This window comes from Eubalaena glacialis, chromosome 1 (assembly GCF_028564815.1).
Source record: "Eubalaena glacialis isolate mEubGla1 chromosome 1, mEubGla1.1.hap2.+ XY, whole genome shotgun sequence".
Classification (NCBI taxonomy): domain Eukaryota; kingdom Metazoa; phylum Chordata; class Mammalia; order Artiodactyla; family Balaenidae; genus Eubalaena; species Eubalaena glacialis.
The window spans coordinates 223,565,475-223,709,653 of NC_083716.1; the positions used below are offsets into that span (position 1 = coordinate 223,565,475).

Sequence of the window (144,179 nt, forward strand, 5' to 3'; positions counted from 1 at the left end):
CTGTTTGTATCAACTTTAATTTCTTCCATCAATGTATTATAGTTTTCTGCATACAGGTCTTTTTTCTCCTTAGGTAGGTTTATTCCTAGGTATTTTATTCTTTTTTTTGCAATGGTAAATGGGAGTATTTCCTTAAATTCTCTTTCAGATTTTTTTATCATTAGTGTATAGGAATACAAGAGATTTCTGTGCATTAATTTTGTATCCTACTACTTTACCAAATTCATTGATTAGCTCTTGTAGTTTTCTGGTAGCATCTTTAGGATTCTCTATGTATAGTATCATGTCATCTGCAAACAGTGGCAGCTTTACTTCTTTCTTTCCAATTTTGATTCTATTTATTCCTTTTTCTTCTTTGATTGCTGTGGCTAAAACTTCCAAAACTATGTTGAAAATAGTGGTGATAGTGGACAACCTTGTCTTGTTCCTGATCTTAGTGGAATTGGTTTCAGCTTTTCACCATTGAGAATGATGTTGGCTGTGGGTTTGCCATATATGGTCTTTATTATGTTGAGGTAAGTTCCTTCTATGCCTACTTTCTGGAGGGTTTTTATCATAAATGCGTGTTGAATTTTGTTGAAAGCTTTTTCTGCATCTATTGAGATGATCATATGGTTTTTCTCCTTCAATTTGTTAATATGGTTTATCACATTGATTGATTTGCATATACTGAAGAATCCTTGCATTCCTGGGTTAAACCCCACTTGATCATGGTGTATGATCCTTTTAATGTGCTGTAGGATTCTGTTTTCTAGTATTCTGTTGAGGATATTTGCATCTATGCTCATCAGTGATATTGACCTGTAGTTTTCTTTCTTTGTTACACCTTTGTCTGGTTTTGGTATCAGGGTGATGGTGGCCTTGTAGAATGTGTTTGGGAGTGTTCCTCCCTCTGCTATATTTTGCAAGAGTTTGAGAAGGATAGGTCTTAGCTCTTCCCTAAATGTTTGATAGAATTCGCCTGTGAAGCCATCTGGTCCTGGGCTTTTGTTTGTTGGAAGATTTTTAATCACAGTCTCAATTTCAGTGCTTGCGATTGGTCTGTTCATATTTTCTATTTCTTCCTGGTTCAGTCTCGGATGGTTGTGGTTTTCTAAGAATTAGTCCATTTCTTCCAGGTTGTCCATTCTATTGGCATATAGTTGCTTGTAGTAATCTCTCATGATCCTTTGTATTTCTGCAGTGTCAGTTGTTACTTCTCCTTTTTCATTTCTAATTCTATTGATTTGAGTCTTCTCCCTGTTTTTCTTGATGAGTCTGGCTAATGGTTTATCCATTTTGTTTGTCTTCTCAAAGAACCAGCTTTTAGTTTTATTGATCTTTGCTATTGTTTCCTTCATTTCTTTTTCATTTATTTCTGATCTGATCTTTATTATTTCTTTCCTTCTGTTAACTTTGGGGATTTTTTGTTCTTCTTTCTCTAATTACTTTAGGTGTAAGATGAGGTTGTTTATTTGAGATGTTTCTTGTTTCTTGAGGTAGGATTATACTGCTATAAACTTTCCTCTTAGAACTGCTTTTGCTGCATCCCATAGGTTTTGGGTTGTCGTGTTTTCATTGTCATTTATTTCTAGGTATTTTTTGATTTCCTCTTTGATTTCTTCAGTGATCTCTTGGTTATATAGCAGTGTATTGTTTAGCCTCCATGTGTCTGAATTTTTTACAGATATTTTCCTGTAATTGAGATCTAGTCTCATAGCATTGTGGTCAGAAAAGATACTTGATATGATTTCAATTTTCTTAAATTTACCAAGGCTTGATTTCTGACCCAAGATATGATCTATCCTGGAGAATGTTCTGTGAGCACTTGAGAAGAAAGTGTATTCTGTTGTTTTTGGATGGAATGTCCTATAAATATCACTTAAGTCCATGTTGTTTAATGTATCATTTAAAGCTTGTGTTTCCTTATTTATTTTCAGTTTGGATGATCTGTCCATTAGTGAAAGTGGGGTGTTAAAGTCCCCTACTGTTATTGTGTTACTGTCAATTTCCCCTTTTATGGCTGTTAACATTTACCTTATGTACTGACGTGCTCCTATGTTGGGTGCATAAATATTTACAAGTGTTATATCTTCTTCTTGGATTGATCCCTTGATCATTATGTAGTGTCCTTCTTTGTCTCTTGTAAGAGTCTTTATTTTAAAATCTATTTTGTCTGATATGAGAATTGCTACTTCAGCTTGCTTTTGATTTCCATTTGCATGGAGTATCTTTTTCCATCCCCTCACTTTCAGTATGTACATGTCCCTAGGTCTGAAGTGGGTATCTTGTAGACAGCATATATATGGGTCTTGTTTTTGTATCCATTCAGCCAGTCTATGTCTTTTGGTTGGGGCTTTTAATCCATTTATATTTAAGGTAATTATTGATATGTATGTTCCTATTACCATTTTCTTAATTGTTTTGGGTTTATTATTGTAGGTCTTTTCCTTCTCTTGTGCTTCCTGCTGATAGAAGTTCCTTTAGCATTTGTTGTAAAGCTAGTTTGGTGATGCTGAATTCTCTTAGTTCTTTCTTGTCTGTAAAGGTTTTACTTTCTCTGTTGAATCTGAATGAGATCCTTGCTGGGTAGAGTAATCTTAGTTGTAGGTTTCCTTTCATCACTTTAAATATATCCTGCCAGCCCCTTCTGGCTTGCAGAGTTTCTGCTGAAAGATCAGCTGTTAACCTTATGGGGATTCTCTTGTATGCTATTTTTTGTTTTTCCCTTGCTGCTTTTAATATTTTTTCTTTGTATTATTTTTTGAGAGTTTGATTAATATGTGTCTAGGCATGTATCTCCTTGCATTTATCCTGTATGGGACTCTCTGCACTTCCTGTACTTGATTGACTGTTTCCTTTCACATATTAGGGAAGTTTTCAACTCTAATCTCTTCAAATATTTTCTCAGACCCTTTCATTTTCTCTTCTTATTCTGGGACCCCTATAATTCAAATATTGGTGCATTTAATGTTGTCCCAGAGGTCTCTAAGACTGTCCTCAATTCTTTTCATTCTTTTTTCTTTATTCTGCTCTGCAGTAGTTATTTCCACTATTTTATCTTCCAGGTCACTTATCCATTCTTCTGCCTCAGTTATTCTGCTCTTGATTCCTTCTAGAGAATTTTTAATTTCATTTATTGTGTTGTTCATCTTTGTTTGTTTGCTATTTAATTCTTCTAGGTCCTTGTTAAACGTTTCTTGTATACTGTCCATTTTATTTCCAAGATTGTGCATAATCTTTACTATCATTACTCTGAATTTTCTGTCAGGTAGACTGCCTATTTCCTCATCATTTGTTTGGTCTGGTGGGTTTTTACCTTGCTCCTTCCTCTGCTGTGAGTTTCTCTGTCTTCTCATTTTGCTTAAGTTACTGTGTTTGGGGTCTCCTTTTCACATGCTGCAGGTTCGTAGTTACTGTTGTTTTTTGTGTCTGCTCCCAGTGGCTAAGTTTGGTTCAGTGGGTTTTGTAGGCTTCCTGGCAGAGGTGACTGGTACCTGTGTTCTGGTGAATGAGGCTGGATCTTGTCTTTCTGGTGGGCAAGACCATGTCCGGTGGTGTGTTTGTGGGTGTCTGTGACCTTATTATGATTTTAGGCAGCCTCTCTGCTAATGGTTGGGGTTCTGTTTCTGTCTTGCTAGTTTTTTGGCATGGGGTGTCCAGCACTGTAGCTTGCTGGTCGTTGAGTGGAGCTGGGTCTTAGCTTTGAGATGGAGATCTCTGGGAGAGCTTTCGCCATTTGATATTACATGGAGCTGGGAGGTCTCTGGTGGACCAATGTCCTGAACTTAGCCCTCCCACCTCAGAGGTTCAGGCCTGACACCCGGCTGGAGCACCAAGACCCTGTCATCCACACAGCTCAGAAGAAAAGGGAGAAAAAAAGAAAGAAACAAAACATGAAGGAGAGGAAGAAAGAAAGAAAGAAAGAAAGAAAGAAAGAAAGAAAAGAAAAGAAAGTTAATAAAATAAGAAATAATTATTAATAATTTAAAAAATTAAAAAGTAATAAAAAGCAAAAGAAAGAAAGAAGGAAGAGAGCAACCAAACCAAAAAACAAATCCACCAATAATAACAAGCGCTAAAAACTATACTAAAAAAACAAAAAACAAAACCAGACAGACAGAACCCTAGGACAATTGGTAAAAGCAAAGCTATACAGACAAAATCACACAAAGAAGCATACACATACACAGTCAGGAAAAGAGAAAAAGGAAAAAATATATATATATCTATATATTAAAAAAAAAGGAGGAAGAGAGAAACCAGATCAATAAACAAATCTACCAATGATAATAAACTCTATATACTAAACAAAGATAAGCATAAATCCAGGAACAAATTTGATTCAGAAAGCAAACTCCAAGTCTACAGTTGCTCCCCAAGTCCACCTCCTCAGTTTTGGGATGATTCATTGTGTATTCAGGTATTCCACAGATGCAGGGTACCTCAAGTTGACTGTGAAGATTTAATCCTCTGCTCCTGAGGCTGCTGGGGGAGATTTCCCTTTCTCTTTGTTCGTACATCTCCCGGGGTTCAGCTTTGGGTTTGGCCCCGCCTCTGCGTGTAGGTCGCCTGAGGGCGTCTGTTCTTCGCTCAGACAGAACGGGGTTAAAGGAGCAGCTGATTCGGGGGCTCCGGCTCAGTCAGGCCGGGGGGAGGGAGGGGTACGGATGCGGGGCGAGCCTGCGGCGGCAGAGGCCCGCATGACGTTGCAGCAGCCCGAGGCGCGCCGTGCGTTCTCCCGGGGAAGTTGTCCCTGGATCACGGGACCCTGGCAGTGGCGGGCTGCACAGGCTCCCGGGAGGGGCGGTGTGGAGAGTGAGCTGTGCTTGCACACAGGCTTCTTGGTGGCGGCAGCAGCGGCCTTAGCGTCTCATGCCCGTCTCTGGGGTCCGCGCTGATCGCCGCGGCTCGCGCCCGTCTCTGGAGTTCGTTTAGGCAGCGCTCTGAATCCCCTCTCCTCGTGCACCAGGAAACAAAGAGGCCTCTTTGGCAGCTGCAAACCTTTTCCCGGACTCCCTCCCGGCTAGCTGTGGTGCGCCAGCCCCTTCAGGCTGTGTTCACGCCGCCAACCCCAGTCCTCTCCCTGCGATCCGACCGAAGCCCGCGCCTCAGCTCCCAGCCCCCGCCCGCCCCGGCGGCTGAGCAGACAAGCCTCTCGGGCTGGTGAGTGCTGATCGGCACCGCTCCTCCGTGCAGGAATCTCTCCGCTTTGCTCTCCGCACCGCTGTGGCTGTGCTCTCCTCCGTGGCTCCGAAGCTTCCCCCCTCCACCACCTGCAGTCTCCGCCCGCGAAGGGGCTTCCTAGTGTGTGGAAACTTCTCCTCCTTCACAGCTCCCTCCTGAGGTGCAGGTCCCATCCCTCTTCTTTTGGCTCTGTTTTTTCTTTTTTCTTTTGCCCTACCAGGTACGTGGGGATTTTCTTGCCTTTTGGGAAGTCTGAGGTCTTCTGCCAGCGTTCAGTAGGTGTTCTGTAAGAGTTGTTCCACATGTAGATGTGTTTCTGCTGTATTTGTGGGAAGGAAGGTGATCTCTACGTCTTACTCGTCCGCCATGTTGCAGGTCTCCTAGTGATCTAATCTTAAACCCCTCAACATCGCTTCTGTCGTTGGACACCTGCTAGGTGCTAGGCTCTTCATTTTATCTTCAAACAAGCCCAGGTACCAGAAGAAATTAATTTCCATTTTACAGATGAGGAAATTAAAGTTACTCCAGTCATGACTTGCCAATCGCAGGCCTGGTGAGCTTTCCACTGAGCTATGTTGCTTTGTTTTGTGCTTATAAATGTTTGTCGTAAATTTCTTTGGGCATGGAGGAATTAAATGAGACTATAGCCATTGAATGGCATCTGGCAGAGGCAGTCTTTTATAACTTCTTCTAAAACACAGAGGTTTCTGTGTTGCTAAGGAAAGTATTATTAAAACAATAGATGACCATAATTCCTTGGTGGTCCAGTGATTAGGACTTGGCGCTTTCACTGCTGAGGGCTCAGACTCAGTCCCTGGTTGGGGAGCTAAGACCTCACAAGTGGCAGGGCCCCCCAAAAAAAGCTGACCTTTATTTATAGCCCCTTCTGTGACTAATCTAAGTTTTATACATATTAGTACATTTATTCATTCCAATAGCCCTAAAAGGCAGGTATTATTATCATCATTCCCATCCTACAGGTGAGAAAATTGAGACATAGAAATGTCTGAGGTTACTCAGTATACTGGCTTTAGAGGGCTGCTGTAACAAAGTACCACAAATTGAATGGCTTAAACAACAGAGATTCATTGTCTCACAGTTCTGGAAGCTGGAAGTCTAAAATCTAGTTATCAGCAAGGTTGGTTCCTTCTGAGGGAAGTATCTGGCCCAGACCTTTTTGGGGGGCTTGTAGATGGCTATCTTCTCTCTATGTCTCTCTACATTGTCTTCCTTCTAAGTGTGTCTGTGTCCAAATTTCCTCATATAAGTACACAAGTCAGATTAGGGACTGCAATGGACTGAATTGTGTCCCCCCAAAATGTATATATTGAAGCCCAAACCCCCATTGCGATTGTATTTGGAGATATGGCTTTCAGGAGGTAATTAAAGGTAATTGAGGTCATAAGGGTAGACCCTAATCCAGTAGTATTGGTGGCTTTATGAGAAGAGGAAGAAATATCTCTTTCTTTCTCCATGCATGTGAACCAAGAAAAGGCCATGTAAAGACACAGCAGGAAGGTAGCTGTCTGCAAGCCAGGAAGAGAGCCCTCAACAGAACCTGACCATGCTGGCACCCTGCTCTTGGATTCCCAGCCTCCAGAACTGTGAGAAAATAAATAACAATTGTTTAAGTCACCCAGTCTGTGGTATTTTGTTACGGCAGCCTAAGCTGATTATGCTAGGGGCCAATCCTACTCCAGTATGACCTTCTTTTAACTAGTTACCTCTACAACAATGCTATTTCTAATAAGATCACACTCTGAGGTCATGGGGGTTCAACATGAATTTTGGAATTTTGCGGGTACAGTTAAACCCATAACCCTCAGCTTATAAATTGCAATCAAGTCTCAAACCCCTTTGGGCTCACTTGAGAATCCTCACTATTAACCACTCTGTTATATAGCACACTGAATCAACAGTATCCTAATGCAACAACTATTTATTAAGCACCTGGTGTATACCTCCCTTTCCTCTGTCCCTAGAGCTCTTTTCCTTTTCCCGGGAGACTGATTTCTCTGTTTATCTTCTCTGTTTCTGATAAAGTGAGGCCTTTTATTCCCTATCATTGATGAAATTTTTCTTCTTGTTTTCAATCAAGCAGTGGTTTAGTGAAAATTTACTAGGTAGCCATCACAGAAGATGCTTAAGTCATGATCTTTTCACTTTCAAATAAATCCTTAGCAAATCCTTGCTAGTCTTCTGCTTTATACTCGTTATTTGTGTTCCGCTAATATTCATATGTTGAAGTCCTAATCCCTAGTTGGATGGTATTTGGAGGTGGGGTCTTTGGAAAATTATTAGGTTTGGATGAGATCATGAGAGTGAAGCCCCCATGATGGCAATGGTGTCCTTTAAACAGATGAATAGCCCAGAGCTCTCTCTCCAGCATGTGAGGGCACAGCCAGAAGACAGCCACCTATGAATCAGGAAACAGGTTCTCACCAGACACCTAATCTGCCAAGCCCTTGATCTTGGACTTCCCAGCCTCCAGAACTGTGAGATATAAATGTCTTTTGTTCATAGCCATCCAGTCTATGATCCTCTCTTATAGCAGTCTGAACAGACTAAGACATCTCCTTTCCTACCACAGGACCTCTGCACATGCTGTCCTCCCTTACCATTGCATTCTTGGTGCCTGGCACATAGTTGAAACTCAATAAGCATTTGCTGAATATTACTATTTCAAATGAATTTAAAATGCAGACTTGTCATAGCCCGTGGTTGCAAGTTTATCTGTTTTAAATGGACCTCACCAGGCAAACCTACAAATACCCTCCAATTAGTATTAACAGACTCCTTATTCTATACAGTGAAACTGTCTCTGGATGCATTTAAATAGCCCTTCTGTTTTCATAAATGCATACATGACACAAAAATAATGAATTAAAATAACCCATGGGAAATGCCTGCCTTTTTAAGCTACACCTCAAAGAATGGCAGGATAGTACTTGACTACAAAATGTACAAATTTATGTGGTAAATGAAGTGTTCTGCTGTGGACTTGTGGACACACATTTAATACAGTTTATATAAATGAAAGCAGTGTGTAACTGACTTGAAATTAAATTAAAATTCTACAGAAGTCATGTTCTCCCACCAGTCTTACTGAGACTGCGTCTGAGTTGCCCTCCTTCCTGCTTCTAATCTCCTTTTTCTCAGTCAGCCTTTTACACTGCTCCCAAAGACAGCTTCATGAAACAGAGCCGACTTTGTCACTCTTCTACTTCAAAATGATGGCACCAGCTGCCGACAGAATGCAGCACAAAGTACTTTTTTTCCAACTTATCTTTTTAGCCTTTATCTGACTCATCCCCAAAGCCTGATATTCTCATCCCATGGTTCTATTGAGCTGATATGAGCCTCCCCTGCACCCTCTTGCTCTGAGCCCCTTTGTGCCCTGGGTCACTGCCTGGAATAAATGCCATCCACTCTCCTTTTTCCAGCCCATCCCTATTAATCCATCGGAGACCCATTTGAGACATCACTTTCTCTGTGAAGCCTTTTTTGACCTTCATCTCCTATTGGAACAACCACTCCTTCAACCTCATTCCTCTGGACTGTTGTTCCTCTACACCTCTCTCCCACTGTTTCTCCACTACAATGTAAACAACTTGAGGGCAGGTACCGTATCTTTTCCCCATTTTCTGCATCCCATCAGATGTGAGCAAACAAATCCCCACACAGTAAGTGCTTGGTAAACATATGTTGAAAGGCAGGAGGAAGGAAAGAAGAAGGAACATCAGGAAGGAAGGTAGGAAGCATGGATACCTTAACGTATTTTAAAGAAAAATCACACTTACCCACCCAATACAACCATCTACGGGATGAGCAAAAGGGTAGAGAGTTGTTTGCTTTTTCTTCCACAGATGAAGATGCAGACCAAAAGATGAGAAAAGCTAATTTGGATTAGTTATGAATGAATACCTACTTAACTAGAGGTAACCAGGCAAACAAGTTTAAAAATAAGGAGATGGATTTGCCAAGACCTGGAAATTATTCCAGCTTCAGAATCCACTCAGTTTTTGTACATAACCAAGGTTAAACATCCAGGTGGAAAATTTTTAAAAAAATTCCCTCATGAAATGCATCCCAATATCCAGATGTTTGGCATGGTGATAGACGAAACATCTAGATTCAATTTTTTTATTGGCTACTTATGTGCTTTAACACAACCAGTGATGTTATGAGTCTGGAGCTGTATCAATACATAAAAGCCCCTGCATGTATCTATCCTATAATTTATACAGTAAGACATTTACCAGGAAAGAGAGAATGCCAGTGTAGTTAAGCAGAAGGAAATATAAACATGATTTCCTTTGAGTAGAGGATATTTAATGTCAGTTCTGATTACTAATATGAGAATGTGTTAAGTTTCCACTGGCCACATCTAATAACAACAGAAGAGTTTTTTCAGTCCAAAGGCACACCTAATTTTCCAATATGGTTACTGAAGGGTAAGCCAGGCAGACCTCTTCAAATTGCTTGTGGCAACCCACAATTTGTGCAGTTTTCAGGGATTGGTTATATGGCTCTACCAAAAAGAGTTTAATAAAGATTCCAGACTACCCTCAAGGTAAATTCTATTTTCCAAAGGTGGCTACAATATCATCCCCATCCCTCAAGTTTTTCTCACAGTGGGACTCACACTTCTCTCAAAAAGAAGCTGGGGTTACATTCCCTTGAATAAAAGTGACCTTGTAATTATGGCAGAAGTAAAGCTATGTGACTCCCAAGTCTAGATCATATACGATATGATACATGATATAGTTTCTGACTGTCTTTTTTTGAGCCTCTTGCTCTTGAGACCCATCCCGCATTGCATGAAGAAAGCCCAACAGCCTATGGAGAAACCCACATGGAGAGAAACTGAGGCCCCTAGCCCAAAATCCTGATCAAACTCCCAGCCAAGAGCCAGAATCAATGTGCCTGACTTGTAAGTAAGCCTTGCTGGAAGTAGAACACCTGAGCAGCTGTAGTTACTGCTGCTATTTGGCGGTTATTTGTTATACAGCAATCAATAACTGAAAAAAATCCAAGGAAGAAACAATGTACGTTCTGGCTTCCAGCTTCATACCATCAGAAAGTACATTCTTTACTTAAGTTGTGTGGTACGCAGAATAATCTCTCCCCACGAAGATGTTCACATTCTAATCTCTGCAACCTGCGAATATGTTACCTTACATGGGAAATGGACTTTGCAGTTAAGAAATGGGAAGATTATACTGGTTTATTCAGTTGGACCCCCCCGTGTAACCACAGAGGTCCTTATAAATAAAGGAAGAGGCAGGAGGGTTAGAGTCAAAGAGAGTTGAAGATGCTCCACTGCTGGCTTTGAAGAAGGAAGAAACGGCCATGAGCCAAGGAAAGCAGGTGGCTTCTAGAAACTGGAAAAGGCAAGAAAGCAAATTCGCTCTAGAGTCTCTAGAAGGAATACAGCCCTTGATTTTAGTCCAATGAGTATGATTTCAGATGATTGACCTCCAGAGCTGCAAAATAATAAATTTGTGCTTTTTTAAGGCACAACATTTGTGGTAATTTGCTATAGAAGCAATAAGAAACTAATAAAAGTATTTATATCTGTAGCTTAGTAATCTCTCCCTTTCCTTGAACTGATCCTGGGACCAGGACAAGCCCTAAGCAAAACCTCATCATAGGGTCATGTAATAATATATTTTAGGTCTGAATTAGAAAGGGCTCTGGAACTAGAGCAGCCAGCACTGGTGGTAGTGGTGAGTCCCAGAAAGAACTAGTGGCTTGTTCAGAGTCAGGAGATGGTCGGTGACTGAGCAGGGAGGGGAACACAGCTGTAAATAACTCTAAGGCCAGAGTTTTTCTCCTCAGATGCTTGTCTTCAATATTTCTTTTTTCTGGCTTTCTGACATCTGAGGGTCTCTTTCTCTCAGTTGTCCTGCGTTGTTCTACTGTCTCTAGTTGAACAATAATGAGCTCTAGCCTAGAGTTCTGTTCAAGCTGCCTCCCCTTTAAGATACCAATGGTCCCTTTCTCTTCATTAAATTTTTTCCTCTCTCCCTGCCCCCACTTACTCTCCCCTTTGATAACCATGAGTTTGTTTTCTGTGTCTGTGAGTCTATTTCTATTTTGTAAATAAGTTCATTTGTATCATTTTTTTAGATTCTACAATATAAGTGATATCATGTGATATTTGTCTTTCTGTCTGACTTACTTTACTTAGTATGATCATCTCTACGTCCATCCATGTTGCTGCAAATGGCATTATTTCATTCTTCTTTTTTATACGGCTGAGTAGTATTCCATTGTGTGTGTGTGTGTGTGTGTGTGTGTATATATATATATATATATGTGTGTATATACACACCACATCTTCTTTATCCATTCATCTGTCTATGGACATTCAGATTGCTTCCACATCTTGGCTATTGTAAATAGTGCTGCAATAAACATTGGGGTGCATGTATCTTTTCGAATTATGATTTTCTCTGAACATATGCCCAGGAGTGGGATTGCAGGATCATATTGTAACTCTATTTTTAGTTTTTTAAGGAACCTCAATACTGTTCTCCATAGTGCCTGCATCAATTTACATTCCTACCAACAGTGTAGGAGGGTTCCTTTTTCTCTACACCCTGTCAGCATTTATTATTTGTAGACTTTTTAATGACGGCCATTCTGACTGGCATGAGGTAATACCTCATTGTTGTTTTGATTTGTGTTTCTCTAATAATGATATTGTTCTTCATTAAACTTTTAATTCTTTATCTCGTTTGTGTTTTCAAAGACTCACAATTTATCTCAATGTGGACACAGTAATTTGCCATTATTTTAAGTTAATATCTATACAAATGTCACCTTCAATTATTGAAGAAAGATTTTAAGCACTGTGGTAGGCCAGTGGGAGAAAAGGTCTTGGTTAGACAAGTTTAGCTACTTCTCAAGTCTTATCATCTGGTTGATTAAGACTAGCTAAACCATTGGTGGAAATGTGAATTTGTTCAGCCATTTTGCAGGTCAGTTTGGCATCTTCCATCAAAAATTTAAATGCACAAGTCTTCTAACCCAGCAGCTTTATATCCGGTTAAACATGTATGTACAAAGATATGTGTAAAAGGATGATATTTATAAGACCAAACATTAAAAAAAGACTTAAGTGTCTGTCAATTAGGAAGTAGTTAATTTATGAAATGATATACCATACTATGATAAGCTATGGAGCAATTAAGAAAAGACAAGCTAGAGTTCATTTATACTGAAATGGAAACTTGTCTAACATGTATTCAGAAAAAAAGAATGTAAGTTGTTGATCAGCTTATAGTATGGTCCATTTGTGTTTCAAAAAAACACATATTTTATATACATATTCAGAGAATATATATAAACTTAATTCAGAAAATATATATAGATTAACTCAGAGTCCACTTATTTATTTATTTATTCATTGAAATAATATTTACAGGTTGACTATTTTGAGCAAAGCCGAGTATATAAAATATTAAATAAAACACCTATGGTACAAGTGTTCAAGAAGCTGTAGTCTACTGAAGGGTATTGACAATAATCTTTTAAAGTAAAAAAGTAAGCTAAACATAATTAAAATATTGATAAAACTTTTGAAAAAATGCGAGATGCTGTGAGATAGAATGAGAGGATGCTTTTATATACAAGATGGTTTGTGAAGCTTTCTGGAAGAGATGACATTTCAACCTGAGGAGACCTGAGGAGACCTGAGGAGAATAATGGTATAATTCTTGATCTAAAGGACATGCAGAGTACTTTAGCCCCATCCTACTCATTCACTAGTGAGGAACATGAGAGATAGTGTCATTGACATAACAGAGATTAGACCACAGGTTTACAAACTCCCATTCTGGGAGCACCAAAGGAGAGAAAGTTTGGAGTGTTCCAAGAGAAAAGGTAGCAGAGAAAAGGTGAGTGTAGAATAGACCCTAAATCCAATGACACGACCTTATAAGAGAAGAAAAGGGGAAGCAGGTATATAGAGACACAGGAGAGGAGAAGGCCATGGGAAGACAGAGGCTGAAATTGGAGTGATGGGTCTATAAGCCAAGGAACACTAAGACCTGCTGGCAGCCACCAGAAGCTAGTAGAGAAGCAAAATCCCTTAGAGACTCTAGAAGGAACCCACTGCGCCACCGCCTTGATTTCAGACATTTGGCTTTCAAAACTGTGAGAGAATAAATGTCTGTTGTTCTATGCTACCAAGTTTGTGGTGGTTTGTTATGGTGACCTTAAGAAATTAATACACATGACAGTATAAAGATAACAGTTTTATGAAAAATAATTTTCTAAAACTAAAATACATGAAAGAAAAGAATGATGTATATTTTGGAAATAATGCAGATCTTTCAAATGTTGACACATTTCATTGTATATTATCAAGGAAAATCACATTTATTAAAATCATCACTGATGTTATCAGAAAAGTTTTTAAGTATTGAGAAGCTGTCAAATTTATGGTGGTAGACAAAGATTTCCAAATTTTTACTGCTTGTTTGAAAGTTTGAATTTAACATTGGCAACAAATGTTGTCTATTGTTTTCCTTGAAGTGACAAACTCATTCATATCTGAATAAGCATAATTTGTCAGTTATTTTTTCAAATAAAAATGGTATTACATGAAAAAATGAGGTTAGTTCAGCTCACAATGCAAACAATTGTTCACATGTTTTATGTGTATCTCCCATCTCATTACATAGAATATTAAAAAGACATGGTCAAGAGTTGTGATTTAACAAAATAAATAATTTTAACTTTTAGTACTTCATCAAGGATATTCTTAGGTGAAATTGCCTCTTTTTTTCTTTAATTGCTAATGTCTGGCAGAGAAAAATGCAATGGTTACTTGTATAGGTTGGTGCCACAGACTTGATGCGTACTAGGTGCCAGAAGTTTTACTTAACATTGCCTCTGTACCATCCATGAAAATGTTAGAGTGAAAAGGAAAAATTTTAGTAGTATTTAGTAGACACTTTAGTAGTATTATAAAATTAGCTTGGGTCAAACTGACCCCTCAAGTCCAGGGAGCTACAGGTATCTGCAGATCATTGTTTGAGAATTGCTGACACAGAACAATGTCTTAACAAACAAAGAGAAGGAGTTGAATTTTATTCCAATTACACTGCATAAGATTTTAGCCAGGGAGAGATATGATTTGATTTGCAATTCTAAAAGATGACAGAAAGGTTTCTTAATTGAGAGTGTTTGATGCTGCCACTTACAAAGAGGTGGGGAAGATTGTAGGAGGATGTGAACAAGGAAATATTAAGAGTACTTTGAGACATGTTAAATTTGAATTGTCTATGAGACATCCAATAGAAGAGTTTAGTAAGAAATGTTACTTGTAAGTCTGGAGTTTAGAAGTGAGTTCTAGCCTGGCTTCGTGTATTTCAGAGTCAGTAACATATAGAGAAAATTCAAAATTAAGTCAATAGATAATATCATATAAGAAGAGAGTATAGAAAAGGAAGAGAAATCTGAACCAAATTCTGAACAACTCAAATATTTAGTAATGTTTAAATATTTTAAAATAGTTAATCTATTGGGAGTGGATTTGGGGACACTGGAATATGAAGAGAAAGGGGAAATTACCCTTATATACTGTTTGAAAAATTTCCTATGTACTTTTGACACTTCATGTTATTTAAAATGCACAATTTGATGGTTTTGTCACACATATACACCAGTGAAACATTCACCACAATCAAGAAGATGAGCAAATCAAAAAGTTTCCTTGTAACTCACACCTCTCTCCCCACATTCCCCAGGCAACTACTAGTCTGCTAATATATAATTTTATTCAAAAATAATTTTAAAAAATAAATCAATCTAATCAAACATCGTTTTACATGAAAATAAAGCCATGAGAAATGAACTGGCTTTCCTAGAGTGATGTAGCTTTTTAGGGACAAAAGGAGGTTTAGAATCCAATTTTCATGACTTTCATTTTTGAGACCTGTTCATTATACAAAACCTCCTCCACTCTTTGACCTGCTGTCCTGATCATGTATCTTTTTTACTTGACTTCTCTTAGACAGTATCCCTTTTGAAAATATTTGAGGAAGAATTTCTTCTCTGTAGGTTGTAGTCACTACTTGATATGTTAAGACACAAAGCCTTCAGTTCTGACAGGTACTGGAGGCTGCCTTAGAATAGGTTTTTTAGGCTTGAGAAACATACCAAAGATAGCTCAATCTTCTCTTCTATCAAGAATTCCCCATTGCATTTCACTTTCTTTGTCATAAAATAATTCAACAAACATTATGTAAACCTGAAGTTTTCAAACCTGCCGGTCTTAGAGCAAAACACTGTTTTTCAATGGGGAATACACTAAGAAGTAGAACAAGACAGTGAATTTTCATATTATTGAAATAATATTACTTCACAAATTATCCTATGTTGGGTTCCCCCAGAAGTAGATTTTGAATCAAAGATTTGAATATAAATAAGTGTAATATGAAGGTGATTCCAGGCAGTTCTGGGAGAGGATTGAAAAGTGAGACAAGGAAGGATGCAAGTCAATAAACTGTATTTTATCATGCAGGTTATCACTTTGGGCAACTGAGGCTTAGTCTTGCTGGGGAACTCTAGAAGTCATGTAGATTACATTTCAGAGATATTCTATCTGAAGGGTGAGGAAACGGAAATATTTATCCTCCAACTCCATCAGTCATTGGCTGAGTGCATCTCCAAGAAGCATGAACCTCCTGGAATTTCCTGCCTGCTCTCCACACATGTGAGGACCATAAAAAAGCCTTCAGGCCGTGCTGGTGTCCACTTCATTTGAAAGGGAATCTCAACTCTCAGAGAATCATGGGACTTTCTTTTCTTCCTGTAATTTCAGTAATGAAGCTGTAAGCAAGTTATAATCATAACCTGTAAGCCTCCTGAGAACAGGATCCACATCTTGTTCATTACTTTATCCTCAAAGGGACTGATCATAAGTGCTCAACACAGTTAACACGATTTTGTAATCAATAGATTGAAATACTTTTCTGTGAACTACAGTCAGATTAGCCATGGCACTGTATGTTGCAGTAGTAAGGAGCACATACAGTTAAGTCCCCGACATACAAATGAGTTCTGTTCCGAGAGTGTGTTCATAAGTCCAATTTGTTCATAAGTCCAACAAAGTTAGCCTAGGTACCCAACTAACACAATCGGTTATATAGTACTGTACTGTCATAGGTTTATAATACCTATCACCGCTGCTTTTACACTTGCTTCCAGACATCCTGGGCTTGAAATAAAAATACTGTACTACTGTACTCTATACAGTACTGTACAGTAAAGTACACAAAAGCACAACCACTTGTAGAGAATGCATGCATGTGACAATATATGCCAGACAAGTGAACTAACTTACATGATTGGACACGCAAATGCACGTTCCCATCTTTGAAAGTTCGCTACTTGAAGGTTCAGATGTAGGGCACTTACTGTACTCGAATCAGACTGTTTAGATTGTAGCCCGACTCCCTCCCTTATTAACTATGTGACTTTGGGCAAATTTCTTAACCTCTCTTATTTTGTTTCTCTTATCTAGTACATAGATATAATCATAATTTCTATATGTAATTGTGTTGCTGTAAGGATTTAATGAGATAATTCATGGAAAACAATGACCATAATATCTAACACTTGTTAAATGCATAAGACCTATTAGCTATTGATATCACTAATCACTTGAGAAATGGCCATTAAGATTGCTCAACACTTAAAAGTGACCATATTATGGTTGCTGAAATCAAACTTCACACATATGTATGGTTATTATAAATGGTTGTTATCTTGTCCAAGGCCGACTTGTCAAAACTGATCACTTTTCCAGTAAGAGGTAGACATAACTTTACCTTGATCTTTTCACTCTTTAACATTGTGTTTTCAAATGTTTAACTTATTTGGGGAAGTAGCCCTGTGTTTTGAGTTAGGTAGATATATCAACACGAACCATTTAAGTAGACAGTTTAAGGTAGGATTTCAAATATTATTTTCCAACTTTACAGAGAGAGAGTAGATTTTATTATGTACCTAAATACCAATTGTGCTGTCTCTTGGATTTTATTTGTGTAGTTTTCATTTCTGTCAATGGCTCATTTATCTTAGAATTCAAGGTTAGATTTATCTTTTACTTTAAACTGTTTGTTAAATCCCTACTAGATAAGAAGCATTGTGCTGGATGCTCGAGGTGACTTAGGCCATTTTCTGCCTTCGTGTACAATACTGAACGTATCCTAGGGAGAAAGAAATTTACTCTAGAAGGAATTTTCACAGCATTCTCAAGAAAATATTGCCATAATAAATAATTTTCAGTATGTGGCACACAGCTTAAGCACCTTTTCTCTTCTTCCATCCCCAGTGGAAATGAAAAACAACAACCTTTATGAATATACTTGAAAATCATCATTGATTATCTTTATTTTGTCTGTGCCAGATGGTCTGTTGTCTTTTTATCTTTTCAAGGAAGCTGCAAAAGGTTGTAGAAAGATTATTTAACAAGGGCTAAGAAAATCCAATCTGGTCTTGGCTTTGCCTCTAAGCCTTTGATTCAGTGATATTATAGACACTGTTAATAATACTTTCATTCAATGATATAACACTGTGGATCAGATCAGGAGTTTGGATGCATCTGAAAGAAAAACTAGGTAAAGTCTGCAATATAGATTAAGAAATATAACCACCAACTAATTATTATACAGACAAGGATCTGAAATAATAATCTAAGGTGGGCAGGGAAGGACTAAGTAGCATTCTTCTATATAGTGTCCAAGATCTGAGGTTTTGATTCAAGCAAAGTTGGGCATATATTATAGCAAATGAACACAGCAAGTAGTTAATGAAAATCCTATCTTCTTAAGGATGGTGCAGTAGCAGGAAAAAAGGAGTCCAGGACTTCATCTTGGTGTCTGGGATTCAAGGGAGAAGACAAATGCAGAAAAAAAAAAAAAGAAAGATGGACTATGTAGTACAAAGAATGTGTCATCCAGAGACAAAATGGTGGCAGAGGGTGAAGATTTAGTAAAAGGAGATTGAGAAAACTTCTTTATAGGGCTCCAGAAGCAAAACTGGTCTCATAAATTGGGGAGGGATGGGGAAATGATGGTGTATATTAGTTACCTATTGCTGTGTAACAAATTACCACAAAATTTACCAGCTTAAAACAATACACACGTATTATTTTCATAATTTCAACGTGCCAGAAATATAAGCAAAGGGCTTTGAGTGTCTTAGAGTGTCTCAACCGAGATTGCAATGAAGGTGGTACTCAAAGTTGGGATCTTATCTGAATGCTCAAATGGTAATGACCTGCTACCAAACACTATGGTGTTGGAAGGTTTCAGTTCCTAGAAGGCTGTTGCACTGAGGGCCTCCATTCCTTGCTGCCTGTTTACTGGGGGCCACCCTTAATTCTTTGTCCTGTGTGCCTCTCCACTGAGCAGTTCAGAGCATGGCAGCTTGCTTCCTCAAAGCCAGCAAGGAAAAGTGTCTGCTAGCACAGTGCAAGCCAAAATCTTACGCAATTTTTAATGGAAGTGGACTTCATCGCTCTTACTGAATTCTGTTTGTTAGAAGCTATCATGGGTCTAGCCCACACTGAAGGAGGGAGGGGATTACAGAGGTCATGAATACTAGGAAATGGAGATAATTGGGGGTCATCTTAGAGTCTGTCCACTACAGGGAAGCTAACATTTTATTGAGCATCTACTATGGCAAGGTATGACACTCGAACTGTTATGTACAATACTCATTTACTTGGAGGTCCAGCTCTCAAGTTGTGTGGACTTCAGAAGCATGGAAACAGGAAGGATAAAATTGTAACCGTAATAAAACTTTCCCCCTTTTTCACCTCAGTTTTTTTCAGCTGTAAGAGAACAGGGTCTGGATTAATGACTCATCCAGTTCTTTAGTTTCATCCTTTCAGGATCCTTTTCATCCTTTCCATATGCCTGTCATTGACACCTTTCCCAGTTTTCCAGATTCCTTTTAAATTGTGAAAGCCAACATTATACTCACTTTTTATAAAGGGTTGGCTTGAGTGTGACAAGTTTATAAAGAGTTACTATAGTCTACAAAATGTACCTCAGCACAGCATTTCTGAAAAATAGAGCATAAGCCACATTTTTGTACATCAAACAATTTTTCCATTAATTATGAAAATTTACCGTAAAATAAGCTTATTCAAAAAAATTTAAAAAGAAAGGAACGATATAAGCAAGAAAGAAGGGATGAGGGAGAAGTGATAAGAGGTAAGGTGGAAGCAACTGAGGTTTATGGAACAATACTGTGTACTGGTCGGGATGTTAAGGGACATTAGACCTTGTAACTTTATTTTGAAATTTGAGCAATTATTTTTTCAAAGGCTTTCTCATATATTTTATATGTGTCTATTGTCTTCAAAAACTCTGTCCCTGTGTGTTCCTTGCATTTTCTCCAAGTTGTCAATTACCATCTCATATCACCCCACTCCCCTCCTCAATCCCTTTAGATTAATTTTGTAGAAAACATATAGCATCTGCCTTTGAGAGCAAGCTCAACTTGTTCATATTTCTGCTCCCCTTAGTAGGAGAAAACATTCCCTCCCAGGATCCCCATGATAACTGGGTTTCAAATGTAATCATGAAAACCAGCAAGGAATTTACTGGTTTGCTGTCTACCTGCTAATGCTGGTTGGAGCTAGAACTGAAATTCAGGTGATGGAGATTGTGATTCTTATCTTTCATGAATCAGTGAAGGTTCCAATTTGTGTTAGAACAGCCCTTCTCCACTGGGTCAGCAGCCTGTCTGGATTCAATCACAGTTTCTAGCCTGGGTTTGACTCGGTAGCTCAGTATAGACACACTTCAATGCATGGTCTTTTACTGCTCTAAGGCCAGTTTTCAAATAAATAACTGGCTAAATGTTTTCCAGATGCTAAAATAAAAACTATACAGATGCAAATATATTACATTTAATTTCAAGGCTGTTTAGGGTTTTTACTGTGCCTAGAGAAGACAGCTATAAAAAATGCACATCACTTTAGCAGAGCATACTTCATCAATTACTCCATTAACAATAACCATGTGGGAAATAAAGGGTGAAATTGAGTATAATAAAGCAATGAAGAAAATGAATATAAACAAGAATGGAAGTTACCAAGCAATGAATTAATATTGAATCATAGCTGCCCAGCGTACTGTTCTGGTCTTTCTTGAAAATATGATGGTTCTGACTACTGATCAACAGGATTTTTAATCATTTTTCTCATAAGGAAGTTTTGGGACTTGTGCAACCATGCTCCTTTGCCCTGTTCTCCTTATGACCCATAGTACACTCTCCCAAGATGGCTCTATGAGGGGTAGTAGTCATGGAATAAGGAGCTTTTCCGTCAATCAGCCCCAAAACATTGGGTTCATTAGCACCACTCAGACTGTATCTCAGCACTCGTATAATGCTAGGTGAGAATGGATTAGTCATCTCTAAGGTTACATGACTGAATGTACAAGTGGGCACAAAAAAGGGGAGAAGTTAGGTTACAGATCTGTCCTCACTGTCGCTGGAAATGACATCCAATCAGAAATTGCCCACTGTATTTAAAAACACGTAAATCAACACTCAGACTATGTGGCATTGGAGGAAGGTCTCTAGATATACAACATCCCAGAAAGAAATTAAAAGGAGAGTTTCACAAAAATCAGATTGATAATTTGTTTATGGAAGCCATGACCTTAAAAATGACATGATCTCATCATGTGTAAGGTTTTAAACTATGAATTCATGATGTTTCTTGGGAAGGTAGAAAGGAGAACTATGTCATTGAATGGGTCTATAAAAAATTAAAAAATAAGACATTTAAATTAATTCAAAAATCCTTTTAGAGGAGAAAAGTAGATCATAAAGAAGAGAAAAATAATCTAGCTTCATGTGAATTCATTTGATAAAGAATGCTGAGTCAACTGTCTTTTTATAGTAATTCTTGTAAAGTCATGAATAATAATGGAAACCCTTTGGTTCCAACCACGTCACTTGGCCAATAGGCTAAAATAATCATGAAGAGAGAAATCCACAAAGTTTAGTGAGGGGAGTGGGAGTGAATACAAATTTGATTCCATCAGAGCTGAAGCAGAGAGAATCTCTTAACAGTCGTGTCAGTATGATAGTGTGGACGAGGTACCTCTCCACACATACCTAAGATGGGAGGAGCTAGATACAAAGGTGCTGCAGCTGTCCTTTCATCCTTGTAGGTTTTAACTTGAACTTGAAGCTTTCTCTCTCATTAGATTTCCATCTCATTGCTTCTGTATCTGTATGTTCCCATTCAGCCTGGCTTCAGGTTGACTATTTATGGTCTTGTTTTTTTTAACTCAGTAACTTCCCTTTAGTCTCCAGGTCTACCCATCTCCTTCAACCCTTCTCTTTAAAGCCCAGAGACCAGTGAACTCTGCCTCAGTATCCAGTACTGGCTCCTGATCCTGACTTCAACACCCCAGTCCTCAGTTTGTCTAAATGGAGGGACTATATATATTCCTGCAGAACCAGTCTGTGAGACCAAAGCAAGTTGTCCCGGATATAGCATAATCTCTGAAGATTCCACTGGTACATGTCTCTTTGTGTTGTGCCTCATTGCAACTGAGAAAGTAAGATGGGTCATCAACAGCTCTACTGGAGCCACCAGAGAAAATTCAACCGGGGTTCTTGCCAATGCCACATCTGCTCAAACTGGCATGTATAATCCAGAAATACTGCTTCAATATGTGTAGCCAGTGTTTCTTCAGTACATAAAGGATGTAGATTTCATTAAGTTGGACTAAGTGAACTCCCTTGAATAGACCATCCAAGACATCTACCTTACTGCAGAAACAATGCTAGCTCCTTGTACTTTTTTTTTTTTTTTAAACCTCAAATCCTACAACCACTGTTTATTATAAAGGTGATCCTTGATCCTCATGATGGGCTCATCAGTAGGATTTCTGGTAGTGAGCACAGGCACCAGGACCTACAAACATTTTGGATTCACAGTGATGAGGATCAGCTACCAGCAGGATCTAGTCATACAGGGTGAGCATGTCTTTGATCTCCATCTTGGAAGCCTCATCCATGTATTTCTGGTAATAGGCCACCAGGGCTTTGGTGAGGGACTGGTAGATTGTGTAAATCTGGGCCATGTGACCACCACCCTTCACTGAGACTCAGATGTCCACCCCAGAAAATCACTCCTGGCCCAGAAGCAGAAGAGCCTTCAGTAGCTTATATTGCAGTGTGCATGGCTTGATCATCTCCAGGGGTGCCGTTCACCCTGATGAGGCCATTGCTCCATTTGCAGTGTGCCATGGCTATGGCCATCTTCTTGCTTGCATCTGAAGATCTGCACCAACGGCAGAGGGCCCTTGGATCACAGGGCTGCTGGTGTAGACAAGAGCTCCTCACCTCATAGTGCTGTAACCAGAAAAGTGTTACATGTACACATCTTTTGCTTGCATACTTTCTATCCTGCACTTGCTCTCCAACTTTGCCTTATGTCTCCCAGACTCCAGGAAAGAATTCAACTGTTGAGGTTGAGGGGAAGCCAGGAAGCATGGTGTAAAAATCACTGGGCAACAAGTGAGGAGACCTGGTTTCCAGACCTACAGATGCCACAAACTAGCTGTGTGACCTTGAGAAAGACACCTAGATCAGGTGACTCACTTACAAAATCAACAAGTTAGTCTCAGTCAACAAGGCTCTCCTTACAGCTCTAACTTCCAATGGGTTTTATCAGAGAAGATCTAGTATTTTGCTGTATTTAAGAATCTGTGTTTTCCAAATTCTAACTGGATGGATAAAAAGTGACAGGAACTTAGCTGAAGTTCTAGTGAAAGAATCTTTGCATCTTTGACTATAGTTTTCTCTCTCTAACTTTGTTCCCACCACAAAACTAAAGAAAAATAAAATATCAGTGGTTTATTTTCACATCTATGAAAAAGAAGCTTCCAAAAGACTTTCCATTCATGCATTCAAATTTATTACACTGTGAACCAGTGGGCTCCCGCTGCATTTATTTAAACTTCTGTCACTATCATTGTGAATATAGCCAGAGGTCCCCTGTGGGCTGTGAGATGAAATGCTGAATGGCAACAAAAGTAAGCAAAGCAACATCTTACTTTCTATTCTCCTGGCTGCACCATTGGTTTTTAATGACATAAGAAATACCGAGAAGCTACAGTTGAGTTAAGCATGAGCATAAATAAAGTGACAATGCAGCAAGCTAAAATGCTCATATTCTAAATTCTAAAATCAGATTCCTTTCTCTCCAGGCACCCTTCAAGCTGAAGTTATATTTCTTCCCCCCTTACAAAATTTACTTCACCAGATTGCTTTTCTAAAAGGGAAACTGTAGCTCAGGAAGCAGAGTGGACCTTGGGTGAAGTTCATCTTACGTCCCCTCCCTTCCATCTCTTCTGTGCCCTTTGGTCCTGAAATAGCCTCTTTTCTCATCGTCCCCAGGAAGAGAGCATCTTCAGGATCTCTCATGTCCCAAAGTAAGGCCAGTAACTAAGGATTACAACAGTCCTAAATATGGAATACTTTAAGTGGTTACTCTCTTTTTGGTATATGTAGCTTATCAATAGAGTGATCAGGGAACTGACCAGTTCTAACTATTCTAACTGGCAGTTTATCACAGTTAGAGCCATGGCTGTCCAAAGTTTAGGGAAGGTGGTAGGAGCTGTAGTGAATAGATATCTCTACGTTACAGTGTCAACACACACACAGTGCATCAGGTGAGACATGCGTTGGGGCAGGTCACCTGAGGTTCAGGTAAACAATTGTTATGAAGAACTGGATCAGATTGGCATCAATGAGATTCTAAATGAAGATGCCACTGGCATATTAACAAGGGGATTAGGATCAGGGAACTAGACTTCTAACCACATCTCCAGCACTGATTAACTTTTTGGCTTTAGGAGAAAAATTTCATTTTTTCTGAATCTGTTTTCTCATCTGAAAATATATTCATTTGGTTATTTATCCAACAGGAAAGTTCCATTTAATATTGTTTTAAAGAGTGAATAGTTGTAATTTACAGGTAAAGGGAAGAACAAGAGAAAAGAAACATGGAAATCTGAAAACACTCAGCAATTTGAAAACCAGAAAATAATATGACCAAACTGCATGAACATAAGAGCGAGGCAGATGAAGCTGGAACTATTTGTTGACAGAGTTGTGAAGAAGCTTTCATGTCATATTGTGGCATCAGAACCATGTAGACTAGGCAATGGAGACACACTGACTGTTTTTGAGTAGGGAAATGGCATGATCAGGGGCATGGTTTGCTTTATTGCTTGGAGCATGAATAATGCTATGTCTCTTTTTAATATTGAAGTTTACTTACTTAAGCCTCCATTTCTCAGATAAGCAGGGACTCCAACCTCTTTCTCTAGACCTCCACCCTACTTCCACCAATAGTCTAAGACTAGTCTAAGAATTATATAACTAATTCCAAAGAGAATAATCATGATCCTAAACAATGGACTACAGGCCAAGGGGGGAAAAAATGAGATCTGTTTTCTGCTGCCTCTGCTTCTGTCACTGATGTTGTTGAAAAGTGGCTTTCTCGTTTAGAGAAGTGTCTTCTTTATTGTTTTTTAAATAAATTTATTTATTTATTTATTTTTGGCTGCGTTGGGTCTTCATTGCTGCTTGCAGGCTCTCTACTCTTCGTTGCAGTGCGCGGGCTTCTCATTGTGGTGGCTTCTCTTCTTGCGGAGCACTGGCTCTAGGGGCATGGGCTCAGTAGTTGTGGCTTGCGGGCTCTAGAGTGCAAGCTCAGTAGTTGTGGCACACTAACTTAGTTGCTCCGCGGCATGTGGGATCTTCCTGGACCAGGGCTCGAACCCGTGTCCCCTGCATTGGCAGGTGGATTCTTAACCACTGCGCCACCAGGGAAGTCCCATAAGTGGCTTCTTTAAATCTGATGTTTTCCCTGCTCACTGCTGCAAGGATCACATTGCTTGATCTAAAATGTTTTTTTTTTAAAGTGGAGAGAAAGTGGAGGTTTCTGTCCAAGTTATGGTGACCTCATCTAACCTTACATGTAGACAGGGAGCTCTACACCACCGTTACCCTGATCTTTCAAATCCAATTATTTTTATTTGTTTACACAGTCACTTCCCCAGATCTCCCAGGAAAGTTGTATCAGAACAAGTTCTGGTATCTACACTAGACCCACAGATTCCCTTTGACCTTCCTATTTTGTCTTTTGAGTCTCAAAGTCCCTTCTCGTATTCATTCCAAGTCCATACCTATTTTCTATTACAGAAAGAGAGACATTTCTTTGTGGAGAAAAATCATGCTGTGTTACCACTGTATTTTAGATAACAGCCTGGAACAATTTCTCAAAGTGAAAGCAACCTGCACAAAAATTACATGGGGATGCCTAATCAAAGAAATATAGATTGCTTAGATTACTGGGTCACTTCTGGACCTAATAAATGGGACTAAAAATGGGCTAGAAATATGCATTTTTCAACACATTCTTCCAATGGTTTTTATGCACAGTAAAGTATGAGAACCCCTCGCAGAGCTGTTGAGGATAAATAGACCAGAAGGACACCAGAAGTGGGAGACCGATTAAGAAGTTATTGTAATCATATAGACAAGCAATTATGAGGGTTATTACTGTGATAGGGATTGTGGTAAAGGAGGAGAGGGAGGCATGCACGAAAATCATTTCAGATGTAGATTTCAGAGATGCATTTCATCCGTTGGTAGCATTCAGATTGGAATCAAGTTGATCCAGCTTATAAGTGTGTATGAGGTCACCACTCTTATGAATGGTTCTCCCTGCAAATTCCCTCAGCTACTTTGCTTGCTGACTGGGCACAATGCACCTGCGTCCAACTGATTCAGCATTTCTACAGAATGGGGGCTTGGAGGCAGTTTTGGTTACACTTTTGATCATGCTTCAGCTACTTTATTTTACACTCATAAACACTAACACAAGCAGCTGGGATATAAAAGGAAGACATCAAGGTGGATAGATGTTAGACAGACCCTATGCTGGGATAGCCAACAGGAGCAAGCCGACCACTTTCCACTTGAGATGTGAACACACATTTTGCAATTCATTCTGTTACCACATGACCCCGCCAGGTCCTGAGGGCAGCTTCCTGAAAACTCAGAAATCCTAAGTGTATTGCCATGAGTCCTCTTGTGCTTTTGAATCTTCAGTCTAAAACCACCAGAGTATATACAAGGGGTCAGCAGGGATGAAGACATGAAAGAACAGAAAATGAAATGTCACACGTTAAAGCATTAATCCCCACACTCTGTTTTAAGGGACACTACCTTTCAGGGGTTCAGTAGGTTTGTCTCAACAGCAAACACAATAAAGTAAATTGGTCAAATATAGGCTTGAACAATGTTAACCAACTCTCTCTACCTCACAACTACCTAGAACCACTAATAAAATAATGTGCACAGAAGTTGTAGGGTAACACTTAAGAACACACACCCTGGAACAGGAATGCTGAGGTTCAGATCCTAATTGGGCCACTTACAAGGGTATCAATCCTCTTTGTGCTTAAGTTTCCCTGTCTGTAAATGACAAGGAATAATCATACCTGCCTCACAGAATTGTCAGGAAAATTAAATGAGATAATGAATGAAAGGGCTAGGGCAATGCTTGGCACATGGTAAGTACTCCATAAAACAAGCTTAAAAAACAAATAAACAAACAAGAGGACAAATAGCACTTTGTGAACTGACTTGACCTAGAATGATTTAGGGAGTGATACAGGATGATTATATTTTTGGCTACCATTTGAACTCCATAGATATGACCATATTTCTTGGAGTCTTGGAAGTTGATCAGGGAGAGAAAAACATCAAAATGCTCTTCATTAATATATATTTTTCTTCTGGAGAACTTATTTTTCTGATTTCTAACACAGAGGCTGTGGTTTGAACAAGATTGGAATGTCTATATGTAAACTTGACTGTCTATAGTTTTTTTCTCTACTGAGATCATAAGAAAAAGAATAAAGTCTATTCCCCTGTATTTCTAACACTGGGCATTAGTGCCTCGACTATTGGAAAATTAAATAAATGCTTACTGAATAAATTTTCTTATAGATATCTCCTTAAACAATTTGGGTAATGAGAGAAAAATTTGCTGTTCAGTTTATTTGCGTAAAAATAAAACTGAAACTCCTAAGTGAATGGCTCACAAACCATGATCTATGGACCACTGGCAATCCAAAGTGAATTCCTTGCTTGGATGACAACTTGAGAGGTCTCAGAGTAAACCAGATTGTCAAATAATGTTGCCTACAGGAACTTGACATAAAAATGTGTGATTCCTATTAAATATCAGCCTTCTGTCTCTACTGGAAAATCCATTGCAGGAAAATATACTGTGACAAAACAATCTTTTAATCAATGTATGAATACTCAATTATTAGGAATCTCTGGATGTCTGTAGCATAGGTAAAGTTATGTGAATTTATGTGAAGCAGTAGTTTTCAACTCTGTCTACATTTTAGAATCATAAGGGTGGGGAGATGGGGGAAAGGCTTTAAAAAGTAATCATACTCCAATAAAGATGTTAAAAAAAAGAAAAGTAATCATAGGGTCCCAAACTCAGAGATTCTAATTTCATTTGTTATAATTATATTAAATAACTTGTTTGCGTCATGTTTCACAGAATATGCAAAGGTAAGTAGCCATTTTCTCTAAAGGGAAGATTGACAGAGACTATCCAGGAGAATTTTAATAGAAAAGTTGGTAAGAAGAACATGAGAATACTTATGAACACCCAGTGGGTGGACTGCAAATAACACTTCTAGAAATGGGGACAAGAATGAAAACTGGGAGGTAGAGGCATAGAAAACACATTCTTCCTATGTCTCTTTTTTGCCAAAGGCAGTTAAGGGTGTTCCTGGCAATGAGCCCTGATAGAAGAGCAATGATGATGACAATGATGATGACGATGATGAATATAATGAGGAGAGTTAACAATTATCAAGTTCCCTCTATATAGTGGGAACTGGAGTTTTTCTTATTCAATTCTTACAAAATTTCTAAGAAACAGATATCAAATGAGCATATCCAGTTTCCAGTACATACTAGTCACTATAATTTTTCTCCTCTCCCTTCTAGAAACAATTTGGGATACTTTGATCTTTAATAACTGTTGAAACCAGGAGTCAACAAGATGAAAAATTAATGGACTTTCTTGGGAAATTAAAAGCTGGTTCAATTATAAAAATTATTTTTCTAACTACATTTCCTTGATGCTCCAGAAGACATGACTGAAAGACAGACACACACACACACACACACACACACACACACACACACACACCCCTCTCTTGTGAACTATTGACACTGTTATTTATGAAAGCCCTCAGGAAGAAGTCAAAGAATTCTTTTTCTAGTTGCCTGGATTCCAGGTGCTCTCAAAATTAGAAAGATGTTCAGCTACACCAAGCATGCGAGGCACTGACCTGATATCATGTGGAACCCGGTGGTCAACCAGAACACCTGAAATGAGGTTTGAATCCAGATGTCAAGGACTATGGCCAGAATGATTCACTTTAGGGAAAGGCATTCTGGCTTATGTCTAATTGTTAATGTCTTTAGATAGTTATCATAGTAGTTAAAAATTCTCAATTATTTTCTGAAAACTTTGTGTGAAGGGAGCGATGCCTGAAAGTTTGTTCATTTTGCCTCTGAATCACACAGACCTTCCAGACAATCCATTTAGGAAATCTTTCTTAATTTTCTCACTTACCACTTTTGAATAATATAAAATAAATCTGTGCTCAGGTTTTGCCAAGACAATGCACTGAGGGCTACCAGTGTTCCCTGGGAATCATTACTTTGTTTTGGTTTGCTTGGGTTCAGACCCCTTGAGATGGCCCTTGAGTTTCAGGTTCATTTAAACTGCTGAGTTGGGCCTGGTTTCCATCTGCAACCATAAAATTTATTTGAATTTCTCCAAACTCAGCCCAGGTTTGCTGAAAACTCATCTAAGAGTCGGCTAGGGTTCATTGAGAGGTTTGCAGATCTACTTGATTATTTAGCTGTTCAGAACCCCAATTTTCAAATTTCCAGGTGAGAACTTTACCTGGTTGGAAATACTCTCATCTGGAGGCACTTGCTTACTATTCAAGCCCAAGTCTAAAAGCTGCCTTTTTTTAAGTGTTAAGATATCTGAAAGGCAAATACATGTCTCCAAATCTCAGAATGCTTCTTGAATTTTTCCCCAAATGAATAGTAAAAACATACATTTATTAAACCCTTCTTGTATAGAGCATGTGCCTTTATAGTCCCTGCTAAGGTCTCCTTTTTCATTGGAAATTACTGAGATATGCTTTCCAACTGACTCATGTGAATTACAATTTAGCAAATGTGAATGAAGTGGAAAATGTTCTGATTTCAAAATCATTTAGAGACTAAAGAGTGAGTGGAGACAGTGGTACATGTGGAAGTATATGTGTGCCAGTATGGGTGGACGGATGCAGCTTTATGATTAAAGATAGAAGAATGGATAATGGAATACATTTTTGAGTTATGGAGGGACATGCAGGGCAGTTTCTAGTGAAGTGTCGTGTCATAGATGAAAAAAATTTAGTTCCAAAATTTCAGAAGATTTAATACAATTTAAAAACTTGTCTTTTCAAGTAAATTTTAGGAACAGTGGCTGATTTTATTTTTTCTCCCCCTCCTTCCTCCAACAAGCCTTGCTAAATCTAACTTAAACTCAGATACTTCAGAATGATTTATATCCAAGACATTGTCATCATTATTTTAAAACATGTTCTTCACTTGTAATAACTTTTGGAATACTACTGATCAGCTACTGTTTCTCCATATCCAGAGCGATACATATGGCTAAAATGAAAACTATAATTAAGATTTAAAATTAGTTTGAAATGATTATGGCTAACATTTTAAAAGATCATTTTGATGGATCTCTAGTAAAATTCAGGTTTGATGGTGCCAATATTTAATTTTACTTTGTCACTAAAAATTCCAATTAGGTATCATTGCTATAAATTTCACAGTCCAATAATAATTATATGAAAAAAATTAGAAAATAAGACAAAAAATTCAAAGGTAAGGTAATGAGTTACATGGATAATAGATTATTTTATTTAATTATTTTCTGGTACAGAGAAACCATTTCTCTAAATGTGCTTATAACACAAAACTGGCATATATACACATTGTTACAATTTTACACAGTCCATCCTGGTGAATATTCCAAATACAGTTAGAGACACCTTTTAAAAGTTTCATAATTCTGCTAATTTTTATCTTCTCTATGAAACTTAAAAATGTTTCCTACTTACAAAGTGCATATTAGTCGCAATGATTCACACATAAAAATTCACTGTTAAATCAGGGCATACTCTATGAAGCCTGTCTTCAATGGTAGTTCGGATTCTAGAGAAAAGGTATTTTTCATTGCATAATTATTTTCATCTATTTGGCCTCACTATCCACAGTTGCTGGGAGCATCCACGGCTAGATTCCATGCCTTTGCCGTAGACCTGAATAATCCACTGATTTCCTTGGGCACTTTGAAAATTAATGGCGTTGTCTAACATTTTCATTCCTGATCTGGCTTGTAACCATTGCCGTCCTGGTTTGTGTGATGCTCCCCAAATGAATGCAGACCTCAGGTCATTTAACCCTTTCCCAGCTTAGCCACCTCTGGATGCTTGCCACTCACAGTCTACCCCCCAAGACAGGGACCTACAGTGCTCCATTTTTTAAGCTAGTTTAAATGTGAACTCACTTGCACCAAAAGAGATTAGGAAGGAGATGTCTGAGATTAAAAATGTCAAAGGCGTTATCTTTGTCTCAAAACGTGTATAACTGCTAAAGGACCTAGCTGGAAAGTATTTAAGCCAAGAGGAAAACAATCCACAATATTGTGTCTGGTCCTTTAATCTTGTCTTTATCATTCTAAGAAAAAATAAATAAGAATTATATTTTAAGAAATCTGTGTGTAAAAGTCAGGGTTACTGAATACGCTTATCTCATAAAGATACTTCTAGAAGTTCTAAACACAAAAGTAGATGTTTCCTCTGAAACAAAAGTTTTAATTTACAAGTTTTTTAAGGTTATAAAAATTTATTTGCATATTAAAAAGCCTCTAGTTTGGCTGAACTTTTAAGGAGTTGTATACATTCTGTATTCATCAAACATTTATTCACTCCATCCATGATTTAGTCAATGTTGTGGGTTGAATTATGTGTGTCCCCCCTGCCACCCCACTCAAAATTCATGTGTTGAATGTTCTAACCCCCATTTCCTCAGAATGTGACTGTATTTGGAGACAGGCTTTTTACAGAAGTAAGTAAGTTAATATGACGTTGTTAGGGTGGACCCTATTCTAATCTGAGTGGTGTCCTTATAATAAGAAGAGGAAATACGGACACAGACATTCATAGTAGGACGATGGTGTAAAGAGACACAGGAAGAAGATGGCCGTCTATAAGCCAAGGAGAGAGGTCTGGAACATGTCTTCCCTCACAGCCCTCAGAAGGAACCAGACCTCCTGCCACCGTGGTCTCAGACTTCTGGCCTCCAGAACTGTGAGAAAATCTACTCAGTCCACAGTACTTTGTATAGAAGCCCTAGCAAATTAATACAATCAATGAAACTGCATTGGGCAATCAACCACATGGAAGGTGTACTAGATCAAGTTGTAAAAAGAATGCCAAGAAGATTTTAAGAGCTAGAGATACCAAACACTGATACCCAAAAATGAGATAATGAAGGGGAAAACGATGTGGTGGGGAATGGAAGGGAAGGAACATTTGTGGAATAGCTGTAGATGCCAGCCCTCTGCAAATTGTTTGACATGGGTAACCCGATATAGAACATACCAACGACCCAAGGAGGCTAAATGGTCCTAATGATAGTGGTGAATACAGAAGGTCTCTTGGCCAACCCCATACAGGAATTCTTTTTAAATCTCTCTCTCTTTCATTTCCTTAAGGAGGAAAGAAGATCCAGGGTGAGGAGGGAGCAGCTGACTCGAATTTGCCTTTTCGGTCCTCGTGATTTCTGTACAGGAGCATCTTCCAAGTTGATGGAAGGGCTGGGTGGCCTTGAAGATTCTCTCATTTTTTATGACGTACAGGGTGTGTCCAGAGATGATTTCTTTTTTAATAATTAAGTAATAATGTTTTCCTTTGGCCACAGAGTAGTTCCTCCTTTTACTGCTGTATTTGCCCCCAAAGGCCATTTCAACAAAGAAGGGAGGTGACATCTTTCATCACCTGCATGGACTAGGTGTTCTCCTGACAAATCCACTTATAGCATGGATGCAGTCTGGCCTCTTCTCTAGTACCCTCGGCAGTCTTAAGTTGTCTTATTTAATTCTCCCCGCAGCCTTCTAAAAATTGTTCAGTCTCTTTTATAGGCAAGATTAAGATCACATTTTAAGTAAATAGCAGAATCTGGATTTGAACTCAGAACTCTGTGAATTCCCAACACCTATCCTCTGTCCACTCCCTGCAACGGTGGAAAGTGGGTAGAATTCTGGCCATTTAAATGAGAATAAGGCTATTGGTCCCACGACAATATTTTAATCTAATAGGATTCAACTTCACTGTGCGTTAGAATCACCTGAAGAACTTTTAAAAGCACAGATGACCAGGACCACATCCCCAAAGATTTGGTTTCAGCTGGTTTGAGGTGAGCCAAGCATCAACACTTTTAGAGGTTCCTAGAAAATTCGAATAAACATTCAGTGTTGAGAACTTCTACCATAAACAGAAGCTCTACACTATTAGGGGAAGATAGGAATAGGATATTTCCTTAAAATTTCAAAGCAAATGAAATCTGTTAAATAGAACTTTTACAATTAGCTGAAGAGTTTCGACTGATTTAATAGAAATATACAAGGAACGGACTTCCCTGGTGGTGAGGTGGTTAAGAATCCGCCTGCCAATGCAGGGGACATGGGTTCAAGTCCCCCGGGAAGATCCCACATGCCACGGAGCAACTAAGCCTGTGCACCACAACTACTGAAGCCCGCGCGCCTAAAGCCCGTGCTCCGCAACAAGAGAAGCCACTGCAATGAGAGGCCTGTGCACCTCAATGAAGAGTAGGAGCCGCTCGCCGCAACTAGAGAAAGCTTGCACACAGCAACGAAGACCCAATGCAGCCAAAAATAAATTTAAAATATATATATATATACAAGGAAGTAAAAGACAGAAATCAACACACAATTGGACATTTTTTCTCAGAATGTTCAATTTGTAGACATTACTAATCATTGTTATTAATTTTAAAAAATATTTATATCTTTGTCAAACCCTAGAAAAAATACTTAGAAAATCAAAACCCAGATATGTATGATCTGTAGCTAAAATATATGTCTTTGTTCCTATAAATTTTACTTCTTCAGAAATAATTAAAAACCTCTTGCTGAGAATATTTTACAGCCTATCTTAAGGTCCTTCATCAAGCTACAGCCCATCCTACTGCCCAGTTCTTTCTCATTGTTCCAGATCCAGACTATTCATCTAATGCTTTGCTGAGAACTAAATGCTTTCTTTCTTCCTTAGGCTTCAAAATTGAAGTCATGGTTTCACTATTTGAAAAATGCCAAATTCAAGCTGAACATGGATTTTAGTTCCACTGCCATGTTTAAACATTTTTTGATAGAAAAAGCTTTATTGCCACTGATTCAAAGCCACAAACATGCTTTGAATCCAATTCAATATACTTCTTATTTGTTTCTGATTTTCTTTTTTTTTCCCTTTTAATTATTATTAGAAGGTATAAATTTCCAGAAAAGCTTGGTTCTGACAAGGCTCCATTATTTGCACATGACAAGGTTTATCAAAAACAGTTGGATTTTTCTAAGAAGTCTTTTATGTTTCCTCCATAAAATATAAATAAATGAAAAGGATTAGACTGAGGAAACGGAATAATTCATCACCAATGTGAAACAGTCAACCGGTTGCAGATGGATAAACTGAAGAACTTGGGACACTGCTCCAGGCAAGAAAACCCTCTTCCCTGTGCCAATAAGACATCTTTAACTTCAATAAAGTAACAGGGCCTGTTTTGTGGTCTGTGATGTCATTTTAATTTATTAGCCTTCTTTTGTTTTTTAGCGTTTAGTATATACGTCTAAAGCTGGTTTTGACTCTTTAAAATCTATCATATTCTAACGTTGACTCAAAGCTATAGTAGTTTCCTCTCTCTCCCCTGCCCCTTTTCTCCCTCCTCTCCTTCCCACCCCCAAAAAACAGAAAAAATAAAACAATACGAAAACATACAAAACACTGGCCACTGCAAAGGCAGTGGCTCTGAGCTGCCTAAAACACCATGTTTAGCAGATTTTGCATTTCAAAACCAATAATTACAAATTTAAGAAACGTTCACTTTTATGTGCATAAATGCTATTTCTCCCTACCCAGACAAAATCACATATTTTAGCTAGTTTAATCTAAAATATAATACAATTACTTTGGTTTATAGATCTGTCTGTAATATTGTCTGCACTGCTCACCATGCAGCCTCATTCTTGGTGAAATAGAAATTCATGGCACAATTTCCCCTTAAAATCTGTCTGAACTTTTGGAAATAAGAGACTTTTCAAGTCCCATATTCTTTCCCTGCACTTCCATTCGTATCTAATAATAATAGAGTGCTTTATAGTATATAAATCATATTTCTGTTTAAAAGTGACCTTCTCCATGACCTTTTTGTCTCTGCCTGTCAGCACGTATTCTTCTAGTAATAATAAGCTCTAGCCAGGAACGAGGACTCAAAATTAGACTGATTCCAGGAATCGCCCTTATGAAGGCTGGGATATGGCTTATTTTGAAATTAAATAACTTACCAATTTTCCCCCAAAGTAGACGTGAACAGGATGAGTCATTTTAAAAAGAGAAAAGTTTACTGATAGTTTTGAAAAGGAGAAAAAAAAGCCAATAGTTTGCAGTTTGAGAGAGCCCTCTGAAAATGACAAAGTACATTTATGTCATTTTTTGTTACAACCAAATTGGGAATCTATTATTTCCTTTTAATTCTAGCATGGTTCTTAGAAGCCATAAGACATTAGAACCTTAGTCGGCTATCTTTTCACCTGGAATTCTTTTGATCCTAGAATTCTTCAAAATTTAAAATACTATACTATAATGATTCATTTTAGCAGGACACATTATATACTGAACTGGCACTTTTTCAAGGTGTATTAACACTCAGTTACCAAGCTTAACACAAACACCCTAGGCACACAAGTTTCTAATTTTAATATCTTCCCAATAAAAAGGTTCTCCTTATGGCTGTCACAACTATATTATTTATTTAGAGAAAAAGGATACAAGGCTGAGCTCGTAGAAGCTAGACCTCCAGAAGCATTTGAAACTGACTATCTGATAATAGATTGAGAGACCTTTCTTTTCCCCTTTCAAGTAAATGATTTCATTTTAAATCACTGATGTAAATTTTACACAAACTTTATTTTGGAGTGAATCATAAGAAAAAATGCAGCTTTCTTCCATTAGGTTAATTTATATTTCAACCTATTCTACATTCAAGGTTGGCTTGTAACTGTGAGTTAATTGGTTTTACCTAAATACACAGTTAGGAAGGCATGGGAGACCAGGGGTGCAGTGTCCCTGAATATAAAGGACCTCCCCACCACTGAAGCTCTTTAGGACAGTTCTATCAAGGAAGAAATAAAGGAGGAATATGGATTGCCTCCAAGATCACAGAATCAAGAAGTGTCAGCCCAGTCACAAATCTTGCAGATCATCCTCAAGAGCATCCCTCAGCTTGAACCAGGAGATGTGGCTAGATCTACCACAGTGAGGGGCAACCTTGGTCAAGGATCTGGGGAGATCCAAAAAGCTGCGTCTTCTCTTGGATATTCACCTTCCAAACTGACACGTAATAAACACTGAAATGTTTTGAAGGAAAGTAGCCCATTTACCTGTCTTGAATCCCATGTCCTCCCCACTCAATTGAACATGAAAAGCTTTGTACATGGTGAACCCTCACATCTTTTCCTTGTATTAACACTTAATTTCCTAGAACAGTGTTTGGTGGGACACTAATTTGAAATTCATCATTTTAAGAATAATGGAATAAAGTCCAGAAAAATTAAATATTAGCCCCAAGTCTCACCGGGAGCAACTTTATAACCCCAGCTTCATAACTTTCACATACCTTTAATGAACACTTTCAACAAAGAGACTAATTTATATACTACCTGTACACAGGTGAGTTCATTGCTTGTGATCCACCCATATTCTCATTTTGACTGATTGATACTTCCTCATGAGAGGCAGTTTATCTGGGTACCCATGGACTCTGGGCTCCATGAATGGTCATGGCAATTGTCAAAACATGAGCCTTTTAATAACATCCTATCCTATCACACACAAAGACACATGGCTATACTCACTGGTAAGCTGAGTGCAATAGAAGATAAAAGACCCAAACTCATATGCTTAGACCCTGCCTTTAATAAATATCATCCTAACATCTGGTTCATTGGCTGAGTTCCCCTGGGTATCTTCAAGTGGACCCGGCATCTCATTTTCTTTCCCTAGACTTAAGGTGGTTTGGGAAGCAGAGACTGTGGGGAAGTTTCTTTCTTCTTCTCTTACTCACATCTGTGTATAACTTTGATATCTCTCAAATAATAGTGAATGAGCTCACAAGCCAACCCCATTGCTCAAAGTGTTGTAGAGTACTGAGATCTAGAGATACTAACTACTCTGGCATGGGATTTGTCTGTGAGCCCAAGATCAAAAGGAACCCTTGATGGATTGGAAGAACCCTTAATGGTAAGCAGAAAGAAGGTGCCAACAATTGCTGGGCCATGCTATTCACCACTGTCCTGACTGCCCCTATCAACAACTTTCATCCTAGTCCTTTGAATGTCCACCAGGGGCCAGGTGGGAGAGAGTCAGGATCTGTGGAATCTTCAGGGTTGAGTTTAAAAGGAGGATCAGTTGGGAGGTGGCAGTTGAATTATTGAGCTGTGCTCTCTTGTTTGTGTCAGCAGCAAGCTATTCTTCTTTGTCTCTGTCTCAGAGACAAACTGCAGGCCCCAGGCCTATCAAAAACAGTGACGTAGAACCACAAAGAACTCTGTGGAGGAAAGAGAAATGGTGCATCTTTTTCTTATGGAAGTGATTGTTGATCACATCACCATGTTTAAATACCAAGGCAAAACAACACAGATGCAAAAACGTCTATGGATCCTTAATCATTTGTGGTGCTGTTTCTCTTCAATGCCAACTCTAAATTTCTGCAGGATGTGTTATTTTTCTTTTTTATTTTCCTTTTAAGTCAAAATGTTAGTGCAGTGTTTCTCAGAGTTTAAAGTGCATAGTAACCACCTGGGGATCTTGGTGAAATGAAGATCCTGATTCAAGAGGCCTGGGCTGGGGCCTGAAAGATGCATTTCTAGCAAGTTCCCGTGTGGTGCTGGTGCTGCTTTTCCACCACACATTTGAAGCATCAGGTTTCCAGTATATTATAACCATGGCTGAGTTGCTGCTACTGTTAGGGTTACATACTTGTAAGCCAATCACAGAGCAGCAGATTGACTTCACAAATAGTTGTTTTGAGTTGGTATTAAAAGTAGGGAAGTTTACTCTTCTAAAGTAGGAAGGATCTTATTGAGAATAAATGAATGAAATGAGGACATTTCAATTCAATTCCTTTCATTTATCATCTTAGCTCATGAGCTTCAAAACTTTTCAGTTAAAAAAGAATTGTAAAACACCACCATCGCAGGCAAGTTTCAAGTGCCACTTGCCTGAACTTTTGCTCTCCTCTAAAAACCAATACTGATATTATACCCCAAGGGCACCTCAGAATTCTCCTTTTGTCAACGTCACCTTTGGCAGATGGGGTCAAATATCAGAAGGGAAAATATCAGGATGGCAATTAAGTCAATATTCCAATGAGTTTTGTATATTTTTGAAACGTGATCCATTTTTATTCACTTCAGACAATATTAAGGTTAAACTCTGCACTTGAAAAATATAGTTGAATCATGATTACTTATCCCAGCCAGTCATCCTGTAGATGTATTCTAAGGTGCTCACTCAACCTCTTCATTTTGAACAGGTAAGCACAGTTTTCAGAAACCAAACAATGCTTCTGGCTAATTAAGTCACTGAATTAGTCAGACGTTTTTTAACTTTTTTTTTTTAACATCTTTATTGGAGTATAATTGCTTTACAATGGTGTGTTAGTTTCTGCTTTATAACAAAGTGAATCAGTTATACATATACATATGTTCCCATATCTCTTCCCTCTTGCATCTCCCTCCCTCCCGCCCTCCCTATCCCACCCCTCTAGGTGGTCACAAAGCACCGAGCAGATCTCCTTGTACTATGCGTTTGCTTCCCACTAGCTATCTATTTTACGTTTGGTAGTGTGGTGATGGAAAACCTCAGAACTTCTAAGGATTCCTGATAAATATGGCCTTAGTCATTGGCAAGAAGTAGCATAAGACCCAAGGCCTCTTTCACATGTGCCAATGCAAACATAATGATCCCAATCCAAGATAACTTTCAAAACCCATTTCATAATGTTCCTGATCATCCTGGGTGGCATCAATCTTGCCTTTCCACTATTACAGCATTTTTAAGTTGAGTTGTTATGAATGTTTCTGCCTCTTTTTCTAGACTATAAGTTGTTCAAGGTCAGTAAATTAATCCTCTTAATCTAGGCATCTCTCAGAGAACCTAGAAAGAAATCTTAACATAAAGAAAGGGCTCCATAAATGTTTATTGAATTGAAGCTTATCCCAAAAGATATTTTTAAAATAATCTTTCTGATTTGTTATAGGGAGAAATAACTTTGAGTTAAACTAAATACAAAGCAAGATAAATCTGCAACAGTATTCTTTACATAGAATTCTATTTCTTCTCTACTTTGGAAAGATCTTGGGAAAACTTTTGGTCAGGACAAAACACTTCCCAAACTGACCTGAAGTGACTGAGACACCATTAAACAGGGGATTGAAGGATGAGAATCTTCCTAGGAAAGGAGAGCAGGGATAGGACTTCGAATTTGTTGGGAGGCCTTGAGTACTTAAAACTAGACCAATGAAATTAAACGAAGCTATATCAACAAGACAATATTTTGTATGTATCTAATTAGAAGGTATCGTGGTTTTACTTTTTATTTTCATTGGCATCTTTATTAGAATGCTAAATACATAGTGAGAAAAGGTAAAAATGCCCGTGACTTTGTTTCCCTTGTTACTTTTCAATTGCAATCCAAATAGAAGAGTCTTACTGTTATCACTGTGAGCTCTGTTTAAAAATCAAAATTTGTTCAAATACAAAATTGCATGGTGAGTATTGGGTTCCAACAGTAGGGTACAGTAGGGTGTGTTAATTTGTTTTAATCAAATAGTAACAATCACATTGAGGGTATTTTAAACATAAATGTTTGTGTAAGTCCTTCCCTCCTCTTCTCTTGTATGCTCTGCTACCATAAACAACCAATTCCCCACCTGCTCTCCCTCACTTTGATCACCCCCTGAGTCCCTTCCCTCCTCCCTCCTCTCTTCTCCCACTCCTTCCCTCTTTCTCTTTATCAAATAGAGATACTCTTCCATCATCTCCTTTTTATTTCAGGAGAGACCTCTCAATGGGACATTTGATCAATTTGGGATTCTTTACAATGGAGTCTTCTTAGGAGTCCCATTGTAGAAACATAAATTGTAATGAGATCGAAGAAAGATTTAGATAAAAGTGATAATTAATAAACTGAGAAGCACCAAATGTTATCAATTAACTTTATTATCTTGAGCATTTAAAAAAATGCATGGTACTTTTTGTGTTTGCATTTGTAGAACACTGTTGGAAAAAGGGGTCAATGTTACTTTTTTTGTTGATAGAGTCATTGCAGTTTATCAAAACACATATATACAGAGAGGATCCAACAGTTTAAATAGCATGCCCCTCGCGTGTTTATGCTGGATGCAAACTCTGTTCTTCACGTATCTGGAGACTAGAGTTTATATTTGTTCAATCTCAAGCTTTATTGACTACCTTCCCTAATTCTATTGATGGTTTAATGAAGGATTAATCTGTTATATGCATATAATTTCTTTAATTCACTACTAAAATGGAGCAGTTTTCTTAATATAGTTTTTTGAAACTAGAACATAATTTGTCTTTACTTTTCCTCGTACTTTTGACATCATTGGGGTGTTTGACATGGATAGAGAAACAAAGTGGCATGAATTATTTCAAATGTCCTAAAAAATTAAAACAAGCAAACCTTTAATAATCCACAAGTCAGATATCATAAGGAAACTTACTTCTTGGTAAAGGTATGACCTCAGAGCTATAAACCCTTAGCTTCCAAGGGTGTAAAACAAATTATAAAAGGACTAGGCCTAAATTCTCAAGGGGTTAAAACAAGTTTATATCCTAAGAATTGATCTGATTTCTGCACTGAGTCATTACTGCAGCCTTGTTTTACCTACTGAGATAGTTCCTCAGTTTGAACTGTTTAATGACATCATCATTAACTTGGTTTTCATTTAATCTTTTCAGTATGTTAGTTTTTACAGAGTAAAAGTTATATTTAGAAACTTGTTAATGTCAGAATCCACTGATATTCTTTTTTGGACAAACCTCATGGTAAATTTTTCTTTCTATTGGGAGAATTGCATTCCTCTTTTTACTTTACCTTTTCCCTCTGTCTGGAGAGAAGAAACAGCTGCCATTTCCACAAATTTGTAATATTAAAGTCTATGAAACATGCCTTATAAGTAAATTCATTGAAAAATCTTTGAGAAGCAGTAACGCTTTGCTTTGATTCTTGAGTCTAAACCAAGAAACTGGATGATTTACAGCTGACCTCAGTTGAAAGCCACTGCAGTTTTGTTGGTTCTCTCTTTCAATCATTTTGTAAAGCTCATATTCATATTCAGAGTTGAATAACAAAGCTTGTTAGGATCCTTACATGTCTATTTCCCTAGCAGTTGTACTGAATAACTTATTTAAGTCACTGCCATATTTATTGCACCACTGAAAACCTGGCATTTGTAAATATTTCTTATTTTTATGGGGTGATTATAAGGTGCTATGCCTTACACAAAATTCTCTTACAAGATTTTTCTATTCGTTGGCTAATACGTAAAGTATTTGGCATCCTCACTTTTTTTCAAAATTCAAAAGATCAAAATTAAATTAAAAAGGAACACAAGGACATTTCCAAACTAATAATACATTAAAAATGAAAGTTGCTTTGCTCTTTTAATATTAAAGTTGACTAAATTCTCTTAAAACTGTCCAGACCTTTAGTCCCTCTCAACTGAGAAACAAATCCACCAAATAGTTCAAATTTACCCAAGTTAAAATTCAGTCACATCATAAAGAATTACATACTATCTACTGCAAAATGCTGCCTGGAATTTCAATAGCTACAGACACAACCAGAGCCTTGGCCTCATCTCAAAGACAAAGTTTCTAAAAGCATGATCTTCAAACTGAAAGACACGTCCTAAATAACCAGCATTAATAATGTCTTTAGCAATTTAAGATATTCTAGCCTATGGACCAAGCACAGATCAAGCTAAAATGCATTTATAACATGTTGCATTTATCTTTTAAAAATATTTTTTATCTTTTAAAAATATTTATCTTTTAAAAATATTTTTCTGGTTATTTATTTTTTAACACATCTTTTTCCTTCTGAGATAATAGTCATAAAATATTCTTTCCTTGTAGTTTATATATTCACAATTATGTATTCATTTTAATTTGTTCAGTTATATTGCTTGTGCTATACTTATTTATTTTTATATAAATAAACTTATTTATTTTTATATAAAATTATTTATTTAAAAACATTTTTAATTTATTAAAAAAATTTTTTTAACTTTTATTGGAGTACAGTTAATTTAAAATATGTTAGTTTCTGCTGTACAGCAAAGTGAATCAGTTATATATACACATATATCCACTCTTTTTTAGATTCTTTTCCCATATAGGTCATTACAGAGTATTGAGAAGAGTTCCCTGTGCTATACAGTAGGTCCTTATTAGTTATTTATTTTATATATAGTAGTGTGTATATTGGGATTGACATGTACAAACTTATTTATTTTTGATATTTACACTACATGTATTATGTATGTGTGTATGCTGGACATTTTTCAGGCTCAGTGTGAAGAGAAAGTACCAAGTCAGGATTGGAAGGTGAAATCAAAGAGGGCTAAATGAAAAATACTCTACAAACAGGAAGCAAATTATGTACAGAAAGCAAAACACCTGTAATTAGATTTCATTTTAAAATAAATTTACACCATAACTCTTTGTTTACCTTCCCCTCATCCTCAGCTTCCCTGTTATCTGCCTTTCTTGAAGAAATGATACACTTCTCAAGTCCTCGTATTTTTAATATGGCTCCTCAATGGTGAATGATAATAATAATTAAAAAGAAAATGCTCATGATAAATCAAGTTAGTGTATCAACCAAGTTATTATATCAGTCAGTGTTCCACAGGGAAACAGCCCACTCAAATGGGCCAACTGAAGAATAGTTTCTTAATGAAGGAAATGTTTATGAACGTGCGGGCTGGGTTCAAAGACACCAAAAGGGAGGGTGAAACTAAAACCAGGAAGCAACTACCGCATGGCAGAGGCCTAAAGAGGGAAAGGAAGGACAGAACGGGTACTGGGATCTGGAGAGATAATTTAGCTGGACGAGAGACATTTGGGACAGAAGCCTTGGCCCTGGATACAGGAACACAGCCATGGTCAGTGTGATCCACATCCAGGAAGGCAAGAAGCTAAGGAAATAAACGCTTCTCCTATTCTCCAAAGTTTGTGCAGTGCTTCTTGAGAACCACAGCCAAGCAGAAGCCAGAGGGGAGGGGCACCCCATGAGTGTAGTCCATGGACGTTCATTTCCTGAGGTCCAGAGCTGAATAGAGAAGAGTGAAGAATGGATCCTGAAGGGCAAAGACTATTCAGCACAGTTAGATTAAAAATAGTAGTTAGTAATAAATAAGTCCTGGGATATAATGTATAGCTTGGTGACTACAGTGAATAATGCTATCTCATATATTTGAATGTTACTTAGTAGATCTTAAAAATTCTCATCACAAGGAAAAGAAATGTAACATGTGTGTGGTGATGGATATTATTAGACTTATTGTGGTGATCATTTTCCAATATATACAAATATTGTATCACTATGTTGTACACCTGAAACTAATATAAGGTTATATGTCAATTGTGTCTCAATTAAAAAAAAAAAAGAATAGTCCCTATCCAAAGCAGGCAAATCTATAGAGAAAGAAAGCAGATAAGTAGTTACCAGAGTTTGGGGGAAGGGGCAATGGGCAGTAACAGCTTAATGGGGTTTTCTTTTGGGATAATGCTAAAGTTCTGGAAATAGATAGCAGTTCCAATGATGATTGCAAAATATTGTACATATTGAACTCGTTAAAATGGTAAGTTTTATGTGTATTTTGAAATAAAAGAAAATAATAATTCCTATAGGACAATTTACAAAAAAAAGTGAGTCTCTCTGTCTCAAATATAAAACAATTCTATTTTGTATTTGTCTTGAAAATTGAAAATTAGGATTTTCTATTTTAAGTGGATCAAGCAAATCCAATTAAAAACTGCTGCTTAAATTGACACAAACCCCAAAACAATCTCGTTGACCTGGTTAAAAACATTTGCAAATTTGTGCACTCTTTACAAAAAGTTCGTGTGCACATTTCAAGCTTAGAGATTTTGTTTAAGAAGATAGCTCTTCATCATAATCTGTACTTTCTTTACTGATTTTCACTGGTAGTAAAAACAATCATATCACTGAAGTGTCCTTTTAAAAGCCTTAGAATTCAGTAGCTGGTTCCAGCATGGGAATAGAGAGATTAAACATATTTGAGAGCTAAGCTCCAATTTACATCAACTCAATTGTGGTTAAAGCAACTAAATAAAAGTACCCAGGTATAAGACTTTTTATGGCTCACATGAGGAAATGATTCCAAACCACTGTTTTCTCTAACAAGGAATTCCTTTAGTGTATTTTGGAAACAATTCTATAAATGTCAGTATGTTTTATGCTAATTCTTCATATACAATGCATTAATTTTATAGGGATTTAAATCACCAGGTTTTATTATTCCTTTTACACTGTGTGTTTCTTTGAGAAGAAACATGACTCCTTGATTTATCTTTATACCATGCTTTAATTGTTGAATAGTATAGGGCTTTTAATAATGGGTCAGGTTCCTTCAGAATCTAGTTTGCTGATAACTTTTGTAGAGGTGTCAAAACTCAGACCTCCAAGTGTGTATGCCTTCATTAGATGAATAGTTTCCTTTTGATGGGGAGATGGTTGTAAATGGCTTTAAGTTCCCTTCCAGGGCTAACATTCTATTTTTGACTTATAACTTTACATTTTTAATGCATACAGACATACACACACCATCTCATTGGATATTGAATCCTTGAAACACTCCTACCCACAGGGCAAGTGTTTTCCCTGTTTTGCATTTGAGGAAACCAAGGTTTAGAGGGAGTATGTAACTTGCTCAAGATGAAGGCAGGACTCAAGTTTCCTTCTGATTCTAAAACTAACACACCATCAAATCTAGAATTGTATCCTGTAGGGCTGGATAAACATTCTCTACCTGTATTCCAGGGCAGATAAGCCTATCATATATAAAAGTTTCCTTTTAAGCTTTTCGGATCAACAAATTAATTTAATCTAACTTATTGGACTAAATTAAAGGAGACTAATAAATGTGATTTTCATTTTGCCAGCATCTGTCCCTTACAGATGAACAAATATTAACTTCAGTGAATTATGGAAGCTACTATCTTCTAACAGTCTTTATACTAAAATGATTTATTGTTTGTTAATAACTGCAAAAACAAAACTTTACCACTGCTTAGATTTTAGTGTATGTCCTTTGAATGTTGTATCATTTTCCTTTTTACAAAATGTAGAATTTTGTTTTCACAGAAGAAATATATTGTGAACATTTCCCTTAGACAATATATATTCTAGTGATGTAGTTTATAATATATATATTTTATATTGTTTCTTTTCAAATGTGGTGTAATTTTCTTAGCCAATTTCTTCTTGCTGATCCTTTTAGATGTTTTCTTTACTTTTTTTTCAGAGAAACAAATTCTGTTATCAAAATCTTTATATGGTTTAGATAACTTCCTTAAGCTACAGTCCTACAAAGGAAATTACTGGTGAAAGAGTTTGTACATTTTTAAGACTTTTAAAAGACTTTGGCCATGTTTTTCCCCAGAAGTGCTATGAAAATTTATACTCTGAAATACAGGGCCTGAGGTTTCTTAATTCCCAATCTCTTTGTCAATATTTTTGAATTTTTAATATTTGCCTATTTGATAGTTGAAAATGGTTTGTTTTTATTGGCATAATTTTGAGTGACTGTGATAATGAACATTTTCCCTGTATTTATATTTTTCCTAGTTTTATATATGTATATCTGTATATGGTATATATTATATATGTGTATATATATTATATATGTGTATGCTGGTTGTGTTTGTTTTTTGGGTATACATTTATTTCATTTTCTTTGTGAAAAATTTGGTTTTATGTTTAGAAAGGTCTTCCCTAGTCAATATTATATAAATATTTATGTACCTTTCTTTTAGTTCTATGATTTTAATTTGATGTACATATAATTTTAATACTGCTGGAATACACGTTGTTGTATGATATAGTGCTCATTTTTCTTTCTTTTTAAATGTACTTTATCGATTGAAATGCCAGCATCATTTATTAAAAAAAAACATTTCCCCGGAATTCAAAATGCTATATTTATCATATATTAAATACTTACAAGTAATTTGAGTGGATATCTATTCTTTCCCATTAATCTCATTTATAATTCTGGATCTACTTCCACACTCTTTATAGTTGCTTTATAATATATTTTCTTCCTAATGGTAAAAGTTTTGCAACATTATTTCGCTTTTTAATTATTTTTAGTTTTATTTTCATATGAAATTCAAAACCATTTTGTCAAGTTTCAAAAAAGCTCCTTTGGGATATTAGTCTGAATGATATTAAAGTTAAAATTTGATTTGAGAAGCTTGATAATCCTCCAGTTAATTAGTACTAACTTACTCTTATTATTTGTTCATTTATTCATCTATTCATTCAACAACTATTAATTGGCTTTTTTTCTGTTCTTCCAGGACTATATCTGACATCAAAAAGGGCAGCAGCCTGGGAAAACAGGCTATAGTCAGCCAAGAATTTTAGGATAGCTCCTCACATCCATCAGTAGTTCTCTGATGGAGTCCCAGCAGTCCTCAAACTTCTGTGGGCATCAGATCCCTTAAGGAACTCGATAAAAATACCAGTGCCCGGGCTGGTTCAGTTTCAATGAGCTTGGACCTCTCCGTTATTTTCTCTCTCTGGGTGATTCTTAAACATACCCAAGTTTAGAACTACTGCCTTAAACAATCTCTAAAATAAATTTCAGGTGGTCTTAAGTTAGTTTCAGGTATCTTAATAAGGGTGATAATTAATAATATTTATTAAGCACTTTTATAAGTGCTTTTTCAGAAAATAAATAGGGGCTTCCCTGGTGGCTCAGTGGTTGAGAATCTGCCTGCCTAATGCAGGGGACGCGGCTTCACGCCCTGGTCTGGGAAGATCCCACATGCCGCGGAGCAACTGGGCCCGTGAGTCACAACTACTGAGCCTGCGCGTCTGGAGCCTGTGACCCGCAACAAGAGAGGCCGCGATAGTGAGAGGCCCGCGCACCGCAATGAAGAGTGGCCCCCGCTTGCCACAACTAGAGAAAGCCCTCGCACAGAAACGAAGACCCAACACAGCCAAAAATAAATAAATAAATAAAATGCTGTCTTAACTCCTAGAGAGTTTCATTAAAAAAAAAAAAAAAAATCAAGGAAAGGAGCAAAATAAATAAATAATTTAATTCTCACAACCAAATTATGTGGTGGTCACTATTATTGCCCCTATTTTATAGGTGAGGGCCGAGAGGCTCAGCAAGGTGAATGCCTGGGGCATTTGGCTGGGAAATATCACATGCAGGATGGAAACCCATGTCACCTCATTCACCTTAATCCCTCTGCTATCCCTTATCATCTCTACATTTCTTCACTTAAAGTTTTATATGAATACACTTTTTAGAGTTTAAATACATTTATTTTTTTAAAAGCTTTATATCACTTTCCAAATATAGAAAGTGCTTGTAAAAATAAATTCCACACATGAAGCAATGATTCTTAATGTAGCTTGATGCTATTGTTTGGACTTTGAGCCCAAGGCCTCCAGTTTGTTTTTTAAAGGAGATTAACATGTGTGTAAAAAGTTTCAAAGACACACTAACCTCAGTCTTAGACTTTCTCCTTGATTTAATTGCAAGGTTTAAAAGAAAACTAAAAGAATAAATGTATCCCTATATTGTTCAGGGAAATTTAACTGTGTACCTGTATCTGAAATTATATTTATATGTGATATATGAACCACACCGCATGATAACAATGAATCAGTGAGCTAACTAAAACAGTCACAAAATAGAAAATATGGTGAATATTTGTCTAACATTGGATCAAGCAAGAACTTTATAAACATGAAAACAATAAAACTAATCATAGAGGAAAAATAGTCAGTCTTATGATTACAAAAAGTTTTAAATAGTATGTACCAAAAATAAAAGTAAATAAGCTGGTAACACAATTAGAAAATATTTGCAAAACAGTTGACAGATAAAATGTTGGCAACTTCTAACGGAATGATCTCATACAAATAATTTCAAAAGTAGTAAATAAATGAAGAAATGAGCAAATCAAAATGTCAACAGTGCTTTTTCTCTGGATCATGGCTAATTTATTTTTCTTTTGCTATTTTTCTGTATTTTCCAGCTTATTATCTGTTAGCATGTATTGTATCTATGTTTTGGAAAACTTCTCTAATAAAAACTTCTCTAATAAAAACTTCTCTAATAAACAGAATTTTTGAGAGTAGAAATATAAATTAGCTTATAAATAGAAAACCACAGAAATAAGATTTATCTTATTTATCTTATCTGAGCACAAGGTGCTCAGACTAGCTGGAAAAACATGTATCACGTATTAAATCTATCAAGTATGGTTTTAAAATATCCATTAACAGTATTTTGTTCTACATGAAAAATAAAGCAAATCCACAGAAAAGAAATGACATCCAAATTGATGAATCACTCTCCCTGTCTCTCTGTGTCTCTGTGTCTGTCACACACACACACACACACACACACACACACACACACACACTGCATATAGAGCACCACTTGGGTCACTAAAGCAATTTAACAGAGCTGAAAGGCCTAGCATTGAAAGCTGACATAACACATGTATATATCTCATCTGAGCCTCCTAAAAACCCCGAGAAATTGGTTAGGTAGTAATTAACATCATCCCGTTTTGCAGAAGAGAATTCAGCATCAGCAACTTGACCTAGTGTTGTTTCTCAAACTGAGTGTGCATCTAGAATTGCCTCCGTTGGGGGTGTGGGGGGGGGATGCTTGAACAAAGCAGCCCAAACATCACCAATTAATTCAGCATCCTGGGAGGGTGCCCAGGGAACTGATATGTCTTAACAGTGTCTCAGGTGATTCGAATGTGCAGCCAGGATTATAAGTAAAAAAGCCAAATTTTGAAACATGGCTTTCTGACTTCGGTTTCTGTGCTAATTTTGCTGCACCTGTCCCCAATGGCTATACACATATACAAGTCTTAAAGCATGTAGTTTTTTATAGGTATCTGATATTTGTCATCTTTAAGATATTTTCTCATGTCTGTAGTGGTACAGATTTAAGAACTTATGTTTCTTGTTATTATGAATCTCTTAAGAAAGTACCTATCTATCTATAAGGCTAATAAAAGGGTAAGTCTAGTATCTCTACTTTATGCAACAGATATAAAAACTGATGAAGAATTTTCATTGTAGCCCTTCTGTCCAGACTCGGAAAATCAAAAATTTTGACAATTTAGGAGTTAAGAGAAATAAAAATATTTACTAAAGTTTATTTAAATATGTTGCTTTAATATGCTTTATGTATTCCATACTCAATTTGAAGACAGTTATTTATTACTTCAAAGCAAAAATATTTGATGATTGTTTATTATCCTGCCTTAGGGTTAAGTTTTCAAAAATTTCAATAGCTTTCAGATGTTAATTTTTAATAAGCATATTAACAATGAGTTAATGCCCATGTTTAATAATTAATATATTTAATTATACATTCAAGCAAGTTTCTTCTTTATACATTTATTGGGCAAGTAATAGTAATATTCACATTATCTTAACGTATGTCTTGCCTGACTAAATTCATGAAGCCCATTTCTGAGTCATTTGGAAGCTTTCTGTGGAAGAGTTGATGTTTGCCCATGGTGCTTCATTTCGTTAAATGTTCTGTGGTACCAACTAACTAGTCTCAGAGGGTAGAGACCATAGAATTTATTATAGATACTTGGAAGACTTTCATTTCATCAGCAAAATATTAAAGATGTAACCAATGTCTTGTTTATGTTGCTAAAAATGTTTACTATGTACTGGCACTTGCAACAGAATTTTGTGTAGTGAAAAGATGAGTTAAAAATACTTTACATAGCTGATTCACTTTGTTTTAAAGTAGAAACTAACACACCATTGCAAAGCAATTATACTCCAATAAAGATGTTAAAATAAATAAATAAATAAATAAATATTTAGTGTTATGTAATACTTTACATAACAGATATTGGTGGAAAATGTAATCTCAGTACAAAAGTTTAACAATATTAAATTGATATAGTACCAAATAGAATTTTTTCTTTTATTTTTTTCTATTAAAAATATAATCTCATATCCAAATTTCACAAAGAACCACTATAATATAGGAAGGATTCCTATGAGAAGGAGGGAATTTTGCTTGGTGGAAAGTATCTGGATTCTGAGGTGAGCAAGAGCTAAGTTCAAATCTGAATCAAATGTTTGGTAGGTGAGGGAAGTTTAACCAAGTTTCTTCAAGGCTCTAGACTTCAGTTCCTTAGTTGCCAAATGGAGATAAAAATATCTACTTCATGTGTTTGTTGAGGATTACAAGAGATGAAAAATTTAGAGCAACTAACATAGGGCTCAAAACATGATGCCACAAAATCGTCTAGAACTTAGATTGAATCTGATTATAGTCACTTATCGCCTTGCATTATATGTTACTTATTTCCCATTTTTCTAAATATGTTGAGAGCAGAGGCCGTGTTTTAATATATTTTTAGTGTATAACACAATAAATATGATAAACAATACTGAGCTAATAAAGAGGTGAATATCCTTAGTGATGTATTTATGTAAATGATTCTCTCTGTATGATATTATTGAGGGCAATACAGTGGAAATAAGTTTTAAACTGTAGCAAAATCTTGAACTTATTAGGAAACTATAATATGAATTTTGACTTCAAATGGAGAGACTTTTTTGTATCTATACACTTTTATTTTTTTATTGAAGTATAGTCGATTACAATGTTGTGTTGGTTTCAGGTGTACAACAAAGTGATTCAGTTGTGCATATATATATATACATGTATATATATATTTAGATTGTTGTCCATTATAGGTTATTACAAGATATTGAATATAGTTCCCTGTGTTATATAGTGGGTCCTCATTGTTTATTTATTTTATATATATGCATCTCTACCCTCTTAATTAGATTCTTAGCCTTGGATAGTGATAGCCATTGATCCAATTAACTCTAAGTAGACGATAGGAGAGACATATTTAACTGTTGCTTCCAGGGACCCATTCTCATGGACGGGAACCACGCTGTTGTGATAGATTGCAATGCTAGCCCAGTTTCTTTCTTTGTCCCCATACCCACACCTTGTGACAAGCAACTTTGCTGTACAACCTTTTTTACCAGGGTCAACCACATGCATGACTTGCTTTGGCTAATGCAATATTAACAGATAGGATCCAAGCCAAGGCTTGAAGTATACTTGCATTCAGGTTTGCTCTCTTGTGCCTCTGCCATTGCCATGAAGACATGTCAGAGCCAGCTAGAAGAAGGATAAGAGAAATGTGGAGCAGAGTAGCCCCAGATGCCTGAGTTGACAGCTGACTGACACCCAAACATCTGAGAAAGCCCCACTAGACCGGTATAGCCACCCAGCCAATCTTCAGCTTTCCCAGACATGTGAACACAAATTAATTATTGTATGCCATTGTTGTTTTGTGGCTTTTAAAATATGTGGCATTACTATGGCAACAGGTAACTGTGATAGTCATCCTTAGAAATAATTTTTTTAAAAAAACGTGGTGTGTAATCTACAAAGTAATGTTATATGCCTGCTGTTTTTTTTTTTTTTTTACAAAAGCTTATAAAATAAGTATAATAATGCCAGATTTTAATTTACAGTTGTTTCAATAGAGGTATAGAAGGATGGCTCCTGGGAGGAACATCCATCCGATGTGCAAGGTTAATTATCTCCACCTGGAACCAGAGCAAGATGCTCCCCAGTGTCCCAGTAATCTCACAGTCATAAGATGAGCCTTTGTGTAAGAGCTAAATAAATATTTTCAAAGGATTAAGTCACATACAGTTAAACTTATGAACATGAAACTCTTGAACAGATACCGATGCCAAAGGCATTTTTCTTTTACCCGACTTTTGTAGGTTTAAGTCTCCTTTCTAAAAATAGCAACATATCAATCCATTAACATTCACATTCTCTCATTACTTTAAATGCCTCCATTCCCCACAAACTGCAAGTCCTGAGCACTGTCTTGAACACCAGACAAATATATTCTACTGCCTGTTAGACATTTCCAACTAAAGGTCTGTCGGGCACCTCCTACTCAACATATCCAAAGAGAAATCCACTATTTTTCACTGAAAACTGACACTTGGATTTCCTGTCTCTCTGAATGACTCCACCCATCATGAAGTCAAGACTTGAGAGTCATACTTCATCCTTTCTTTTCCTTCAGCTCCCCTCCCCCAAACCTTATAATGACTAAAGTGGTCCACACATTCCCAAAAACTATACATCACAATTTGCTTGGCCTGCAGGAGCCCTGCTATTTGTATTTTAGTAATCCATATTGATCACTAAAATATCAGAGTCATTCATTTTCCACAATAAGCTGGCTGGGGTTACAACACAGCCCCAAGGTAGAAACATGTGGGGTCCTATTTTTGAACAATAATACCAAAGCCGTTGTTTGTTTTAATGTTCCTGCAGCCATGTAGGGTTTTGAGAAGAGCCTTCCAGAGAACCCCAAGAAAGAAGGATTTTCCATCTTTTCTAACAACTGATCAATCCTTTCGAAAATCAAGTTTTTCAATGCAAGGGTTAAGGGGAAGAAAGGGGCTTTAAAAGTTAAAACACACCAGCAGTTATCTGGCACGAGACTCTTGAAGAAATTGTTAATGCCTAAATGTTCCATGCTTTTCAGTGGCCTGGTGCCTGAACTTAAACAGAACTTCAATAAAAGTCATACAGAAAAAATAAATGGAATGGAATCTAAGGAGCTCAGCAATTATGTTAGAAATGTTTATCTAAGGAGAAAAAACTAAACATCAATTTTTAAATCCTTTTTTATTATAATATATAAAGGGACTGAAAATTTATCTCTAGATTGTGCCCTGGGCAAATGAAATTCATATGTGTTGAATATACACAAATTTTTCCCAAATAATGAATCTGCCATGTGGGTTTATTCAACTCTGCTCTTGGTGTGAAATCTTGAGTGCACAGTCTGTATAGCCTTGAAGAACCCAGGAAGCTGAGCATGATGGTCTTGAGAGTGACATACCTTTTTCCAAAGAGGTACCCGTCTGCACATGAAAAAAAGCTTGAAGAAGCAACTAGTAGAACTAACATACTTAGTTTAACAGATTTACTTTGGGTTTATGAGCATCGAGCTTTCAAACAGAACATCCTGATCTGGGGGGTGGGTGTGTGGGTGTGTGTGTGTTGGGGGGTTACATAATAAATGATGACAAGCCCATTATTGGTATGTGGGAAGAGGAATCTAATTTTAGCCTGCATGCTAATCAAGAAGGTACACATCAAACCCTGTGGCTCCATCATCAGCAACGCAGAGGATGCAGAATAGAAATAGTCAAAACCTTGCAGAGACATAACAACAATAAAAGGAACTTGGCCCAAAAAATAAGTGATCTGAAGCAACAGATATTTGTGCAGAAGATATTACAAAAAGTAAGCTGTAGATTCTGTTTCTAAAGTACAATGTGCATTTATAAAAGCAAAGACTGATCATTTTCTTAATGTGATATTGGTCCTAGTAAAAATAAGAGAAATATCAAGGCGGTGTGGGACCACCAAGAAGACCCTCAGCAAGTTGGCTAATACAGGGAAACCAAGAATCCTGGTAAGATCTGAGTAAAGAGATCTCTAGGAAGAGCTAAAAAATTGATGAGATAACTGAAATTAAACATCAAAACACCATTATTAAATATAATTTGATGAATATAGTTGTGACTAAAAATGCCCCTCCGCAAAGTTATGAGGCTTAAGTGTTAATATTTAATATTGAATGTGGAAAGAACTCAGTATAGTGATTGGCATATAGTAAATACTGTTCAGTTAATGGTAAACATTAAATACACATCTTTTATTTTAACATGGGAAATCGATGATTTTCAATAAACCCTTCGAGTGCTTAATAAAACCTTGAGATTAGTATGAGTTATTTCCTTGGGTAAACCAACGTGTATTATCCTTCACTGCAAAATTATACCAAAAATTAGTGGCTTAAAACAATAATATTTATTATATCATAGTTTCTGTAGATCAGGAATTTGAACATAGCTTAACTGGGGCCCAGACTCAGGGTGTCTCACAAGGCTGTAATCAAGGTGTTGGTTTGGGCTGCTATAATAAGTACCATAGACTGGGAGATTTATAAACAGCAAAAATTTATTTCTCAAAGTTCTGGAGTCTGGAAGTCCAAGATCAGGTGTCAGCATGGTGGAGTTCTGGCGAGAACCCGCTTCTGGGTTGCTGATGACTGACTTCTTATTGTATCCTCACATGGCAGAAAAAGTGAGAGAGCTCTCTGAGGTCTCTACTTACATGAATGGCACTAATTCCATTCATGAGGGCTGCACCCTCATGATCTAATTACCTCCTAATACCATCTCGTAGAGTATTAGGAGGGCAAAATATGAACTTTGGGAGGACACAAACATTCAGTCCATTATACATCTTAAGGCCTGGATGGGAAAGAATCCACATCCAAGCTCACTTATACAGTTATTAGCAGGATTCAATTCCTTGTTGGGTGGTTGGATGAAGCACATCAGTTCCTCACTGGCCATTGGCTGAAGGCTGCCCTGTGTTCTTGCCATGTGGGCTTGCCATGTGGGCTTCTTCATAGGGTGCTCACAGCATGAGAGCTCTCTCTATCAAGCAAGCAAGTAAGAACTGCCAGTCAGGAAGAGTGCGAACAAGACTGCAGACATGGTCTTTTTTTTAATCTAATTTTGGAAGTGACATCCTCCCACTGTTGCATAGTCTAATCATTAGATGAAAAGCCTGGTCCAGCCCATACTCAGGGAAGGGGATTACACAAGGTTGGGAACACCAGGGATTGGGGACCATTGGGAACCATCTTAGAAGCTGTGGGCCACAGGGCAAGTTGAGAAAACACTCCACCAACAGACTGAAGATCTTGACTTCACTTCAGAACCTACCACCACCAAACTGTTCCATTTAAACAAGCTGTTTGACAGAGCTGTAGTGTTGTAGTCCAGAGTATGGGCTTTGGGGTAGACCACCTGGGTTTGAATCAGACTTCATATGCTGTGTGACCTCAGAAATTTACCTGACCTGAAGTTCCTTGTATGTAAAAATTATATTTGTATAATACATACTTCACATAGTTTTTGTGAGATTTAAGTGAATTGATATGCATAAATCACTTCGAAGACTGCTGGAGAATAATACTAATAATATTACTTGGCTAGCAAGATTGTTGAGAGGGTTAAATGAGATGATGGATGGAAGGTCTTAGCACAATCACCACGTTCAACACGTGGTGTCCACTATCATCAATGTCTTCATCCCCATCCCTAGAGAGAGAAGCCTCCTCCTGTTGTAAGTACTGTTCCGCCTTCTGCTCTGTAAGGAGGTCAACAGCACAACCTAAGGTATCCCCAGTGTTCACGGCAGTCAGCCTGTCTCAATATGGCTGTCTGACGCCCCATGCTTCTGTGCCACCTGGCCAAGTGCTAATGAGAAAGTTGGACAGACATGTCAACCTCCCACTGTAGGTAGAGGAAAGGAGTCCACTATCTTTCTGGCAGATTGGGGGGTGTGGGGAGGACTTGGGTATCGGGCATGAACATGACACCAGCCAGGGAGCTCTAGCACACTTGGGTCTCTCAAGGGGTGATGACCCTTCGAGCAGAGTGGGGTGAAACCCATCTCTAAAGCCCTGGGATGAATGGGAACATTTTGCAAGATTTTGTTTAGGAACACAAGTTTCAGTAGACTCCTGCTGAGTTCCCACTGGGACATAGTGTTTCTGAGAAGCACGAATGGAAACAAAACGGTGGCATTTTTAGGGAGGGAAAATAAACTTGGGCTGTTTCTTAAACCCAAATATTAGAATAAATACTAGAATATAGGGTCCTTTTAAAGTTGTTTCAAAGCTGCAGAAAGGAACACAATAAAAGTTGAATAAGGATTTATGTTATATAGTCATTCACACAAGCAAGTTGACTGGTAAATGTAGTATACTGTGATTATTATAATGTAGGTCACAGACAGTACAAGTATAGGGAATTTCCTTCATTAGGGAACTAAGCCTCTTACATTAAGTGAGGCACATTGGATATTTCATATGGTTTTTACAAGCAAAACAGAGGTCTGTAAATGGAAGGTCCTGGGATGAGAGGGGGAGGGGGAAGTTCCACCTGGCACTGAATTCCAGGGGAAGGTATATTTTATGGTTTCTTTTACAGAAAAGGAACATCTTTTCTCTCTCATCTTCCCTAACTCAAACCACTCCCACGAACTTCCTGGCAACCTTTGGTTTTAGTGGTCTGGCATCAAAGATAATAAAGACAGATGAGAACTAAAGGACAGCCAACTGTAAAGCAAACTTTTCAATATGACCTGTTGAACAAACAAACGTGGATAAAGCAGAATAACCCATAAAATAAAGCTCTTTGGGAAAAAATTATATATACATATATATACACACACACATACATATATACACACATGTACCTCCTATAGATACATGATACTAGCTCTGAAAGAATAATAATATATATTTTTTATTTTAACATTAAAAGACAATGATATATGATATTATAACAGAGAAAACTATAGGCAGCACACAATGACATTTCAGAATCATAACAATGATATCCTTTGACTACTTGAGCTTCCAAAATTTAGGAATTTGGTTTTTTCCAACAATTAAGTGGAAAGTGTTACCAAGTCATGAGAATAGGAGTTTTTAAACAAGAATCACTTCTCAGAAGGAATGACTAATAATCCCGAGTATTTTTAGAGAATTACGGTTTTCCCTGTACAGTGGGTAGACATGTAGCTTCAACAAAGCCATGGAGGGAATCCTGCAAAGTGTTTTGCTAGTGGAGAATATCTGGCCCCTGTATGTTTGTATGATAGAATTTACTTAGCAGTGTTCTTGAGAATCGCAACGGACCCTCCAGCCTGATCTGGGGTCTTAGAAGAAGTCAGGGAAGGCCAGGGCCAGCAGTGTGATGCCAGGAATGGGGGCAGTGGTTGAGGAGAGTCACATTACTGACCAGATAGGAGTTTAACCTTGAGGCTGGAAGTCAGAAGACATGGATTCTAATTTCATTGCATGCTTTTAAATAGCAGTGGAACTTCTGAAAATTTAACTAACCTTGACAAACTTCCTCTCTCTCATCCTTCAAAGGGGATAATGAGACAGAGCAGATTTCTTGTATGAGAATTAAATGAGATAATATATGTGAAACACTCAAGGCAGTATACAGGCTATTTGAAGACCTTTATCAGGAATAGCCACTATTATCATGACCCTTGCATTTTAGATTTGGAAACACTTTGTATAATATCCCCTATTTATAGGCCCTAACAATGCCCAGGGATACCTTAAAAGGAAAATATTGGAGAGAACAGCTTCATAATGAATTGAATATATCAAGATTCACTTTAAGTACAGCAAAGTGGGTAAGAGCTTGGGCTAATTTTGAAGAGGGCCAGGTTCAAGGGCCAGTTATGAAAAACAGCCATGTGAACTTCCATGACTTTGAACTTCCCTAAGGCTTTTTTCCTTCATCTGTGAAATGGGGATGCTAATAATAATCCCTTACTTATGGGATGGTTGGGTGGAATAAATGCCTGTAAAGTACTTGACATGGTGATTAGTATATAGCAAGTCCTCAATAAATATTAGTGGTTAATAAAATTAATAAAAATAATTGCATATATTAAAGAACTAAAAAAGTGTTTACTGATTTTAAAATAACATTTTACATTTTTGGTAGTAGTCCTATACCAAAGATATAAAGCAACAAAATGAAAACATGCAACAGTCAGGTGTTGTCACAGGTGTGACACCTGTCACAACACCTGACTGTTGCATGTTTCACAAGGAAAGGACCTGTTGAGGAAGAGAGGTGAGGCAAGATGCCTACTTTGGAGGAGTCTTAGACTGGAGGAATTAAACGTAGAACCAGAGGCACAGTCTTACCTCCAGAACTTCTAGACCCTGAGGTATGCTAACTCTAACTCTTACTGCCTCAAGGAGGTCCTGGGTATTTACTCACAACATGACTCTCTTTCCTTGAGTACATTTTTTCTAGTCATCCCTGTGAGCTAGATGTAGTTGTCTATGAAAACAAGTCTCTGTTCCAGATAAATAAGGCCAAATTTTTTTCTTGTAAAACCTGCATCGTCATTAATGTTTCAGCATTCAAGTAAAATTGGTCACATTGTATTGCTTTCTTTAAATGATAAACGAGGTGATTATTTTACTTTTTGTGAAAATTCATTTAAATGAGTTCATTTAGCTTAATGTAATCTATCAAAAAAAAGCTTTATGAGGGGAAATCAATTAAAAATAAATGAAATCATCTCTTCATTAAAAAAAAAAGAAAACAATTCCATTGTATTACCTGAAGCCAGCAGAAAATAAAGGTAGAAAGAAAAATGACATAGTCCTATATGTCTCTGATAAATATGGAGAGCAATTTTTAGATGAAAAACTTCTTCCTAATTTATTTTTATTTTATTCACATATCCTCACAATTATTATGCCATATTTGTGCCTAGTTGGAATCATTCATTCATATAGCCAGTCATTCATTTATTAAATATTTTTGAACATCAACTAGTGATTAATAGGACAGAGCTAGTTCTTGCTCATATGGAGTTTGTTGTCTGGTGGGTGTAATAAAATATAAACAAACCAAAAATACACATTTTTTTTTGATATGGGAATCAGGATGAGAGCCATGATGAAGTACAGAGTTCCACAAATGCATTTAGCAGTAAACCTAATTTGGACAGTGGGATTAGGCAGGGCTTTTCTGAAGAACTAACATCTAAGCTGGGAAACAAGTGTGAGCAGGAGGTAGCTGAAGGCAGAGGCAACTGTAAGCATGTAGTCTCTGATGTGGGAAGATGGGAAGGTCAGCTTTCCAGGCAACAAGATACAGCATGTGAGCATCAGGAAAAAGTACTAGATGAAGCTAACAAAGCAGAGAGGATTCAGAAAAAATGGTGGCTTGGCTGCTGGTGGTAGATCTGGAAAGAAGTTGATGGATCAAGAAATATTTGAGAGACAGAATCCACAAAACTGGGTGATGGAGACTCTGGGGCAAGATGGTGAGAGAAAAATGTCAAGGATAACTAAGAAAATGACAAAGTCCTAGTGAACAGTTGGATAGAGGATGATGCCCTTTGCTGACAGGGGGTGTCTAGAAGAGCAGATGTATGGTGGGGAAGGTGAGGGGTGTGGCAGTGATGGTGGAACTGAGTTAAATATTAAGCAAAAATATAAAGAAAATACACAACAAAGATTTTTTTTTAAAGCAACAAAATGTAAGATGAAATAGTTAAATGGAAGAGTTAGGAAAAGAGCATGACAAAGCATTACTTACTGAAAGCACCAATGACTTTAGAGGGAGATGGGGTCTGCTAATATCATAAAGTAGTTGACGTTTTCTAAAGAGAAAACAGTTGCTTAAGAGCAAGCACAGAGCTTCAGAGTTATTTTTAGAAATGCTGGGCGACAATGCTCCCCATAGACCAAAACAAATGAAACTAGTAGTTCTAAGAATGCTCACTGAATGTCAGTTACCAAGGAAGCTACTTTCACATATTATCTAACGCAATCCCCATGATAACCTCAAGAGGTAAATCTATTTTGCAGATGTGGAAATGGAAGCTCAGAAAGGACCCATCGCGCAGATGGTAAGTAGCAAATCCAAGTGGTTCTGACTCCAACGCCCGTGTTCTTTCTCCTTTATTACTTTGCCTCTTTTTGCAGCAGGCCTCCTGAGAGATTTCCAGAGGCTCCTATGCCACTGTCTTCAGTAAATGCATGGTGATTCTTGGCTGATTCTTTCGCTTGCCTAGTAAACAGTTCCTCATCTTTCTCCAATAGCACCCTTATTTCTAGTTGGGTAAATTCCCGTCTAACATGAGATGGAACGGTTCAAGTGCTTTGTGCCCCTTATGATAAGGAAGTAGGAGGGCTGGTGGCTCAGAATAAACCAATATAAAGCTTTCTTCCTGGAACTGAAATTAGGAGCAGAGTGAGGCAAAGTCTGAAAACAGTGGGAGCTGGACCATCACCAAGCAGGCTGTTAGGCAGTTCCTGCTGCCTTGGTCCCTGTGTTTCCAAGCATGTTCCTTGGGCGGCCCCATGATCCTGTTAGGCAGCCCACTTTTTTTCCCAAGAATTTCCCTTTTGGCTTACATTAGGTAGATCCAGTTTCTGCTATTTTCAGCCCCAAAGTGTCCACTGCAACAGTAAGCCCATTCCATGTAGAAGATCAAAGAGCTGTGTAGAAGGAGCTATCCCAGCCCTGCGGCTCTGGCCGCAGTGTGTTCTGTTCTGGGGTGAAAAGGGAGAAGCAAAGAGGAATCATGTTCATTAACTCATATAGGGTGCAGGAGAAAGGGTGTTTAATAAAGTTCCACGGGAGTGGTTCCGGGCAGCGGCTAGGCTGTCTCTCCAACCCAGTGAATAAAGAGAAGTTTTCATAGCGAAAGTTGGATTTGAGCAGAGTTTGGAATGAAGTGGTAGAAGGGAATCAGTAGATGATTGGTAGGAAGTTGCTTTTTAAGCACAGAGTTGTATGAAATTTCTATGTCAGAGATGTACTTTTACTAGGTACAAAGGCGTCACTCAAATGAACCCATGTCTAATGATTGCTAACCTGCCCTGGATTCAAACCAGATGCTTCATAGCAAAATATTTTATATGTTTGCATTTACCATAAGCCATTGGCTTTTTGAAAAATATTTTCCCCTTAAAAAAGGTATCGTTCTTCAAATAACTTCATACTCTTCTATAATGAATTATATCAACCTCAATCCATGAGACAAGGTATTTTTCTGAGTTAATATCCCGTCTTATTGGGAAGACCATTCTATAATTCCTAGTTTTTGAAATAAGGAACCACTGCAGATTATGTTTAAAAAATAAAACAAAAGCTGTAATAATGCTCCATTTAGCTATGCCTAAGGGCTAAACATTCCTTCTGCTGCTGGTGGGTTGATACTGGTGGGCCATTTGGGGAATTGGGACAAAAAGTAGTAATCTCTGTAAAAAGAATACTTCAGAGTGCAAAGAGAGAGGGTAATTAATGGAAAAATTAATTATCTATTATTAATTATGTTTTCATAATTGCACATGATTTGTGTATGGCACGGGTGTATGATTACATTGCAAGAATGTGCTACATTTGGAATCTTATATGCATCGTAAATGGAGAATTTATTTCTACACAAATCTACTAGGAGCTTACTTTTGATCAATGTTTTGAATCACTTCTATGTATAAAACACTCTTTCAGTTCCACTTGAGGGGATACTAAGGTCCCAGGTCAGTAAGAAATGAATCTTGCTCTCCAGAATCATACAGTCCAGTTATATACCTAACTGGCGGTGGGAAGGAATGGTATGTGGTAAATGACTGAAATTATATAAAATAGGGAGAAGGTCGTTACTTCTAGAGTTGGAGATCAAAGAAAGCTTTATGGGGAGGTTGGCATCTGAGATGTTCCCTCCAGCTCCTTATACATTCCCTGTGCCTCCTATGAGGAAAAAAGTCAACTGCTATGGAATGAGTGACCCTTAGAGAAATATCTGAGGAAGAAGGATGGGTGAGCCCAAGAGGACAGAAAGAGAACATGTGGGGCTTTTGCATGTTTGGAACCAACACCCTCCAAGGAAAGGGAATGTAAGGCTGCACCTTGGGCACATTCTCTCTGCCTTTGCAGAAGGAGGTACAATGACTGCCCACGAGGCTGACAGTGTGGGAGAAGCTGACACCCAACATGGCTGCCAAAAACACCTGAGGTTCCTGCTGAGAAATGGGCTCACACTGTTTCTGAGTTGAAAAGTAGGCACTTCCCTTTCTCCTTTCTACTCATCTTTCAGGTTGAAATGGTATTTTTGTGACTTCTTTTCCTTTCAAGAGTGTTGTTAAAAGGTAGACACTGACCTATTTTCATTTTACAAAAGTATTTCAGAAAGTGGGAAATGCAACGTTCTCAACCTATGTTAGGGATGCTCTATTCAGAAGAGCCTGAAAAGTACACACACAAAATAGAAGCAAAAAGAAACATGACATTTGCACTTTTGCCTGGTTCTGGGGCACAATGCTGTGGGCATCTGTGACAAGAGCAGAATTTTCACATGGCTTCTATGGGTATCCCTTAAAATGCTGGGAACTGCCACCATCTCTGAGGACCTAATATTAGCCAACTCTGATGACTCACCTCCAGACCCTAATATGGCACCATCACTTAAGGGGACCAGCTGCCAATACATAGCAGAAGATAAGGAACTATATTGAGTCCTTTCTATCAAGCCAAAGACAGCAATGCGTCCTCCTTGGAGGAGAGTCAGACCTTTGCACACACCAACCTCTAAGGAAACTCCAGATCTATTTCATAACAGCTAACTGTATTCTATGCAGCCAGGACTTATGTAGGTCTGGTCTTGTCTTTACCTTTGGAGGGTCCACAACCAGTTGGTCTCAGAGAGGGTGGAATGGTCTACTGAACTAAGTTTTGTGCCAACCGGATATTCTTGTTTGTGGAATGATTTGTTTGGAACCACCATATCAGTGGTTCATCTGTGCCAAATACAAGGATCTAGAAACCAAGAGATGGAGTTAATAGAGAGACCAATGCAAAGTCCATCAGGAGAATGAACAGAAAATGGAATCATGGGTCAGGCTAGGCTGATTGATTCCTGAACGGTGATACCAGATTTTGTGAAAGAAAAAATAGAAGACAGAAGTACGTACAGAAAACTTGAGACATACTTATACTAAAATTTTTTCATTGTTTATTTGAATTTCAAACTTAATGGGGCATCCTACATTTTAGCTGGCAACCTTATCTGTGAGACAAGGGCTATAGTGGAGGAGAGAGTGATTTTATAGAAACCAAGCTGATGCCAAGCAACTCAGACAAGAACAAGTCTCATTTGGGGAAAAAAGTCTTCTTCATCAAATATGAGTGGCTGAGGCAGATCTGACTCCAAGAAATTTGTCCCCTGAAGACTACATTCAGAATCCCCACCATAACCTCTTGGTTAGTAATTCTGGCCCATTTTCCACTTTTTCCCCCCCACCCACTCCATTCCCCACAATGCTTGGGTCCTCATTGCAGATGGAGCCTGTTAGTTTTCTCCTGAGGGATCCTGTTGGATTGAAGGAACTCACAGGGCATCCTTTCCTGTCTCTTCCCACCACAGATATTATTATTTCCTGTTTTCCTAAACTCAACATTAGCTGGATCCTGTCCTCCAAGGAAGGGATCAAAAAGTAAGTCATAGTCAGAGCACCCTGGTGAGGGAGAAAAGGAGACTGGAAGGGCTGCAATGATCTCATCCAAACCCAGCCCAGGGATGGAGGGCGGGAGGGAGAGAAGAAGGGACCCCTTCTTCCTCCGCACTGTGGCTGCCTCAAATTCAGTGAGCATCTACTCTGTCAGGAATGGTGTTTGGAGAGAAGATAAAACTTTGACACGATATCAAGGTTTCTATGTTACCCAAATGGAGTAACAATGACTTTATAGTCAATCAGTCCCGAGAAATTTTACCCTCACCTCAAAAGGGAAGAGATAAAGAGGAACACTGGCAAGACAAACTACGTGTTGAAGGATGTACAGGGCTAGAATTTACTCATTCAAGAAATATTAGTTGAAGAAATACTGCAGGGCTATTTTTATTATTTAGGCAGTATAAGCCCACTGTCCTGTACCTAGAGAACATTCAAGAGCTAAGAAAATATCTGAGACCAGAAAAAATATATATTCATTGGCTGTAAGATGTAGAAGAAAACTAAAAACAATAATATTCAATGTCTTATCAAATATCTAAAAATATAATGTTATGTCAGTTACACAATTCAACTTGTGTCATTACATGAAAAATTTAAATCAAAAGAGCCAACTCAATAATTTCTTCTTTTAAATTCCCCAAATGGTAAAAGTTAAAATCTTTTCCATTTTTTTCCAGTAGAAATATATTTAATATGGAATGCAACTGTGGTAAGACAAAGGGTATTTTTTGAAGTTATAGTTCTTTGTATATTTTGTATTGATGCCCCAAGTTTTCAGTTACGTCTCCTCTTTAATTTTCTCAAATATGGGAATTAAGTCATATTTTCCCTTTTGTATATTCATTATATATGGAGTCTATGCCATCTGTAGTCCTTTGTTGTTGTTATTAAGTTATTCACTGATAGATAATTTCCATTTTAGATTCTCGATTTTAAAATATATTTCATAAGCATTTAGAGTTACCATAACTACAATTAGTTCTGAAGGGTCTTTGAAAAATTGTCTGGTACAATCTCTTCATTTTACAGATGAGAAAATTGAGCCCCAAATGATTGAGCTGTCCTAGGTCACATACTGCATAACTGGCAGATAGGGACTCCAAATTGGGTTTTCTGGTTCCACTTCCAGAGTTCATTTCACCCCAGCACACTAACTTTGAAACATTTCCCAGACACTTTTCCCTCTTTTGCAAAATAAAAAAGCTGATGTTACATGCAAACTGGTGTTGGTTCATCCTATTACGATATAATAGCAATATTACTCTTGCCCTTAATTCTTCTGCCCATGCACACAAGTAGCTGTCTCAGCTAACCTGAATGACAATTATCCATGATAGGGTGAAGATAATCACAGTGTTTATCTGCAAATCCTTCTCATTTTCATTCTAAGTTTAGAGTCATGCCAAATGAATTTGGACATAAATGTATTTATTACTTCAGTTTGCAATCATTTGAAATTATAAAAGCAGATATTGAAATAAAAGTCCTTTTGGGGGTGACTTATCCTTTGCTTCTGAATTTTCTTACACAGAAATTTGTCTAAGAATTTCTATAGAGCCTATAACCAGAGTAATTAAGAACCCTAAAAGGAGGGCAAGATTAGCACAATAATAGCTTTCTTCTCTCTGTAAGACTATTTTAATGTAGATAAAATGAGAGCGTACTAGAACCAGAATTATACAGCAGAATTTTTTTAGTCTGAGTTTCAGGTAGGCCTGTTTCCACTTAGAGTCTTTAAAATCTTAAAATAGTACATATAAATATCTTATTGAAAATACATCCTACATCTTTTTTAGTCTGACACTGGGATTGTTTCTTTCCAGGTTTAAATTTAAACTACTTTGATTTCTTTTTGTGCTTTGTTAACTGTTTTAGTTACCTTAAAAAAATATGTGTTTGTGTTCTTTTTTATATTAATTAATCAGAAAGATCACATTCTTATTCATAGAAAATATGTATTTTAAGACTTTAAACTTTTTAAAAAATCTTTCAAAATCATGATTTAGGCTTGTTGTTTTTAATATACAAGGATAAATATGAAACCTTAATTTAGAAAAATCTCTATTTCCGATCTTAGTGACATTTCAAATTCAAAGTAGTTTAAGAACATGATTAGAATATGCCTTTGGTATAATATTTGACAGATGGTTGTGACTAAGGGGAAGCTACCTTTGGAACTCTTCCACTAATGACTGTCATAAAAGAAATGTCATCCCCTTATTCTTCATTTTGACTCCATTCCTTAAAGTTTGCCTCTCATTTGTATTAGATTGTTAAATTTCCTCAGTTAGTCCTTCTCTTAGGCCTCATTACCCCAATCTGTGTTTTCAATATTTAGAAAGTTCAGGAAATTCCTTTTTAGGGTTGCAGGCAAGCCTTTAGGAGAACACACATGTGCCTGCAAAGAAGATATTTTTGTTTCTTAATGAAGTCAGTAGATCCTTATGATGCAAGGATGTTTGGAGAATTAGGAAGCACCTTGGGAATCAGTACAATGATTTGTGTCTGACTAGTATGTTGGGGAGGAATGACAACCGTTTTCTTGTCCAAACATCTTTCAATTAGTGATGGATCTTCAGTCTCACAGAGAGACCAAGTTCATACACTTCTGCCTCTTCAGAAGATGAATAAAGAATGATTTTTAATGCCACCTAGGCCCGACCTCAGGGTAGTTTTCAATCTCTTCTTCCTTCTCATCCATTTTGCTCTTCCTTGTCCTATGCTGCTTTGTCAAAATATGTAAATTTACAGTGTGACCTGTTGGAGCAAATGCATTTCTCTTTGCTATATTCTCTTTCTAAAGCCTGAATTCTCCCAAACCTTATAAATGGAGATGGGGAGTGTCTTGGTGTGAGGCAGTTTCCAAGTAGGGGTTTCCAAACTCTGCTTTGCAGTGGCCTAAAGTTTTCTCAGCATCCCCCCAGGGGTCACAAGGTACATAATGAAGGTAAGCAGGTGGGACTCTATGTGTATGTATGTGTGTGTGTGTGTTTGTGTTGGGGGAAATCGTTAAACACTGCTCCATTCAAGGGATTATCAGTATTACCAATTAGAGTTCCTAACATTAATTTGTTTAAACAATGAATCCATTTTTTAAATTAAAATAGTAATATAATGTTTGGAAGCCAATGGTCTAAGGGGATAAAATCATTCATCAAAGCACTTTGAGAACCAGGTTAAGTTTTAGCTCTAATCTTAATTAGATCTCAGACCTAGGGTAAGTCACTTGATGCTCTTAATCTTCAGTACACTTACCTACAAAGTAAGGAAGCTAGAGAAATTATCTCTAAGTTCCTTCTTGGTCCAGCACTAAACAATTATATGAGAAGTTCAGTATTTTGTCCTTCCAATAACTCATTTTGTCAGGCTGCTATTATTAATTTTTTTTAATTTTTGAATTTTATTTTATTTATTTTTTTATACAGCAGGTCCTTATTAGTCATCAATTTTATACACATCAGTGTATACATGTCAATCCCAATCTCCCAATTCATCACACCACCACCACCATCCCCCACCGCTTTCTCCCGTTGGTGTCCATACGTTTGATCTCTCTACATCTGTGCAGGCTGCTATTATTTAAAGTTATAATCTTTATGAACGTGCTTCTCAAATCTAGGACCAAGTGTCCTCATTTGTAGAATTGTTGTCTAGATTTAATGATTTCAAAAGTCCTTCTCAGATCCTAAATTCTAAGATTTTACTGTCTTTTTATATGCTATTACAATTCTACAGGGATACAAATGATAAAAGTAAAGTATTTGCAGTCTTTGCCTTTCCTCTGCATAATACTATAATAGGAGAATTTTATCTTAACTCTCTCATGCTCTTTTCCTTCTTTATTCTTCTAGAAAGTTCTTGCATTTGTAACCAAAAAATATGTGGTGACAGGACTCTCAGGAGGCTGTTAGGTAAAGCACAAAAGGAGTTTTTCTAGAAACAGGTCATTGGAGCAAGATGCATGGGGATAGCTGTGGTGTGTGGGAACAGTGGACCAGAAGGGAAAAATAAAGATATTTTTAAGACACTTCTGGGATCTATATAGAAATGTCTTGAGATATTTTGAAAGGATTTCTTTGCAAGGGTTAATATTCTTTTTACTGAGGTACACCTTCAGGATTAAACTACAGGATTCATAGCTTCATATGTGTTCTAGAAGGCAATATTGTTTAGCGAAATAAAGATTAGGCCAGAGTCTAAACTGTAAAATTATTAAAATCATTTGGGGGCAGACATAGAGAATGGACTTGAGGACATGGGGAGGAGGAAGGGGAAGCTGGGGCGAAGTGAGAGAGTGGCATGGACAGAGATACACTACCAAATGTCAAATAGATAGCTAGTGGGAAGCAGCCGCATAGCACAGGGAGATCAGCTCGGTGCTTTGTGTCCACCTAGAGGGGTGAGATAGGGAGGGTGGGAGGGAGACGCAAGAGGGAGGGGATATGGGGATATACGTATACGTATAGCTGATTCACTTTGTTGTACAGCAGAAACTAACACACCATTGTAAAGCAATTATACTCCAATAAAGATGTTAAAAAAAAAAAATTGGAGGTTTCCAACGTTCATGACAGTAGTCCTTCTGCTATTCTGTGAACTGCTCCTACCTACTTCCCACCCACAGAGAAGGCCATGCCAGATTTAGCTTCTCAGTCCCTAAGGAACTGAACCATTACTCTCACAGTCTCTGCCTCCCCATCTCTCATCTCTCTAGCTCTCTCCCTCTCCCTCTCTTTCTCCATAATCTACCTCTGTTACTCTCTGAATATCTAATTCACTCTTCTGTCTCTGCCAAACAGCTTTCTCTGGGTCCATTTGGATACAATTTTCTCATAGCTCCTGTGTTTATATACCCTTAGTTTCAGACATCAGCAAAGATTAACCAATTTCTTTCATTTCCAATTCCAAATCTGTAACAGAGAGAATTTGGCCAGCCCTGCTTTACCCAGGTGTCCACACCTGGTGTCAGCCTTGGCCAGGTGGTAAGTGTACGAAAGAACCTCCTTGACCACGAAGCTCCAAACAAACACAGGGGACTATTAGTAGTCTTCAATCCTGCAAAAGTCTCCTATTTCTAAAATTCTAGGATCCTGTGATCTTGCCACACACAGGTTGAGAATGCCCTGTTCTTCCACCGTCCTCCAATTTGCCACGTCGTTAAGAATGACACATAGCCCATTACCCCACAAGCAAACAAATGAATGCGCTGTAATGGGAAGCATCTGGACACTGAATCGTGCATTCTCTCACTGCTGTAGCCCAACTCCACTGACACAGGTTGCAAGACCTTATAATGTAGGCTTCTGTTTCTAAAAGTAGGAATTCTCTAGGGACCATGAGATTCATCACTGCTCATCTTTCCCCTCTGGTGTCCTGAGAGTTTTCTGCCTGTCTCCAGGTGTTTTGTCAGTAACAATGTCAAAAAAAAACATAGATAGTTTCTGAGCAAGCTATGAATGCCAACTAATAATCCTGCCCAAAGAGAGCTGACTAACAGGTCTCACTGTCACAGAGGTAATGAAGGCATCTTGTCTAGAAAAAATGAGGTGTCACCTTACTTGCACAAGCAGCTTTCAACAGGTCTTGCCCTATTTAGTCAGTGACTGATATGGACTGAATTGTGTCCACCCAGAACCCCTATGTTGAAGCCCTAACCCCTAATGTGACTGTATTCCGAGACAGGACCTTTAGGGAGGTAATTAAAGTTAAATGAAGTCACAAGAGTGGGGCCCTAATCCGATAGGACTGGTATCCTTATCTGATAAGACAAAGAAGAAACACAGAGATGCCTCTCTTTCCACTGTGCACTATGTGAAGACACAGGGAGAAGGTAGCTGTACACAAATGAAGGAGAGAGCTCTCACCAGAGACTATCCCTGATGGCAGCTTGATCTGGAACTTCCAGCCTCCAGAACTGTGAGAAAATACATTTCTGTTGTTTAAGCCACCCTGTCTGTGGAATTCTGTGATGCCAGCCCAAGCAGAGTAACACAGTGACACTGTTGACAAATCCTTGCAAACAAGAGAACGGATATTCATTTTTGGCCCCTGCTACCGCCAGTGGGGACAATCAGTTTCTCTCCCTAGGTCGATTGCTCTGGTTGCATTAACATCTGATTTCCACTTAATTGATCTGATCAACTCTGCCCTGATCTGAACTGGTCACCAAGACAAGTGAAAGCCCTGAATCAACCCTGCCACTGTCTGCTGTTTTTCAGTTGTCTAGACACAGTCATAAATAGCTGGATGACTGCCCACTATAAATTTTTAATGAGAGATTTTGAAATTAGAAAAGGAGGGAAGCAATTGCGATTTTATGGCCTGGAGTGACTCAGTAAGCAGGGACCCACCTGAAAAGCCAACACCGGACATCCATCAGGTCCCCTACATCATCTGCATGCTTGGTTATGCGAGCCCAGAGCATCAATCCTATTTTTACTTCCCGCGTCACCCTGGACTCTTCCCAGAAAAATCCCATGACACTTCCTCCTGATTCTTAGCTTAGGGAATGAGAATTCCCTAAATCAAATGGAAATGATTTGGGAATTTTCTGGCTAAGTAGTTTCTAGAGCAGTTTGGATCAATGAACAATCTTTGAAAATATGAGGCAGATATTGACCTTCTCCCCAGAGAATATCTATGTATTGCAAAGAATTTTGGGAAGTGCACAGGCATCTGGAAGCCTGTTCATGCACCTACGCATGGTAGGTTAGTACCCCTACAATGTAACCTGTGTCGCAGCTCTCTTTTCTGCTGTGGATCTGGGTTTTCTGAGCTGTTTCTCTATAAATTTGGGTATTCGGAAAACAATATACCTGGACTATATTCTGTTAAAATGTGCTTACTGAATTAGCCTATACAACTGTGCAGTCAAAGAAAGATAAAACATATTTCAATCTACATGCAGAATGCGTGTGTGCATGATTGTTTGTATGTGTGTCATTTTCTTTTTCTTACAAAACTGTAGTAGAAGACATTGTTCTTGACATTACCTGATGTGTCTTTTACATAATGAGCCTGGTGATTAAACATTTTTTCCCCCTGGTTTTTCCCTGCTGAGCTTCCTCTTAGAGGCAATAAAAATTATACAACTCAACATGTTTACCTTTTTTCTTGGCCCCCAGAAATCTTATAACTAAATCTTACTGCCAACAGCAAATTTATTTTAAGTTCCTGGAAACTGTCCTTTACTTTTAAAAGTTTATTTAATTATTTTAAACTAATTTAACCTACAAAACATCTTTCTTTTTGGAATAGGCAGGCCATAAATGATAAAACAGAAAAAGTTAAGCCAGCAGACAATTACCCTAGGCAGCAAGATAAATGACAGTTTTTAGAAGGAAAAAAGTTACTATTACTTCTAATATTGAGTCAGAAAAGTGAATGATGCTCTTCTCTTGGTGCATGGATGATCTGAGATGTTTCACTATCAATGGGATATCCTTTTATTCTTCCAGCTAACATGTCCTTGGAATGCAATTCGATGCCAAAGAGTCTGCTAGATGGGCATTGATTTATACATCAAGCAAGATAAAGTTCTGCCTTTAAGAGCTGGGCCATTCATAACTTGGGAGAGAGCCAAATAAATAGACAAATAAAGCAGAGCAAAAATGCTATGTTGGGGTACACACAGGAGCAACTTTTTTATGTGATTCTTTTTTCAGTAGCTGAGCAGATATGCAACCCCTCTATTCAAATCTCAATAGCACAATCAGTCCTTCATTTTGTTACAAAGTCAGTCTTCCTAAAACCTTGCTTTCCCACTTAGCTTCTTTGATCAAGAGGTAGAGGTTCAACTTTGCATTTGATAAGAAGAAATATAAATGACCAATAAAAATATTAAAAAGTTTAACGTCATTAAAAATAAAAGAATTTCAAATAACAATTAGATACTTTTTCTTTGGCTACCTATTTTACGAAATGAATATGATTAAACATTGATTAAAGTGTGGGGGTAAAAAGCACTACCATCTACTGTCAACAGAAGGCAAATTGTCAATATATTTCCAAAGCCTCAACCATGTAAATAACTTTTGAGTCAACATCTTTCTATAAATTTACTGTAAAGAAATAATTCGTTATGTATGAGATAAATGTCAACAGTGTTATTTATAAAGGTAAAAAAATCTAACCAACTCTAATACATAAAATACAATAGCTATTGAAAAAGGTACTGTAGAAGCATATTCTTTAACATGCAAAAACTTTCATGGAATTACTGGGTGAAAACAAAGCAGGTTATAAAAAAGAACATCTAGTACATATCGTGTATGGATATAAGGTAGGTAGATATATTGGTTGATATACAGCTAGATAGAAATACACAAAGGTATACTGATACAATAGTCTACAGGATATATATTGAAACATTGTCTCTAAAACAGTGTTCCTCACATGTTTTCTGTGGCCCATTAGTTTAACAATCCAGCCTATATTTTGTTAAAGTGTAGATTACAGGGTCCCAACCCCACCCTCTGAATCAGAACATTGGGAGTGAGGACAAGGATTATATTTTAACAACCCCCTCAGGGGATTATTATACTGTAGAAAAGTATAATCTACACTTTAAAAGAAATAATATTAAGGCCAATTTCCAGTAAAAATTGCTTCCTGATACAGGAGCCAACCCAAAGGACTTCCCAATGACAAAAGTGGAACAATTAGAGAACCAGTATAAATAATGAGATCATTGGATTCTAACCCACTGAATAGAGGATGAATATCCATAAGTCCATATAGATAAAGTTAAAGAACAAAATGAATTCCTCCTTACAAAACAATTCCAAATGATAAATGTAGAGAGAAAGAGAAAAATAGAAAATCACCATTAGGCAAATACTACAGTAATTATTGCAGATAAGATCAACTAATGGAGTTAAAATTGATGGATAAAAGTTTGGGGGGGGAAGGATGTTTGTATTGTCTCAAAGTAGGTCCCATAAGATATTTATGAATTATGAAGGGAAAGATTATAACTTTGGAAAGAAACCAGCAGATGCTACCTTACCCGAAGAATCAAGGTTATCATCATCAAGAATAAGAAAATTCAGCATCATGAACCCCATGATATGATGCACTAAGAAGGACACAACATCACTTTTGTCAAAAAATAAAACTATAACCTCATTATAACGTGAGAACACATCAGACAGACCCAAATTTAGGAAGAAAGTAACTGACCAGTACTCTTTTAATGTGTTGAGATCATGAAAGAAAAGACTGAGAAATATTAGAGAATGGAGGAGTCTAAGGAAAAGTAAAGAAATTTGGGACCCTGGAAACAGTCCTAGAAAAGAAAAAGTACGTTAGTGGGAAAACTATGGAAATCCAAATAAGATGAAGTTTAGTTAGTAGTACTGACCAAGGTTAGGTTCCTGGTGTTGATCATTGTATGATGGTTATGTAGGATGTTAACATTAGTGGAAGCTGGATGAGGGATACGAGTGAACGCCATACTATTCTTTGCAGCTTTTCTGTAATTCTAAAATGCATTCAAACAAAAAGTAACAAAAATGGCTAAGCAGTCCTTTGATTTAGCACCTTTCAATTCTCACTAACATATTTATAAATCACAAAGGCCAAAATAAAACCACCAAAAACTCTAGGAGTGCCATATTCTCAAAGGGATTGCCTCTAAATCAGGTTGATGATGCTAAATGGAGAAACTCAGCTGGTACCTAACAAATGTTTACACACTAAAAGACAGTGAATAAACCAGTAGGACTAAAAGAAAGGAGGAAGACCCATTATCATTGTCCCCACCGTCTGCGCCTGGCTCAGAAACTCAAGGTCTGTTTGAATGAGAAAGCTGGACAGCAATATCTCCATGAGGGTGTAGCTTTCTGAGGCAGCAGGAGCCACTGACTTGGGTAGACACCTCTTGGGTCCTCCACTATCTGCCTGAAACACAAGGAGGCTTTGGCATACTGAAGGCTCCAGAGCCATGGCTGAACCTGTGATGGTGGTGTCCCCAGCTCACCAGACTTTTAGGGCAAAGCCCTCGGGGTGGAAATGAAGCATCTTCTAATGCAGGCAGCCAAACCTCTATAGACAACTTCAGCAGCCAACATCACTGAAGGAGCCTGAAGAAGGAGAGGAAAAACTTGGCAAAGATACCAGCTCATCTGTGACCATACGTGAGACATCTTGGAGGATTTTCGGAAGTTACTAATGATACTGAATGGTAAATGCTGGTGACAGCCACAGGAATATAGTTTATGTCTGTGCTCCTGGCATATAGGAAAGACTCAGTAAGTATTAACTATTATTTTTATTGTTATCCCATTTGCACCCACTGGCTAGAGAAATCCGATCAAGCACTGCTTAAAGTCGGTCTAAGTTAATAAGAACAGTTTTCCAGGTGCTGTGTGAGTGAAGGCAGTTGAGGGGCAAACATGAATAGGGGTTCACATCAGGGTGTTGGTTCCAGATTTGCATTAACTTGGACCAGCAGCTGCTCTTCTCTGAGCTTCTTATCTCTTCTATAAATAACCCCCAAGATTCTTTTCAGTCATAGAGTTCTTTAACTCTGCATTCTTTAAATTCTTTCATTTCTCTAATTCCTGAACAAGATTGCACATGTTGTTGACCCTCTGCTAAGTATCAGTAGAAGATAGACTGAACTCATTAGAAATGCAGATTCTCAAAGCTCACTCCAGAGCTGCTGAATCAGAACCTCCTGGTGATTCTGATGCTGGATAAAGTGGTTTGAGAACCACAGAGCTCTTGACTCTCCTCTCCTTTTTCAGGGAAGAAAACTGATGTCCTAAAAAAGAGATGTGATGTGCTCCAAGTCTAGAAAACATGCCCCTATTGGGGCAAGACCTGAATCCAGATATACTTATTACCCTAAATAGTAACAATAGTAGTAATAGCTAATATTGAATAAGCCCTTCTTTTATGTCAGACAGTGTGCTGCAGATTGAACACAAATACCACATTTACTCCTCACAAGAAGTTTATTAGGTAAATATTATTTGATTTTTTTCTATTCAGATCTGTAAACCGAGGTTTATATACAGAGGTTAAGGAACTCTCCAGAAACCAGCTACAGAGCTGACAGTGTGGAACCCAGACTGAGCTCAGTTAGTGAGAGTCTAGAGCCTCCACGTTGACCTTTTTTATAACAGTGGCTACAAATAATGTCTTTTTTTTTTTTTTTTTTTTTTTTTTTACTACAGTGGTGATTCTTACACTGGCTACATACACTCCAAGAGAAAAACAAAACGAGAGGACAAGAATGAGCCTTCTTTGAGTATTAATTTTTCTTAAAGTTAATTTAAGGACATTTATTTCCTTTAATAAAATATTAATTTTTTCTTAAGGATGTTAAGGAAAATTTTCTTTCTATAAAACAAGCATTATGCTTAACAAGTAAAACTTACATAGCATTTTAAGATAAAACACAAAACTTTAAATCACATCTAACATGCGGGTAACTGCTTCAGCTCACCTAATAGCCAAATGGGGTTAAGTAGCCAATCTTCTCTACATATGGAAATTCTACTTGGAAAACGTTTGAGAACGAAGCGCCATATCACTAAGACCAACATGTTATTTCTATAATCAAGCAGGGACACTTAATGAAGCATAGAATATATTTAGTAAGTTTCTGCCCTTGCATATTTTAATTGTTAGCAGAAAACACTGCAATGCTTGGCATTGCAGGGGTTGAATAAATATCTGTTGCCTCTTTCATCAAAAGCTCTCACCTGTTAGCTCACCTATTATCTTACACTCTGTCCCTAGCTACTCAGAGTATGATCTGCAGACCAGCAGCAGCATGAGGTCAATTATGATACATACATAAAATCTCAGACCTCACTCTCTCTCTACTGAATCAAATTCTGCTTTTTATCAAAGCTTAGATGATTGATATGCGCATTAAAATTTGAGAAGGATTACTCATCTCTCCTACCTACTCCCAAAGTTAACACTCTAGTCTACAACCTTGGTTCTTAAAGTGTGTCCTCTGGACCACCAGCAGTAGCATCACCTAACACCAACTAAACCTAATAAAGCAGAAACTCTGGAGGTAGGGCCAGAAATCATGCTTTAACAAACCCTCTAGATGATTTTTAAATTTTGCTTTATGTTGAATATAAACAACATTTTCCCAGAATCCTCTCTCTGGAAGGAGAGAGGATTCTGGGAAAATGGTAGAGTAAGTAGCAAGCACCAGGAATCTATCTCCTCACCTAGACAACAATCGCACTGGCAGAATCTATCTGATATAACTATTTTGGAACTCTGGAATCTACTGAAGCCTGACAATGTCCAGGGGAAGACTTGGAGAGTATGTCGAGGCTTATTCTGGTCAATTTCACCTCTTAGCACTGTAGCAGCTACCTATCCCCCACCTCAGCCACATGGCAGGCAGTTGTTCACGGTTCCTGGAGCAGCTTACACACAGCTTACAGGAGCCAGGATGGGCAAAAAAGGACCTTATCTTCCAAATATCGAGAATCTGTGCTCTGATTGCTGATTGCTGCTTTTGATCACAGAGATGCGGATGAAGAGACAGGTGGCCGATTTTGTTGCATTTCCCCTCATTGTCGCAAACCCCTCTCTCACGGGCTGAAGTGACTTCTAAGGGATTTAAAAGGCCAGTGCCTTTTATCCTCCCTTCATTTTTCTCTTTTCCCCTTTTGGGAATCAAACATTAAAAACTAGGACATTTTAAAACAATTGCATAAATGAGGAAACTTAGAAAGTGACTGTCCTCGTCCAGGAAAAGACTCAGAAAATACCTGAGAAGACCTTAAGTTTACCCCTCAGGATGATCCTCAGCACAGAGACAGCCTACAACAATCAAAAAACTAAAAAACAATAATAAAAAACAGAAAACCTTGGGGAAGGGAGATACTCTGACTTCCAGAGTTACCATATTATTAGATTCTATTGTTCAGTTTTGAACAAAAATCACAAAGCATACAAAGAAACAGGAGAGTATGGCCCATTCAAAGGAGAAAAATAAGACATCAGGAACTGTTCCTGTAAAAGATCTGATGTCACATAAACTAGACAAAGACTTTAAAACAACTGTCTTATAAATGCTCAAAGAGCTAAAGGAAGATGTGAAGAAAGTAAAGAAAATGATACATAAATAAAATAGACATAGCAATAAAAAGATCAAAAACCTAAAAAAATTGGAGCTGAAAATGTAAATAACTGAAATTAAAAGTTCACTAGAGGGATTCAGATGCAGATTTGAGCAGGCAGAAAGAATCAGCAAACTTGAAGATAGGACAATGAAAATTACTGAATCTGAGGAACAGAAGAAGAAGGAGAAGAAGAAATATAAAAAGAGCCTAAGTGACCTGTGAGACATTATCAAGTGCATCAGTGCACACATTTTGGGAGTCCCAGAAAAAGAAGATAAAAAGAAAGGGGCAGAGAGAATACTTGTCGAAATGATGGCTGAAAACTTCCCAAATTTCATGAAACACATGAATATAAATAACCAAGAAGCTCAACAAACCTGGGAATAAGATGAACTCAAAGATACCCACACTGAGACATATTGTAATCAAAATCTCAAAAGGCAAAGACAAAGAGAGAATCTTGAAAGCAGCAAGAGAGAAGCAAGTTGTCACATGCAAGTGTTCCTCAATAAGATTATTAGTAGATTTCTGATCAGAAACTTTGGAGGCCAGAAGAGAATGTGTTTATATAGTCAAAGTGCTAAAAGGAAAAAAAAAAACAACAAAAAAAACCCCATCAACCAAGAATCCTACATATGACAAAACTGTCCTTCAAAAACAAGGGTGAAATTGAGATGTTCCCAGATAAACAAAAGCTAAGGAAGTTTGTGATAACTAGACCTAACTATAAGAAATGCTCCAGGGAGGCCAGAAGGGTAAAATAAAAAGGAACTCAAAGCCATATGGAGATTGAAGATCTCAATAAAGGTAAATTATGGCAATTATAAAATCTAGTATTATTGTAACAATGGTTTATAACTGCACTTTATTTTCTACACGATTCAAGAGACTAGTACACTTAAAGAAAAAAAACACAATTACTAGTATAAAAGCTAATATTATTGTAACTTTGGTTTGTAACTCCAAATTTTGTTTTCTATATAATTTAAAAGGCCAATGCATTTAAAAGAATTAACTTACATTTGGGGGCACATAATGTATATAAGTGTAATTTTGTGGTATCACCAACAGAAAGGGATGGGGATAGAGCTGTAAAGCAGCAGAATTTTTGTATATTATTGAAGTTAAGCTGGTATAGATTCAAATTACAGTGTTATAACTTTAGGATGTTAAATGTAACCTCCATGGTAAGCAAAAAGAAATAGCTGTAGAATAAACACAAAAGGAAATGAGAAAGAAATTTAAACATTTCACAACTAAAAAAGCAATGAAACACGAAAGGAGACAGTAATGCAGGAAATGAGAGACAAAAAAGCTATAAGGCATATAGAAAACAAATAACAAAGTGACAGAAATCAGTCCCTCCTTATCAGTAATTATTGTAAATGTAAGTGGATTAAATTATCCAGTCAAAAGATAGAGATTGGCAGAATGGATAAAACACATCATCCAACTCTATGCTGCCTACAAGAGGCTTACTTTAGATCCAAAGACACAAATAGACTGACAGTGAAAGGATAGAAAAAAATATTCTATGCCGATATTTCCTTTTTAAGTTATGTGTATTTTCCTACGATTAAAACCACTGAAAAAATAATTCTAGAAGACATTTCTAAAATCCTAATGCTTAGGACTTGCTTCATACCAATTAAAATATAATCCCTAGACCAGTGGCCCTCAGCTCTGGATGCACATTAGTGTCACCTGGGAAGCTTTTGAAACATACCAATGTCTGAGCCCCGCCTCCCCAAAATTACCATTCAATTATCAGGGGCAAAGCCTGGATTTGGTGTTTTTTTAAAAAGAAAATCTCCCCAGTCTACTTTGTTATTATCCGTAGGTGTACCACTTCCAAAATCTTAATTAACCTATTCTACTCTCTATTTTCTCCTATATTTTCAGCTCGCTCCTCCTAGTACTCACAACACCAGATTCACTAGAATCTGAGATCCATTGATACCTATCATCACAGTGGTACCTCCACAATATCACACACACACACACACACACACACACACACACGCACACCACACTTTTTCTCACATTCTTCCCTGTCTAGCTGAGATTTCATAGACCATTATTATAAATGCTCCCTTACATTCATAATCTATTCCCTTGCCCTTCTCTTCTTTCTTCTTCTGTGCCTAGAAAAGCTCCATCCCTGATTAAACCCAATTCCTTTCAGATTCTACAATTGTACTCAAACAGCTGGATTTCACTGGAGGAAAACACTAGCCATGTTGACTAGTGATTGACCTCACTTTGCATTTATGATAGCAGATCTCCAGTGGACCCTTAGCACTGGCAGGCAGCCCTACAGTTGATTTACTCTCCCATCTCCCATAGGGCCAAGTAACATGTTTTCCTCACCCCTCAAATCTCAAACACCCCTTCACTCTTAGTTGATGACTTGGCTTCTCATTTCACTGAAAAATAGAAGCATTCAAAAGGGAATGTTTTTCCCTCCTCACCACCAACATTTCACATGGCCTGCCTCTGTACCCTTATGCTCTGCCTTTCTTCCTGTTATGCTGGATGAATGGTCTGGGCTCCAGTCTAAGACCAATATTTCCACTTGTTGTCTGGATCTCTTCCTATCCTCTCACTCCAAGACCTTGCTCTTACAATTTTCTCCTTTCTCTACAGCGTCATCAATTTTCCTCTTCTTTTGATCATGACAATTGATACACAAATATGCTGTAATATTTTTGCTAAAAATCTCTCTTTTGAACCCACATCTCTCTACACTCCTGAATCATTTCTCAGCTCTGCTATAAGACAAAACTTGAAAGTGTTGTCTATATTAGTTTTCTCCATTGTCCTATCACCCATTCTCTCTCAAAATCACTCGTATGAAACTCCATCCCAACACCCTCACTATTCTCCTCCTCCTACTGAGACTCTGTCAAGGTAACGAATGACTCTTATGTCGGCAAATTCAATGGTCAGTTTTCAGTCTGTATCTTTCTTGACTTCCGAACAGCATTTAGCAAACTGACCATTCTCCCCCTTGAAACACTTTCTTCTCTTGGCTTCTGGGAAAACAAAATTCTCTTGTTTTATTTTTACTTTACTGTTCTTTTCTTCTCATATCCTTTTCTGGATTCTTCTAACTTCTAAAGTTTGGAGGGCCCCAAGATTTAGTTTTCCTCATGTATCTTCTCTAGATACACTTATTCCATCAATATTTCATCTAATGCCATGGCGTTAAATACCATTTACAAGATTGATGACTCCCACATTTGTTTCTATAACCCCAGTATCTTTCCTACATTCCAGACTGCATCTCTAGCTGCCTTTCTGTGTTGCCCCATGGCTATTTAAGAGGCATCTCAAACCTAGCGTATTCAAAGCCAAACGCTTAACGTTTCCCCATAAATATGTTCTTTCCTAATACTTTCCAACTTACTCTATGCCCAAACCACTAGCTCAGATACTCAGATAAAATTCATGGAGACCTCACTGACACTTCTCTTTCTCTTGTCCAGATCTAATCCATGAGAAAACACTGCTCATTCTAGTTTCAAAATATATGTCAAAGCTCTTACCAGACAGTCTTATCTTCAAGCCCTGGTCTCGTTCAAAACAACCCCACTACCCCATTAGTGCTTCATCCTGAGCAGTACAGATGTGGGCTTGGCATCAGTCCTGACTTTGCCACTTCTGGGTGTTTTACCTAAGGCAAGTCAGATCATATCTGGAGTTCAATTTCCAGAAGTTGAATATGTATATGTATGTTTGTATGTATGAATATGTATATGCATATGTGTATATATCTATGTGTGTATGAAAGACAGATTGGTCCCAAATATAACATCTCACCACCTCTACCATTTTCCATCCCATTCAGTTCACCACCATCTTTTGCCTGGGTACTTGACAAATGCTTCCAAATTTGTCTCCCTGCTTCCTCTCTTGTCCATCCCTACCCGCATATTCTGTTCACTAGCAGTCTGAGTGATCCTTTTCAAACATAAGTCACATTATGCCAAGCCCCTGTTCAAACTCCTCTAGTCACTTCCCATCACAGTTTGAATAACATCCAAAGACCTCAAGATGGTCTACACAGCACTTCATGATCTTGGCCTCACCTACCTTTCCCACTCACTCTTCTCCAGCTACCCTGGCTTCCTTGATGTTCTGCTAACTCATCAGGCATGGCCATGCCTCAGGGCTTTGCAATGGCTGTTTCTTCTGTCTGAATACTATTCTCATAGATCTGTATTGCTCAGTGCCTCCCTTTATTTGAGGTTTCCTCTCAAATGTTACCTCTTCATAGAAGCCTTCTCCATCCACCAGTGGTAGGCTGGAGGCAGCTTGTATGAGCTTGCAAGGGGAAACTGTGAGCTTTTCTTCCCATCTTTGAATTCAGTAATAGCATGGTGGTAGCCCAAATTGCCCAGAGCAGGAGTGTTTACACCATGGAATCAGAAAGGCTATAAATCAGATCCCCCATCTTTTTTTTCCAGGACATAAAATTCTATCTAAAATAGCACATCTCTTACCTTATTACTTGGTTTTATTTTTCTTCATGACAGCTGTCACTATCTAATACTATATTAAAATGTATGTAAATATTCATTGTTTATTTCTCCCATTAGAATGTGAGTTTCATGGAAGCAGGGACTTTGTCAATTTTGTCCATCATTGTATCTCCAGTGTCTAGAACAATGCATGACACAGTTAATACTCCATAAGTATTTATTGATTAAACAAATGAATGAACAAAGGTGAACAAAATCCCTGTACTTAAAAGGTTGATATTTGCAAGTTGCTTTCAGTTATATTATCAACTCGTTTCTTCATTTCTTTCCTTTTCCTTTCAACCTTTCTAGTTTCCTCAGGTTTCCCACTCCCAGGATGGCATTCATTTTCTTCTCTTCCAAAGATTCAAACTTCTTTAAATGTCAAATATTGCTGAGAATTCTCAAGGCCAGCCCCCTTATCTCTTTAACCAAAAGCTTGGGATCTTTGTAACCTCTAATATGATCATACCACTTGGTTGTCTGACCTATCTCTTTGACACCTGAACTCCAGAATTGAATCCAATCACATAATTCTTTCAATTTATAACATGATACAACTCAGAATCATTCCCTCCTGCCTTCGTGGCATAGTTCTTTCAATTTCTATTCTGATATAATTCTTAACCACAAGTTTATGTCTCATGAAACCAAGAAAATGGACCTGTGAAGAGACAGAAGCAAGGAGGGCTAGAGCTGATGAAAGATACACTATGGAATTGAAAAGAAGAGCCTGCCCAATTTTTTCTTTTGGATGGGGTTCTATAATTAAACCAATTTTGTTCCCCTTAGTTTTCAATGTATGCCTCCCATTGTCAACTTTCTGTACCATTTCTCCACCTTGGAAAAGTCCTTCTGCAGTAGGAACTCCATGTTTTAAAAGCCATTGACCTAAAACTGATGCTGTTGAGTGGTTTCTGTTAATGGACTTGATGCATACAGGGAACGACATTCATGTTACTGGGGCTGATCCCTTTGTTTCACTACAGGGGCTTGTAGACAATCAATACAGAGTCAGACTAAGATGTATTAAGGTGAATAACAAAGCATGTTTGGATTTCCTCATATTGTGTCAGCAGAGTCTGTGATGGCTGAGCTTTTCTGCGATGAACACCTATCCATGAATGACCACACAGGTCACACAAATTTGATTGTCAGAGGCTAAACCACAGAGAATGGCTCAAAAAAGTGAATTATTTCCTCCTGTCTTCCTGCTTTGTTCCAAAATGGTGACATGTAAGAAATTAATCTATTGCATTTGGTGTGATTTTACAAGTTTAAAGGGAAAGACTTGTATTAATTTTTTAATAATAATTTGACAGGAAATACAGGGGATTAGTTTCCTCAAAACTGAATTGTGAGACGACTCATAAATTGTACTGCCATTTCTTTCTCCAGCCTATAATCCCTCATATGTCAGGAATGGTCTCACAATTGAACAGGTGTTTTAATAATAGACTGGGGACTTCCCTGGTGGCACAGTGGTTAAGAATCCGTCTGCCAATGCAGGGGACACCGGTCCGAGCCCTGATCCAGGAAGATCCCACATGCCATGGAGCAACTAAGCCTGTGCACCAAAACTACTGAGCCTGCGCTCTAGAGCCTGTGAGCCACAACTACTGAGCCCATGCGCCTAAAGCCCGTGCTCCACAACAAGAGAAGCCACCACAATGAGAAGCCCACGCACCGCAATGAAGAGTAACCCCTGCTTGTCACAACTAGAGAAAGCCCACACGCACAGCAACAAAGACCCAGTGCAGCCAAAAATAAATAAATAAATAAAACAATAATAATAGACTGGAATTTGCTTTAAAATATATCCCTGAAATGCCTTTTTGAGGGGCTTAAAGCTAACATCCACATTATAAGAATATCAAACTGAAAACCTACACATCTAGAGAAGGCCTGTCTTTGGGCATAGGTGGAACAGGTGACAGCCAGGCGCTTGACCCCAGGACTGTGGAGAAAGCTCGCCTGTCCCCAATCCCTCCCCCACCTGGCTTGTAAACCTCAAATTGTCTCAATTTTATTAATAGGAGATCTTCCTTTGGCTTAATACTTTTAAAATATCCCTAGCCGGGCTTCCCTGGTGGTGCAGTGGTTGAGAATCTGCCTGCCAATGCAGGGGACACGGGTTAGAGCCCTGGTCTGGGAGGATCCCATATGCCATGGAGCAACTAGGCCCGTGAGCCACAACTATTGAGCCTGCGCATCTGGAGCCTGTGCTCCGCAACAAGAGAGGCCGCGATAGTGAGAGGCCTGCGCACCGCGATGAAGAGTGGCCCCCGCTTGCCACAACTAGAGAAAGCCCTCGCACAGAAACGAAGATCCAACACAACCAAAATAAATAATAATAAAATAAATAAATTTATTTTAAAAAATACTATAAAATATCCCTAGCCAGATAATTTTCATTCATTATGTATTTTGTGTGTATGTTTGTGTCTATGTGTCTATGTGCCTGTGTGTGTGTGTTTTGTGTATGTGTATTTTCCTAAGTTTTCATTTTTAGTACGAATGACCCTTATTCCTAAGACAGCACACACCAAATGAAATAAAAATATTGTAGTCAGTGGCTATACATAAATTCAGAAGGCTTCCTTTAAAATGTTTTCTTCGTATTAATTGGCACTTCATGCGAGAGTCCCTTCCTGACCATCCCACCTAAAACAGCCACCATCACTCCCTTTCCTTCACCCTGCTGCACTTTTCGGTTTCCATTATCACCACTTGATATTTGTTTTTTTGTTTGATTGTATGTTGGGAGTCTCTGCCCACAGAGTATGAGCTCCTTGGGGAAATCTGGAGTCAGGAGGAGTCAGGAGGAGCCCTCCTGGGACATCCAGTTATTCCAGCTTTCCTACCCAGTCCCCAGGTACCTGGCAAGTCCCAGGGCTGTGCATCTGGACTTTCAGGCATAATCGAAGAAAGAGAGGTGGTCCTGGCTACCCATGGACCCTCTGATGTTGGACTCCTACCATAGCTCCAGGGTAGCTAGTTCAAGGGTCAGGGAGTCCAAGAGGTTTTGCAGGAGCAAGAGGAAAACAGAACTTGAGGACACCCCAGTACATGCTTGCCCTTTGTGATCTGGAGGAGAAACTTGAGAGACTGAGGCATAGAATAACCTACCTATTTTATGGTGGGTTCTGCAGTCAGGCCTTCTGGAATTTAACACTGATGCTTATGGACTATGTGACTTTGAACAGCGTTCTTAAGTTCTCTGCTCTTCAATTTTCTAATCTGTAAAATTATGTGCAATCTGTGACAACAACAACAAACATGCTTATTTGTCTGTTCTTATTAATGTTATATATAATCATACACATATGCCTAGTATAGGGTTTGGCATTTATAAGCCCTCAATAAATGTGTTGTTATTGTCATTATTATTATTAATATCACTGCTCAAATTTGTACTCTTCTTCCTGCTGCTACTTTCATTCTACCCCACTGGCTTCTTGGATCTGGAGAAATTATTAGCTTTTGAAATCAATTTGTGAAATGTATTGAGGCTCTACTGTGTGCAAGGTACAGAGCTAAATGCCATGGAAAAATTGGACATGAAGAAAATGTTGCCGGACATCCATTTATGATCCAGTAGGGAATGTAAGAAATACAAACCAAACCAAAGCAAGGCAACATTTGATAAATATTATGGGAGAGATGTAAACCAAGGGTTATGAGCCCTGTAAAAACAGAGCACTTCAGCTGGGGATTTGTTTACTCATGCTGGCTCCGATCAGGATAGTGAGAGGGCAGAAAAGAGGGGAATGGAAAAGTCATTTCAGACATAGAGTCACAGATCCATTGCACAGGAGGATACAGGAAACGTTGAGGACAACTCCTGTGCTGTGAGCCTGGAAATCTAGGCGAAGATTAACAGAAAAATGAATGAATGGATAAATAAATAAATAAATAAATAAACAACAAAGCAGGACAAACTTGTTTGGGAGGAAAAATGATGCTTACTCATGCAGATGGGCACTGGACCAAACATTATGTGCACCCTCTAAACTGAACTTTTGCCTTGGTAGGGTTCTCCCCTATAAGACCGTGTAAGTGTGAGATCGTATTTGTTTCCTTTTCACCTCAGCTTCAGTGTTTACTCAGCATGTGTATGCTGTTTTTTTTCTATTCTGATAATATTGCCCTTGGGAACGGTCATCCATGAGCATGTTTCCTCACTGTGTGAACTAACCCTGCTCTGTAAATGAAAAAGCACATTCTCCCCATTTCTCCCCCAGCCAAACTCAAAGCCATCAGTAACCTCACCAAACCCAAGGTAGCACATGAGGCTTTTCAGAGCCAGCTGAATAATGCTTGCCATAGATCATTCCTACGACTGGGTAATAGATAATTGCTATGGCTGCGATCTACTGGGGAGAAATTCGTTCTCAGTGGCTCTGGTATTTCTACCTCCAACTGTGTTTTGTGCTATTGTTAGTGTTTTGGACAGGAATAGAAAATATATTGTAGAAATACCAGCTCTCTCCTGTGTAAGACATTCAAGTTAATTTTTCTTCAGAAACTGTGTTCCTTTGTTCACCTGGACTAATTATTTTTCTGTTCAAAACAAAACAAGGAGCATGTTGCAGAAAAGAGAAGCCATCCATCTTCTGCACAAGCCTTTTGGGCTATGGTTAAGGAAAATTGGGGGTCCTGGGAGAACTCAGACCCGGTGTACTAGGCAGAATCCCATAATTTATAGATGGGAAAATGGGATGGAATGGTGAAATGACTAGCACAAGTTATCATTATTATAAGTGAGTTAGAGGGAGCGTCGCAACTAGAATCGAGATGTCTTGCACTGGGGAAATCCTAATTTTAAAAGAAAGAGAGAAACATGCAGAGAAGGGAAAGCCATGGAGGGTAGAGAGGAAAAAGGGAGTCAATTGTTTGGAAATATCTGTACTTAGATACATTTAGAGTCAACTTCTTGTGGCTGAGATAAGATGGTAACCCCAGACCACTGGCGACCTCAGGACCCATCAGCATGTGCTAGGGCAGGACATCCCACCAGAATCCTCTGATAGACAAATGGTTTGTCTTTTTGTGGAGCAAGAAATGTCGGTTAGGAAAACTGGCTGAGTAACGGAACAGTTTCTCTACCAAATTTTATAGCAATCCATGTCCTTCCTGAACTTGCTTTTCTAAATGTACAGAATTGCTGACGGCCTCTGTTCTCTCTGCAGTTTCGCTGTGTTTTATAAAATTGAGGTAGCAGGTTGGAAGTTCTTGGAGTATCTATTAAGACCTTCACTAGCCCTGATTTAATGGATCTGAGAGAATTCAAGTCAGGGCTCTCTGTCCTTCTCCCTTAGGAGATTAATGCAGAGGTACACTGATCTGGGCAATCAGAATTCACCCCTTATTCTTATTCTCCCCTTCCCTGACCTGTTTGAATTTGGTCTCCAGCATCAGCTTCTAGGGCCTCACGTTTTTCTCTGCAGAGAGTGTTGTTATGAAATCAGGAAAGTTATGGGAAAAAGGAGGCCAAGAAGTCCAAATGTAAGCTTCCTGGGCATCCCAATTTTTTTTCCCCAGGACCTCCTCATTCACCTTCAAATGATCATGGACAAATAACCATGTGCAAAGGTATATTGACCATCTTGGGTGCACACACAAGCAACATAACAGAACACAGCTGTTAAGTATCAGTATCTGTAAAGACCCAAAAGATCTAACTATTTAGGTATTTGGGGGTTTGGCTATAACTGGCAGTGGCTCTTTCTTTCAGATTAATGTCTCCTAATTCCCAGTCCACTTCAGCGTAATGCACAGGAGATTTTCCAGGATAAATAATTTCTAAAGACATTAACCTACCCTAACATCTCTTCCTGTGATAAAAATAAACGGCCTATATCTTGACAATGATGGCCTTTTGTTTAAAGCAGATCTGAGTAATTCGCTTGGATGTGGATTTTAGTTCTGTTTAACAGAAAAACCAGACTAGCTCCTTAATTCAACATCAAGGAAACAATAAAACTGGTTTGTTCTCTTTTAGTGGAAGCAATGTCCTATTTATACCTGTGATAATTCTGGCTGGTCTGCTTGATTACTTTCAGGGATAACAGAGGAAGCAAAGGGCAGGTTTGCAGCATCGGCGAGCCCTCTTAATTAAAGATTAAATCAACCCGTTATTCTATTCAGGGTGTAAGGGTTTTATACACTTATCTTTTCTTTCCCATGTGTTTCTTAAGTCAGAATTCAGTGTTATTTTTGGGCTCTCTCGTACTACCTGCTGGGTTTGTATGTATCCTTCAGATACCAAATTTCCCTTATGGTGGATTAACAAAGGCCACAAATTCTTTCCACTTCTCTCATAGGAAGTGAAGTCCATTCTCCTGCCTTTGAATCTGGGCGCACCTTCAGACTTGCTTTGACCAATAGCATGAGTAACTATCAACATTCTTTTTGGAAATAGCCTTCACCAGATCCATGAGTTCATCAACTACCTTTTCTTCCAAGCCTCCAAAGGCAACAGTTTCACTATTTTCTACCAGGACATAACTTGGGTCCTCTTTTCTCCAACTTTCCAAAACAATGTTCTTGCTGTACTTTTCACCTTCACCAGCAGTCTGTCTCCTCGAGGCCTTTCCAGCTTCTACTTGCCACCTGTCCCAAAGCCAATGCAACCTTTATTCTTTGTCATGGCAGCACCTTAAGTCCAGTACAAATTCTGTTTCAATTATTTTTTGCTATGGAAAACCAGCCTAAAACTCAGCTTGCTTAAAACAGCAACTTTTAAAATTCTCTATCACAAATCATGGGTTGACTAGATTCAGCTGGGTAGTTCTTTTGAGCCACATGATCTCATGTGGAACTTGATTGGGCTGGAAACTCCATGATGGTCCCCCTATAGCTGGTAGGCGATGTGGTTGTCAGGCAGGAACTCAGCTGGGACTGTCTGCTGGGGCATCCAAGGTGGCCTCTCCATATGGCTTGGGATTCTTACAGCCTGCTGGCTGGGTTCCATGAGGAGGTAACCCAAGAATGAGTGTTCTAAGAGGGAGAAAGTGGAAGATTACAATGCTCTTAACCCTCTAGATCCAGAACTATCATACCATTTCTTCCACCACATTCTATAGGATAAGGCTTAAATGTCCACATTTCCAGGGAACAGAAAATAAATTCCACTTATTGGTGGAGAATTTGTGGCCTTCTTTCATACTCTAACCTTCAAACATTATTTTCCTTTAGATTGCTTTTTCTAGTTTTACCAAGCCCTTTCCTTCTATGCATGCTCTCATTTTCTACAATAGCAATCCAGACATTCCCTACCCCACCCTTACGTTCTTAGATCATCTGGAAAAATTATATCATCTGGATACATTGTCAGTCACTAATTTTATAAATATAAGATTACAATAAAATACGTGTAGGATATCGATAAAGCAAAACTGTCATCATAGTTGTTGAAGCCAGGTAATGGGTACATGAGGGTCTGCTATACTGGCTCTTGTACTTTTGTATATTATAACTTCTCCATAGTAAAAAGTAAAAAAGGGAGATAATAGTAGGGATTGGGATATATCCTTATATAATAATCTTGTAGCAGCCCCTAGATGACTAGCAACACTCTTAACTACTTAATAACGTTTTAAACAAGTTTTCAAACTCCCAGAATACATAGAATATAGACAAAGTCACAGGGAGCCTAATTAAATGCATGAATTTACCTGGTTTTGATGATATAGGAGGAGGACACACTTCTTAAAATATGTAATTGCCAAAACTTAGGAGGCATATCTGTGCAGTTACAGATAGAAACATAAATACTTGCAGTAAACAGAAATGGTCTTGATGAAGACTTTATTATAAAAGCTAAACTTTGAGCTATTTTATACAGAGAGATTTAGAATGCCCTTCACACTATGCGAGATCTAATATGTGTTATTTATCTGACATGGTTAAGAATACTTCTCAGGATATCATAAGCACTACAGTAGCATTATTTATTGTTATTAGCAGCAGCAGCAGCAAGAAATGACCTGGTTGACACTGGCCAGTGTGACTCAGTGTAGAATCCTAACTATTTTTGGATGCAGTAGTGGAATAACAGGGGTCAAGTCACAGGAACAAAGTCTTGGTAGATGATCCCAGATGCCACTGCTGTGATGTCTACTTGCCAGTTGCAGTCTGCTTAGCTGATCAAGCTTATAAAGTGAACAGGAGAATTCATTAAAAAGAGTCACAGCAATGTGGAGAGCCATGGACCTGAATCTCCTAAGAGCCTGTGTCCTTAGGCCTCTTATTGCACCATGAAGTCACCATTACCCTTGGATTTTTTTTTCTCTTTTGACTTTTTCATCCCAGTGAGTGACTTGATGGAGAACTGGAGCCTAGAAAATTGCAGTTATTTTCTTTAATGTATTTGTTTAATGTTTCTCTCCCCTATTAGAATACAAGTTCCTTGAGGTCAGGGCCAATGTCTGTCTTATTCTCCATTAAACCTCCAGTACTTAGAACAGTGTCTGACATATTTCCTGAATGACTATGTGTAATGACTTAAAGTTTACAAATGTTTGGACTTCAGGGAAATTTTTGAGTAACAGGTTCCCAGATGGTTGGATTGAATCTATATTTATTCACCATCTTGGTTTCCAAAGTTGATAATAGAGGTCATCTTCCAATATGCTACTGGAATAGGAACCGTTTCTGTTTGGATACTCTTCACAAATGGTCAAGTGGAGTGTCATCAGTTCAATAGTTTCTTAATATATCCTGGCATGAGTTTTGCTTATTTTGCAAGAAAATAGAATTTTAAGATATATATGTATATATATTTATATATATTTGTATATCCATATCTATCTATCTACATACATACATACACACTTAATACTCCTCTCCCCTTCCACCTCTGTTCCCACCAAATAGTAACTGGTTTCTGAAGTGACTAAATAATCAATGATCAATTTAGGTCTAAAAGGAGACAGAGTTATGAATATTGTTTGGAATATTCTATCAAAAATCCAAAGCATGACATAACCCCTTAAAAACATGCTGGCAATAAAGTTTTATATAAGACAGTCATTGCCATTATTTTAATCTGTCCACAGCTGTTAATACTAACTACTGGAATATTTTTATAGTGCTTTATTGTTTGAAAAGTACTTTCATACAGTAATTACCCATTTGGTCTCACAAAAACTCCACACCTAACTTATTGTTTCTGTTCCAATAAAACCACACTTATGGTATTGTTTCTGTTCTTCAGATGAAAACAACTGAGGATGGAGTTTCTTGATTGACTTGCCCTGGATCATTAAGCTATTAGAATTCTTGTATATTTAAATGTAAGGGATTCCAAGGGGTCTTAATTACATGTAAAGCACATTTCCGAAAGCATCCATTTGTGCTATGACCAGACCCTCTCTCTACATATCAAGAGAAACAAAGGTGATTCTAAGGTCACTTGGACAAAACAGGGTCAAACACAACTTACTGTTTAGAAGCTATAGAAGAACGAAGATCTCTTTTGACTTAGTTTTCTTCTTTCTGAACTAGCTTTTAAGAATTCCACCCCTCTAGAATTCACATCTGTTCATGATGTAATGCTGTGGGTCCGCCTGGGTTCTGTCAAAATGAAGCCGATATTACCAAATTCCAAATTACAGTATGTTTTACTAACCGGTTTTATAGACTAGACATTTCACTCAGGCAGAAAGGAATTCCCACTGCACTTGAGGGGTAGCAGAGCCTCCAGAACACGCTACTGGTTCTGCCTGACTCTGCCCTGCCCACCATCTCCAGGCACCCCAAAGATAAAGGCGCAGGAGAAATTGGGTGAGGGATGAAATTATGAAACCAGCCTTCTGGATTTTAATTTAGCCTCTTCATGGGGAACATCAAGTGGATGGCATGACCTTATACTCCGTTATAGCAATGAATGCAAATCTAAAAATAAAATCTCTTAAAGACAGAAAACTAAAGTCCTGACAGTTAAAAGAGTGAGAAAGCACATTGGAAGAGAAGTCATGTTTCTGTTTGTTTGTTTGTTTGTTTAAGACTGTTGCTCCAAAAAAAATTCTGCAGAATTAATATAAATATTCTATGCAGCTTAAATTTTACCTCTTCTCTGGCTTTACTTAGCAAAAATCACATCAAATATGCTATTTTATTTCTTAGTCAACCCCATCAGCTTAGTCACCATTCTGGGGAGAAAGGAAAATCAGTAAATGAAGCAGAAGGAAATTAAGGGGAGATGCAAGACTAGTAACGTGATACAAAATGCACGGCATGGTCTGAGGTCTTTTATAGACATTTTTATTCACACATTAAAAAAATTGCAGGTGGATGTTTTACTGAACATATGTTTATGTTTGTGTAATGAGGGTCCCAGAATTACGGTCTAAGATCTGCTCCTGCTATAATTTTGTTTGCTCACTTATTTATTTCTTGACACAACTAATAAATAGTTACTGCATGGTCAGGATGCGCCAGGCACTATTCTAGGCACAGGAATACAGTAGAGAACAAGAGAAAAACAAATCCCGTCATCCAGCTCCTTGTATTGTAGTGAGGGAAACAGAAAATTAATAAGCAAACAAACACATGTGACATCATTTAAGGTAGAAATAAGAAAAGTAAAGCAGGATCAGAATTTAGAAAGTGAGCAGAGAGGGGTGCTCTTTTAGGTCAAGTAAGGAAAGGTCATATGAGCAGGTAACACTCGAGCAGAGGGTAGAGACTTGGCCTATTCACTAGAGAACATCAGAGAACCTCATGGAAGGTCAATGAATGAATACAAGGCACTGCTGTTGACAGCCAGTCCCTAGGGCTGGATGTCTGAATCACCAGGATCTCTCTGGGTACCTGCTCTGGGAGAAGGGATTAATGATGAGAAGCAACCTCCAAGGGAAGAAACTCAGAACATAGGCAGCAGCAATTAGGGTGTGATTGTTGAGTCCAACATGACGTAGTTCTCACGCTCCACAGGTTGTCCTTGAGCTCAGCCCAGGGACTCATTTATGCCAGAGCCCTTGGGAGATGCACTCCAGATAAAGAGCTATAATATCCATGTCTCCAAAAATTCCTCTTTCACTTCTACAACTAGTCAAAGAAAGTAACACTTGTACTGGGAAAGGACATTTCATTTCATTTTATTTTGGCACCTGGAATAACTAACTCACTTCAGAAGATGCATCATAGTAACGTGGTTGTGGAAACAAGTTTGGTCTCTCTGATACCCTCTTTCCCTCCTTCTTCTATTAATAGGACCCCTTTTTCCTGGAGGGAACCCATCAGTATGGATCAGGGGGAGCTAAACCCACTCCCTGTAACAGCAGCAGTTGTTTGACACAGTCAGAATCAATACACCTCAATAAACGATGGGCATGTGATACAAACCAGACTTCTTAGAATCCTCAGCAGAATGTTTTTTTAGGAGCCATTAGAAAATTCTACTTAAAGCTGAAGAGATGAGTATAGAGCCTTCCATTACCATTTGTGATTGCCTTTGAAGAGAAAAGTATTAAAGAAGGAGAAAGAGACAGAATCCTTGATAACATTTGTGAGCCCCTGGATCCAGCTACACCTGAAGACATTTCTTTTCATATATGTCCCAGTATAAGGATCAATTAATTCCTGGGTTGTTTAAACAAGTTTGAGTTGGGTTACTGCCATGAACAATTGAAAAAGATCCACATAATGAGAATCAGGGAAACAGAGAAAATATGAGCAATGACAATAAAGATTCCAGGAGCATACGTTGCTGGTAGAAGTCAACAAAAAGGACCATGCTGGAGAACAAAGAAAATGCTATAAGAAGAAAGAGAGCTGTGGTTGCCGGCAGTTACACATCAGACTCCCTAGGAATGTCATGAAAAAGGCAAGAAATGGTGAGTGGCATTCCAGGTATTATGCCAAGAGTCCACTGCAAAGGGTTGCTGTTATTTTATCATCCCTCTGAGATTATATCTCTCAGATTGGTGTGACCTAGACAACTTGAGTTTATTATTTTTGAATAAAAACCCTTTCTTTGATAGTTAACATTTGCAGAGAGGGCCAGCAGCAAGTCATGGGGTATGGCTTTCATTCAGCACACATGTGAGTGCCAATTTTTGCTAAGCCTATGTCAGGTAGCCACTGGAAAGACAACAATACCATAGTTGGTGTCCGTTAAAGTCAACCAAAGTGGCTTCTAATATAGCACACTCCTTCTTCCCCCTGAAAAATTATAAAGGTAAAATCTGGGGACCAGGAGGTTCCCAGGGAATAAGAAAACAAAAACATCAAATGTTTCCTGAAGAATGCATATGAAAGCAATAAGGTAACTTTGGTTAATTTCAGCTGACTTGTGTGTAGGTGTATCACGGAGTATTTTCAGCACGAGCTGGGGGCATCAACTGTTTACCTCTCTCGCTCTGAACCCTGTCCTATCTCACTTTTCATCCACCTGCAACATGGCCTCGCAAAATGGCGGCACAGTGTAGGACACGTGCAGGAATCCTGTGAATTCCATTCCTCCCCAACCTGTAGGGACAGCTCTCTTTCCTTGCTGGAGAGATTGCTCTAAAACATCTTACATTAAAAGACTTTCCCTTAACATAAGAATGCTAATAATATATACTAGTACACATGCTTTACATGATGACACATGAACACTTTGATGGGGAGTAGCACAAGTCATAGGAGATACTCTTTTTTTTTTTAATTGGAGTAGAGTTGCTTTACAATGTTGTGTTAGTTTCTGCTGTACAATGAAGTGAATCAGCTATATGTATACATATATCCCCTTCCTCTTGGACCTCCCTCCCTCACCCCCATCCCGCCCATCTAGGTCATCACAGAGCACCGAGCTGAGCTCCCTGTGCCATACAGCAGGTTCCTACTAGCTATCTATTTTACACATGGTAGTGTATATATGTCAATCCTAACCTCTCAATTTGTCCCACCCTCCCCTTCCCCACCTGTGTCCACATGTCCTTTCTCTACATCTGCTTCTCTATTCCTGCTCTGTAAACAGGTTCATCTGTACCATTTTTCTAGATTCCACATATATGTGTTAATATACGATATTTGGTTTTCTTTTTCTGGCTTACTTCACTCTATATGACAGACTCTAGGTCCATCCACATCTCTACAAATGACACAATTTTGTTCCTTTTTATGGCTGAGTAATATTCCATTGTATATATGTACCACATCTTCTTTATCCGTTCATCTGTCGATGTACATGTAGGTTGTTTGCAAGTCCTGGCTATTGTAAACAGTTCTTCAATGAACATTGGGACACATGTGTCTTTTTGAATTATGGTTTTTCTCAGGGTATATGCCCAGTAGTGGGATTGCTGGGTCATATGTAAACCTCCCTCCAATTCCTTCCTTTCCCTTACCTCCAGATATGCTACCTGGAGCTACCATCCTGCCTTGAGTACGTGGGGATTTGATGTAGAAAGTGCACCTGGCCAAGGTTTACAGAGCAAAGCAGAAGGTGGGGCTGGGATGAGGAAGAGGTGGCAACTCCTTTGGGGATAAAACAATGACGATTCTGAAGGAAATGTCTGGGGTCAAGAGGTTAGTTCTGTGAGGTAGAGTAGCACATACAAATGGTACAGGATTCCTACAAAAGGGGTGTGAATAACCCATCTTCGTCTGGATCTGATTCGTCTAACTCTGCCACTGTCTCCCCCTTACACCCACAATCTTGCCCTTTTTCACAATGCACTGCAACGCTCAAGAGAATTAATTTTGCTGCCCCCATTGCAACCAGGAATGAGGTTCTTTGGGTAGCTTTGGGCCTGTGACCAGCCACCTCAGGGAATGGAGGAGGGCTCCCTCTTCTCTGCATCTGCAAAATATGAAAGAAGGCAAAGGTCTGAATGCCACTGAGTCCTCTCACAAGGGGACAAAGAACAGAGCTTCTCAGTCTCCTGCAGACACGCACACAGTTCATTTAAACACATTCAAATTAACAGACTGTGTTGACTGAAGGGTGCATTTCTCTCTGTTTTGGATAAAAACTAATTTGAATGCGGTGGTACCAGGCTGTGAGCACATTATGAAGTAAACAAATGTTATTGCCTTCACTTAGACAGTCTTGCCCAATTAGGTTGATTATAGTGATCACAGCGATGTCTCCAGAATGCACAAGAACGTAGCAATGCTCAGATTTGTTATATAATATTTATAGACTCTGTGGTATAACTTCAAATTAAAATATACAGTCGTTTATTTCCATGGACCAGGGGAATGGGATTCACATGTTTGCCAAAAGCAGGAGACAGAGCCAGCAAATTCCCTGACGTTTACGTTTATAAGACCTCCGAGAAATTGTAAACTCCTGCTGTGAACTGCTGTTTTAAACAACAGAGAAACATCTCACCTCTGTCACCTGGTAGTTTAACCCCAAATGACAATTTGCTCTTTGCTTGACTTTAGAAACTGTCTCTATCATTTTCTCCTAAGTGAATCAACTTAAGACAGCATACTCCGTAAGAAAATGACCTATGTTACTTCCTATTCCGTCTGATTACTTTATTATCAGACCCAAAGTGTTACTAGTGAGTAGATTTACTTAGGTATCACCAGGAGTAAATATGGCTGTACCATGTTTCTGTGACTGGTGAGAGGTGTGTCAAGGTCACCAAAAAAAAAAGAAACACAATTTTTAAAACAACTGTTCATTTTACCAGTAGAATTTGTTTGTGTTATAACTGAATTGATGAGAAAGCATGCGTAATAAAAGGGCAGTGTTGATGCACGGTGAAATTTTGGATGAAGAATTTAAACCCCCTGGGCCCCGTTTCCTCATGTGAAATGATAGTTATCATAGATGATCTCATAGGTTTTTCCAGCCCTCACAATCTGTGGTATTTGATTGTTAACACACTGATGCTGTGGGTGATAGCCAGGTTGAGGGAACCAAGTCTGAGAAGGCTAAGCTGTGACAAGCAGTATTTCAGTATGACAGCCATTTGTGGTTATTTGAGAACGAGTAGGGAGTCTTCAAGGACAGGGACACAGACAAGATTGGAGGAGCTGTAAATGAATGAAATGGAGATACACACACACACACACACACACACGCACACACACGCATGCACACAAACACATATACATAGAGTTTGGAAGAGGATACTTGCCGTTCAAGTAAACGTTTGTTGCAGCTTTTTTGCATAATATGTGTCTTGGGGGAGACAGCTCATTGTTTAGGGAAAAATGAGCCTCTTCGGGTATAAAAACTAAACCTGGTTGTGGAATAGAAGAAAGTCAAACTCTCTTCATCCCAAATCCACGCATGTTCCTCGCATCTAAAAATGTGAGCAAGTAACCAGTATCATGAGAGACTGTTTCCTGACCAGCTTTGCAAATCTGATTTCTGTGCTGTCTCCTTCACTTTCTAGCTGTGTGAACTGGGGCAAATGCTTCAACCTTTCTGAACCTTGGCTTCAGAAAGTGATGGCTGTGTCTATTATCAATGTTTATGAAATGTTGGTGATAATGCCTACCTGGTCTTTCACCTGACTTAACTATGAAGTTGGAAAGATTCACCTGTGTGGACTGAGGAGCATCCACGCTGAGATCACAGATGAAGCCAGACCATGGAATGGAATGTCTTTTGGTTTCTAAAGAAGGTAGAACACACAAAGAGGTAGAACATGAAAAACCACCAACTTTAATAGCATTCAGCTTAGTACCAGACATCCTTTTGTTGATGGCATCCCTCATTGATCTGTTGTCTTTCATTCCTAACCTGAAGTTGGATGGCTGAGAGATTGTATGGTTTTGATGTTGGTATCAATACAGTTTGTTTGTTCAGTTTTTCCTTCATTCATTCAATAATCATCTACAAGCGGCCAGACATTCTGGAGACCTTTCATAGAGATTTTGATTGAGTCGGGTAGATAGGAGCAAATTTTATTTTATCAAGCTTTCTAGATAACTCTGCTGCAGGTGATCTGAAGATTCCCTCTTCAGAAACTCTGACTTAGAATTTCTGTGGCTGAAGTCCACCAGCTTCCCTGGAACCAGAGTTTTCCAGTCCTTTCCTGGGCTTGCCTTTATTCTGCCCAGGCTCTTGCCACCTCTGCTGCTTCACCTCTGTGCACATCCCTCAGGCTGCCTACAGACTGGCCCTGAGCATTAGCATGAAATTACACAAAGAATAAATGATATGTGGATTTAGCTACTCACTGAGGTGAAATAAATTACAGAACTTTTGGGGAATTAATGCAACTGAATCTGTGACTCATCACAGCACACAGTGAAGTGGAGATTGGGTAGCAAACTGATGAATTTCATCAGAGTAGACAGTTCCCTTAGGTAAGGCAAATCCTAGTGTGTTTCAGAGAACTTTCTAGACTTGAGCAGACATTTACAATAACGAAACCACCACTACTTGCCGTCATTTGGTAGGTCACTTTGCATGTAAAGGCACAATTAGTATTTAATTGGGAGCCACTAGTTCACGATGATATAGATCATGTAGAATAACACAGAGATTAGATTCTACCAGTTTAATAATAAACTATCATGCCTAAATGTTTCATGGTATATAAGAAATTTAAAAAAAAAATACTCAGCTAGTAAAGCTAGGATTAACAGTGGCTGATGAGGTTAATCAGATTAAGGCCAGATTTTGAATCAAAATAATCAATAAATCAATTAATCAATGCATCTACAAATCTGTATTGAAGATATGCACAGGGGTTCCTATCTGTATGTACCTAAGAAAACTATTCCACGGATAGAAAAACACAGCTGGAAAATAAATTGGGAAAAAAATTTCTGATCTTTGAGTATTTTGTTTGATTCATTCCTTTCCATAATTGTAAAATGCACATGGGAGTGAAATTTATGATCCCCCTGCATTAGAGAAGCATAATCTTAAGTTAGGGAAATGAAGGGACCAACTGCTGGTTTCTAAAATGTGGTTAGGATGTGTATTTAAAGAGGACCCTATCAGGCCTTTATTCTATAAAATAGCTAGACAAATAAATCTGAGGCATCTGAGGGTAATGGCATCTTGAGAGATAATGGATATTCAATCTGGGAGATGAGAAGGAGATAAAGCTTTGGCTGGGGTATGTTAAAAAAACTGTTGGATAGACTAGTCCCTATAAATTTTCAAAGGAGTGTCCTGGGTTTCATCCAAGAGGCTATTGCAAATGAGATACTCAGTGCTAAAATTCTCCACAGGTCTTCAGAAAGTTTAGGGCCAGTTCATGTAACATATACCTTATGCCTGGGGTTAATCACCAGTAGTTCTTGAAAGAATGAAATCTTTAATACTCTTAAAGCAAACCCATGAAAAAGTAGAAAAAACTCCACTAGATTTTAATTCAAAGATGAGGTAGATCCCTAATCTTATCCACTATCAGATATTTTCCAAATGTTAAAAGGAAATTTAGGAGTAATTCTTACTAGTACTTTTACTTGTTTGTTTCCAGGAAGATTGAACTTCAACTATTTCATTTACTGAAAGCATCCATTGTCAACCCATAGGACACAGGGTTTCAGTGTGATGCATTAAATGAATTCTTCTAGGACATTCATAATCAATAACATTATCCTTTGGACAACTTCTGACATTTACAGAAAAAGCAATTTTTCATAAATACTTTCCCCCCATAATAATTTTTGTTAGTGATGGAAGGATGGAAGGGGGGTTGTAAATATGTTCTTCTCCATTTTATAGTTGATAAAGCGCAAAAAGTCTTCCTTCCTCCCTGTGTTCATGCTCTTTATATCAACATGACTTGGCTCTTTCTCCCCTTAAGGGGTGGACTCTATTTCCCCATTCCTTGATTCTGGGCTTGACTTGTGAATGCTTTGGCCCAAAGGGATGTGATTGAAGTAACAGTGTGACAGTTTGGAGCCTAGGACTCTTGAGGCTTTGGAGACTTCTTCTCCTCCTCTTAGTCCCCTGACTCTGCCATTAGATTAACCGGGTTGATGAGTCAAGGATGGGAAACCAAATTGAGATGTCATCTACCCCAACCAACATCTTCCCAGACAAACCTATAGGCAGCTGACCTCCAAAGATGTAAGAAAGCTCAGCCACAATCAACAGAGGCTCTATCTGACCTGTAGCCAATCACAAACACACTAGTATGTCTAGCTGAGTCCAAAAGAACCACCCAGTTGACTAGTAGACTCATGGGCAGTAATAAATGCTGATTGCTTTAGGCCACAAAGTTTTAGGGTTTTTGTTAAGTAATAGGCCATTAATATAGTTGGTTGCATTAAAAAATAAGAAAGTAAAGTGAAAGAATCAAAATATGATTTTTCTCTCCTTAAGAAGCAAAATTATCTATGTTTTGTTTTCAGACTTCACATCATATTTGGTGAGGGCCTGTGCCTTGTGTTCTCTTAGCTTTGGATGTGGGAAGTATGTATGGTGATGATGACAATGGCATTGAGAAATTACAAGCTAAAAAAAAAATCCCAAAGAAATGTGGGTGGGGCCGATGTAGATGGGAGAAAATTTTGCATGCCTAATGATATTTTCTAAAAGGACTTCCAATCTGTACCATACATTCAGGCCATGCATCTCATTATGCCATACATTTCATTAGGCTATAGGCTTCATTAGACACTTGAATCAAGAATCTCATTACACACTCCAGACACACATCTCATTATGCCATGCATCTCATTAAGCTCCCAGACAGGAACAGATGTAAAATAGACAAATTTCACCAAGGCTTTGATTCCAGCCCACATGGCATTCTCATCAACAACAGAGCAAGGGTGGACCAACAATTGGGTGATTTTTGAATGACGCTTGACAGAGAGGAACAAGTTCAAGCAGGCACTGTTAAATGACCGAGGAGAAAAAATAGCTTGGTGTCAAATTCCACTTTGCTGTCCATTCTAGGAATGTGTTCCAACTGTCAATCAGGAATCACCTATCAGCGAAGAGCCAGAGATGGGGTGGAAGAGGGCATGTGTCTGTAACATTGTAATCATCTGTCATGAGGCAGACATTCAACAAAGGGTAGCATCAATGTCACCTTGAGTTTGGCTTTAGCAATTGTATCTGTTCTGTGTCCCCAGCTCTAATCAGTTGTTTGGCATCTTCATGAATGTGTCCCCTGATGATGTCCTTGGTTAAGCAATACTTCTTTGATCACCAATGATAAAAACCCAAACTCACACAAATTTAAGATTAGAATGTACTGAGGAGCCCAGATATGTGGCTGATTTCAAGCCCAACCATATCTAAAGTCTGAAGCAACATCATTAGGACATGAATGCCTTCCTATAAGTTTTGCTTTGCTATGTGTTGGCTTCATGCTTAGCACCTTTTCCTCATGAGATGGTTGCAAGTGGCTCTGAGCTATCGTCATCCTCACAGCTATCAATTCTAACAAAAATAGTGTCCTTAGAAAGAGACAACTAAACCTGGGAGATGACTCTCATTGCTCAGTTTGGGTCAAATGACCATTCAGAAACTAATACTAATCACTTTGTATCAGGAAAATGGAATAATCTGAGTACCATTCCTGGGTCATATGCCCTCCCCTAAATATAACCATAGATTGAAAATGGAAGAAGAGCTGGACACCAAGGGAATGTTAGGTAGACAAAAATAATCCATGTCTACTTTGCCTGCTCTGTCCTGGGGATATTCATAGGTCTGGTAAGAATTCTACACTATATATGCACTCTGAAAACTGGGGTGGGGGGGGCGGCTCTGTCTGTGGTCACATGGAAAATATTTGTCACTAATATTCAAATAAGGGACATCTCATAAGCAATCCAGGGGCTAAGTAAACAACATGGATGTTTCTTAGGCTCTTGTGATACCACAAAATGTAAATAATCAATATTCTGGGAAATTTAGGGTAAAGTGAGTAAGCCACCTATAGATAGCATGATTTCCATATGCCATCAAGTCTTCAGTTTTGAAGGCTAAAACATTTCTTCTAACTACTGGCCCATGTGTAAATGTCTTTAGAAAAGGTTGAATTAGGGAACATAAAAAATATAGAAAACAAACAAAACAGAGGAGAGAAAGTAGAGTTGACTTAATTCCACACCCAGGTGCAAATGACATGTTGAGTCTTCTTGAGAATAAGTTTGAGGCAGGAAAAAGTAAAGGAGCATCCTCAAGTATACCAGATAAATAGTAAGAATAGAAGGGCAGATAAGAAGACATGGAATAGAGGAGAAGAGGAGGAGGAGTGGAGAAAGTCAAACAGTACTGAGGGCAAAATACTTCCACTTCATGGTTTGCCTAGGGATGTCCCCAGGTAACACTCTGCAACTTTGAATGTATACAAATTTTCTCTAATCTGAAATGATAATGATTCTGGTAGATAGCACTATGGAGTGATGTCCAACCAGAACCAGCTATTAAAGAATATTTTCACTGGATTTTCTAGACAGTCTTACTCTGAAAAAGGACTGGCTATCCATCCAGTCTTAACCTTCTAGGTCCTTGGGAAGCTCCTTGCCTGTGAAAACATTACAGTTTAAACATTCCCTTCACATTCCTTTGAGATGAAGTGCTATATCACCAATTGTCCAAAGTAGACAAAGCAGTTTCCTTTTCCAACTTAGCAGATTTTTTTGTCTAAAAAAAAATCATTTAGCTGGAAGATATTAGAGCAGGAGAGAGGCTGGAGTAACTGTTATTGGTCAAATTCTAACTTCATGTAGTAATAGACTCCCTCTGGTACCACATTTCACTGAAACCAAAGGAATGAACTATGTCTAATTTGCAGTTGATTTTTACCCCAAGAACACCCTAGAACTAGAGGAATTTTATACATTCGTGTTAATGAAAGCACTTTTCACATACTTAAAAAAAACCTCTCATCAGGTCTTATTTATTAAAAAATAATAAAGCACACAAGCTATCATTTTAAAATGATGCTGTTCCCCCTTTTGTTTGATAGGACTTATTTTTGAGCTTCTTTGTTTGCACTCTTTCAATTAACTGCTTGGGTCCTTCACACCATTCTTGAAGGCAAAGGTCAATTGGTAAATGTTTAGCTTCTCCAACCTTTCTTGGCTTTTGGAAACACACCCTCATTCTTTGGTCCACTCTCCATCTGCAGGTGATTAAGAGAGAGAGTTTGTGTGTAGTTAAAAATAAAGAATACATAACTCTCATAGACACTTGATCTCACATTCAGAAACAGAAGCAAAGTATCTTCCCCTCTTTGTCTCATGAGTTCAATTTTGAAACCACAGACTGAGATTGTAATTACAGGATAAAATGTAAGTCAATATGTTTCCCTGTGAGATTTGCCCCCTATAGTCCTGAATACAAGGATACGTGATTATGAAAGTCTATGCATCCCAGCCCTCCTCCTTACATCCAACTTTCTGAACAATATGGTAGATGGGCTTTGCAATGGATGTTAATGATAGTGATACCAAGCAGGACCCTTTGGGGCTCCTGGGCACAAAAGCCTTTCTGTGTCCCCCATTTCTTGATTACAGGAAATACACTTCATTCAGCTTCAGTGACCTTCCCTGAGTTCCAACAGGCAAGTTCAAACAGTTGTTAATTAGGGAAGGGAGGGGATGCAGAGACAAGGGAGGAACAGTCAAGAAACAATAGCACAGCCTTGGGGCAGGGTCCTGGTTCCCCTCAAGGGATACACATAACAATATCTTTGAGCTGTTTTGCAGATACTGAAACCCCCAATAGGTGGGAGAAGTTAACAGTACGTTGCCCACAAGCAAGTAGACCCCAGACCAGTTGAAACCAGAAGGTTGATGATGCTGACTCCCACTTACCTCACCACCAACCAATCAGAAGAATGTCCACGAGCTGATCACGCCCTCTTTGAACCATTACAGTAAAAGTTCTCACTACCCCTTCTTGGTTGGGACACAGTTTTGAGGCCTGCTGTGGCCCCCTTTGCCTGGCAAAGCAATAAAGCTATTCATTTCTGCTTCATCCAAAACTCTGTCTCCGAGAATTAATTCAGTGTCAGGGTATAGGGACCGGAATTTGCTTCAGTAGTAACAAGACAGCTCTTGACCCTATTTCCAAATAATGCTTAGGAGATGATTTAAATTTTTTTTTAATTGTCATAAGGACATTTAACATGAGATCTATCCTTTTAAATTTTCAAGTGTACAATACATTATTGTTCACCATAGGTATAATGTCATAAGGAAAAATTAGGGACTCTTCAGCCAGTCAATTTCAAGACTATAGTGAGAGAAATAAAGGGTCTTGGTGTCTGGTTGTCAATTTCATACTTTTCAGGAGAGGCTATTAGCCCAGAACACAGTCCCCTGGTGGTCCATGTAGCTCAAAAAAAAGATGTGAGCCTTTAACAGATAACACCTACATCAGGGTTTGGGGTCCTGTACCTCTGCAATGTCTTTTCTCGTCATAACAGGCCCCGGGTAACACTTTCCTGTTTCCATTTTGTTGTGAAACTCTTGGCACTTGGATTTCGTTTTACGTACACTATTAAATAATATTTAGATATTCAAAGCTAAACGGGTTTGCTCACTTGGTTCAGATGGGAGCATATGTAGACTTTCAGAAAAAGGGGTTCTGACCTTAGGGTGAACAGTAGAACTAACTTGAAATGCTATTGTTACAATGTGGCATGGGGAAAGCATGATTTAAATGTAAATCTTTTATCTCCAAAGCCATAAAAGACTATGCCTTGGAGGTATGAGAAAATGTAAGCTCTACTGTGGAGCATATAAAAAAAAAAAATTAAAACATTCAGTGCTGCACCAAATCTGCTTTTCTGAACTGCATTTTGCTCATAAAATGTTTAGAGTCTATAGTATTGTATTTATATTTCAAACGAGCGGTTCTTTAACCATTTAGTCTTCGGCTCCTTGACTTCTAGTTCTAAACCTCACGACAACTCACTCCCTGTGAACCCCGCCTTTCTCCTCCCCCTAGCCCCCAAACTCCAGATGTGCCTTTCAGCCTGCAGAGCGAATGTCTTCATGGGCAGATCTACCCGCTGGAAACTCTCCAGCCTGGCTCCCACCTCCCTGAACTGCACAGATAGCCGAGGAAGAACGATGTCAGTGCAGAAGGTCATTTCTCCATTTTTATTTCCTTGACCTGCTCCATGGCTTTGAGAGAGAAGAAATACAATCCTGCGATTTGGACAAAGCCATAGGTAGGACTGGGCTTATGACAGGTTTGTATATGGGTTACAGATTGGGCACAGTTGGCAGTGAGGATCCTGCCCAGATTCTGGTCACCGTTTTCCATATGGCTCTGTTGGTGCTAATCGTATCATTACAAGCCCAAGTATACGCTCCCTTTTAGGAATATCCTGCCATTCCCTCGTGTTTTCACCACCTGCTGGCTTATCTACTCTTGGCACCAGTTTCCCAGACTATTTTCTCTGATACCACATGCCGACCAGGCAGAAGTGTTCTCTCCTTGCCACCAAAAGAAATGAATGTCTGTGCAGCCCCGACTGGGGTATTTCACTTGGGTCCAAGTTCTGGGAGCAATTTGAACTAGAAACCATGTCTTTTGTGTTCTCAGAACTGACACATAACAGACACTTGATAAGTTTGTTCAGCGAATAAATGAGTGCATTTCACATCCTTCTGAATTTTAAACTTTAACCCTTTGTATAACCTGAAGTGTGTGTAACGTACTTTCAGAACATTTCCTGTTTCTTCTACCAGGAATCGTCTAGGATGCTATGTCTTCTTCCAGCTTCCCCCACACCCCAGGTTAGAACTGGTCCCGTCTTAGGCTCTTAGAACATCCAGTGTGTTCCTTCTTAGCCCTAGTGCAACTAATTAAGTGATGATGTCTGTAATTGAACATTTATTGTGCTCCCAGCTAGACTATAAACCCATGAGAACAAAGGATCACATTTATTTTGTTTCTCACTGTGTTTACAACACCAAGATGATGTATAATAGTATAAAAGGCATACAATTATATTTGTCAGATGAAAGATAGAGAATCAATCAATGATTTTCAAAGTGTGTATGTATTTGCTTGGCTTCCCGGTTTGTCTAAGATATCTTTAGTTACTTCTTCAAAATCTTCTTTAATTTTCCCCCTAAATCTCCACTCTCAGCTTTGAATGTCTTTCTCTGCTCAGTGTTCTCTCCTTTAGAGCCCTTTACTGGGATGCTATAACATTCAGGCATATAGATTCAGGATGATCTCAATATATTCCCCACATATATTCTTATGCACCATAAAACTTTCCCCTGAATTCTATTCTTATGACAATTAAACATAGCCCAGATGTTTTTCCTTATCCCTAGGATATTATATCATAATTACTCTTTCACTTCACGCTGTAAGCCCATTAACACTGTGAGACAGGCAGTGCCATCCCATTCTTCAGTTATGGAATCTCAAGTTCCTACATACACAGCAGAAGAGTCATTGATTCACTCTGTACTGTCTGGCAGGTCTCTGTACAACATCATAATTTCTTCCTATAGTACTTTCTTTTTTTCCATTCAAGTAATCACAGCCCTCAGCTAGATGCTGATTATTTCCAGCTGAGACTAAGAAACTTTTTCAATTCTAGAATTTTTTTTTTAGATCTGTCTTTTTCATTTCTTCTATTACTGTAACTAAATATTAGAGCTTTAAAGAGTTCCCATGGTCATGCTACGAGGACTTTAAAGAAGGAATTCCCCAAAGGCATACAGCTCAGCAAAATTATTTACTATCATATATGATTAATAGATAATAATATCCTTAATATATAAAGAATGTATAAGATAAATATGAAAATTCTAAAGTTTATAATTGAACAAAGGGGTGAGACTACAATTATCTAATGAAAGGAGGAACACGGTAGGCCAGTAAACACAAAGAAAAATATTTCTAGTCTTTAGCAATCAGAGAAAATAAAATAAAATAAGAGAATGTGAAGTTTTGTTTTGTTTTTTAATGATTGTAGTTAATGTTCATTATGTCTCATGAGTACTTTCCTAGATTTTTGGTCAGATGACCGCCACTTTCAGCAACTTATATCAACAGTCATAAAATGTCTATGTCTTATAACCTCATAATCCTCCTTTTAAGAATCTAGTGTAAAGAGATCATTATAAATTTAAATAAAGTGTCACACATAAAAATGTTCTTCACTATGGTGGATTAGATCCTAGACTGAAAAAAAAAAAAAAAAAGAATTTGAAAATGGACTGTGGATTAGACAATGGTATGATATCAACATTAAAGTTTCAACTTTTAAAAATTGTTCTGTGTTTATGTAGGAGAAAGTTCTTGTTTTTAGGAAATGCACACTGAAGTGTTTTGGGGTAAAGGGATAGTTTATTCTCAAATAGTTCAGAAAAAAGGTATGCATGTTTGAATACATATGTGTGTGTGTGAGAGACACAGACAGAGAGAGAGAGGGATGGCAATGATAAAGCTAGGTAAAAGTTATATGGGAGTTCCTTGTAATATGCTTGCAACTTTTTTTCTCCAAGTTTGAAATTATATCAAAACAAAAAGTAACAATACATGCTCTTCACTGTGTTATTTATAAAAGTGAGAAAAAATAGAAACCACCTACATGTTAAAAAATAGGAGAAAGTCTAATTAAATTATGATACAGCTACATGATGGAAAATAAAGAAGCTATTAAAATTGTTTACAAAAAATTTATTAAGAAAATGGAAGAACACTTACAGTATGCAGCAAAATGAAAAGATTCAAATAAAAAACACAAATACAACATGTTATTAGCTATACAAAAACAACATAAATTATTGACTGTTGGTAAGATTACTAGTGAGCTTTAATTTTTGGTTATACTGTTCCTTGTTTTCCATATATTTAAAATGATAAGCATTAATTTTATTTAAAAAAGGAAAAGATTTCAATTTCTAGTCTTCATTTTCCTTTTTCATTATCTATTTATTTATTTGCCAAGAAAGAAGAAATTGGTCACCTTGTCCCATAAAAACTTTCACTGAGAGAGCAAGATTGGGGTCCAATGATGTAATAAAATCCTATGTCTGGATGATGTCAGTCTGCTTTTTAGATGCTTATCCACATTTATGTTCTCTCTTTACGTTGTAAACTGCCAATGTGGGAAAATACACATTCATTTCTATTTTCTAATAGCTCAGCCTCACATGGGCTATGCTGCTTCTTGATAATGGTGCTGTTTTCCATTCTGGACCCTTGGTGTGTAGAATATTGGAGCACTGGCTTGGAGGCTAGGAAAATCTGTTTGAAACTTGACCACTAACTAACCATATGACCTTGAGGAAATTTTTAAGTCTCTTTGAGCTTTCGTTTCCTCACCCATAAAATTGGAACATCAGTACTTACCTTTTAGGGTAGCTGTAAAGATTAAATGGGATAACATATGTAGAGAAATTTGCCTAGTGCATCCCCAACTTTTGAGACATTAACATGGCTGTTGACATCATCTCTTAATTTTTTATAACCTGGGAGGTTGACAGGGAATTCTTCTTCTAATTCTCTACAGCAGATAAAGAAGAAACTGAACATCCAAGACCTGCGCCTATGTCTTGTCTCTTGACTCTTGAGTTTTCAGTCACTAAAGACTAAAGAGAACACAAATTAGAATATCATCATATTAATCCTCTTCAGGGTTCAATAAGTCATGTTTTTCCTCGAACTTCAAAACCACTCACCTACCTCTAAAGGAAAAGTGAGAGTCCCATGCCTTTCTTAAAGATCAGGCAGTAAAGAAATGCTACAAAACTGAAGTATTTCTCTTTTTTTCCCTTCTTTCTAATGCCACTCATAGAGGAGTTACTTGCTGAAAATCTCCTCCTTTCAGACTTTCGAGTTTTCACGGCACCTAATCGTTTCCTCCAGAGGATTATATCCGAGTCCACCAAGTTTTCCTGCTGAAGCAGCACAGCCTCGCTCCCAAATAAGCCAGGATTTGGTGGGCAGAGGCCAGGGGACCGTTGTTCCCTCCCCGGTAGCATTAAGCTGTTCCTTTTGCAAAGGTCACTTGGATGAGGCTGAAAGGATTTAGAAAGGATAAGAATTTAAGGACCAAACATATAAAAAGTGTAAGCCCTTTAACTTGTCTTCATTTTTCTCTGCAAAAGAATGAAAGCAATGCATAATGTTTCTTAAATAAGAAATAGTATAACCATTCAGGCTGCATGAAGGCATAAGGGATATTTAGACTCCTAAGGGAAGATAAGGTCCCTTATTAATTCTTTCTTATTGCCATATCCTGAAAAGAAAATGTCTTTCGTGAACTTTCTGTTCAGGAGATCACCCTAGTGCAGACCCATTCAAAATCAGGTCTGGAAACCAAATTGCTCTGTGACAGAAGCAGAACACCTGAATAGGTTCAATGGCCAGGACGGTGATAAAAATGGAATTCCTAAGTACAGACCATGTTCCCAGCTCCCAGGGCCTTCCTGCCTCACCAGAAACTCTAAGTTCTTTCCTGGCATCCCTGGCTCAACCCACAACCCATCCTCTTGCAGAGCTCAAATGACAGTCTGTAAATCCCCTGTAAATATTAGCTAACAATGAAGATGTGCTCTCCTTCTCCCCAAGGGCATTTGCATCTAAGAATAAATAAGCTTTCATATTCCCAGAAAATGAAGCTGTGATGATGGTATAATCAACACTGAGTTTGAGATTTAATATTAGTGTTCATTCATTCCATGAACTCCATCTAGGTGTACACGTAGGGTACAATCTCAAAGAACTTACAGTCTAGTGAGAAAAAGCTCACCGTCCAGTCAGCCAGTCTAGTGATAAAATACCCTATAAGCCAGCTTCAGAAGAGGTCTGCACAGGGTTACATGTAGCACAGAGAAAGGTTATCTGCATAAGGAGATCAAGAATGCCTAAGAATTCCACATATAAGTGATATCATACAATATTTGTCTTTGTCTGGCTTACTTAGTATGATAATCTCTAGGTCCATCCATGTTGCTGCAAATGGCATTATTTCATTCTTTTTTTATGGCTGAGTAATATTCCATTGTGTGTGTGTGTATATATATATATATATATATATATATATACCACAGCGTCTTTATCCATTTATCTTTCAGTGGACATTTAGGTTGCTTCCATGTCTTGGTTATTGTAAATAGTGCTGCAGTGAACATTGGGGGTGCATGTATCTTTTTGAATTAGAGTTTTCTCCAGATATATGCCCAGGAGTGGGATTGCAGGATCATATGGTACCTCTAGTTTTAGTTTTTTATAAAAAAATTTTTTAAAAAAGAAAAAAAATTTTGATTAAAATAAAAGAAAGAAAGAAACAAACAAAAAGAATAAGAATAAGAATGATGAGAGAGCGCTTTCCCTTACGAGGCAATTTCATATCTCCTATAAGCATTACTAGAAGTCTGAGTCAGGGGTTCTGTTCGTTTCACACGTGAGTATGCCAAATTACAGAGAAGTTCATTGGCCTGGCCAGGGCAAAACAGCCAGTAATGGTGGAGCCATTATTGACATAAACCCAGACCTGTCCCTACTCAGTCAGTGCTCGTTTCCCAGGACCTTGTGTGCTCAGCCCACCTCCTTTCAAACCTGCCTACGTGTTTATCTGTTAATGATAGGATTCAGTCTTCTTAGGAGCAGGACCAATCAACTTGGCTTAAGTGACTCAGGAGTTTCAGGGCAAATCTAAATGCAATCACCATAATGTAAAACATGGACTAAGCCCTCCTTCATCCCCTCCAGCAAAGTGAGGGAAGTGAGGTGGGGACCAGATATTGCTTTAAACAGGAAGTCAGGCAATTCAGAAAGAACACTGGATGGCTTAACTTCCCAACCCAGCCCTCACTGGTGAGAAACCAACCACTGACTTCCTGAAAAATCCATGATATAGTACAGATGTTTAAAAACTATAAATAAAAGCAATGTTTTTTCATTATTTTCACTGTAAAGAAAAAAATCATTCTTACAAAGTTAGGTGGAGAAGAGTCTGATTTTACCAAAGCCCATGGAGTGAAATCTTCATGGTATCTTAATTCTTTAAAGCCTGCAAGAGTCCATTCATGTATTCATTCAACAAATGCTTGAAGCCTACGATGATCAGACACACAGTCATAGGCCACCCGTGATACAGAGATTAATGACACAAGGGTCCTGATTTCAAATACCTCAAATCCTGGTGGAGCGGGAGCCAGGAAGATGAGCAGCTCGAGTTCAGTGTGGTTAAGTTCTATCGGGAACATGGTGGGTCACCTAATCCAGACATGGGAAAGCGAAGCAAAGTGGGCTGCCCAGGCAAGTACATGAGCTGATGTTGGTGTAACACAGGTGTAGCAGGTAGCCAGGTGCAAAGAGAGCCAAGAGTCTTCCGGGCACAAGGAGCAGGAGGGGTAGGCAGGAGGGCTTTTGAGGAATTGCAAGTGATTGTGGGGAGGGATGGGTAGAGGTGGGGCATGAAGGGAAAACTGAGACCAGTAAGATAAGCTGTAAATTTTATGGGGAGCCACTGGAAAGTTCAGAGCAGATAATGTGACATATCAAATTTTTACTTTAGACGGATTCCATTGCAGGATCTGGGAGGATAATAAACAATGACACAGCTGACTATAAAAACACACATAACCATTTTGGGGGAGAGAACATGTAAAAGAGGAAAGGAGGCTGAGTTCCACCAGATAAAATAAGACCTCATTAATTTATACCCTGCTATTAAGAAAATTGGTCTAAGTCAACGTCAGTTGAACTAAAATTTACCTTTGCATTGTTGCAAAAACAAACAAAATAATACTATTGTAAAGCAAGATAATACTGTGTAAATGAGATTGCTGTGAGGTGGTTTTTAAAGAACAAACTCTTTTCCTGGTTTTGTTCAACTAGTAGAGTATACACTTACTTACCAGAAATGTCCCTGGATGATTCCCAATGAGTATTATTTATTCATTAATGCAGACATGGTAGTTCAGTGATCTTAAAATTATAAAACTTCATTAAAAATAAAAAAATAACTAAACTTCAGTAATTTAGACTGGCATCTCTCCAATATAAGAATTTACTTTCCCAGGTTTAACTGATTTGCCCAGGAGGTTAGCAAGCAATTTTGGAATTGTGTAATCAAAATCTAAACGGATCTTAATAGCCCCCCAAAATTAATACATCTGTTACAACATGAGCAATTTATTCCCTTCACACCAGTAGATTCTGGTTCAGTGATTATTAAATTCTGGATTATTTGTAAGAAAAACATTGTATGAACAAAGTCATCTTTTAGATTTGCCTGTTTTGTCTGATTTTGTTTATTTTCTTTGGGTCTCTTCCATCTATAGAAAGTCATTCATTTCTCAAATACAGGGCACAGCTATGTACCCACACTGTGCTATTCATTGCAAGGTCCTGGATGACAAGGGCTCCATCTCTGCCTTCAAAGGGATCAGCATCTGGTGAGGGATATTGTGACATAAACAAACCTCTATTAAATGATGCAATAGATCCCACAGTGGGAGTTTACTTCGGGGTGATGGGAATACAGAAGAGCAAGAACCCAATTGTCCAGAGGGTAAGTTTAGGGAAGGTTCCCCAGGAGAGGTGACTAAGCAGCTTGATGAAAAGTTCGAGCAGATTTCTTCTGCATTTTAGGTAGAAGGAACGAAGACATGAAACTACATTGATTGTGTGTAAGAACGAGTGACTAGTTGAGAATGGACAGAAATGTTTTATGGGGAAAAGATGTAGGGGGAAGGATAAGAATGTAAGTGAGGCATCTTGAATGGTGTTTCTCACTCCAGGCTGAGTGTCTTACAGGCAGCTGTTAAAGCATCTCTACACGAATTTCACGCTGACCACCCATTTCTCTAGCCGTGGAAAGCTATTTACTTCTGTCCCATCATTCCCAGGAGGTGTTGACCTCCTGATCAAATGATGGGGAAGTGATAGATTCTGGGATCCCCAGAAGTGAAGCCTGATGTCTTTCCTCACATAGTTTACAGATGAATAAAATTATGCTCAGCTTATCTACTTTCATTACTTTTATAGTCCCCTCCATGGACACTCAGATAAGATTTTAAAAAGGCAACTGAAATTAAGTACCAGTCATTTTGATCACACACACACACACACACACACACACACACAGACACACAGTGAGCCAAAATAATTTTAAAATATGAGGAAACGTGGTGGGAAAATCTATCCAAAATCGTGTGTGTGCCTGCATGTATGCATGTATGTGTTTGTGTTTCCTTTCTTTTACCCCCGTCCATTTAAGCAGAAGTAGGTTTTTGAGATGTCCTACCCTTGGAGGAAGAAGTTTCAAAAACTTGATTTAAATATCAAGAGCAAATACTGGAAGACTCAGAGCAAAGCATTTATGTCATAAATCTTCGTGTTGGGAAGAATCCAGGATGATGCAAGAGTTGTTTTCTGGCCAGCCCATGAGGGGATTTGAATCTTCTTGTGGAGGAGAGAGGGAGGGAGAGATAAAGCAGAAAAGAGAGACTAGTGTGGGATACCTGGGGTGGGATTCCTGTTTGAGGGCATGTCCGAAGGGAATCAAAGAAGCCCCAGAATATATCTGTGGGATTGCAGAATAAAATTTAGCCAGAGAAAGAGAATTTTTCCTAGAAAAGTCACTCCCTTCTTAGAAGAGCCAAGCCCTTCTCCTGTAGGGGGGGAGAAAAACTGACAGGGCAGACCTACCTAAAGGAGGGCCTGAGAGTCCCTGGCCACGGAGCAGCAGGGTGAAGCAGACCAAAGCTTTCTGCGCCTCCAGGAGGGATCCAGAAGAATATGGAAGACCCAGAAGTAGTTGACCCTGGTGTTGGGACCAGAAGGGGACAGTGCTTCAACTCAACACACGTGGCCACAGCAGGAGGAGCAGTGACCAGCTGAAGCCACACAAGTAAAGGGTGATGACAGGACCTGCAGCACTGGTTACCTGCCCAGTGGGCTGGCAGGTTGGAAGACGCGCAAGGACCAATACAAGCCTGCCTTCAACCTAGAAGCAAAAGGTCTAGGGGGAAGAGATACTGAATTGATTGGGCAGCTACTCCAGAGTGAGTGACTTTTAAACCCCAAATGATTGAGTTACCTTGATTTGGCAAAACTATGTTCTCTGACACAGCAGAAATGGGATCTTGTGAGCTTGGTAGACCTCTGTAATTCAGAAATAAATTCTATTTTGTACACCTGAATTCATCAGTGCACAAGTTCTCTTCATGGCACACATATTCCATCTTAAAGGAGGCAAGTGGAACACCCCAAAAGGTCTCTTCTAAACTATGAAACATCAAGGAGCTTAGTTGGTGGATATAAAATCAATGCGGAGAGCTTTGCATTGGTTGTCAATCGTGAAATACAGAGAAATGAATCGGTCCATATTGGAATCAACTCAACAAGCTTGAGTTTATTGGCATAATTCTCTTCAAACTGGCTTAGCATGTAGGGTGGAAACATAAAACAGGGATCTTAAGCCTCTTGAGGAAAGCTGATTCCCCTCCAATCCTGCCTTCCAAATGGCAGAAAACTGGGGGAGCTGGAGTAAATGGCCACTGGGTTCTATGTGTCGCCATGGGGGACCTGTATGGGACATTCTTTGCCCCAGTTGTGTGAGGAGTCCTCTGTAGATATGACTTCCTAAAGGCCACATCCACGGTGCCTCTCATTACAAAACCTGATGAGACACTTATGAGAAGAGGCTGGGGGTCAGTCCTGTCTTAAAGGACAAGTAAAATATACAGTGCTCCTAGAAGTCCTTTAATAAGCCCAGCTATCAACACCCTTTTGGGGGATACAAACTAGGCTTGTTACCCAACATCCAATGTGCCATACAGGAAAATTCTATCCCACACTCTAAATACCTGAGGTGTAAACTTATCGCCAGGGAAGAAAAAAAAGTGTCAGAAAACCTCACATTACCCCCAAACTATACTATATAAAGAAACCAGGTCAAATAGTTGGCTCTAGAAAGATGGTTTCTTTTCAGTGTAGTCATTGTGTTTAACTGGAGAAAGCAAAATGGATCTCTACAAGTCAGGACCTAGAAACAAGTAATTACTAATTATACACTTAGGGGTTTATTCTCCCCTAGATACACATGTCCGACTCCCACCAAAATTAATCTGCGTTGCTTTCAAGTGTGGAGGGAAAAATAGGTTCCCTGGCTGTAACTGCAGAAGTCATGAAATTCCCTTATAAGCCCATGTTGCCTCTTAATAATACTCCAATACTGAAGCTCGTTTGTTAAGTAGCAAAGACTCACTACAACTATTCACTGTGAAGCCTTTCCAGGAAAAGACCCCAGTGTGTATTGAATATTTTAGTATTTTCTTAGAAATGATTAGTTTTTTAATTACTTTAAGCAGGGGGAAAACAACCCTTTCAAAATTATTCAGGGGAGGGGTAATTTATAACCATTTGGATTTGAAGGTGGAGCTGGGGCATGGGTAGAAACAGGATTTTATCAAGTCCTTCATTTTTTCCTTTACTTTTCAAGCACATCGAACCACATATTTCTTAATGAATGAAATAATGAAATAACATACAGCAAAGAGTAGGGAGTGAAACTGTTGCTTGCCATTATTTATAATGGATAGTTGGAGGGCAAAAACAATGGAAAGGAAGAGACTTAAGCTGTACTTTTTTAAAATAGAAACCTAAATTGCCACTTACTGTACTTAAGCATATTTGTTGACCTTAATTATTTTCTGCTTGTAGTTTAATACTCATTGGAGAGAAATTAGAAAATACAAGGAAAGAAATAAAACTCACTCTTAAATGCTACCACCCAGACACTATCATGTTCATATTTCTGGGTTTTGACTATTTTCATTGATATACTTTATTTTTATGAAATTAAAATTCAGAATCTATACAGTCATGTGTTGCTCTTTTATGACATTTCACATGCATTTTAAAATTTTATTAAAAAATCTGTGAAAACATTATTTTAACCAATTTGATCATTGGAAGCATAATCTTAGCCTCCCTCCCCTTTTGTGCTATACAGACAATAGAATGAGACCTATCCTTTTGTATTAACTCTATATCAATTATCTGAGTAAATTTTTATATGTGAGGCCATCTTCGTAGGTTTTCCCATATTTTTTTTACTGTTTTTAACAAGTAATTCAAGGGCCGGGTGAGACAGAAGTAAAAAACAGGAACACGGTGGAAAGTCAGTCTCCTTTCCCACCTTTTGTCCCCAAGTTGTCTTCCTCAGAGACAGCTCCATTACCGGTTTCTTCTGTGTATTTTCAGAAAGATTGTGGCATGAAACTCTGTTTTAAAGATTTTTGGTACATGTTCACCGACTTTTTTTCCAGCGCATCTCTTGCTATCAGTGGTACCAAGAATGAGGTGCTGGTGGGTGCAGAATTGAATGGTGATGGTTAGCAGTGGCTACTGGTTCTGTTTCCCTTTCTCTTTCCTCTTCTTGGAGGAGACAAGAAAAGGCCAAGGACAAAAGCTAAGCCAACCATAGTAAGCCACGCCCAACCTAACACTGAAATTATTTCAAGGATCATCACACGACCCAAGGGCCATGAGGGACCTTGATGGCTTTTATATATTGTGATAGGGAGGGTGAACCTGGCTACTTGCTGGCACTCCTCCCCTGCAGTGCTGCATTCCTGGTACAGCTTGTGGAAAGAATGAAGCCAAGTCACAAGAAGCAGACCTCAGAAAGAGAAGAAGGCACCGAGTGGCATCATGTGAACACCTACCCCTACCAGGTGTGATGGTCAGTTACTAAAATTAGCAAATCCATTTGACTTTTTTTAAACTAGTTTGAGGCATGGTTTCCTCACTTGTAATTGGAAGAAACTGATTCCTACAATAAGAGATGCCCTTTTCATGTGTAAATACAACCTGCCAGCAGTAAAAAGAACCCATACAGCACCCCTGATGCCAGGGAAAAATACAGCTAGAGAGAAGCTCCCAGGAGGACAGCCTCTGTGAAACAGCATATAGGCACTCACCAGACTTGAGAAACTGAGGTGAAATATACCACAAACGCTATGCTGTGCATCTGGTGTGTGCAGGTGTTCGTACAGAATGGAAGATGGGGAGCCCTTGCAGACACCTGACCTGGTGCAGCCTGCAGGGAAAAACTATGCAGCTTCTGTGCATTCGAGTTAGTTGTATCTGGATTATTATTTTATGAGTTTTGAGGGTTTTATCCCTTTTCCTGAATTAGAGAAAGAACATAGAGTAACTACTTAGCAAGACTGAGTTCCAAAAACACAGATTTAAATATAATTCAAACCAGGCCTGCATTACTAGGTGGGGAGTACCCATCTCTAGCATCTAAACTAGTCCTTTCTGAAATTTGCACTTAGAAGACCCAGAACCAACATAACACTCATTCATGTATGGATGAGGTGGACAGCCCTTGTCCTTGGACTGCACTCTGATGGGCTGAGTAGAGAGAATCAACCCAGCTTAACAAAGATTGAACATATCTGCATGCACAAGCATACTCACACACTCATGCACACCTCTGCACACATATACACACATACACAGTTGCACTTATAAATGTTCCAGGCTTGATAAGTCTGTAAGCCACCGTTGTGATAACAGCGCTCGCTGTGGGAGAGGAAGAAAAAACAGCAATCCAGCCTTAAGCTTCCAATGTTTCATCTGAACTTGAGTTTACACTACCAAAGAAGGAAAACGAAAAATGTGCTGGAATTTTGTCATTTAGTGACAATCATTATTTGCAACAAATCCCCAGGTAATTTGGACTCATTAACGCTCTGGCGCCCGTCATCTATTTGCTCTCTTTAGCCGAGCTATTGAGGGTTGGAAGATCTAAAAATGCTCCCCACCCTCCCACATCTCTGCCTTCTGTCTTTTTGATATGAATCGTAGGAGCAAAGAAAACAGAGAGCTCTGTTAGAATTTCCCTTTTTACAAATGAGCCATAAAATTGTCCATTAATCAGTCCTGGCTCCCAGGGGCCAGTTTGCATTGTGAAGGTTTCCTTTTCCTTTTCTGATCCCCATTTTGTTGAAGAGATTACAGAAAAGAAAAGAAAAAAAAAATCACATAGCAATAAGCCCCAAAGAATAGGCTTAGGAAAGCCAGCTTTTTTCTTGGAGTAAGCAGCCTCTGGCCTGAGCCAGATTCTCATCATTCAGCACCATTCCAAACTTTCAAATTTACCCTGCTCACTTTAGACTTCCTTTAAAATATAAAATCTTCTCCCCTTCCCAGAGGATATGTTCTCCCAATTACTCCTACAGATACTACGTGTAAGTCTTTAGCTCCATAAAAAGACCTCTTTTGATGTCTGGGGCAAGAATCCATGAGTACGCAAATAAAGAAATCCTGGAAGAGTTCACTCCGAGTTTGGCATCTCATGGCTTCCCCAAACTTAACTGCTACAGGAGGTGTCAGTTCTGGCAGCTCTTGCGTTTATCTTGAGGGTTTCCTTTAGCAGACAGAGGAGGAAATATCAAGCCGGGAGCTGTCGGAGAGGAGAGGCAGCAGGAGGTAGACCTTTTGGCTGCAGCATCCTCATTGGACAGTTGCTTGCCCAGACCAACCTGCCCACCTGCATTTTTCCCGTGAACCAGATTTCTTACCTTCAGCAAGACTCCCACGCCACAAATACAGACACTACACAAGCATCGTCAATACACAGGCTGTTTTAAAATATATATTTGCCATCAGTTTTAAGTATAATAACAAAAGAAAAAGATTGTGCAAAAACTGACTTTAATGGGACTGGAACAAAAGAACTTTCTTTGTTTGGTTTGGGGGCTGCTGGCTTTTGTTAGCCTCTGAACCCTCACTGCCCCTCTCCTTCTAGTTCTCCATTTGTATTTTGTCCTTTATTTACGCTAAGCATGAAACTTCCATAAGCTGCCTTAAGGGATTTCTTTATTTTTCTTTACCTTTTTTTCAAGCTAAACTGTTTGTCTAACCTAGGGGGTTTAGGAGGGAACAAAATAGCCAGCAAAGATTTTTATGTCTAAAGGAGAGTCACCCTGAGGTTAACTTGGAAGCCAAAGAGTATTAAAAGTTTATCTCACAAATGTTGACGCTAAATGCTGTCATGTGGGGTGCCCTGTGTAAAATAGAGCTATTGCTCTTAGAGAAACGCCTCGTTCATCTGGGAGGTGGCATCTAAGCTCTTTAAATGAGCTGAGTGTGACTAACCAGGAATCCCCCTTCTTCAGTCATTAATGTTGTTTGGGTATCACCCATGGTAAATTAAATACATTGGTCTGAATTGATTAATTGTTCCATAAATCTTCTTCTGAGAAAGTGGATGGGCCTCATCATCATTCTTCTTTGTGAGAACTCCTCCAATAACATCGCACTTATGCACATAAAATTCTGGAAAGTCTGGACTTGTATTTGAAGTGACTCACTCACACCTATTGAAACATTCCTCCCCTTCAGAGACAACAGAAGTGTGAGTTCTTTGAATCATTGATTTCCTTCACACAAACATGTTGGATTTTGCTAACATACCTTTTGACTTTATTAGCCTACCTTATTTTATATGTCCTACAGGCTTTGGCAGTTTTGCACATTTAATTGAAATGCATTGGCTTCCATAAAAAGAACTTGCTTAAATCAGAAAGGAATTTCTCATCATCTCTCCGATGTTAACACTTGGACATTTGACAGTACCTGCTGCATCCTGCGGCATCGCGTTTATGCAGCTTGGGTCTGATTTAGTCTGTTTCAGTCAAGCTGCAGGATATCTCTTGGCTGTCGTGCAGATGGGGAGGAAGGTCAGGTGGGATGGGGGCGGGATGATGAGTCCAGACTAGAAGCCAAGAGTGACCTTCATTATGCATACTTTCATTGGCACCTGTGTCACCCAGGAAAACTATCCTGGAAAGGGAGTAGATGACAGGTCAGCTCTTGTGCCAAGTTGCTTGGTCCATCTGCCCTGACCCCACTGACTTTCATGGGTTACAGGGTTAAGTAACTTAACCCCTATTTACCTCTGGGCCAGCCAACTACTGCTGAGATCCTCCGCGAGGCAAATCACAACCCCCTTCTCTGAAACAGACGATGCATTACAGGAGGAACACTTGCAGCCCTGGCCTCATTCTCTGGCATGACACTGGAAGGCAGAAGCCATTCCTGCTAGGATAAGGTGGCCAGTTAGGAGTGGGTGAAAATCTCAGATGATCCACATTCCCCATGTAGCTGTTCTACTAATTCTTTCCTTATTGACCTCCACGGGGAGTGGCAAGGTTGTTCTTGGATGGCGAGGCAGGGTTGCAAACTTACTCACACTTCACTCGGATGTACAAAGGAAATGAGTGTCTTCACACCTCAGTTGGGTCACTAATCTCTCACAAAGCCATCCATACATACGGAGAAGTTGGGAAGAGCACCCTAGATGTAGTGCAAGTCAGCAATTTACACTGTTTCTTGAAGCACTGGGTAAATGTTCAGTTTTTCAAGTTTCTTTTTTTTTTTTAACATCTTTATTGGAGTATAATTGCTTTACAATGGTGTGTTAGTTTCTGCTTTATGACAAAGTGAATCAGTTATACATATACATATGTCCCCATATCTCTTCCCTCTTGCATCTCCTTCCCTCCCACCCTCCCTATCCCACCCCTCTAGGTGGTCACAAAGCACCGAGCTGACATCCCTGTGCTATGCGGCTGCTTCCCACTAGCTATCTATTTTACGTTTGGTAGTGTATATATGTCCATGCCACTCTCTCACTTTGTCCCAGCTTACCCTTCCCCCTCCCCGTATCCTCAAGTCCATTCTCTAGTAGGTCTGCATCTTTATTCCCATGGTCAAGTTTCTTTTCATCCCTGCAGTCCTCTCCAAGATGGGGCCTGGGGTTTGGGGAAGGGGGCTGGGTATGGTCATGTGGAGCAGGGACTGGTGATGGTAGATGGCAGAGGGACACATGATCTGGTCCTGGTTCGCTCCTCTAAGGTCTGAGGACCATCAGCTACCAGCCCTGGATGACTGGATCCCACTTCTGTGCTACCTAGTGCCATGGTCTCCAAGGTGAGTCTGTGAGTCCCGCACCATCCTTGGACCAGGTGGTCTGCACTGAGGGCCTCGGCCACTTCTCCCCACCACAGCCCCCTCATTGGCAAGCTCATCAGTCAACACCCAGAGAACACAGGAACTTCTGGATACCTTCCTCACTTCACTAAAGACACAGAAGACTCTGAGAGCACAACTCAATCCCTGCTTCCCTCTAATCTCGTGGATTCTGATGAAGCTGCCTCAGGACAAGGTGGTGGCAGAGGCAGATCTGGGTTTTGAAGCATTGACCTTTTTTTTTTTTTTTTTAAGCAGCCAGAGTTTATTTCTACTTATATGATGCTCAAGGAACTTTCAGACAGTTAAAAGACCCAAAGACATCTTTGGGTTTAATATAATATAGCCAGGTGCTGGCTTTTGCTGCCTCTGCTTTGAAATCCTCAGGATGACCCTGGGCAGTTCAATGCCTCACTGATTCTTTTGGTCCAAGAGTGGAGTTTTCTGAGTTTCAGTGTGATCCATACATGACCGTATTTCCATTAATGAGGACAGAAACAATGCTGGAAGCAATGTTTGTCACTGAGAGGAAGAAAGGTAAACGATCAGAGAAGAAAGCTATCACAGCAGTTATGAGGAGCAAAAAGTTTAATCCGGTTTAGAAAAAACAGATGTGCTTATGGAATCTGTGTGAAAACCCTTCTTGCTTTATTCTTTGAAACCAGGTGCACTGACCATCAGCTTGAGTAGCTGGGATCATGAGGAGTCTTTTATGATTAAATGAATCTCCTTAACAACAAACAAACACCTTTCAAGATGTAGTATATATACATGTGTAAGTGTGTGTATATATATATGGAATACTACTCGGGAATAAAAAAGAATGAAATAATGCCATTTGCAGCCACATGGATGGACCTAAAGATTATCATACTAAGTGAAATAAGCCAGGCAGAGGAAGACAAATAGCATGATATCACTTATATATGGAATCTAAAAAAAGGATACAAATGAATTTATTTACAAAACAGAAATAGACTCACAGATATAGAAAACAAACCTATGGTTACAAAAGGGGTGGGGCGAGGGGGGGAGAAAGATAAATTAGGAGTTTGGGATTAAAATATACACGCTACTATATATAAAATGGATAACCAACAAGGACCTACTGTATAGCACAGGGAACTATACTCAGTCTTTTGTAATAACTTATAATGGAAGAAAATATAAAAAAGAATATATATACTTATATATATGTATAAATGAATCACTTTACCATATACCCAAAACTAACACATTTTAAATCAACTATATTTCAATTAAAATTTTTCAAAAAGACAAAACGTCTGAAGCATAGACAATTTTAAGGGCTTTCTTTAAGGAAAATAAAGGGGTGGGGGAGAGGGATGCAGTATTATCAGTACAAAATCAGGTACCAAAGTTAATATTAATTTAAGTGAAAAATAAAACAAAGTATAAAATTTTAAATGGTGGAAATTAACACGAACATTATAAAAACCAAGAAAAATATTATAATATTTTTGTTACATTGCTGTCTGGTGCACATCTATAAGATTTTCCCCTATAACTTTGGCTGTATGCTTTTTTATTTCTTCTTCATATGGCAATCATTTTTATTATGTTTCATAGAGAGAATAAAAATAATATGTAGTTGGATCTACTATGGTTGACCAAAATTTGTTTGTAGTATTCTTAGTTTAAACAGTGAAATTCATCTCTAAAACATTTCATTGAGAACGTCATATAAGTTTGTAGGATTACATATTGCCAAATTTCTTTCATGTATGAAAGCTTAACATTCCAGGGTATTTCAAATTGTCTTACTCAATGACAAATCTTAAATACTCTTTAATTGATAACACTGACTAACCCATTTGCTGTTGATTTCAAGCAGTAGTGGAATATCTGAGCTTTAAGTTATCCTTATCCATGTCAGTATTTTATATCACATCAGCAAGAAATTTAAATTTTTTCCAATGTGTTTATATAATTTATAATTTATAATTATAATTATAAATTATAATTTATAGTTTATATAATTATATTATAATTATAATCATTAACTGAATTATCAAACAATCCACAAGTCTATTCGTTATTGCAATAGGAAATTCCTTTCTTCATTTTATATGACTTGAAAAAAATATGTATTACAACTTGCTTTTTGGTGGTGGAATAATTTCTATTGAAGTCATAAAAAATATGAAAATAATTGCATTGTATGGCTCATTTATAATTATATATGGTGCATTATTGAGTGAATTCCTGTCAGGATAGAATTTTTATTTTTGAGTAGGTGTCAATAAAGATTGAATTCTCTATTAAAATGATGATAGGGAATTTTTTTTTTTTTTTTTTTTACAGACTAACTTCTGGTCCTGTACCCTTCACATACTGTTTCCCCTTTAGGGTCCCTACTGAGAACCAGGATATGAGAATTTTCTGTCACTACATTATGGCATCACAATAGCAGGTGAGTCAGTGAATTATAACCCTGGCTATTACAATGCAGGGCATTTGCATAAACATGCCTACACAAGAAATGACTATGAATTTCTAAATGTATTCCACTAACACCAAACTGACACTCCCCCAAATCAGTTTCCCCTCAGCCATAACCCTACATTGTCTATTGAGACCTGATAGGAAGAGAAGGTGTTGTTAATACACTTTACTTTTATTTCTCTTTTTTTTGCCCCTCCCAGGCCCTGCAGCTTAAGTTTCATTAACTTCACCATAAATTCAGCTTTTGGTAGAGCCTGCAAGGTGAATCCTTACAAACAACAGTGTTCCAAAGGTGTAGGGACAGTGGGAGCAATCTTGTCAGAGTGTTAAAGATACGAGGGAGAATTTAAAAACCATTGACATATACACACTACCAAATGTAAAATAAATAGCTAGTGGGAAGCAGCTGCATAGCATGGGGAGATCAGCTCGATGCTTTGTGACCACCTAGAGGGGTGGGATAGGGAGGGTGGGAGGGAGACGCAAGAGGGAGGGGATATGGGGTTATATGTATACGTATAGCTGATTCACTTTGTTATACAGCAGAAACTAACACACCATTGTAAAGCAATTATACTCCAATAACGAGGTTAAAAAAAAAAACATAATAAGACTGAACAAAAGATAGTCTGCTTTTTATTGTTACTGTGAACCAGCAATTCTAAACAATGTCAATGATTAAAATATTTTGTTGTTCTAAGTCCAAAACAATTAGTGCAATAATTATTGGGTTTTAATAATACATATGTAAAGTTCAAATTAGTACATTTTTATTACGTATCTTTTCACAAACTTGGAAGTTTATTTGGAGGATTATCAATTATACAGTGAGTCCCCAAAACAGACTCAGCTACAAATACTCTTACTAGACATCTCCTCATAGAGGTTTAATAAACATTTTAAACCCAAGAATTTCAAACATGAACACCATATCTTCACCCTAAAATCTGGTCCATCCGCAGCTTTCCTCATCTCACTTGATAGCAACTCCATCTTTCCAATGACTCCAGTCAAAAGTCTTGAATGGATTCTTGGTTCTTCTCTTTCTTTACATCCCATAGCCAACCAGCAGATCCTGATGGCTTTACATGTTAAAATATATCCAGAATCTAACCTTCTCTGACTCACCACACCGACTCCAGTACAAATCCCCATCACCTCTCACCTGGACTACTCTAGTAGACTCTGTTCTGGTCTTCCACCATTGGATCCGCCATTGGACCCCATGGTTAGCCAGAGTGATCTTTTAAAATCATATACCTACTGGCTCTCTGGCACAATGAATAGCACATTGGACTTCCAAAATCATATACCAGATCATATGTCATTTCTGCTCAGAACCTTTCAGTGGCTCTCTACTTCTCTCAAAGTAAAAGTAAAAATATTTACAATGATTTACAAACAGGTACGCTGGCTCCTCCTAAAGCTTTGCATGAATTAAAGTGCACAAATTGGAAAAATGACACCTAAGACCTTTGTTCCACTAATAATCTTTCTAATAATGTATCCTAAGGACATAATCATAAATCAAAGCTAAAATTTGGATTTTATTTCTCACAGCATTGTTTATAACAACCACAATAATAACCACAATAGATGACATTGATGGAGTGCTTATTACATACCTTTTTCTAAATGCTTTGTACAAATCGACTAATTTAGTCCTCACAAAGCTTCGTGAGATATGTATTATCATTGTCCCCATTTTATAGGCAAGGAAACCGAGGCATTGGCAACTAAATTGATTAACCAAGGTCATACAGCCAGGAAAAAGTATAACCGGAATCTAAACTCAGGCAGCCTATCTGCAGAAATCATGCTCTTAACTATTTTGCCAAAAGAACAAATAGACTAGAAACCAGGTAAACGTCCAACTATACAGGTTTGGTAAATAAAATAAGGGGTAACTATAGAATCATTAAACACAAGATTTTATAAATCTTTAATGATATGAGAAAATATTTGTGATGTTAAGTGAAAAATGAGTAGAACATTAATAATAATCTGAATTTAACAAGTACACATACACAGATGCATATATGTACGCAGACATACACACATATACATATGTGTATATAAAAAAGCAAATATCAGAAGGACATTTTAATAAGGATGATTTCACAGAGGCCCAATTACTAGACGATTTTATTTTCTTCCACATACTTCCTCTTGTTTTATACATTTTCTTCTGCAGTTGTCTTTATTTTACAACCACAAAAAAAAACTTACTTAAAAAAAGGTAAAAACTCTTATGTCAAAATTGCTAATTAAACGACTATATGATAAGTTCATAATATAGTCATGAAGATTATGGCAATAGGTAATAATAGTATAACAGAAGTTTCCAACTTCTTTCTTACCAAGGAGGATTTACAATTTTCCCCATCTAAATCCCAAAGTTTGGAAGATCCTATTTACTTGAAAAGAATGCCTTTAATTACTTTTACTCGTTTAAGAAATACTCAAAGACATAGAATTGCAAGATTCTTACCTTTATGATCAAACCGAGACAAACTACTTCTCTAGAATTCCTAACAAAAGCAAAAAAATAGATTCTTAATTCAGTTAAGTCAAACATAATAATATCACTAGGCTTTTTTAAATGTTGAAAATTACTTGAAGACTCTCATTTCCACCCTACAGAGAACTTTAAATTTGGAGGCACCTCTGTAAGTGATGGTGATAAACTCTTAAATGAAAAGGCAGAATAGAAAATTGTTATTGCACTTCAATTTCTCTATCAGTTTGGAATGCATTTGCCTTTGAGGAACAGAAAACTCACCAAGCAGAGCTGGGCACTACCAGGCATACCTGTACAGACACGTACTAACTCATTTCGTCCTCACCACAACCCCAGGAGGGGATGGCACTCTTACAGATGGAGAAAAAGAGGAACACGGTAGTTAAGAAATATATCCAAAAACATGTAGCGATGAAACGGCAGATCTGGGATTCAAGCCCAGGTGTTGGACTCCAGAATCACTTCCTTCTTAACCCACGTCATCCTGACAACAGAAAGGGGAGGGACTCCCCATGTTACCCACAAAAGCATTCACTGTGACTCGGGTCTCTTCTGTGGTTCCTGTACATAGGGAGCTTGTGGGAAGCATAAGGAACCCAGAGGTCGGCGTACTTTTTAAATTCAAAATGAAAGCCATTTGGGACTTGTGCTAATGCAGCACTTTCTCTACCTTTCTGTCTCCAGTAAAATTGAATGAAATGCCTTCCTCCTCACAGGAGAGAACCCACAAATGAAACCAGGAGACACAGTTGCTCTCCTCGGTGAGCTGCTTGAAGGGCAGACAATTCCTGGTCCATCCATTCCCATGTAAATAATTAAACACCCTGAGCCTGCAGCCAAGGTTGGGAGGTCTGCGGAGGAATTTGCTGTAAATATGAGTGAGTGCAAACTTGCCCAGTCCTTAGCTCCTCTTAGTGGCTCTCTGGCCTTCAACCAGAAGGCGGCTGATGTGTTGCTGTCCTTGAGGAACGGAAGCCCTGAGGGAGGAGTAGCCTGACGTTTCCTCTGAAGTGACAAGCCCGTTCTTCACCTCTTGAGTCACGGGACCTCACCACTCAGCGTGAGCTGCTCCAGCCCTAAGCTTGGAAACTGAATTGGTCAACCGACTGCATTTGCAAAACCAGGACAGAGCGTGGTATGGTCTATGTATGTGGCATTCATGACAGATGGTCAGGCGATCCTTTATGTATCATGCTATTAAGTGAGTGCAAACACAATTATTTTCTTTGCTGAAGATAAGTAGAGACATGAATAATCCAGAAAGGCAAATAATACATTGATGATTTACATTTGACATTTAATTATGTTTTGCTCTTACATGTGAATGAAGGCATATCTGCCACGCTTTAGTTAATCCCTTCAAGTAGTATAATAAGGCCACACCCATCCAAAAAAAATAAAAAATGAGAGAGAGAGAAAGAGAAAAAAATTGTCTGGGAAGCTGTCCAGTTTCCCCAGCTTGCCCTCCTCCTCAAGTCCAGTGTGGAAACTCTTCCACATTATGAATCAACAGATCACTCTCAGACTGATGCAAGGGTTCACCCTGCCCAAAACCTTCCTGGATTAGGTGAAGACGACCAGTGTTTCAAGGGACATTGTGTAATAAAGTAGACAGAAGGAGCTGAGATGTCAACCGAGCCCTCCTTGTAGAGTGGCATCATTAATAAATTTGAAAGTCACTTGAATAAACTTGAAATCCACACCAAAATAATCTACCCACAGATAATCAGGGTACTGGCAGTAGGCAAATCCAAACAATATTGAAAAAAATAATTCAGGAAAACTCTTTATTCTATTAGAGTGCAAGTATAATCAAATGGGAAGACATTGCCGCTACCAATATTGCTACTGTGAGTCCGATCACATCGTCTGATACGTGATTCATGATCTACTCCACACTGGGTAAATAAATGTACTATCAATTTTATTATTGCATCAGTAGGTATTAAAATTCCACCTCTTTTCTTTCACAGGAAGGTAACATAGTTGAGATGGCAAAGTTATTCCAAATATTTGTCCCATTTACCCACCCAGCATTGTTTAGAAATACAAGAACACACACGTATTTGCCCATATGTGCATTTGCAAACACATACGTGCACACACTGCCCTAGGGCAGCTTTGGAACTCTAAGAATAACTTGGGCCATCTCAGAAGACTTAGAAAATCAGCAGCTACACTGGAAGATCTTTAATAAGGAGGGTGGTGTCTAGAAAGAAACTATAGACTCTGGAGTCAGGCATAAATCTGGGTTAGTATCCTTGCTCTACCCTTGAACACTGTTTCCGCTTAAGCAAACTGATGACATCTGTAAGCTCCAGTCTAAAAGAGCCCCACTAATCCCTAATTCACAAATCTGCCTGTGGGAAAGAACTGATCCTATATATAAACTGCTTAACCGTGCCTGGCACAAAGTAAGGGATTCAAAATGATTAGTGTCCTGCTATTTCCTCTTCTTGACAAGTTCTTGTTTGGAAGGATTTCCAGGGAGGTAGGTCAAAGTGGACACACTCCTGAGAATACTAAGGTCTCTGGAATATTCTTTCCCTTCTGATAGTACTGTTGACGGATTTGGGACCTCCTAGTAAGATTTTTTTAAATCACATTTTGTAGTATTCTTGGCTTCGTAGATCAGTATTTTCCCAGGGTCCACCTGACATACCCCCAGTCTGTCTTCAACATTCAGCCCATGCTTTTTTTGAAATCTGTGAATCTTTCCTAGGTTTCGCTATATGTCCTTATTCACTCACCCATTCATTCAATGAATAGCATGTGCTAATCTTATATTGGGAATATACGGCGGCTAAGACAGGCTTGGTTCCACCTTCTTGGAGACCATGTCTTTGAGGAGGAGACAGACAGAAAAGAGATACCCAGGCACATAGTGGTTTAATTATTACTTAGGACATTGTGGTGAGTGTTGTGATGGGGGCTCCAGGAGAGAATGGAGGTGGAAGTGTTGGGGTGCTGGTTGCCATCCTAGAAAGGATGGTCAAGGAGGCCTCCAGGAAGAGGGGGTTATTAGGGCAAAGTAGGGATGGACTTTCTGGCAGAGGAACAGCTTGTGCAAAGGCCTCGAGCAGGAAGAAAACTAGAGTAGCTGCTCCAGGGGAACTTCGAAAAGGAAACAATTGGGGTTACCATACGTTGTCAGATTCTCTTTTCTAGATTCTACTCCACTTTTACAATCCTGAGCCCCTTCCTGAGGACTTATTTGCATAACCTTCTCAGGATAGCTTTCTGTGGCTTTGTCCCTATTTATTTATTTAAAATTTTCTCTTTGTATGTTAAGAGGTCAATTTACTAAGCTAGATTCTTTTTCTCTTAACTGGAAAAATCAGAGATAAGTGTTGCCTGGATTCCTACTGCCTTGGAACAGTGTTCTACTTTTTAATCTATGAAGGATTTGTATAACTTTTTTGGTCTTATTAATGCTCCCATGGGAAAAAAAAGCATGGGCCATGTACATGGCTTCCCACCTCACTACAGGAAGCCCATAGCCCACTACCCTCCTGTTGATATAGTGAATAGAGTCCCAAGGTGGCCACCTGTGTCCTCCTCACACTCATCCGCTAGGGAACCTTCCTTCACTCTGCGGGGTACACAGTGCTTCCAGAGGCAGAAGCTCCCCTGGAGACGGGCTCTACAGTCTACAAAGGTCAGCTCTGGGGAAAAGGCTGCGGGGCTGCGGGTGACCGCATGTTTTGAGCAGGAGTCTTCAGCCAGCCTTTCCTCCCCCAGGGCAGCACTAGTTTTCTTCCAGCTGATGCTCTGAAAGGCACCTCAAGCTCTTTGTGGACCACATCCCACCTTCCTCTCCTCTCCTCCTCTTATTCCCTCCCTCTCCCTCCCACCCCACACAGAACCTGTGCTGATTGACTTACGGCCAGGCACACGTACCAGGGAATCAATCAAAAGGTCCTTTCCCGCACAGAACAGCTCTCTCCTCTCCTCCACAAGTCTGCTCCCTCTGACATTTCCTGCATGCCCAGACTCAGCCTGTTTGGAAGCCTCCCACCTCCTCCTATCAATCTGGACTCAGGCTGGCATCTGGGCGCTCAGGGCTCCAGTGGCTGCTGCGTGGAGTCCTGACACTCTGCCACGTCAACACTGGTCTGGCCCATTTTCCTTAGCACTCACCCGCTGGACCCACACTTCCCCTGTTGGCTCTCTCTCTCCCTGTGTGAAAGGGCTCCCTGATGCCTTAGTTTCTAGCAGTGCGCCCCTTGCAGCCTTCTGGCTAAAGGATATTGGATCAGCTCAAAGCCTTGGTTCACAAAGAGAAATCAGTTCAATGCAGACTTTACACCCTCAAACAGCTTTCCTTGCAGATTGTACCTGCCGGCCTTGGCACTGTCTATCTTTTTTGATTTTCCTGACTGTCTTTCCTCCTTTCTGTGAGAGTAGAATGGGCTCAAGGACCTGAGGGAATTCATGCATGTATTTCATTTGGACTTGGTTACAACTTTTATTAAGCCAAATTCCTCCCCTTCTGTCTAGAAAAAAAGAAGAATCCCTCTCTCACTGTCTCTTTTCCCACACCGATACCCTCTTCTTTCTTTTCTGAAAAGAGGTGGCGGTCCCCTGATAACAAGGCTGCTTCTTATACAACATATCTCAACTAATTCCCACATGTCGACTAATTGGGAAACACAGAAAACCAAAAAGAAGTAAATTTAAAAGTCATCTATCTTTAACGAGCAGGAGATCACACCTATTCACATGCCAGGGTGCACTGTCTTCTCTGCATTAGACACACAAAGAATAAACATATACACATAGGTGATCTTTTTTTATATAAGTACTTAAAAGTGGTATTACTTTACCCAGCAATTTTCTTTGACCAGGAATTTTACCTCTAGAATGGACAAAAACATCCGAATGTGTGTATGAGGGTATTCATTACGACCATCACCATATTAGCCCCAAACTAGAGACAATTTTAATTCCCAACCATACTGGACTTGTTAAATAAATTGTGGGATAACTGTTTAATGTGATACTACAAGAATATTAAAAATAGTGACATAAATACATACGAATTAATATACAAACATGCTCATAGAATACTGAGTATGTGTAGTATGATAAATTTGTGCATATATATTACCTTTTGAAACAATATCCAAAATATTAAAAATGCTTCTCTCTGGGTGGGTATTTTGTGAGTAATATATGTTTTTAGCTTGTCTGATTACATTAGTATTTTTACAATCGACACTTATGCTCATGTAAAAAGTTAAAAGGAGAAAATATATAAGGGATAATATTTTCCGTATCATTATTTTTCTCAAAAATAACAGTTAATGGCACTAGATACCACAGTGTAGTTAACTATTTCTCTGTCTCAACTCCTTTGTTTTATGGGAGGTAGGGGAAGTGAGGGTGGCTATTCAATAAGTACTTGACTAACTTATGGACAAACCTGGATTAGAATCTAGGTCCTCTGTGGCTTTGCAGGTGTTACAAATCCAGGAAATTTTATGATAGATTTTAAGAGTGCAATGTGTATGTGTGTGTGTTTGTGTGTGTGTGCGTGTAACATATGGGCACAAGGTGTTACATTATTATTTTAAAAAGAGCAGTTTGAGGTTGGCTTATAAAATAATTAGTTATACTTTTTTAGATCCCTAATGTCATCCCAGTTTTGAACCTGAAAACCATTTCCCACTCTAACTTCATCTCAATTTTCTCTATACCAGTTTTTCTTAAACTGTGGTCTCCAGCTGGTAGCATCAGCATCAAGTATCAACTTGTAAGAAATGCCAATTCTTAGGCCTCACTCTAGACACACAGAATCAGAAAGTTGGAGGTGACAGGGGGAGGGGGGACTTGTGTTTCAACAAGTCCTCTGGGTGATTCTGACGCCTCCTCAAGTTTGAGAACCTCTGCTCTATGTACATCACACCAGCAAGGTCAACAGGCAAACCAAGACAAGACAAAAAACAACCGGCAGAAAAACTAGAGTGCATTATTACCAAATAGAGTGGTCATTATTTCTCATTAGTATTTTCCTTCCTCAAATTGCCTTTCTTTCTGCCTAAACTGCCTCCTCTTCGAACAAATAATAATAAGTAATTGTAAATAATGTGGATTCTAGCATCAGATTGCCTAGGTTTCAATCTCAGTTGTATCACATATTCGCTTCATGACTTTATGCAAATTACTTAGCATTTTGTGTCCCTTTCCTCATCTATAAAATGGTTTGAAAATCATAGCACCTACCACCTGGCACTATTATACATGCAGATTTGAGTGTCAGGCTGTGGTGAGCATATATAAGTGTGTATTAGCTATCTCTATTATTCTGCCCAATACCCAAACTCTATGCTGTGTTTTGGGTCTATCCCTTCAGAAGCCCTGTGTGCTCTGAGTACCCACCATCCCCATTCACACTTTCAGGTACTGTGTTCAGTCACCTAGATTTTCTAGATTGGTAATATAATTTTCTTATATTCCACTCTGTATTAATGATTACCAGTTGTTTGGGGTTGAATCGTGTCCCCCTAAACATATGTTCAAGTCCTAATCCCCAATACCTGTGAATGACACCTTGTTGGAAGTATTGCCTTTGCAGATTTAATTAAGTTAAGATGAGGTCATACTGGATTAGAGTGGATCTTAGTCCAATAACTTGTCCTTTAAAGATGAGGAAAATCTGGACACAGACACACACAAGAAGAAGAACATTGGAGGATGCTGCCTCCAGCCAAGTAAAGTCAAGGTCGTCAGGAACCACCAGAAGCTAGGAAAGGGCAAGGAAGGAGCTTCCCCCAGGGCCTACAGAGGGAGCATGGCCCTGCCAACACCTTGATATTGGACTTCTGGGCTCCAAAACAATAAGACAATAGATTTTTGTTGTTTTAAGTTGCCCAGTTTGTGGTAATTTGTTACAACAGCCCTAGGAAACTAGGATATTAATGGTTCAATATATGGGCCCTGTAATACACACACATTAGTATCCTACTTATCTAGAAAACATGTTTTCACCATTTTCAAGAGTACAGAGAATAGTCATGAGCCCTGGACTTCAAGTCAAAATCCCTGGATCTAAATCACAACCCTAGTACTTTCTAGCTATGCGAATTTTTATAAATTCCTAAGCTCTCTAAAATTATTATTTTAACATGTAAGTTTGCCAGATAAAATACAGAACACCCAGTTACATGCGACTTTCTGATCAATAACAAATAATTTTTAGTGTAATTATGTCCCACGCAAGTATGTCCCAGGGAACATACTTATAGCAAAAAATAAATATTCGTTTATTTATGTGAAGCTTAACATTACCTGGGAGTTCTGAATTTTTTTTTGGTTAAATCTGAAAACCCTACTCACATGAAAGTATGGTTAATAATATCTAATTTGTACTCTTTTTGCACATATCACAGGGAAAATTGTATGTGAAAATGCCTTTATAAGTACTTGATAAATGCAAATAATGATAAACCAGCAGAAATAACCTTTGAGAGACTCAAGTAGAGAACATAAGTTATTTCATGAAGGAGCTCTCAGGCCATCATTCAGATTCTACTCATATCTAATTTTCATAAGCATGATTTCTCTGGTTTAATTAGAAGAGGGAGGTTGAATGTAGCTAGGGGTAAGATTGTGGGCAGAGGTCACAGAGACACACACGCAGATACACACACAATATATATTTGCATTACATATGTAATTATATATTTGTGTCTGCATTTTATAATTGTTCTTTACAAGTGTATATACTTGGCAGTAGAGGATGGAAAGAACAATTATAGAAAGCGGACACAAATACTTGGAAAGCCATAGTTTGGGGCCAGTTAGTATAGGGGGAAAAGCAACCTTATGCAACAAGAAATCTCAAGCACATCATGGTTTCATTAATCATAGTACAGTGATTAATGACAATAATTACAATTCTGTGTCACTGGATAAAGTTGACTTGTGTTTGTTATGCGGTCTTTATGACAGCAAGGCTGCATGTAGCATTTCAGAAATATTTCTCTCTAAAACAAAAATCTAAATATGTTTAGGCACAAAAGAGTGATCTTCACTCAACTAGACATTGTGCTCCTCAGTAGATAAAACATTAACATATTTTAAGAGTGGTCTTCTGGGGATATAGGGCCTTAATCCCAACGTTTAATGTGCTGGTGGAAATTTCCAGCATTTCGGATCCTTGGGGAGCCCCCCAACTGACAAGGAAAGGTTAGTTACTTATTTTCCTCCACAGATAGCTGGTCTGCAAAGAATGTTTTTAGATGACTAAGTCAAAACAGAAATACTGAGTAATTCATTAACTAATGGTTAGCATAGAGAAGTGAAAATAATATAAGGCCAAAAAGAAAAGTTTGTTGAATAAAAGTCTAATGGAGTCATATTTTTCCCATCTTTAAATGACAGAATTCAATTCCAAACACAGTGCCAATTTTTATGAACCTAATATTTGCAGGCATCTTCAATAGTTAACTATTGAATAAAAATAAAATGGAAAAATATAGTCTTTCAACTCAAGAGCTTAGTAAGATAGAAAATAGGCATCCATGAGGCCATCACAGACTATTCGCCCTATAATAATGAAATTTTATAATTTAAGCCTGCAATTTCCAAACCTGTTTGACAGTAGAAACCTTTTATTTTCAATTTCAAGGAATCTCTACTAACATTCAGTGGAAAACACTGAACTGCAGGATACCCATCACTATGGTCTAACCCCTGCCCAACTTTTTTGCATCATCTCTGGCCTCTGCTACCCAAACCTTTTGAATTTGAGCCATGTTGGAATATTCACTATCAAGTTTTGGAAGCAACAATTCTACAAAGTGGGATGGATATAACATAGGGAATACATTAAAATTTATTGGGTATTGAAAAACCTAAGAATTTCTGTTTCTGTTTAATCTAAAAACTAAAATACAATAAATTTTGTAGCTATCTAATGTATAGACTAACATTATTACATATACATAACTTATAAATTACATGTATATAATGAGGGTCTATGCTCAAAGTATTTTTCCTGAAAGGGGTGTGCAATTAAAAATAAACGGACCACTGCTCTAAAGATTCTGGGGTGTCTTTTCTCATACTATTTCTATTCCCATTGCCTTTTTTTGTTTATGGGTAATTCTATTCCACCAGACTGCAAGTTCCTTAAAAGATCTTTGTAGACCCCTCAGCCATTATAGCACTAGGGATTCTAAAAAGATTTTTTGAATAAACGGACAAGTGTGCAAATGAATTCCCAAGCTTGGACGCATTGTTTAAATCACACACAAAGGAAACCTAAAATAGCAAATCACCTTTCTGCCAATTTAGTTTCCTTCTTGCCAAATTCATACCCTACCCAGCCAAACATTCTTTACCTTGCATTTGTTTTTCAGAGAGGATCACTAGGAAATTTTCTCTTTATATCCATTTCTGTCTGGTCTTCAAAGCTTAGATAGATGAGAATGCAGCAGATAATCCCAGCTAGAAATTAGAAGCTATGGGAACATGTAAAAATTGTAATTATTTATGGTGGAAAAGATAATTAACTGACAGATGCCTTGCCCTAATTATAACACACTGTCAATTACTTGGCCCCATTTATCAAGATCTCCAACTTCTCCAGATCATTTTTCTTCTCAAATTAGTATGTGTAGGGATCTTTTTTTCCCCACTCCCTTCATTAGGCTAATGTGCTTATCCTCTTGGAAGTTTAGAAATGATTGTAGAATCTTGTTCCACTGCATAACACTTCCCCAGGCACTTTCTCATGTAAGAGAAAGGCTTGAGACATCTTTCAAGATTATCCATGTCTGTATAGATCCAGATTGTTCCCTATATACCTTAATTATATTGAGTTTAAAAAATGCAAAATAAAGATCATGTCCAATTGTTCAAAGTAAAGACTGAAGAAAAAGAAAGACCAGCAGGAGAGATTTGTGTTAGAGAGAGACTAGCTATCATCAACAAGACCTATAGAGTATTAAAAAATAACAAGTGCCACACACATTGGTTTAGGGCCTGCAGGATAGGATAAAGAAGTCCAGGATTTTTTCATCTTTAAATTAACCTGTAGGAAAAAGTCAATAATTTTTCAACTTTCTTTCAAACTGTTCAGGGATGGGAACAATGGCTATGTGTGAAGATTGCCAAGGATACAGAAGAGACATGGTGGTGATTTATACATTTGTTTGCATTTTGTATTATGCCACAGAGTGAAGAGAGGAGGGCTAGTTCTGTCTTGCATTATGACTTAGAGAAGGTATTGAGTTGTGGGTTGGTGAAATCACACCTAGAATACCACAGTCAAGTTGGGACATCACAGCTGCAGAAAGAAGGCAGTAGATAACTTGGAGGGAGTTCAGAGACAAGCAAGGAGAGTGATAAAGGTGTTGGAAGACATGACTTATGTGGCAAGATTGATGCCCCAGACTATCTATCCATAAGTATAGCTTGCCAGAGGGATGACTAAGGTGATGACATGATAATACTTGAAAAGCATAAACAACCAAGGAGCAGGAAGATGACTGGGGTTGGAGATGCTCATAACATACAGAGATGAATAATTAATGTTTCCAAGGGCTGGAAGGAAGGGTTTGTCTGAATATCAGGAAACAACTGTGCTCTCAAAGTACTTAATTAAACTGATCAGGATTTTTTTGTTTTGTTTTGTTTTATCAGAATTACTTGGTTGTTCTTCAATTATGTGATGTGCTAGAGAAAGAAGGAAAGAAACAGAGTTCTGGGTAGTGAAGGGTAAACCTACAATTACTATGCCTTACTAGGACCACAGAGTTAGGGAGAAAAAGTCCTTCAGCCACGACTGGACTGATGATAGAAATTTATGAAAAGGAATGATGATGGCTTTGGTGGTGACAAGAAAAATATATCATCAACCCGGGGCCTCTGTAACTTACCAATTACTCTTATTTCATAGAAATAATTCGGTAGGTTTCCCAAAAAGAAAGAACAAGGAGGATAACACATGTCAATGTTCTCTGCCTACTCTGTGCTTTTCTTTATCTGTGTTTCCTTAAAAGAAAAACAAAATTCCTCTTTCTGTGCCACAGAAGAGGAATAGGAAATACAAATTCTTTCACAGCCACTGAGATCTTCATTTTGGTTGTCTAACCATACAGATATCCTTTCTGCTAGTTGGACAATCAGTGGACAGGACACTGGTATTTCCTTTTACTTCTCAGTCACTAAGATATGGATGAAATGTTACTAAAATATGAAAATTAAAGTTACTAAGAGCTTTAGATTCATCATTAGAATTAATTAGGCATTGCTGTAAATCAGAATGTCTATCAAAATGGCCAGTTTGGAGCACTATAAAAATAAGCCACAATCTCAAAGAACATCTAAGCTCAAACAGTCATCTCAATGGAATGACTTTTTTAAAATTGATACCTCCAGTTCAGATGGTGACTCAGGTATGGCAGCCAAACTGTGTATGTTATTTTGTCTAATAGAGAAAGGGATGGCTTTGGTTTCCATTGCTTTCAATTCACTTGAGTAAAAAAAGCATACAAGTGAACACAAGTTTATCTTTGCAACTAAATAGAATTTATTTTCCCTTTAAGCTTTACAGAGTTTAGTAAAAATAAATTGGGACTTCACAACTGCAACTTTTCCTCAGATTTATAGAACAGTTTTACGTTTTTCAATGTCTTTTAATAGGTTTACAGCATCAAAGCTGCCAATGTTTAATAAAGCTAATAAATAACTGCATTATAATTTTGAATGTTTATGTTGCAAAAAGGTAACAAATTCACCCTTGGTGGAGGAAATATTTTAGAGCACATGCGTGAAAGAATAAAGGAGAAGAAAATCAACTACATTTTAACAGTTGTAAGGCCAGCTGAATTACTACCATTTTCTAAACCACATGAAGTAATAAGAATTTATAATAAAAGAATATTGTCTCTGTGAAACAGATTGCAGATTTTGATCACTGCCTCTAGCTTAACTGCATATTCCATACCACTACAGATAGCATGCAGTAAAATGAGAAAATAGTATTGATTCTGGAGAAAATGCATACTAATTTTGATAAATTTATATGGGTTACAAAATAAAATTTGATTAGTTTCCAAATATCTAGGAAAATAAATTGGAAAACACATAAACACGAAGATACACTGAAGTTTAAGAACAAGTGGGACTGGTTGATTCAAAGGATGATGTATTAAAACAGTGACACAACAAGAAAGTGCCTAGGAGAGTAGGGATGGAGAAAGAACAAAATACATAAAAACAGAGGATTGACCATGAATCTTTTTATGTCCTGCTCCACTTCTAGATGCTCAGATCCAGGACTGGAAAATATTGTAAAAATGAATTTAGTTTAATGTTAGTTTAATGTTAGTTTAATGTTAATGTTTAAGATCATAAGCTTGGGAGCCTGGTCCAAACCCAAGCTCTGCTATTCACCTGCTGTGTGTCCTTGGGAAAGTTACTTAACCTCTCTGTGCCTTAATTTCATCATCTGTAAATAGAAGGAGTGCCTACCACCCATAAAATGATAATGAGGAGTCACTGAGTTACTATTAGTAAAATACAAAAAACAGTACCTGACTGGGTGTAAAAGCTAAATAAATATATGATAGTGAAATAAAATTTATCTTTTTTGACCCTTTATTTTCTCTTCTCTGTTCAGCAGCGAAGTCCCCTAATAATCACAGCAGTTCTTCTGCCCACCTTGAATCCCTCCACAGGCAGGTCCATCCCCATCCTCTTCCATCACCCATTGAATAACTCCTTCCCTTTCATCTTACCAAATCTTGCTTTTCCTACATCAGCTTGCTAAATCTGATAAGCTACTCATCATGGCTAACATCTCTGAAGCATGAAGTCTTTCCATACAACATCTCATTTAATTTAATTGAAATCTGTGGGGTAAGGACTCTTCACCATCTTAGACCTAAGGAAAGCAACGCTCACAGAGTGAATACATTACACAGGATCAGAAAACCAGCACCTGGCAGGATCTGAATAAAGGTCAAGGACCTGGTCTGGCCGAAGCCACCACAGGGCATCCACACACTGCCCCTGCTGAAAATCAAATCTGGGCCAATATGGAAACTCATTGTTCTGGTTCGGCATGTGCATTTTAACAAATGCCTCTGCAGATCACCCCTCAACCCCCAATTCCAGTTCGCAACAAACTAACGGAGAAGTGTTGGAGGGAAAAATGGAGTTACGGACACTGCCCAAATCATTCCTTCTTATGTCACGCTCCTCGTCATTCCCTTGGAAGAGCTTGTAGACTATAGAGTCAGGGTAAATTTGTCATGGAGCAGGAACCACGGACAGTGTTTTTGTTTCTTTCTTAATGGAAACAAAGACCTCACCCTGCCCTAAATCACATAAGTACTTTGACTGGATAGCTCAGCGTGGAATTGTATGTACTATTTGATCATCTACACAAGGAGAATACATGTCCTAGTTTTGAGGCAGGAAACTAGCCAGTTGCTGAGAGTAAGAGGGACTGGCCCTAGCAAAGATGGATGAGTGAATAAGTTTAGGAAATCGAGTGACTGACTAAGTCCACAGTCTTCCTGTGTGACCATTTGTCTAATCTTTGCATTTTCAGAATTTGAAGTGTTAGTTCCTTAAGTCTTCTCTGTGTCATTGTACGCTGCAAAACCCTACAACTCATGAATTCTGTTTAAATTTAGAAATGACTTCTCAGACATGAGCCTTGACACAGGTAAAGTCAAAACACAAAATTAAAGACGTGTATATTACTCTCCTCCTCCGACAGAGATGCTGACCTGCAGAGACCACTCGGTAGAAGCCACCTTATACATATGCACCCACGAGCCCAGTTTTCTTTTTCTACATTCCTAATCATTCATTTGCCTATAATTCATCATAGTGTGTTTAATTTTAAAATTAATTCCCCAGCTAATTTTAAGATTTATGGCCCAGTCTTTGTCTCAAATGCTGACGGCATTAAAAAAAAAACAAAACAACTCAATTGAAAAATAATTAATCTGGAGTTTTAAACTGTCCTCGCATTGAGTTGCTACGAGTGCATCATCAGTCCAATAAACCAGGTCTCACTTTTTAATAAATTAAAAGAAAGTGAAAGATAGGCAATCAGATTACATTTCCAGCAGGTCAGATTCTCAAGAGGCCCAACATGCCTTTAATTCTGAAGAAAAATTGCCTGTCCCAAGAAGAACCTAAAGAGAGGAATGGCCATGATTTAGATGTCTCCAATGTGTAGTCCCTGGGGAAGGTATTGTCAAGTATATTTGATGGGGAGATAAGGAAATTGAGGCACGAAGCCATTACACAACCTGCCCGAGGACTACACACCTGTAGAGACCCACCATTCCCATTCCCTCCTTCCTCCTGCTCTACCTCCAGCTCATAGGCCCATTTTGGGGGGGTTCCAGGAACAGGCTAAGATTTTTTTCTGACTTGAGAGATTTTGCACTGTTCCCTCCTCTTACCAAGCCCTTCTCCTGGCTCCATCTCATACTTCAGTCTCAGCTTAAATCTCTTGAGGGCTTCCACGACTACTCTATCTGAAAGTAGACCTCATTTCCTGTTTGTTCGCAGCATGCTGTTTGTTTGCTTCATAACAGTTGATTTTTAAAAATATGGATTTGCTTGGTTGTTTTCAGCTTCCTCTTTCATCCACCCACTAAGATAAAAACTTCAAGAGGGCAAGACCCTTGGTCCCTTTCAATAAACCCCATTGTACACAAAGCACTGGCACAGCATCCAATGCATTAAAGGCTTCCAGTAAGTTTTTTGTTTTTTTTTTTTAATGGATAAAAGCAAAAAATAAACAGAAAGAGGAAAGGTGGGAGTGTTGAATGGGAAGGAGAGACTGAGCCCAGATTCTGTCTGACTGTAGGATGCTGGATTTGAACACCTTTGTATCCTAGGTAGAGAGCAGCTAGGATCATTTGCGGCATATAGGAAAGTTGGACATTAGGAGTGAGAGATGTGTGGTCTTGAGAGTAGTATAAACCATTGGCAAGAGTGGAAAGGCAAGGTCTAAGGAACTTGCTGTCAGCCAATGATTAATCTGCACAACTGCTCTCCATGCAGGGGAACATGCCCCACCAACAGGAACAGGGAATGTAGCCCATTGGTCACGTGTGGCCCGCTCCATCCAATGGACTGTTTACCTTGCAGGGGAGGTGTGCAACTTTCACCTTTGCACTCTTTCTTTTCCTTGAATGGTTTTCTTTCTTTATTTTCTTTCTTTCTTCTCTTTATTGCTGAGTTTTTAAGATGTTTGTATTTACTAATATCTTATTCTAATTATTTTAAACTTGGTGTAATTTTAGTCTATCATGCTTTATTATTCTTTTTGATATTCTGATTGGTATTTTTCTATTAAAATATTAATAAGCTTTATTTTGTCTCTTTAAGATAATCGTTTGTATTAACTTGGGCTGCCATAACGAAATAGCTTAGACTGAGTGGTTTAAGTAACAAAAATTTGTTTCTCACAGTTCTGGAGACTGGAAGTTCAAGATCAGGGTATCAGCATGGTCAGCATGGTCGGGTATGGTGAGAGCTCTCTTTCTGGCTTGCAGACAGCGGCCTTCTTGCTCTGACCTCCTTTGCCTGGTGGAGAGACAGAGCAAGCTCTCTGGCATCTATCCTTATAAGGACACTAATCCCATCATGAGTGTCTCACCCTCATGACCTCATCTAAACCTAAGTATCTCCCAAAGTCCCTGTCTCCAAATACTATCACACTGAGGGTTAGGGCATCAACATAGGAATGTGAGGTGACACGATTCAGCCCATAGCACTGTTTAACCATTTTATGGCCATTTTCTTTTCTTTTCTTTTTTTTTTGATTCCTTTAATCTCTCCTTTCACTTTACATTATTTACTTATTAATACAGAACTCCATTTAAAACTTCAAATCATAATTTTTGTTTTCCATGCTTTGTTTCAAGGGCTATAAATGGAGCTCAAGACAACATATTTATTTGTTAAAATATTGTTGAGCAGGAAGATCCAGTGACCAATCCAAGTGAGGATCCTCGGGGCATGGAGGGCCACACAGGTCACCTAAATAATGCTCCTCATGTGGGGTCTTCGGCCAAAGGGAAGCAAAGTCAGGGCAGGAGGAGAGGGGACATTCAGGGATGAAAAGGACATATGGTGTTTTTTTCACCTACACGTCAGAAGGCATGAAACCAGCAGACACCAGGAAGCAAAGGGAAATATGAGTTCTAATAACACCTACTGTAAGTTTTTCCAGTTACAATATTTTTAAATGTACTTTTCAGGTATATTTCAAGAAAATCTCTGGATAGGCCTTTTAAATGTTTTATTTGTTTGTTTTTGTTTTTGTTTTCATGACTCAGATATATTCCTTTTATAATTAGAAAAAATACAACTATTTACTCTTCCATTTTTATGCCACCACAAATGTGTATTTCACCCAGTTTCCTACTACCCCCTTCACTTCCCATCCCCTTCTCATAGGATGTTACTTGTCAGCTACCAGTTGGTATTAAGGCGTTATTATCAGAGGGAACTCAATCAACTTTTCTAAGGCTTTTTAGATATTTGAAGACCAGAATGCTTACATATAAATTGAGAAAAACATTTCTCTGTTACTTTTCCAGGTCATCCTGTATGGCCACCACTATATTTGAACAATAAAAGTGTAAGAAGAAGGAAGAAAAATAACTAGGCTAGATAAATTCTCTGGCCCTTTACACTGTTCTTTTTTCCATGAAAATGTTATCAGAAATTTTAGGCATTCTGTGTTTGAAAAAAGCAACAGTTATTACCCACCCACCACCCGCCAGTAGCATCCATCTATAGATTATAATGTTAACTGAATAATGAATGAGTAGATTCAAAGTTTCCTGACTATTCAATATAAAGTAAGCTTTTTTTCAAGGTAAGAACAGCAACAAAATCCAGACTAACAAGGTGTCTTGCATTTAATAAGATCTCGACATAAACGTGGAATTGATTGCATACTGTCTTAAGCCACTTAAACAACCAAATATAAACAACCATGAAAGCAATATAATTTTTCTTGCTAAAAAAAAAAAATAGCTCCATTAATGTGGCTAAAAACATGAAACATTAATTCTATGGGGTGTTGGATTTATGAAGAGGCACAGATCACATACCAGCAGAATATATCTTACTGCATTTTGTTCTTGTCTTACTTATAATTCATCATTAAATATTTTTATAAACATAATAGAAATGGTTAAATATAATAGAAATGGTTAAACATAATTTTGTCAACAACTAAAAAAATAAGACAAGCTTTATTAATTATTAATGCACCATACCAATGATTTACCATGTTAAATAAAAGTCAGTTTTATTTTTCTCTCTCAAGCACACAATTGGATAAAAGTGAAAATTTAATTCAACTGGGATTTGGGCTCTGTGCAGTTTTAAATAAACATCTAGATTTTCTTTTAACCAACTGCATTAGTAGCTTTTAAACCATGTACAATGGATAGATTTAAATAATTTTTAAGAATATAAGGGGGTCTTGGCAAGATGGCGGAAGAGTAAGACGCGGAGATCACCTTCCTCCCCACAGATACATGAGAAATACATCTACACGTGGAACTGCTCCTACAGAACACCCACTGAACGCTGGCAGAAGACGTCAGACCTCCCAAAAGGCAAGAAACTCCCCACGTACTTGGGTAGGGCAAAAGAAAAAAGAAATAACAGAGACAAAAGAATAGGGATGGGACCTGCACCAGTGGGAGGGAGCTGTGAAGGAGGAAAGGTTTCCACACACTAGGAAGCCCCTTCGTGGGCAGAGACTGCGGGTAGCAGAGGGGGGAAGCTTCGGAGCCACGGAGGAGAGCGCAGCCACAGTGGTGCGGAGGGCAAAGCGGAGATTCCCGCACAGAGGAGCGGTGCCGAGCAGCACTCACCAGCCCGAGAGGCTTGTCTGCTCAGCCGCCGGGGCGGGCGGGGCCTGGGAGCTGAGGCTCGGGCTTCGGTGCTAGCCGGGAGGGAGTCCGGGAAAAAGACTGCGGCTGCCAAAGAGGCAAGAGAATTTTTCTTGCCTCTTTGTTTCGCGGCGCGCAAGGAGAGGGGATTCAGAGCGCCGCCTAAACGAGCTCCAGAGACGGGCGCGAGCCGCGGCTATCAGCGCGGATCCCACAGCAACAGGGACGCAGAGGGAAAAACGGAGAGATTCCTGCACAGAGGCTCGGCGCCGAGCAGCACTCACCAGCCCGAGAGGCTTGTCTGCTCACCCGCCGGGGCGGGCGGGGGCTGGGAGCTGAGGCGCGGGCTTCGGTCGGATCGCAGGGAGAGGACTGGGGTTGGCTGCGTGAACACAGCCTGAAGGGTCTAGCGCACCACAACTAGCCGGGAGGGTGCACGAGAAAAAGTCTGCAGCTGCCGAGGAGGCAGGAGACTTTTTCTTGCCTCTTTGTTTCGCGGCGTGCAAGGAGAGGGGATTCAGAGCGCCACTTAAACGAACTCCAGAGACTGGCGCGAGCCGCGGCGATCAGCGCGGACCCCAGAGACGGGCATGAGACGCTAAGGCTGCTGCTGCCGCCACCAAACAGCCTGTGGGCGAGCACAGGTCATTCTCCACACCGCCCCTCCCGGGAGCCTGTGCGGCCCGCCACGGCCAGGCTCCCGTAATCCGGGGACAACTTCCCCGGGAGAGCGCACGGCGCGCCTCAGGCTGCTGCAACGTCACGCTGGCTTCTGCCGCCGCAGGCTCGCCCCGCCTCCTCCGTACCGCTCCCTCCCCCCGGCCTGACTGAGCCAGAGGCCCCGAATCAGCTGCTCCTTTAACCCCGTTCTGTCTGGGCGGGGAACAGACGCCCTCAGGCGACCTACACGCAGAGGCGGGTCCAAATCCAAAGCTGAACCCCGGGAGCTGTACGAACAAAGAAGAGAAAGGGAAATCTCTCCCAGCAGCCTCAGAAGCAGCGGATTAAAGCTCCACAAACAACTTGATGTGCCTGCATCTGTTGAATACCTGAATAGACAACGAATCATCCCAAATTTAGGAGATGGACTTTGGGAGCAGGATATATTAACTTTTCCCCTTTTCCTTTTTTTTGTGAGTGTAGATGTGTATGCTTCTGGGTGAGATTTTGTCTGTATACCTTTGCTCTCACCGTTAGTCCTAGGGTTAGGTCCGTCCGTTTTTTTTTTTTTTTTTTTTTTTGGCTTAAAAATTTTTTTTTTCCCTAATAAATGTTTTCTTAATAATTTTTTCCTTATTTTCTATTTTTAAAAAAAATTTTAATAAGTTTTTTCATATTTTTTATTTTAAAAAATTAAAAAAAAATTTTTTTTAATAAATTTTTTCTAAATAATTTTTTCCTTATTTTTAGTATAAAAAATTAATAAATCTATTTTTAAAAATTAAAAAAAAATTTTTTCTTAATAAATTTACTCTTAATAATTTTTTTCTTATTTTTTATTATAATTGCTTTATTTTATTTTATTTTATCCTCTTTTTTTCTTTCTTTCCATTTTTTCTCCCTTTTATTCTGAGCCGTGTGGATGAAA

General features: G+C 38.5%; 2 pseudogenes; one reads left to right on the forward strand and one right to left on the reverse strand.

Annotated features, from left to right (window-relative positions):
• The first annotated feature begins 21,778 nt into the window (after nt 1-21,778).
• On the forward strand, nt 21,779-21,947 carry LOC133100812 (small ribosomal subunit protein uS14-like; annotated as a pseudogene).
• Nucleotides 21,948-22,094: 147 nt separating this feature from the next.
• Nucleotides 22,095-109,917, reverse strand: LOC133091986 (small ribosomal subunit protein uS9-like; annotated as a pseudogene).
• Nucleotides 109,918-144,179: the final 34,262 nt, after the last annotated feature.